Source organism: Vicugna pacos, unplaced genomic scaffold (assembly GCF_048564905.1).
Source record: "Vicugna pacos unplaced genomic scaffold, VicPac4 scaffold_103, whole genome shotgun sequence".
In the NCBI taxonomy this organism is placed as follows: Eukaryota; Metazoa; Chordata; class Mammalia; order Artiodactyla; family Camelidae; genus Vicugna; species Vicugna pacos.
Window position 1 is genome coordinate 1,470,961 of NW_027328783.1, and position 144,179 is coordinate 1,615,139.

General features: G+C 42.4%; 3 long non-coding RNA genes across 3 annotated transcripts; all 3 read left to right on the forward strand.

Annotated features, from left to right (window-relative positions):
* Positions 1-45,092: 45,092 nt before the first annotated feature.
* Positions 45,093-50,086, forward strand: LOC140694762 (uncharacterized). Its single transcript, XR_012070383.1, has 4 exons — positions 45,093-45,202; positions 47,104-47,168; positions 47,549-47,611; positions 49,835-50,086. It is a non-coding gene; the product is annotated as an uncharacterized lncRNA (long non-coding RNA).
* Positions 50,087-60,933: 10,847 nt separating this feature from the next.
* Positions 60,934-68,621, forward strand: LOC140694764 (uncharacterized). Its single transcript, XR_012070385.1, has 2 exons — positions 60,934-61,058; positions 68,480-68,621. It is a non-coding gene; the product is annotated as an uncharacterized lncRNA (long non-coding RNA).
* A 742-nt stretch (positions 68,622-69,363) lies between these two features.
* Positions 69,364-92,268, forward strand: LOC140694763 (uncharacterized). Its single transcript, XR_012070384.1, has 3 exons — positions 69,364-69,497; positions 88,601-88,660; positions 92,009-92,268. It is a non-coding gene; the product is annotated as an uncharacterized lncRNA (long non-coding RNA).
* Positions 92,269-144,179: the final 51,911 nt, after the last annotated feature.

Genomic DNA, 144,179 nt, shown 5'->3' on the forward strand with positions numbered 1-144,179 from the left:
ATTTTCTCTTCTTCAGTTGGATGAGCTGCTTATATAATCTGGAGATCAACTCTTTGACGGTTTCATATGCAAATTTTTTCCCATTCCGTAGGTTGTCTTTCTGTTTTACTTCCGGTTTCTTTACTGTGCAGAAGCTTGTAAGTTTCATGAGGTCTCATTTGTTTATTCTTGCTTTTATTTCTTCTATGAGAAAATTTTCGAGACTTTTGTCAGATAACGTTTTGCCTATATTTTCCTCTTGGTGGTTTATTGTATTTTGCCTTATGTTTAAGTCTTTGATCCATTCTGAGTTTATTTTTGTGCATGGTGTTCTAGCTTCATTGAATTATATGCTGCTGTCCAGTTTTCCAAATACCAGTTGCTGAAGAGACTATCTCTTTTCCATTGTAATTTCTTGCCTCCTTTGTCTAAGATTAATTCACCAAACATTTTCGGTTTCATTTCTGGGCTCTCTATTCTGTGCCATTGGCCTATATGTATGTTTAACTACCAATACAGTGCTGTCATGTTGACTGTAGCTCTATAGTATTATCTGAATCATTAGCTTTAAGAAATGCCACTGATATCTGAACCTTAATCTTGTAACCTGCTATCTTGCTGAATTCTTTGATCAGCTGTAGTAAATTCATTCTGGATCTTGTAGGGTTTTCTATAAATAGTAACATATTATCTGCATATAGTTTGACATTTATCTCTTCCTTTTCAATTTTCATCCCTTTTACCTGTCTCTCTTGTTTGATTGCTGAGGCTAGGACTTCCAAGACTATCTTGAGTAGGAGTCGTGATAGTGTGCATCCATTTACTGTCCCAGATTTTAGCAGGAAGAATTTGACTTTCTCAACTTTGAATACTATGCTGGCTGTAGGTTTGATATCTATAGCTTTCATGATGCTGAGATATATTCCCTCTATGCCCACTTTGGTGAGAGTTCTTATCATACGTGGGTGTTGAATTTTATCAAATGCTTTTCCTGCATCTATTGAGATGATCATGTGGTTTTGGTTCTTTCTCTTGTGGATGTGCTGTATTACATTGATTTGCTTAAGTAAACCACCCCTGTGTCCCTGGCATCATCCCCACTTGGTCATGATACATAATATTTTTTTCTGTGTTGTTGGGTTGTATTTGCTACTATTTTGGTGAGGATTTTGGCGTCTGTGTTCATCAGTGATATTGGCCTATAATCCTCTTTTTTGATTGTTTCCTTGCCTGGTTGTGGTATCAGGGTGATTGTGGCTTTATAGAATGTCTTTGGGAGTATTCCTTCCTTTTCAATCTTCTGGAAAAATTTGAGAAGGACTGGTATGAGTTTTTTTGTTTGTTTGGTAGAATTCCGCTGTGAATCCATCCGCTGCTGGACTGTTATTTGTTGGGAGGTTTTATATTGCTATTTTGATTTCATTTCTTGTGCTCTGTTTGTTCAAGTGGTCAGTTTCATCTTCATTCTGTCTTGCTGGACAGTATGTTTCCAGAAACTTGTCCATCTCTTCTAGGTTATACAGTTTGATTCCATATACTCTTCATAATATTCTCATATGATATACTATATTTCTATTTTTTGTTGTAATTTCTCCATTCTCCTTTCTTATTTTGCTAATTTGTGCTCTCTCTCTGTTCTTCTTTTTGAGTTTGGACAGAGGTTTGTCGATTTTACTTACTTTTTGGAAAAACCAGCTTTTGGATTTGTTGACTTTTTCCTATGGTCTTTTTAATCTCTATTTTATTTATTTCCTCCCCATTATTGATGATTTCATTCCTTGTGCTGCCTTTTAGGTTGTGTGTTCTTCTTTATCTAGTTCATTCTGCTGGTGGGTTAAATTGTTTATTTGTGGATGTCCATTTTTGAGGAACGCCTGTATCACTACAAACTCCCCTCTCAGCACTGCTTTTACTGTGTCCCATAAATTTTGTATGGTTTTGCTTTCATTTTCTTTTGTTTCAAGGTACTTTTTCATTTCAGCTTTGATATCTTCATTGACCCATTGGGTTTTTACTAACATATTGTTTAATCCCCATTTTTTCCTTTGTTCTCCTTTGTTTCTCTGTTGTTGATTTCTTACTTCATGGCATTGTGGTCAGTAAAGTTGCTTGAGGTAATTTCTATCTTCTTAAAATTGCTGAGATTTCTTTTGTGCCCAAGTACATCATGAATCCTGGAAAATGTTCCTCGTGTACTTGAAAAGAATTTATATCCTATTTTGGGGGTTGTAATGCTCTGAAAATATCCACCAAGTGTAAAATTTCTATTGTATTATTTAATTTTTCTGTTGCCTAATTAATTTTCTGTCTCGATGATCTATCTAGTGATGTTAATGCAGTGTTGAAATCTACAAATATGACTCCCCCTTTATATCTGTTAGTAATTATTTTATGTACTTAGGTGCTCCTTTATTTGGTGCATAAGTATTAATGATTGTGCTATCCTCATATTGTATCACTCTTTCAATCATTATAAAATGTCCTTCCTTTTCTTTCTTTATGGTCTTTGTTTTAAAGAAACTTTTGTCTGTAATCAGTAATGCAACAACTGTTTTTTGGCTTTTACAAATTAATGTTGGATAACTACTGTATGAAATGACAGAAAACCAATATTAATAGAAGTTTTACACCATTAAATGCATACTTAATTTTTTTCTTTAAATTCTTGTTTTTGCTTTTGTTACTTACAGATCAAAATTTAAAATGAGTGTTTTTTGTTATTTTTTCTTCTCCATGAAAGTCATTTTGATAATTAGTCCATTTATTACTGTGTTCCTTGATTTTAAGTTGTTTCTGCTTCTTCATTATCTTGATTACATTATCTTATACAGTGACACAAAAAACTGCTGTTACCCCTTTTATTCACTGATTGATAAGGCAGTGAATATAGTTAGCAGAAATTTTGTAAAAACTGAAGTGTCTCATGTATGTGGAATAATTTAATTTTATTTTTCTTGAATCTATATCCTGACATTGATGTTGTCATTCAAAACTGCTTTAAGCATTGCTTTCTAAATTCTTACATTTATTCAACAAATATTGAATACATATAACACATCAGAATGTCCTTAGACAAAGGGATATAATGTTTTAAACAAAATATGCTTCCCTCCATGAAGCTTGTATTATAGCATCCTCTATCCTTCTGATTATGGTGTTTCCCTTGATTCTTTCTCAATCTATGCATTCATCTTTTTAACAAATATTTATGGTGTTCTTATGTGCTTGGCTTTGTTCTACATGTTTGGTACATAATGGTGAGATGATTACTATCTTCGTGTTTTTTAAATTAGAATGGGGAAATGAATATTATATAATAAAGGCAGACCTGAATACAAAATAATGAGATTTTAAGCACTAAGAAAGAGACAAATTCTCTGTAAGAAAACAATCAGGGTAGCAGATTCTTGTATAGAATATGTAGCCCAGTATTGTCCTTAAAAGAAGTAAATCAACCTGAGGGCTGAGTGAAGAGAAGGATATAGCCATGCCCAAGAATTCAAATTCATGTTTTTCTGATAGAATATCATCACATTTAAGTACTGAGATGGGTAAAAGTCGCAGTCTTCAGTACACCAGAGTCCAGTGCAACTGAAATTCAGTGAATAAAAGGAGAGAAAGATATTAGAAGATGCTGGGTGGTGGCCATGATGTTGAAGATCAAGAAGGTGTTTTTTGGAAATATAATTATCAGGAATTGGTGGTATTTTTTATGTGAGGACTAAGGAATACAAAAGTATCAAGGATGACCCCTAAACCTGAGCTTAAGCAGCAAAACAGGGGACATAGTTTATGGAAGGAATGAGATGAGTTTGCAAAGTGTGTTAGAGACACCTTTTCTGGCACTAAAGCAGAGATGTCAGGTGGAAAGCTGAGTATAGGTCAAACTTCAGAGGAGGTGATCAGATTGAAGTTAGAGGTATAATGAGAGATGTCTTGGGCTGATAGTATAAGTCATAAAATCAGGCTCCCCAAAGAGTGTCTAGAGAAGATACTTCCAGTATAGATTCAATAGTAAGGTTTGAGTAGAGGAATAAAATCTGGGAGCATGCACTAGGAAATGGAGATATGGAAAAAATAGAACAAAGCTTTGACTTCTAGGGGATTAAGGTCAAGCTGAAGAGATAAACAAGTATCTGAATAGTTATATGATAAAGGTATGTACTAGCTACTAAGGGAGCACAATGGAAGAAACATTTAACTCTACTGAGGGTAGTTCAGAGGAGAGTTACAGTAGGAAAATATGGAGCAATTCTGAAAAATCTTCAAAATAAATAACAAGCTAATAGGAAACAGGCAAGAACATTCTGAGCAAAGATTTTGAGATTAAAAAAATTTAAAGCATTTGAACAATTGTAAATAGTTCAGCTTAATTACATGGTTATAGCTTGTTTCACAATTCAAGATTTAGGTTAACCTTCACTGATGTACCTTTTCACCTTTATTTTACATTCCTGTAGTAATTAACAAATCATATTGCTTTTGCCCTCTCATTGTCTGTGTTAATATTTTCTCTCCTGATTTGTCTTTAATCTGTACAGTAAAAAGAGGAGCATAATTCCTTCTTATAAGCAAATGCTCATGCAGTTCTATGGAAACATCAGATGGTATACAAATGTATCATTTTCTAAACAACTGTATTCTTGTCCCTTTGTCCTTGGCAGAGATGGAGGTAAAACTTTTAATTAGTGTGAAAACCAAAATAACTGTATCTAAAAATATTACAACATATAATTCTAGCCTATCTGTGATGCCCTGATGTAAGTAAAACAAATCAGTGATCTGAAATTAACCTGTAATTATAGTGTTGAAAATTAATCAGTACAATTTAGGTTTCATTAAATTCAAACACACTCAAAATTGAATCAATTTATTAAGCTTATTTATTTCCCAGTCCCCAACAGACACAATGATACCAACATATAACAAGTTCAGATATATAAACAGCTTCACTATTCCACTTACAGAAGTGAGACAACAACTTCCCAACTAGAATAATATACACTCTAAACGCAAGTTAAAAGCAAGACAAGACACTCTAAATTGGAGATCTGCTTGCTGTTGGTGAAAATGCCTTGAAATATTGTTCTTGATCTATATGCAAAAGTATAGGGACACACACTTGTCAAAAGAGAATACAAAGTTCAATCTAACCAATACATCTTGTGCAGATTTTCCCTTCATTCAGTGCAAGTTTAAAATGTATAAATTATTTTGATCAGAATTCATCAATAAAATCTTAACTCAAAAACAAATACAACAGTAGTGTCTTGTTCACACAATGCCTGTGTGTCTTTGAAAAAAGAAAACTACCTGGAAGCAATCCTCTCTGTACCTCTCTGCCAATTTTGATTAACAGATTCCCTCATCTTGACTTGGAGCAACTCTCTTAGAACCATAAATTGTGAAAATGAATTGCACATTAAAGTTTCTGGCTCCCGACGACCTTGAGTTTTCCAAATAATGTTTTTCAAGACATTTAACTAAATGCAACTATTGTGTAAGGAGATGGCAGTTGTCAATATGAACACTTCAATAGAGTAGAAGTAGTCATGTTGAATTTTTGTATTCAATTATTCATTCTATGTTATATGTTAACACATAATCTATCAATTATTTGTTAACTATCACAATTAAATTTGTCAGAATTTTTGGTAAAGCCACTACCAAAAACAGCAATGACTAAACATGCTTTTATAAGGATCAAGCAACCAATGCAGTTTAACACATGATCCATTAGAACCTCTCTTATCAAATCCTGGAGTTCTTTGACAGGTGGAAAAATGTAAATACTGTATACATTACAGAAGAGATCTTACAAAATTCTATCAATAAATATCCATAAAACTATTGCATGTCACTGTTAAAATTCAATTTCACTATTCTGTTGAAAAAATTCCATTGGTTACATATCTCATTTAAGTGTTGGAAAGAATACTCAGTGACTTCTAAGAAATGATGGACAATCTGAATTAAATAGCTAATTAACTTAAAATCAAAACTATAAGTTGCATATTTGATAAAAGTAATCTATATGTGTGCTTATCACACTAATATAATGTGGAATAAGATGGCTATAATTGTGGATGACTGGATCTACAGAGGTAGTAAAATGGTCCTGCTAGCTAGTAAATCTGATTATTAAATTCAGGAAGGAAGAAGAAAGTAGGGAAGAGAGGGAAAGAGGAAGATGAGAGGGAGTTAAAGAGAAAAAGAAGGTAAGGAAGGAACGATTTGTAGTCAAATTGTTACATGTCAGGCCCTAAAATAAATTCTTTCCTTAATTCTCCAACACTGGTTCTATTGTACCCAGAATTTATTTTAGCTTTTTTTTCCCAAGGTGAAAACATCAAGGCTTAAGAATATTAAATAAACTTTCTGTGAACACATAAATAATGAAGGAAGAAACAGTACTTTAAACTATTGACTTTTTATTATATCTGGACAACAAAAGTTACTTAAACATAGACTGATTAAACAAATATTTACTACTATTTATTTTTATCATTTACCCACTTTCCTGTAACTATGATAATCACCAGCAAAAACTCAGGATGTAATGTCTCTTTATCTCACCATTGTAACAGTAGAAATAGAAAAAATATTTCCTATACAAAACATTTGATTTTAAGATATTTTTTACTCAGCATGCTGAAGATAAATTCAATTAATGGTAGTTAAAATTAATCAGCAAGAAATTGAATGGGACAAAGGGCCTAATTGTTCCTTAAAATATTTATTTCACAGTCTGTTCTACATGTCATTTTTTATGACGTCTTGTTGGGATATCTCTTAATAATAAAAATAGTTACTTTTTTGAGATACACTTTTGAAAGGTTGTGATAATATAATACAAATAGAATTATTCCTGTTTTACTAAACTTGCATAAATGCAAATTCTGAAACACAAGCATAAGGTCAGCTTTGTTTCTCAGTACAAAATTAAACTATACTAAATTAAACTATGCTAAAGGGAAGTGCTTGGCTAAGGGAGTTTGGCCATCTAAATAAATGACCATCATTTATGCAGTTTGCTCATTCCCCTGCAATGATTTTGCATGTTAAATAAAAATTGATATGAGTGAAAGGATATGGAATCTCTACCAACAAATTAGAAAGAAAAAATAACACACTAACTTAAAATATACTTCAGCTACCTGTCATGAGCAAATTTTGAAAAGCCTTAAATGAAAGAAGTGCAGTACTTGGCAATATCAGTACTTGCTTCTATATATGATTCAGCTTATTTGAGTCTTAAAAAGGACATAGACATATTTGTATCTTCATATCTGAATGTTATGTGGTTTTCCTGTGGGAAAAGGTGAATTATTTCCATTTAATAACTTAGAAACAAAAGATAGGATATTTCCATATTAAATTTTAGATGTTGGTATTTAAAATAGCACCTTTGGCCATAGCTTGACCTCATATTTTGTTTCTCCTTATTTTATATTAATCTTAAATCATCATTTGCAAAATTTTGTGCATGGTATTTCTTGTGAATAATTAAAATGGGTCAAACCAAGGAATTGTATTTGACTTATTTAGGGCAGAAAAGGGGAGAAAAAGTTAAGAAATTCTACCGTTTCACTAGAGATTGCTCTGCAAGGCTGACTGCAGGGGACTTTCAACTGCTTACCCATGCAAGGGTTTATCAGTAAACTGACAATTTCAACTGTCTGTATTTACAAGTTCCTGCTGTTCAACGTCAATAAACTCACCGACTGAATTCACGCATTTCAGCCACACAGCCAAGCACTGACTTCAACTGCAAGGAATGCTTTTGAAAAATTGAGATCAAAGATTGAAAACTTGCACTTTTAAGTGTAGATCCATTCACATTCTTTAAGACTCTTTAGGGAAGCTCAGCAGTGGACAGTCATATAACTGCTATGCACTTACACTTGGTGTTATTTGTTAAGAAAATGTATGGCAATTAGAAACCAGAAAAGGGATTGACAAGATGACAGACTAGAAGGACACATGGCCCACCCTGTCTCATGAACACACCAAAAATTATATACAAATACAGAACAATTCACACAGAATAACTCCTGAAATTTGACATAATTTCTATTACTTTGGAAATACAAGGAAAGCCCCACAAAACCAGGTAGAGGAAAAAAGAAGAAAGAAAAAGGAAATTGGTGCATGATATTCTTCACAGAAAGAGATCAGCATAGAAAGAAATGTGCCCTCACCCTGGGAAGCTTCCTCACCAGCAAGGAGATTCACAGGGACAGAACAGGAGCTTCAGAGGTTCAGAGGAGGCAGCAGCAGCTGCTTAGCAGAAAGAACTAAGAGAAACCAGCAGTGAGAGTCACTTTGAATCCTAGCCTAAGATGCATGCCAGTGGGGACAGGCTGGGCTGGGCTGCTGGAACTCAGGCTTACACGGATGAGCCTGGGGAGAGGACTGGGGTTGACTGCACACAGGCAGCCTCAGGAGCCTGGAGTGTGGTGTGGGCTGTGTCTAGAAGAGAGTGCAAATCAATCTGGGTCCCTCCATAGAAAGCACCATTGCATGTGGGATGAGGGGTGCATTGCAACCTTCATAGATGCCATCTCTACTAGTGCACAGGGTGTTGCTTTGCACCAATGTTGATGAGCATTCTTGTGAGAAGAGAGGAGGGGTTCAGTCACAGCCATCTTCTCAGCATGCTCTGGAGCGGTACAACTGCTGGTGCTCGTCTTCTGGGCAGAGGAGGGGCTGAAACATGAACCATTACTCAGGGGCCCTGCAACATCACAGGCAAGACTGTCATTCCAGTCCCAGGCAGAGGTGGTGGATTTGCTCTCCTGGTGCCTTTGTGGAACTGTGCCTCTAAGACAAATGAGTGGAGATTTGGTGCACATTGGGGATGTGTTTGGCATCAACCGTAGGTCTGTGTACCCTGCTTTTGATTTGTGGTTACCCTGTTTTTTAATTATGTTAACCCATTAGTATATCTATTTGCTTTAGAGTGGTAGTCATAAAGGCTCTAACACATCCTATGAAGAATGCAAAGAAAATTTACATTTGGTTTCACTGGGGAATTCTACCAAACATACAAAGAAGAACTCCTATTGATCCTTCGCAAACTCTTCCAAAAGATTGAAGAGGAGGGAATACTACCAAACTCATTCTACAAAGACACCATCACCCCAATATCAAAACCACGTAAATATACTAACAAAAAAGAAAATTATAGGCCAATATCATTGATGAACATAGATGCAAAAATCCCTCACAAAATATTAGCAGACTCCAACGACACATAAATAGATCATATACAATGATCAAGTTGGATTCATCACAGGGATGGTTCAATATACACAAATCAAACAATGTGATACACCACATCAACGAAAGAAAGGACAAAAATCACATGATCATCTCAATATATGCAAAAAAAGCATTTGATAAAATTCAAAAATAATTTAAGATAAAAATTCTTACCTAAGTGGTCATAGAAGGAACATATCTCAACATAATGAAAGCTATTTATAACAAACCCACAGCCAGCATAATACTCAACAGTGAAAAGGTGAAAACCTTCCCTCTAAAATCTGGAACAAGACAAAGATGCCCATTCTCATAACTTTTATTCAACAGAGTAGTGGAAGTACTGGCCACAGCAATTAGACAAGAAAAAGAAATAAAAGGAATCTAAATACAAAGAGAAGAAGTAAAATTGTCACTAAATGTGGATTACATGATACAACATATAGAAAACCTTAAAGGCTCTACACTAAAACTAATAAAGCTGATAAAAAATTTGGCAAGGTAGCAGGATACAAGATTAACATAGACAAGTCAGTTGCATTTCTTCACACTAACAATGAAATATCAGAAAAGGAAAATAAAGAAACAATCTCTTTTAAAATCTCATCCAATTAAAAAAAAATTCTTAGGAATAAATCTGACCAAGGAGGGGAATGATTTTTATCAGGAGAACTAGAAAACATTAATTAAGGGAATTAAAGATAACTCAAAGAAATAGAAAGATATCCCATGTTCTTGGATTGGAGGAATTAATATTGTTAAAATGGTCACACTACCAAAAGCAATCATTAAAAAGTCCATGAATGATAAATGCAAGAGAGAGTGTGGAGAAAAGGGAGCCTTCACACACTGCTGGTGAGAATGTAGTTTGGTACAGCTATTATGGAAAACAGTATGGAGATTCCTTAACAAAAACTAAAAATAAAGTTACAATATTATACAGCAATCCCACTCCTGGGCATATATCTGGAGATAATCCTAATTCAAAAAGATACATGCACCCCAGTGTTCATAGCAGCACTATATATAGGTAGCCAAGACATGGAAGAAGCCTAAGTGTCCATTGACAGATGGCTGGATAAAGAAACTGTGGAATATTTATAGAATGGAAAACTACTCAGCCATAAAAAGAATAAAAGAATGTCATTTGCAGCAATATGGATGGACCTGGAGGTTATCATTCTAAGTGAAGTAAGCCAGAAAGAAAAAAAAAATTAAATGTGATATCACTCATATGTGGAATCTAAAATAAATTAAAAATAAAGACACAAATGAACTTCTTTACAAAGCAGAAATGGACTCACAGACATAGAAAGTAAACTTATGGTTACTAAGGTGAAAGGAGGTGGGAATGAATAAATTAGGAGTTTGTAGATATATGTACTATTATATATATAATAGATAAGCAACAAGCTTCTTCTCTATAGCACAGGGAAGTATATTCAGTATTTTGTAGCAACCTAAAATGAAAAATAATTTGAAAACAAATATATGTATGAATACATATATGACAGAAACATTATGCTGTGCACCAGAAATTGACACAACTTTGTAAACTGACTTTACTTCAGTTGAAAGAAAGAAAGAAAGAAAGAAAGAAAGAAAGAAAGAAAGAAAGAAAGAAAGAAACTAAAAATATTTAAAAGGGAAAAAGAAGGCCAACAAAAATAATAAACAAAAAGAGGAAAATTGGATTGGATTTTTTCAAAGTACTCTTTAGCTTATTATTTATAATTTAGTCAGTCCTCTATTTAACCATATATCAGTTGGTTATTGACCCTGACCGTCACTGACCTACTTTCTCTCTCTGTCGTCCTACTTATTCCAAACATTTCATATAAATGGAATCCAATATATGGCCTTTTGTGTATGACTCCTTTCACTTAGCATAATGAGAACTTCATTCTTTTTATGGGCAAATAATGTTGTATTGTATGGATATACCACATTTTATTTACCCAATTTCTTATTGATAGACTTTGGCTTGTTTTCTTTTTGGGGCTATCATGCATACTGATGCTGTGAATATTTGTGTACAAATTTTTGAACGTATTTTTAAAATTTTCTTGGGCATAACAGTGGAGTTGCTGGATCATATGATAATTCTTTCTTTAACTTTTTGAAGAACCAGCTGCCTTACAAATTGGCTTCACTATTTTACATCCCCTCGACTCAAAGCAATGTATGATGTTTCCAATTTTTTCACATTCTTTCCTGTTATTGCTTATCTTTTATTTTTTAATGATAGCCATCCTGGTAGGTGTGAAGTGGTACCTAAAATTGTATTAACTTTCTTAGCATTTACAAACTAAGTGATATATGGGTAGATATGAAACTAGATTCATAGGGACATAATTAGATACATGATAGAAGAAGGTATACAGGAATATCTCAAAGATATTGCATGTTCAATTCCAGACAACTACAATAAAGCACATATCACAGTAAAATGAGCCACATAATTTTTTTGGTTTCCAAGTGCATATAAAATTTATGTTATACTACACTGTAGTCTATTTAGCTTGCAATAGTATTATATCTAAAAAACAATACACATATCTTAATTAAAAATACTTTAAAATCTGTTAACCATCATCTGAGACTTCAGTGAATCATAATTTTTTTACTGGTGGAGTGTCTTGCCTCGATGCTGGCAGATCAGGCTAGCAGTTGCTGAAAGTTGAGATGTCTGGCAATTTCTTAAAATAACAATAAATAATAATTGATAGTGAAATATTGATTGATTCCTCTTTCACTTGAACACTTAGAGGCCACTGTAGGTTTATCAACACATCTAATTTAAATATTATTGTGTCTCAGGGAATAGTGAGGCCCAAGAAAAGAAAGAGAGAGGGGGGAACAGTCAAGTCAATGGAGCAGTCAGAACACACACATCATCTGTGAATCTGGTTTTCATCTCATGTGGGTGGGGTTCATGGCACCCTGAAACAATTACAATAGTAACATCAAAGACCACAGGTCACCATAACAAATATAATAACAATGAAATAGTTTGAAATACTGGTAAAATTACCAAAGTGTGACAGAGAGATACAATGTGGAAAAATGTCAGTGATAGACTTCCAGAGACCAGGTTGCCACAATCTTTCATCTTGTAAGGAAAAATCTCAATATCTGCAAAGTACCGTTAAGTGAAGCACAATAAAATAAGATATACCTGTATATAGAAACTTCCAAACAAATTATGCAAATTCATGTTTTTTTCTGAGAAAAAGCATAGTCACAAGGTCAGATACTCTTTTGTGAGAGGAATGACACTTTTGGAGTCACCGGCATTGACTGCGTTTTGAAGGATGAACACTATTCACACAGAGTGTGAAGAGAGAGAAAACTCTTCAAATAGAATATTTAAAGTAACATTTTGGGAAGGCAAAGTGTACAGGGTATCATTGTGAAACACTGGGTAGATCTACTTTGCTTCAGCAGTTTTACATTTGAAGAAAATAAACCTGGAAAAACATATAGCCATTACAACTAAAATAAGGCAACATAAATAATTAGAGTAATTACATACTTTCAATATTTTGAAACAATGCAAGATGATGATATGTTTAAGTGGCATCATGAGTGAAACATCATAATTAACATGACTGTGCACTGAAATTTTCATAAGAGTTTCAGAAAGGGATAGTATTTGGATGGACATAGACACATCCCAGGTTGGTCCAATAGCGGAAGGAACTATTGAGAATTAGATAAGAGATGGACAAAGCTGTGCCTGCTATTCATTTCTCCCCACAAGCCTTGTGCTGTAACATGATATCCTACTGAGGGACCCTAGAGCTAAGGTTGCTTCTGATCTCCATGTATTTCTATTCTTTTGAACCCAATTTGGCTACTAGTTACATTATGTTTATAAAAACAAAGTGTTTTATGTGAGGATATTAATTAGCTATGTCAGCACTGGACTGCACCCTGCAGGTCTACAAGCCCTGTACTTGCCCAGCTTCAAGACCTGACAAAAAGCCCAGAGTCAGCAACAGAGATAATCAATAGTTTAATGATTAGGGTGATCTTGCACATCTGAAGCAAAGTCCTGGAGCAAAATCCTGCCATGTGTGGGAGTTGGAGGGCAGGACATGATGGCAGTCTTTGCTCCTGTTAGGGAAGAAAAGGTTACCAGTTATAGGGGAGTTGATGTCAGGTTGGCTCATTGGTTACCAGGGTAATCAGCAGAGGGTCATGGCTCTTACCACCCCTATGATAAGCATAGTGGTGAGTTCCGCTCTAAATCTAGAACAGTCATTAGCTGGGGCCTGGGGCAAATATGAAGGAAAAAGATCAGTCATGTGAGTTGTGTGTAGGTGAAGCAGGCACCAGTCAAGCAGGAGATGTATAGAGAGCAGCCATCTTGAGTTGCCTGACCATACAGCCATCATCAGAGGTACATGTTATTTATTGACTGAAAATAAAGAATCATGGAGTAGTGACATCAGAATTCCCATGCTCTCTTAAGGTTATAATTGCTTGTTCTCACTGTATGGGCAGAACCCTTGCCCCCAAGTTTCTGTTGAAACTCATGTTTCAGGGAAGTGTCTTCCAGAATAATGTTCCTTGTATACAGGATATGGAACTGCAAATTAAGAGAATGGTTAGGATATTAGAAAACTAGACAAAATGATGACAAAGGGATGGCTATCCATTCAGAGGAGAACATGAGAAAAGAGAGGGGAGAATGGCAATCTGATAGTGGACACTTAACCAACGTCAGAAAACAAACTTTGGGAGGACATTTTACTTTTCAATAGTAGGAGATCACCAATAAGGAAATCATAAAGTTGGCTTGGAATGTGTGCCATCATCCTAAATAGTCTTAAGACATGTGATGTGATATGTCGAGTTCTCTGGTGAGTGGAATGATTAAGCTGTAATGACAGCTCCACAGGGCACAATGTCAGGAACCAGTCCTGTTGCTTTTCTGTTAAGGAGGGCAGTAGGGTGGAGGTGGGATTCCATTTTCAAGTTCTTTCAATATGCTGGTCCTCAAGCCAGCGCATATGTATCCGGGGCAGCTGAAAAGAAGAAGGATGAAGAAGGGCATTGAAACCCTTTAAAATTGTACTCAAAGAACAAGTAACACTTACTTTTATATGTGGCTGACTACAATTTAGTCAATAAATCTAGCTACAAGTCATGCTGGGAAATGTTCCCAGATAAGAACAACTATCATTTCTACCCAGGAAAGGAGCAGCAGACATTGAATGATAGAAAACTGGCAGTCTGGCCCACAACTCCTTTAACAAAGAATCAGTGTAAATCCTCATAAACCTGTAGTTTTATGACTCTCAACCCTTGTCTCACAGAAAAGAAAAGTGAGTTTCAGAATCAAGAGTAAGAATTTGTGTCCTGCCTTCCTCTGCTCTAACGTCACTTGCTCTCAGTAAGTCAGCTGCTCATTCAGAGGAGAAACTATCAGATGCCAAAAGCAAAATTGATCTATTGTGAAAGAGATGAACTGTGTTCTAAAGAAACTTTAGACACTTCTCTGTCCTCGACACTGAAGGCCTTCAGGATGTTATGAGATTGTTATAATTATTTTTGGTTCCTTTAAGCCTGTGCTTAGAGCATGGGACAGGTAGTTGTATTTTATTTTAAATATATTTGGATGATACTATTCATTGAGTAAATTTTGATCAGACTTAATGCATATGAAGATCTGTGTTAGTCCTGATAATTACTTTAGGAGAGAACAAAATATACATAAAATTGTGATGTGTTACAGACCCCCAGGCACCCATAGTACAATGAGAAGATGACAAGTATTTCAACAACCAACATGAACAGCTTTACCACACATACACATGCCACATATAGAATATGTTATGTTATACATGCTATAACATATATGCTACATATTATATTATACTATAATGTATTATACTATACACTTTACTGTAGAGGTGAGTAATACATTCTTCCCATTTTCCAGGAGATAAATCCTTAGTAATTTGCATTCAAAGGGAAAGTAGAAGAACAAATGTTTCCACTTGTTTCGGGAAAGAGACAACATGTAAATATACTCAATCAATAAGGCAAATGAGTTTAGGGTACTTCTGTTTTTATGTGTTCCTCAATACATGTACTTTCTTGTAGAAGTGTACTTGAGCATTTTGATCACTAACATGAACACATCATGAAGATGCTGGGTGAAGATGAGTGTTTCAATAGGAAACTCCATAGCATACTCAACTGGAGAATTCTGCCACTGGCTAGAATGACAGATTCAGTGTAAATGTCTTAGTACAGCACTAAGACGATTTAAGTTTCCCTTTTGTATGTGAAACACTGAGGTCATGCTCCTTACATGCAGCTTGCTTGCGGGGTAATTGGAGTAGGTGATCAGGGCAATCACACTACCTGTGGATGGCTGGAGGGGATGGTGGGCACAGAATGCTCTGGAATATGACACGATAGATTTCTTCTCCTCTTACAATGTGCGCCCCCCCCAAAATAAGCTACTTTTTAGTATTTTTATATACATATACATATATATAATATTATTATATATAGATATATATAATATATCTCCTTATTTAGTTTAATTCAATTAAACTTTTGGATAAATTATGCAGTCTTATAGTCTGTCAGACAACCTGATGTTACAGGTAAATAGAATATAAATTTAACACACTTTAATTCACTGTATAGAAAAAAGCACTTTAAGATGAGAAAAGTCACAATTTCAAAATTTTCATATCAATCTTTAAAGGGCACTATCTGCTTTATTTTGGGGAAGCAAACACCGAGGGCTTTTGTGATTGAAACAACATTGTGGTTTACCATTTTCTCAATGGCATCATAGTCATTACTCACATCTAATTTAATCAATCCATCTTATTAGTGTTTTCTGATTTTAAAAAAGATATAAAATTACATTTTATTGAATTATAAATGTGAGTATAATAGCTATTAATATTTCCTTTGGGTTGATGTCCATGCACCAGAATGCAATTGTACTATTTTATTAAATTCAAAAATATTTCTGTTTTGCTGCCCATTTGGTTTGCACATTCTGTGTCTTGAGTGATGTTCACAAAGTTTTCTTAAGATTTGTTTCTGCCATTGCCACAATACAACACATTTTTATAGTAATACATTCCTTTAGTATTTTAAGACAAAAAGTTGTACTATTTTGGAAAGATGGTTATGTTTCTAACAATCCTTCTTATGCTCTGGCAATCAGAGGAAGTCAAATTCTCCATTTTCTAAATGTTTATTAAAGCTTTATAGCTAGACAGAATAAAATGATGCTGACAATATAAAAATATTATACACATATAATATTTTGATAAAAGTGCATTTAGACAACATTATAATATTTAATTTTCATAATATTCTGGTACAGGAATGCTATTATCTACAATTGAAGAGAAGTGAGTCCGAGAGAGGTCAGTAAACATGTTCAAAGTTGCACAGTTTAGATTTCAGATCCAGAACCACACAGTGAATCTTGTGACTCAAAATCTCTTACTCATTCTGCTAGACCATGCTACTTCCAGAAATAGATCCAGGCAGTCCAGGTCTATCTCCACAGAATACTTTCTCAAAAGAAATTTCAAGGTAGGCCAAATTAAATAAAAAAATGAACATCTAACTTTTTCTCATATTTAATTCAAGATCAATCTCCCTCTTCTAACCGTGTCTTTATATTTGACCTTCACTTCAAATCCAAGTGCCTTTTTAAATGAGTTTAAATTTATTGTCTCTAGTTTATGTTTTAAACTAAGTAAATGATTTTCAACATCAGCCTCTACCACCAATTAAAATTGGTTAGTAAAAATGACTTTCCTTGTGATCATATTTTTAAAATTTTGTTTTGATGGGGGAGGTATTTATTTATTTGTTTATCTATCTATCTATTTATCATTTGTTTGTTTGTTTGTGTCTTTAAATGAAGATACTGGAAATTGAACCCAGGATCCTGTGTATACTGAGCATGCACTCTACCATTGAGCAAGAATTTTGTTATAGAATGAACTGTGTCCCTGTATAATTTGTATGTGAAGTCTAAAATTTGGCTGCCTCAGAATGTGACCTTATATGGAATAGAGCTGTTGAAGGTGTGATTAGTGAAGATGAAATCATGCTGGACTAGTGTGGGCCTCTAACCTAATATGACCGGAGTCCCTGTGATAAGGGAATATTAGAGCATGGATACACATGGACACAGGGACAATGCCACGTGAAAATGAAGGTAGAGATTGGGGCAATGCTTCTTCACATCAAGGAATTCTCAGGACTGCGAGAAAACCACCAGAAACTAGGGGAGAAACCCTAGAAGGAATCAGCCCCACTAAAACCTAGATCTCAGACTTTTAGTATACTAATCAATAAATTGCTGCTTAAGCCACGTAGTTTGTGGTATTTTGCAGGCCTCATCGGTTAATATATAGCCTTTTCTTTTCTTTATCAAATCCACTATTCTTTCCAGGCTTTTTCATCTTTATTATGATTCTTTAAGAGTCTCTAAAAAATTTGAATTTACCATCCCCTATAATGCCTAAAATGCTGGTCTTCTTGAGGATCGTCCTTTATATACAGTTTTAGAATAATATCAAAATCTGTGGTTTAAACTAGTACTCATTTATATACCGAAATTGCATATGCTTTCTAAAATCAGGCACAGATTACCCAACATATCTTAAACTGAATTCACTACACTTGGTGCATTTCCCTATCTTCTTGTCTCTTCCCCACTCTCTCTATTGTTGTAAGTCACTCCTTTGACTCAGTTACTCCAGCAAGAATCTTGAATGAAGGTCAATCTATATTTGTCAACTTCATGTCCTAATTTTAAATAGTACATAAGCCCATCAATTCTATCTCCTTAAAAATTCTTCAATAAATCCAGCTTTTTATAACACTTTACATTCTCTCCTGGTCAACTACAGTACTTTCCTACCTAGCATTTCTGACTTCTGCCTTATGTACTTCCCCCAATTCATTGCTTGAAAGTTGTTCTGTTTAAAGACCCATTCTGTTCTGAAAGATATAACAGAGTGTATTGTGACTTTTTAATTTTATTTTTCATTTAACTCAGGAATAATTGACAAATAAATTGAAATTGTGATTCTTAATACACATTAATGAGAATAACAGTTTTTAGATGCAGTTCATTTATGCAAAACATCTATCTATTTTTAGCATCTAGGTTTCTTTAATCTTAATGCATTTTGATTTCCATTTTTTGTAATGATGAAACATTGCAGATTTAAATAAATTTACATCAGTGTTTTTATTATCTCTTAAGTTTAAAACACCATAAACAAAGCCTGTTTTTCCCTGTCTACTTCACCTTCAAACCTCCTGCCCCTCCCCAAACACATGCATACACACACAAACACACACACACACACACACACACAAAGTCAACACTCTCTCTTTTTTTCTCTTTTGTGTCAGCAACATGCCATGGATATAGCAAACATATTTCTTGGTTGGTCTTTTTGTAAGTCTAAATGAGGTTCTTGTGCATCTGTAGGTGATTAAAAGGGAATTTTTTATTTCATATAAAAGTGGTAAAATGCTTTGGAAAGTCTTTTAAAATAGCATTTCTAAACTTGAAGTGGAATTTTGACATTTTGGCATTTAGCATTTTAGGTTTTATCCATTTATTAAGCAATTTTATGTGTTTTTGTCACCTGGCCTTTTCTGTCTTTTTCATATATTTCCAGATGGTACAAATTTCTTCCCCAAAGAAAGTTCATAATGGCAAGAATGATAGTTATATTCTTTATTTTGTGTTCTGTAAGGTTTTATTGATCCATACAATTCTAATAGCATTTTTTTTCTGTTTTGGTGGAAATGGGAGAATAAAAAATCATTTGTATCATTATCAGTCAAATACTACTTTCTTTCAATAATTAAATATTTTAAGTAAGCTTATCTAATAACAGTTTCTCTTTTTAATTTTTTCTTGTTCATTTCCCCCCATGAATATTCCTAATTTTTAGCACAGTAAGCAAAATTTCCTTGGGTGACTAGTTCTTAGAAATTGGAAAATGCATTTGCTCAGGCAATAAGCACTTTACTATATCAACATATTTCTGCCATACTTATAAAGTCATTAAGCTTGCACCTTTGGGAAGATTTTCATTAATTACAAAATGTCAATTAATCGATGGAGTAAAATGAGCAAAGGTAACATGGAACAGATTTAGCAATATACAAAAGAGTTGGATATCTTCAGTCTATGCTTGATAGAAAGTTCTAATTTCCCTATCTTGAGAACAAAGGACACTGGACTTAGACATCTGTTTCCAATTTTGCTGTTAAGGAGATTTGGGCCCAGGAAGGTCACTTAACTGATGGACATCTCTTTTCTCATAAATGAAAGGACAGGACCAGAGTACGTAATTTCTAAAATTCTTTTCAACGCTAATATTTTTTTTTGTCAAAATCTATCAGCCTCAGTGATACATGTTGTCAAAGACTAGAGATATAGAGAATGATGATGATGATAATGATGATTTTGATAATGTTTAATATTATTGAGTGCTATATGCCTGCATTTGATCCCCTAATTGTTCTAATAGTGGAATATTACTGCCTTCCATTTTATTAGTGAGAAAATTGAGGAACAGATAATTTAACAGATAATATACCCAATACCATAAAGCCCTATGCCAAAGTCAAATATTTCAAATATTAAGCTTTATGGAAAAATTATTATCAGTGTTCATTAGTATCCTTTCTGTGCATAAGCAAGACTATGTTATTTATCCACTTGAAGATAATTGAGGTCATGTAATTAGCTTTGTCCAATGGCCATGAGTCAAATTTACATGTATAAGTTTTGGCACAAAGCATGGAAAACCCAGCAATGGCTCTGCAGGTGCCTCTTTTTCTGAGATGCCCATGAGGAGGCAGTAAGCTCCATATGATGTTGCTTCAAGATGGTGGTACTTTCCTTGTTCTGAATCACTGAGTTTCTGGTTGTGGAACAGTTCATCTCGCTTCTTATCTGGATACAGACTTTGCTTGAGTAAATTCTAAATCTTTGTTGTTTAATCCACTGAAATTTGGAGATATATATATGTGTGTGTGCACACACACACACATACATACACACACACACACATATGAGGATATCTAGCCTATATACAAAATCAGGACATTTTTATCCTCAATGAAATTTAAGAGCATGAAGCTTTGAAAGTTTTCCATGTTATCAATTATACCAGTATTTTCTGATATAACCAGCCACCTGGCAGTTAGCATTGGGTACCATGAAAACATTCTTAAGCATGAATTATTCTCTCCTGCTAGATTATCTCCTTTTTTCTCACTTCTTTCTCTCTTGAAACCTCTTATTCTTGCTTCCAAATTCTTTTTGAGTAAATACATACCCTAACAAATCCTCTTTTTTTTTTGGAAATATTTTTTCTTTCAAGATTGAGAAATAGTAAGAAATATTTGATTTTCAATACTGACATTTAATAACAGTGTGATCTCATCAAAGTTATGTCTCAGTCATATTCAATCTGAAAATGAAAACAAATATGAGTATTATGTAAAAAAGGGTTAGATATGTGATAGCACTTCCCCAAATTGTGTGTATTGCTGGGGTCATAAATTTCTAAAAGGGAGAATTGGAGGATCAGAGAAAAGACAATATCCAACCCTTTGAAATAAAGCAGTTTGGGCTGCCCAAGTGGGTCTGGAAAGGTGGAAAAGATTATGGAAAGCTGCTGTCTCCAATTATCTGTTGGGTCTCAGTGGCTCTTGGTCAGCAAGAGTTTCATTTGGGAAGATGATGTGGGTATGGAGCGAAAGACAGCAAGAACTAGCTAGAATCCACATGTATCTGTTTGTTTGTTACTCGTACCTCTAAAATAACAGATTTCAGATGAGCTGCTTTATTTTCCCCTTCCAAAATTTGTAAAAAGAATTTCTTATTTGGGCCAGTTAACAAAGTATCATACAGGATAGGGGATTCTTGTAAACTATTGTAGCTTAGCCAAGATGACAGTGCAAAAAATTGCTGCAAGTCAATTAATTTTCCTATACTTTAATTTCTTTATTTCTAAAATGTTTGATTTTGCTTCAGCAACTCAGTGTCATAGTTGTTGGAATCACATGTGAATATACACTGAAAATTAGGATAGTGATAAAAATTATTGTTGTTTCCAAAGTAATTGTGACAACATATTTTAAAACGATTTGCCTAAACACATCAATCTGTGAAAATAAATATTTAATACATTTTAAAAATAGAAGCCTCTTGAAACAGTGTGGGCTTAACTTGTCTTGTGTATATCTGCTTGTTCTATAGTCTATGATTGTAGATTTCAAATTTTTACAGTGCAGGGCACAAAATTTACATAAAAAATTCAATAATCATTTGTTGACTAAATCCTTACTTGTAACTTCTAAGATAATATATTAATAATTTAATATTCATGACACATACAAAGAGGTGGATAGCTTACAAATTCTATTACATGGAATTCTGAAGTTCATGTACTACCAAGAAAAATATAAATATAGATTTGAATCTTATGTAACTGCTGCTCTGATAAAATTAGTTGGAAGAAAATTCAGTGCTTTGAATTTTAAATAGTTATTATTTTTAATAGTTATTTACTTCAATTTTAGCTAGTGAACAGTGGAAACCAGCACACATTTAAGCCAGTAATTTCTACTTCTAGCCAGAAACACATAGGAACTGTGTATAAATAAATGCAAATGCCATTAATATATAGATTTCTAAAGTTCTACTATATTTTTCTTGGAAATGAAGAGAAATTTCAAAATTATCTTTCTTAATCCTATCATTTGATAGATAAAATAGAAAATTACCCAGATAAAGTAAGAAAAATTATATAGATCATAAATAAACTTTTTGTATAATTTACTGAACTTTTCATGTGCCTGTTTTATTTTATTATTGTTTTTTGTAATACAACTGACTACTTACACCAACCACTGTGGTATATATTTTACCAATTGTGCACATATTTCTATGATTCATTCATACAAATGTTGATTATGGTGTGTTCCAATTTCATTTGGGTTTACAAACCTTATCATAACTAAGACAACTGAGGAATTAGAAATTCATTTTAAACAAAAATCAAAGGAGACTTTGCAAGAGACTATCCCAATCAAACCTATGGCCCTATTGCAGAAAACAGATTTTAAACAAATCTGGGCTAGGCCTTGTTATGTACACGGTATATAGACTGAGGTTCAAACCACAGTGCCTGATGTTGGGAGTATGTGGTCTTATTAAGATAGTGAAAGACATGTAGTCAGTAGTTACAGAGCAGTGCAAGTGTTTGACAATGACTATTTCATAGGAGAGGCAGTGAAGAATTAATTTCTGTGTTTTCATCAGAGACATAGAGTTCAAAACAATGACTTTGGTCCTAAACTAAGGAGATTTTATACTACAATAAATAGTAGTAAGGAGGGCGTGTGGATATATTGTGTTGTGTATGTGGGGGCACACACACACATGCCTGTTGTGGGCAAAGATAATGTGTTATTTGCAGGGTTAGCTCATTTAGCCAATACTAAAAAATAAGGGGGGGGACAATAGATCCCAAGTGACTTTGTGATTTTTACTTCTAATATTATAAAGAAAAACATTGGCAAAATAAGTAAAAAGTACAGAATTTTTCTAGTTTTTTATTATTTTTTATTTTTTTATTTTCTTTTTTTAACATTTTTATTGATTTATAATCATTTTACAATGTTGTGTCAAATTCCAGTGTTCAGCACAATTTTTCAGTCAAAAATGGACATATACACACTCATTGTCACATTTTTTTCTCTGTGAGTTATCATAACATTTTGTGTATATTTCCATGTGCTATAGAGTGTAATCTTGTTTATCTATTCTACAATTTTAAAATCCCAGTCTACCCTTCCCACCCTCCACCCCCCTGGTAACCACAAGTCTGTATTCTCTGTCTGTGAGTCTACTTCTGTCCTGTTTGGTGCAGCCACTATGGAAAAAAGTGTGGAGATTCCTCAAAAGACTAGGAATAGACTTACCACATGACCCAGGTATCCCACTTCTGGGCTTGTATCCAGAAGGAAATCTACTTCAGGATGACATCTGCACCCCAATGTTCATAGCAGCACTATTTACAAAAGCCAAAACATGGAAACAGCCTAAATGTCCATCAACAGGTGACTGGATAAAGAAGATGTGGTATATTTATACAATGGAATTCTATTCAGCCATAAAAACTGACAACATAATGCCATTTGCAGCAACATGGATGCTCCTGGAGAATGTCATTCTTAGTGAAGTATGCCAGAAAGAGAAAGAAAAATACCATATGAGATCGCTCATACGTGGAATCTAAATCACAAAAACAAAAACAAACAAACCAAAACAAAGAATTTTTCTAGTTTTTAAATTCAAAGTCTGTTTATTCTTTCAAGCAACTGTTATACTTACTGAAGGGGAATAACAGTTCCTGCCTTTTACAGTGAAGGAATAAAGAGTATTCATGATGTTACTTTTCATTAAAATATAAAATTTTCCATCCTAAGGTCCTAGAGAATGAGTTATTCTACCCTGATCAAAAATGGTCCTCTGGGCATTGACTCATATGGGGTAATTTAATGGAATTTCACATTCTGTAATCGAGACTATATGTTCATCTAATGATGCCAAGCATATTTTAAAAACCCCTCAATGCTGAAGTTTCAGTCTCCTGCCACGATTGTTCATATCTCTCAGTTGATTAGTGAATCTAAATGACAATGCAAATCAAAGTGAATTTTCATATTGTGTTTACACCATTAGTGAAAATCTAATTAAATATCTAATAATTAATGCAACTCCTTCCAGGAGAGTTAATACATCAGAGAATGTCAATGGGGAATACCCAGTGGGAATATTACCTTCATTGTTGTGTTTCATATTGTGAATTGAGTGAATTATACTGTATATTATATTTTATATGCATATTTTTTAAAAACTGCGTGGGCAAGACAATCCAGTTCTTGGTACAATAATGTAACTTTCTTTTAGTTGGACATTATTATATTGATAACATGTCTATGTGTCTGACACCAGGTCACCCAGCCAGCTAGCCAGTAAACATTTAGAGAGTGCCTAATACGTGACCAGCACTGTCTTAAATGTCACTGATATAGAAAGCATTAATATAGAGTCCTTTTTCTAAAAAAGATCTTTTTTAAAATTACTAACCATTACAATTAAGCTTCTAATTTTCAGTGGGGAACTTTTGAGTGGAGGTCAGGGAAGGTTATGGTGCATATTAGAATATCCTTTGCCATTATATTTCCACATGAGGAGTATTTATCTTCTCCTACTTTTGGGCTTGAACTTGTAACCTGCTTTGGCCCTTAGGCTACCAGCAGATATGATGTGATGCAAGCCAAGGCTTGAAATGTGCCTATGCACTGGGCTTTCTCTCTTGTACTCTACCTCTACCATGAAGACATGCTGAGTAGGCTGATTGGTTTCAAACAAATCAAAGGCACTTAAGATTAGACCTGAACTGAACCCATGTCCTAGAACTAAACAAAAGTGAAGGCATCAGAGGTCTCAGCAGAGCTGGCCCAGTGGGTCAGCAGTTTGAGTTAGAACCCCAGCTGAACAATTAGTCAGTGCATAAGAATATTTATCTTTATCAGCCTCTAAGTTATGGGATGTTTTGTTGCAGACCCATAGCTGACAAACACAAATGAATCTGTGTTTTACAGTGATTGCAATATCAGATATGTTTTTCTTTTTAGATCTTGTATTTAAAAATATTTACAGGAGTATAAATATGTGTTCCCTGTTTTAAGGAAACAGAGGCTTCATCATTATTTAACTATAATTTAAGAGCCAAGCAACAAAGGCAGAAACAGTGAAAACATCAATGGTATAAATGTAATAATATGAATGATTATATTCTACCAAATGTATCCATGACAATTTCTTAAGTGATCATCAAAGTATAGGCAAATTATTCTCCTCAGAAGGCCCTGTAAGCTCCCTGTGTAGTTAACCAGTTTACATAAACATGGAAGACAGTGATGGAGTTGCTTCTTGATTTAAAAAAAAGTTGTGTCAGTGTGTTTAGGTAATTTTTTAGAGTTGTGTTTGTGTTTCATCTGAGTTGGCTCAAAAAATGACAAATAGGCAATGTAAATATAAAAATTCAAGGCCATTAAGAGAAAGAAATACATGCTAGACTTAAAGCCATTAATATGTAACTGTTAACTCCTTAAAATAAAGCACACTCTTATTTTATATTATACACCTCTAGTCCTTAGAGCTATGTCTTTCATGATTTTGGTATATCATGTATGAGCAATAAATAGTATTACATGATTAAAACAATGATCACACATAAATATATTACTAATGAAAATTTAAATGTTTAGGGACCTTTGTATTGTTAGTCCTTGTATAATGTACTAAATTTACTAAAACAACCTTTTCATGTACATATGTACATTAATAATAGAAAGTCATTTGGCATAAATTAACTGTATTTTCAGTGATTATGGTCACACCTCAAATCTCTGGAAGTAGTTATTTGGTACACTTTGACATTGACCCCTTTAAAATTAGATTAAATTTTTAGTAACTATAAAATCTCTGACAAGAATATGCTCCTTCCAGCATATTATATATAAATATAAAATTAAAAGAAGGATGTACCCTCCTGTGAGAAAAGCAAATGTAAATATCCAGTTATGTGGATTAGGTGAAGCAAGGACCTAGCGTTCACTTTACATAGTTTTATAGTGGGCGTTTTTTCACCATGACTCTTTCATCACAGGTTGACTAAATGTTACTTGTTCATAACTCACAATTTAAATAGTTTGAGCTCAGGTACCCCTTATGAAAAAAGTGAGATTCAGCATTGCATATTTAATTCTTAAAGCGTAAACTGTCTCATATTTACTATCACACAAAATAACAGAACAAAAATAAGTAAATACAGTAGAAAAATATGAATCTGTAGGCAAAATTGACCTGTAAAAATAAATGGGATTATTCCAACAATGCAAATTAGTTTGCCTGTATACAATAAATTAATGTAGTATGGTACACTAATAGATTACAAAACTACAAGGGGAAAAGCAATTGATTATTTCAGAAGATGCAGAGAAAGTACGTGATTAAAGTCCAATACTATTCCTGATAAAATCTCTTAGAAAACAAGAAATGAAAGAACTTCTTTATTCTGACAAAGAATATCTGGAAAAAAAAACACCCAAAGTAAACTATTGTGATTAATACAAAAAAGGTAAAAACATTAAATTCAATATTAGAAACAAGATAACAATATCCTCTATGACCTCTTCCATTCATCATTGTAAGGGAGGTACATAAGAACTTAGTAAGAAACAGAATCAAATGTATTATTTACTAGAATCTGAAAGAAATAATCTAAACTGTTTATGTTAAAAAAATAGATATAAAAGAGTAGTTTTCAGGGACTAAATATCAGGTGTATTTCTATGCCTAGAAACAAAATGTTAGAAATACAATAAACAGATACAATTTTAACCACAGAAAATATGAAGAAAAGAAATTCACCAAATAAAAGTCTTGTGAGCCATCAGAAAAAAAAATATGACTGTGTGGAAATGCATTAAAGATACAAAAGTAAATGGAAAAATATAGCTTCTTCATGAATATGGAAAGCCTATATTTTAACCATATAAAATCTTACCAAAGTGATTCACAGATTTAATCTCTATGATTAAATGCTGGCAGAGTTTTGAATGGTACTCAACAAACTTACTCTAAAATTTATATGGAAAAAGACACAGCCAATGATAGTCAAGTTATTCTTGAAGAAATTTAGGTGAGTGTAAATTCCAGCCATAAATATTAGACAGTAACACTTAGCAGAAAACTTAGAAAAACACTTACCCAAACGTGAAACTTTAAGTTTAAACTTTAAACTTTAAGTACAAGAGATGTGGTGTTGGGGCAAGGAATAGCGACTTTATTTGGAAAGCTGGCAGACCGAGAGGATGGCTGAATAATGTCTTGGAGAACCATCCAGGTCCAGTCACAATACAGGCTTCTTTTATACAAAACAAAAACAAAAACAAACAACAACAACAAACAAACAAAAAACAAGGGAGGGTGTATGGTTGGTTGTTGCAAACATCTTGCTGTAGAAATTCTTTGTTCTTGCAGCTGTCCATGTGGGTCAGTTCATGGTGTCCCTGTAAACCTCCAACAAACAAATGTTATTCTCTATTCTACAGCTTGTTATCTTTATGTGAGTGCAAAGCTAGCAAGACCAAGCCTAGGAAACAGGGCACAGTGGTCAAAGCTAAAGGAACAGATCTAATATAGAGTCAGATTTGTTCTACTCTATTACATTAACTTCAGAAAATTATAATATCCTTATAAATTAAAGGTTTCAACACACGAAATCTAGCAATTTCTTTCCTAAGTTACCTTCAAACTTCTGCCTGTGTTCAGTGTGCACCAAGATAAATATACAAGTATGTTTATAACATCATTGCTTATAGTAATCAAACATTGTAAATAACTCAAATATCCACTTTTTGGAAAATGGATTAATGGAGTAATTTTTACGTTGCATTCTAAAAATTTCAGTTTTATAAAAATTAATAATTCTAAATATAAAAATTGCAGTAAAGAGAATGTTTCAGGGGAAATTGAACAACAATATAACATTTAATAAATAAAAATGGCAACTTAAACTAAATGATATCATTTTATTTATATATAAGTGTGTTCAAGAAATTATAAAGAAAAGCAGGAGAATGCATTTTAAAATCTCAGGATACTCCGTAGTGAAGAAAGAGAGGTAAATAGGATAAAAATAAAAGCACATTAAGGGCTTTAATAATAAAGTACATGTTTTAGTTAATTACAAAAAAAGGTTTATAAATTTCAGTTAGCCAGACAATTAGCCATTTTTGTTGTTTAAATTTTATCTTACTTATTTTTATGAAAATAGTACAACTTTAGCATCATGAAATTTGTGGACACTTCCTTTCTGACTTACTATATAGTTATTTTTTGTCATTTTTATATGTACATTTAAAAATATATATTCTGTGAGGTGTACAAATTGTTAGACAAAGGTTGGAAACTCTATAAGAAAATCCTCCCTGTTCTTTTTTGTCTAATTAATCTAGAAATCTTCAAGGGATTAGTTGGTTTTTATTACTGTAAATCTTCTCACTTTAATTTTGCGTTTCTCAATATCCAGACATTCTTTTTTTTATCAGTCTACCCTATATCTACATATGTGAGAGGACCAAGACCCTGATTCAACAATCATTCTTCCCAGAGAAAGCCCATGTCCTGGGATCTATAGGACCCAGCAGCATATATAAATATATACTTATCTACACTGGCACATTATAATCACTCATAATTACCTTTGGACTCACTCTTGGTGTTGAATACTCTATGTGTCTGGACAAGTGTACAATGGTATTTATCCACTGTTACAGTACCACACACAGTTGTTTCACTGCCCTAAAAATCCTCTATGCTTTACCTAATCAATCTTCCCTTTCTCATAACACTTAGCATCTTTTCATCTTTTTATTATCTCCATAGTATTGTTTTTTTCCAGAATATCATGAGGTTGGAATCATATAATACATAGCCTTTGTAGATTGGCTTCTTTCACTTATCATTATACATTTAAGGATCTATATTATCTTTTTGTGGCTTAATAGCTCATTTATTTTCAGCACTGAATAACAATCCATTGTCTGATTGTGCTATGGTTTATCCATTCTCCTACTGAAGGATATTTTTGTTGCTTCCATGTTTTGATAAATACAAACAAATCTGATGTAAATATCCTTGTGTAGGTTCTCATGTGGACATAGTTTTCAGCTCCTTTAGGTAAACTGTAAAGAGTAGACTTGAAGGATTTTATGGTAAGAGCACATTTAGTTTTGTAAGAAACTGCCAAACTACCTTCCAAACTGTTTTAATCATTTTGTATTTCCATCAGCAATAAGTAAGAGTTCCTGTTGCTCTACATCTTGGCAGGATGTTTGGTGTTGTCAGTGTTCTACATTTGGTTAGTCTAATAGGTATGTAGTAGTATCTTCTTGTTTTAATTTGTAGTTTCCTAATGGCATATAATGCTGAACATATTTTCGTATGTTTGCTATCTGTCATCATCTTTGGTGAGGTATTTGCTCAGGTAATTTGCTCATTTTTTAAATCAGGTTGTTTAATGTTCTATTGTTGAGCTTTTTAGAATTCTTTGTATATTTTGGCTAATAGTCTTTTATCAGATATATCTTTTGAATATGCATCCTCCCAATCTGTGGCGTCTTATCATTCTTTTGACAATGTCTTTTGCAAAGAAAACAAATTGTAATTTTTTTTAAAGTTCAGCTTAGAAATTATTCCTTTCATTGATCATGCCTTTGGTGCTATAACAAAAAGTAAAGTGAACAAACTCAAAATATGGACTAGATAATCCTTTAAATAGCAGAAACTAATTTCCAAAGATGGAGCAAAATACCATAATGAACTTACAATATAAAAAACAGTTAACATGACTATTTTCTTGATATAAAGTAGAAAATATATATAAAAATATATAATTAGAAAAAATTTAACTATCCTTGTGTAGGATAGAATAATAACTATCAGAAAATAACAATAAACAGGTTGTTTTTTATATAATATTGGCAAAACTGGATTAGAAGACAGCTTCTTGAAATGTATGTTTTGTAGAAAAGTCATCCTGAATTTTAAAATCTAGAAATAGCCAAAATATTATACAAGTATGAAATAAATGAAATTAACTTCAGTGGTATAACGAATGAGGTGTTTAATGCCTGAAAAACACATCTGAAGGAAAAACAAAAGAAAGTCACTCAAAAAAAAGAAAATTAATGAACAAAGTTATATGTGGAAAACAAAATAAAGTCATAAATAAATTAGTCAATAATACATATGGATAAGACTAAATTGAGTCAATTTTCCTATTAAAAGACATTAAAATGCATAAATTCTCAGATATTTGGGGGGAATCTCTAGGATATTTGCAAGAGGAACACTTAAACATGCTGCAAAAATTATTGAAAATAAAAATATAGAAAAAGAAACACCAGAAAGAAATACCTATTACTATAAAATGTAGTTATATCAGTTTTAGTTTTAAGCAACATAAATGAGCAAGAGTAAATATATTGGAAATGTCATGTTTTATTTCTCAGTTTGGGTGGTAGAGTAATGGATAAATATTTTATAATCATAACCTGTATGTATCAAATGTTTCATAATTTAGAAATGCAAATAAAAATATAATCAAATCTTACTGTAATGTAACAAATAAAGAATTAAACATTCTTTTTTGTATGTAATTCCTGGGTATTATGTGTGTGTATATTATATATATGTATATTTTTGTCCTAGAATCAAATTATGCACACAATTTTGCTTTATGAACAATAGACATTCTATATTGAGAATCCCTGATGGTTTTCAAAGACTGTAAATATAATTATTAATAACAAAGTAACTTTTTATTTGTGAAAACCATAAGAAATATAATTACTCAGCTTTACTGATGTTGTTACATTGTTTTTAATGCTTCACACTGTCATTTTTCTATTAAAATAACCATTCTAATATCTCTTTATTTATACATTTGAAATTATTTTAACTTTGTAACTAAATTCTTAAAAATCTTTAGTGAATAATATAGGTTATGAAATTTAGAAACAGAAAAAATATTACTCACAAGCCCATAATTAACTAAATTTAATCTTTGATATAGAGACTTCCAGAATGGTATCATTAAAAATATACTCATTATTTTAATTATAAATTTTGCACAGAAATTTTAAAATGTTTTACATATCCAAGAAGTCATTAACTCTGTTTTACTTTTCTTCTTTTTCCCCACTACTTATACCTGATAGGGATCAGTCTTGAAGGGATCATCAAGAGGACATGACTACTGGAATGTGTTTCGCTTGCCTTCCCTGCAGAAGCCCCACCAAGTACTCAGCCTTGTGACAGTAATGTGGTTGTTGCCGAGACCATCGGACAGTATTTTAAGGCTTCTATATAAACTTTTAAGATTCTGGTGGGGTTGCAGGGAGACTCTTGTGGCTGCTCAAGACAAGTCTCATAATTATCTTGCTGATAAAACCTGCTGCCCACTAAGCTGCAGGGCTCTGCTTCTTTCTATGGTCTCTCCTTCCCCTCTGTGTTGGACCAGATTGTAGATCATCAAGCAGACTGGGCTGAAGTACATCCTCCAGAAATTCTCTCTGTGAAGATGTCTGGGTGTAAATTTTTTTTCATCCTTTTTATTTCTAGAAGTATATTTGGTTATTTCTCTCACAACTGCTAATTTGTCCAGATGCATAGTTTTAAGCTTCGAGTGATTTATCTTCCCTTCATCATGCTGAAAATGTCTCTCCTTACACAGATTCATTATCATGGTGGCCCAGTTTTTTTTTTTATTTCAATTTGAAATTATATAGGCAGAGGTATCTTTTCACCAATTGTTACATCAATGTTTTGAACTATTTTAATATACATGCTGTTTACTAAAATAAAATTGTATAACATGAGAGTTGTTTTATTTGGGGCAAAATGAGAACTATAATCTAGGAGACAGCACCTCAGATGGCTCTGAGGACCTTTTCTGAAGAGGCAGGGGGAAATTCAATATTATATATGTAATTTTAGTGAAGGGGAGTACGTGCAATCAAACACACATTGAGTTCTTTTGCCAGATATGAGGAGCAGACATCACCATTAATGAATTTAGTGCTCTTCTCGATATAAGGAGATGCAAGAATTGGGGCTTATAAAATCTTCTCCTGAAAACATCTATCTGAAGCTCTATTTTGTCAGTTTTCCCACAGCACAATGTGCTCCATTCCTGATCTCCACTGTGAACTTTTAGGGAGTGTTGGAGGTCAGTGGCTACAGTGGCTTGTGATTGGTTATAGTACCAAGCAGAGGTAGATGTCAAATGTTATAAACGATTATTCCCCTTAACATTTTTATTTGAATCATTTTTGCTTACTTTTTTCTCCATTATAATTTTATATTTTACTGAAAATATAAAGACTTATGATTGATAAAAAATTCACTGTTTAATCTTTTATTTGTAAATATTAGAAAAGAAAGTTATTTTTGCTATCTCAACTTTTTTATAATTTTCTTTTAATTGTATCTGTGTTATTAACCATATAATAATCAATAATGCAAATTGATATAAAGTAACATGCATTTACAAAATCAAACAAGTTAGACGGACGTATCATTTTAAGAATTACTTTTATTTATTGGCATTTATTTTGAAATATTTTCAAAATAGACGTGATCCTTATTTTGTCTACCTGTAGACTCAATACCCTTTAACATAGCATTTATATAATCATATCGTACTTCTTAAATTTTAAAAAATGTATCCTTTTCTTAGTATTTATATTTATTTTTTAGGATAAATATATAGTTACCATTTCTTCTGATTCTTTGAATGTCTTGGTATTACTTTGGCTTAACTACAAACATAACAACATTAGTGGTAACACAATTATAGAATTATAATAATTTCTCTCAAAGCTTTATAGCTATTTCCATAATATTTTGTGGCTAGTCAGTCTTTAATAGAAGAAGACAAGGCTATTCTTTATTTTCTCTATAGAAGTAATTTTGTTTATTTTTTTCTGGTCCACTTTTAAATTTAACATTTTGAAATAGATATAGATATATATCTATTTTGCATTATAATTAAGCTTTAAACATGGTATATTCTTTTACTTATCTTGATAGGCCTATTTCCCTGCCCTGGGAACAAGTCTGGATATCCAACAGTTTGGCACATTTTCTTGGTTGTTCTCTGATTGCTTAGAGTCAGGTCATACCCATGCTTTAGCTACTGCACTGGATGACTGAATTTCTAATGCTATTTCCGTCTTTTGAGCTGCAGTTTCATTAAATTTATGTATTATTTATTGTAGAAGCAAATAAAAGCTTATATTTGTAGGTAAATGGCATAAGTTTTAGTGTAATGTGGAGGTCACAATACAAATGTTTAGTTGATATAGATCTTTACTTTAAATAATGATGAAATTTTTTGATGTCAAGTTGCCTTCCTGCTTTCCTTCCCTCTTCTTTTCTTTCTTTTTGATTGGTATTTTTGGCTCTAAAATTTATTTTTTTGGCAAAATCTTATTTGAATTGATACAGAGATGAAGGATACACACACACACACATAAATGTCTATATAAACTCTGCTAAATAATCATAAAATCTCTGTTTCTCGAATCAATTCAAAATATTTTAAGAATGCTGCTTTCCTTGAATTAAACTTAATTCTTCTCACTTATTTATTAAGCAGCATTCCTTTGTCATGCACTGACTACAGCCTTGTTCTTCCACTAAGTAATTGTGTTTTATAAATTTGCAAGCAACCAGAGTGATTTCAGAATTTGTTAAAGATTTACAAAAAATTGACATGATCTTAACCACATGCTGCTATTGCCAATATGCCCGTTAGAGTGATGATTTTACTAAAAGCAATGTCAAACTCCTTCACATTCCTACAATAATGGCCTTACTATTATACTACAAAAGATGACATCTTCAAATAAAAATGTCTAACTCTATAACAATATTCCATGAATTCACTTATTACACAATATTAACAAACTACTTAAAGAATGACTCAAAACCATATAAGATATTATTTCACATGTATTGAAAAAATAATACGATGAAGTAAATTAAATCTAATGGTGTTAAATTATTCACAGCCTTTCTAATGATAAAAACTTTAAATATAAAATATTCTGCTTCAAAAATGCTTTCGGAGATGTTATAAATGGTGAGAGGATTATATATCATATATAGTTTTCTGTTTATGAATTTGATTATAGCAATGGAACAGTGCAGTATTAAATTTAAAAAAATGCATATCAATTGAAGATATAAATTAACCTCAAATTTGGGTTGTAAATAATTTTATATTTAGCTTTCAGTTTTTTTATGCGTTTTTATATAATTTCAGGAAAATAATTATCATATACAAATGTACAGATCTGAGTTATTATCTAATATGTCTCAATCTCAAGAGTTCTAAAACCCCTCCATTTCCTTCTTTCCTTCCTTCCTTCCTTCCTCTTTCCTTCCTTCCTTCCTTGGTATAAAAGTTAATTGTTGGCAATATTTTATCAGAACTTATAATGTGAATGAAGGATGAAAGATATATACATATATACACACACACATATAGTGATGATCCAACTTGGAATAAATATTTCCATATTTCTATGAAAAAATATGAATGAATTTAACTATAGTATGTAATTCCTTAACATTTTTCATAATATACAGTATATGTACTTACAACTTCATACAGTGAACTTAATTGTTGAATATCAACCTTCATGCATGGAAGCGTTTTTATGTTATTATAAAGTATACTTTAATAATTGTGATAAAGGAGAATTACATGGTGTTAAGGAATTATGTTAATGTAATGGGCTTTATGAATTCACAAATTAGCTGAGCAATGAGAGTGATTGGAATTAGTCAAATCCCTTGAGGGGAGTAGGGGATTGATCTGTAAAAGATTATTTCTAAGAGTGAGAATAGCATGTGCATGCCCCTGTAGCATGAGTTAACATAGTTAAGTACGAGGATTGTCAGAAGTATATCTATGGTAATGATCCTGAAGGTGAACAAGGAGTGATTTGAGGCTACGAACAAGGGTAAGGCCAAATATGTAACAGTCAACATATTATAGCAGGCTGTCCGGCGAGCCGGCCCTCCGCCCGCGCCGCGGGGTGGGAAAGCGCCCCGCTGGGGTCTCGGGCTCCCAGCCCACTGCCCGGCCTCCCTGCCACATGCTATGCGTCATCCGGGGACACCCCTCGCCGAGAGAGACCCTCAATCACAAGTCACCCGCCCTCCCCACCCTCCTCGCCGTGCCTTGCAACCCCGCCCCCGAACCGCCCTCCCGATCCCCGTGCAGTACCCCCCGCTCCTCGCCGGGAAGAACGGCAGTGACTCCAGCAGCCGTGGCGGCTCTTTGAGCCCAAGGGGCGAGCGAGGCAGCCATTGGCGGAGGCCGCTGACGCTGGCTGTCAATCCCGCGGCCCGGCCCCGCCCCACCGGCCGAGCGTGGCAGGACGCAGAGCCGCGGGGACTGTCGGGACGGCTCCAAGATGGCCGCGCGCTTGGGGTCCGCACCTGCTGGCGTCCCCGAGCCCCGTTCACTGCCACCGCTGCTGACCGGAGCCGCCGGTCGGCCCGGCGACTCCGGGGGCTGTCCCCGCGTGGCGGGAGGCCGCCATGGTGAACCTGGAAAAGCTGGCGAAGGCCTTCGAGTCCCTCAAGTCCTTCCAGCAGCCGCCGAACGCCCAGCCCCCTCAGCCGGCACCGCAGCCGCCGCCGCTTCGCCCCCCTCAGCCGGAACAGCCGCCTCAGCCGGTACCGCCGCCGATGCCGCCTCAGCCCCTTCAGCCGGCACCGCACCCTCTACCGCCACCGCCGCCCTCCCAGCTGTGGGTCAGGAGCCGCTGCACAGACGGTGAGTCCCTGCGGGCCCCTCCCCAGCGCTGCGCGGGTCTCCGTCCCTCCCTCGGCCTCCCACGAAGGCCCCGAAGCGGTCCGGGCCCCACGCCTCTGCTTTCCCGGCTGCGAAACTCGGGAAGGAACGGGTCTGTGTTGTGATCCGAGGCCGCGCGTCCTGTTTGACTTCCTCTGAGCCACTCCCCACCCCTCTCCTCCTCTGGGCCAGGTGTAACATTTTGTCTTCCCTTTTCAACTGACGGTTTAAAACAGTGTTTCAGATAACTGTCAAAACACTGTACATGCAAAATACTAGGTTAACTTAAGGGAAGGAGTAGGAGAGAAGGGGGAAAGGAGCGAAGTTCACCGGTCACTTCTGTGGGGGTGGGTTAGGTGGTCACAGTGGTGAACGCGTAACTGCTACATGGCCCCGTGCGCTTACCATCATAGTCGTTACTGTTACTAACCCCGGACAGCCCTGGTATTAAGGAGGCATGACCACAGAACATGTGCTCATTGAGCTTAAGTTTACACAAACAGTAAGATTTCCACGGAATCAAGACAGGCAGTAAACGCCAGCTGCAGAGGACAGCTTGTGCAGGGCTGGGAAACAGCATGGCATGATCAGAACTTTAGTTTGACTGGCTTGAAATGTAGAGGGAAAGGGAAACTTCACACTGATGAATCAGAGAGGAGATAGCTGTTTTTTATTAAACTAAAATGGTTGAATGAGCCTTGTTGATTAATGATTTGCCTTAGCAATTTGAATTTGGATTCTGCAAGTATTTTACAAGTTCTGTAAGAAGCTTGTTTTAAAGTTTCAGAACTCTTAAGGTATTAGAAGTTCGGTTTTATTTTATAAGAATTTTTAAAAAGTGTTTATTTAACTCAATTAGAACAGAGTTCCTTTAACATAGGAGACTTTATTATCTCATGTATTAATACCCTCTAGAGGTACACAATGAAAAATGTGATTTATAAACAGATACATACAGACACAAGGAAAACAGAGCATGTAGCTTCAGTAACAGTTTAAGAGAAAAGTCAGAAACAGAAATTTTCCCTGGTCAAAATATCAAAAAAAGCACCTGGGGCCTATATCTCTTAATTGATTTGAGCTCTAAATGGACAAATACACATTTTAAAAAAAAATTGCTAAGAACAAGATTCTTTTTCATGTTGAATAATAATTTTGGAGTTTAAATAAATACCAACAATAGAGCTATGAGGGAGGAAAAATATAAAATACTGATTTTTTTTTTATTTCACCGTAAGGTGCATTCTTAAATACATAGGAGAGAACTGTCATGATTTGCGCAACTCGCTTGCAAATAGTTCAACAGTATTAACAATGATTGAATTTAGGTGGTGGGCATATGGGAATTTATCATCCTATTAAACAGTTTTCTGTACTTCTGAGACTTATAATAAAACATTGGAAGGAACCTGTTAGACATAATGCTCTATGTGAAGTAATTTGTTCCCTTTGTGAAATTCTAGGAAGGTTAAAATGCATGTTCATAACATCAAGAAAATCACAAGCATTTACGATGTAATCAGAACTACCTGAGGATCTGTGAAACTTGGTGAGTTGGTGAATTTTTTAAAATGTCTTAAAACATTTTGTTTTTACAAAGATTACAGGAGTAAGAGAAGATAAATCTTAATCAACTCTTAATATTTTTTTCCTGGTTGATGTGATATAATTAAATGTGGGGAAAAAAAGATAAATTTTAAAAGGAGATACTACCTTGATGGTTTTCTATGGAGGAAACTCAAGCAGGAGGAAGTTTAATTTAAAAACATAAATTACTGCTCTTTATAATACATTCTAAGTTGTCATTCTTTTGAATGCCTTCCTTTCCAGACAGATGTGTTATTCTGGGTGATCATCAGGACCTCTGGGTATTTGGAGGTATTGACCTAACCAGTGGAACTGCTGATTTATAAGAAGTTGTCCAGAATTTTGGAAAACTGATTAGTAGAGGTAAATAATGTTTCCTTGGCAAGTGATGACAGAAAGTGACTTCAGTGAATTTTCCTTTGTTTTTAGGCAGATGTACCTAACCATGTATGTTAACAATGATTACAAGCTGGAGACTGAGAAGAACTGCCATTTTTGCCAGCTGGGATGCAGAAAAATTTGGACTTCTGGGTTCCACAAATGGGCTGAGGTAACTAAGACAGTAAACATATCTTCTTGGTCAACATGTATCTCAGGGTAATCACAGATGTGTTCCATTACCTGATACTGTTTTAATTTGGATAAAAACAAGAAAATTTAAGAAATAGAGTTTGGTTTTGCTTTTACATCAGTTTGGCAAAACAGAACAACCTCTTAATTACTAAGCACAAACCAACTTTTTCATTATTTTTAAAATATTTTAGTTTCTATTTATATTTGTTTTGTGATAAGTAAGTAAAATCTGTAAGCTCAGAAAATAGTCAAACCTAGGAAGCTGCTTCTGACAAGTGAATTAGCCTATTGAAAATCTGATTTAGATCTTTGGCATTAATTTTCAAGTTTTTACAGTTTCCTCGGATTTCTTCTATCCAGGAAAACAACATGCTCTTTTTAGATGACTATACTCTGATTATAGTCTCTTCTTTATGGATTCCATACTAAATTGTAACCATAGGTATATTTTACCATTTACAAAAGTGTCTGGTTGGGAAGTATAGTACAATGATTTTGTAAATTGAATTACTCTAAAATTTCAAGGATTTATTTTTAATTCAATTATGATTAATTTTCATTTGTCACTGACTCTTAATGCTTTATTTTAAAGTGTCTCTCATAGACCCCCTTCTTTCATCTTCTTCCCTTAGGCTCTCTGTCCAGTAACTCTAAGTTCTTACATGTTCAAGGTAGGCTTGTGTATTTTTTTAAAGGCAGGTGCACCAAAAAGCACTTTCCTGTGACTATCCTCTGTTTTGTTCATCATTTATGAGTCCAAATTTTATAGAATTGATTTAAAGAATGTCATATCTTTCTTATTATTGTGAATGGTTTTTAAAATGCTTTCCTTCTGACTCATTTCTGCATACTTTAAAGTAATAATATGAATCAAATAAGTATGGGAATAAAATCACAGTTACTTGTATCACATTTGATTCCATTTATATGGCAAAGTCTTATTATTATGTTGGTGTTATGAACATGCATTTCATAATACACTTATTTAGATGAATCAGAGCTTATTCATTAAGGCCATTTACTTTTAGAAATATGTAGTTTCTTGTGAATACATGTATATAGAAATACATGTGTCTTTTTATAATTTAAGCAGCTTAAAATACAGATAAAATAAATCCAAGATACAAGATAATATGCCTTGCATTAATTTAAATTCATGTGAGTTAAAAGACAATTTGAATATTGTTTCCCATTTTCTACTAGCTTCTTGATCATATTCGGCAGCACATTTACATTTACATATAGTTAAGGAATCTTTTTTATTTCTACTGTAGCTCTGTCATAATGGAAACTCTGCAGCAGAATCAGCTGTTATCTATCCCATGTGGTCAAGTGCAGAGGTGAGAATTCTCATTTGTTGGATGACCACTCACAGCTTTAAATGTTTTTACTGTAACTGCTTTTATAAGGTAGCAAGCTAGAGAGAGAGAGAGAAACAGAGAGAAGAAAAGAGTTCTCTCTGCATATTCCCATGTGTGTGATGGCATTAGTCTTCTTCTGCTGTATTTTTCTAGAATGTGTGTGCGTGTGTGCATGTATGTGTGAGAAATGTCTTGTCTTTGTCCTAATAGCCACTCTTCTCTCCCTCTAGTTTTTTCTCTATCCTCCCCTCCTATATTTTTCTTTTTCATCAATATCTTCTCTTTCAAAAAATTCTTGATAAATCAAATTTCCAACTTCCTCACTTTTAATATGGTAAAGTTACTTGGATCCCCAACATCAAGTGATCTCATACTTTAATGTCCGTAAGGATTGCCAGGGACACCTTTCAAAAATACAGATTTCCAGGCCTTACTTTGAGCAGTCCTCTTCCAGTAGATCCAGGGTGAGGCTGAGCATCTCCGAGCCTTCCCCCTTCATATTATGGTGCAGGGGATCAGGGGCAGTTTTCCTCTGGGTATCCCTGCTTTTGCTATGAACAGTGGTTACAGCATCACTAATATTTTTCTTTCTTGTTTTAATTGCATTAATATTATCAACCAGTTAATAGCATTTTCTTAAAATTATGGTCAAAAGCATAGGTGTTTGATTTATAATGGTATCTGCAAACCACTCTTTTACTGAATTAATTTGTTTTGCTTGTATTTCCAAAATTGTAAATGCTGTGAGTTAAGTGACTGCTTTGCTTCAACTACAGGAGAATGTGAAAACACTCCAGGAGAGAGAGGTTGCATATATCAATGCAGACTCATACACAGAAGGTAAATTTTATTTCGGATTGTCATTAAATAGTATACCAGTATTTAAGTCTATCAACTCCAACTCATAAACTAGGATTATCCTCTTTCTATGAGATGCCTCATAATACCTCCATTTCTCCATTTTACCAGAGAGAACATTATTATGATTCAAATGAATCAATATGATTCATAACTAAGCTATTGATCCTAATTTCTTTAGTCTATTTACCATTTGCGTATCTTGGATTACTACTTAAAACTTTAGTACTTTTGACATTCTTCCTGTGGAGCTATTTTTAAAAGTTGGGCTAAAATATTTCATACAGAAATAGTTCCTGTATGTATTGGAACAACTCAAATAAGCACCCACTACAGACTTCCTTTTGACCCTGACATGTGGCATGTGCATCTGTAGGCTTTCATCGTATTATGGTTATTTCTAGGTAAGTGTCACAGGACACATGTTAGTTACTGACATGCTCTAGTCTAAAGTCTTGATATTGAATTGAATGAATGAATAAAAACATGAACATTATGGCCTTACCACTTCCTTTGCCAAAGACCCCTAGGTACTGCTGCCGTAATGAGCAATGACCCTTACTGTTACTGCAGGAGCTGCAGCCTTAGCAGCAGAGTCTGCCTCTGCAGTCTCCTATCCTGAGTGTGTGCTGCAGCCTCTCTGGCTCCTGAAGAGTTATTTCCACCTTGTGTTTTAGTTTTAGCCAGACTGTCTGCCTGTCTGTCTATTTATCTCCCTACCTATCTATCTATTCTAAAATTTTATTTATTTCTTTTTACTGAAGTACATCTGATTTGTAATATTAGTTTCAGGTGTACAGCAAAGTTACTCAGTTATATACATATACATATACATATACATATACATATACATATACATATACATATACATGATTTTAGATTCTTTTCCATTATAGGTTATTATAAGATACTGAATATAATTCCCTGTGCTATACAGTAGGTCCTTGTTGGTTATCTGTTTCATATATAATAGTGTATATCTGTTAATCCTGAACTCCTAACATATATCTTCCCTTCCCCCTTTCCCCTTGGGTAACCATAGTTTCTTTTCTATGTCATGAGTCTATTTCTGGTTTGTAAATAAGTTCATTTGTATCATTTTTTTGTTTGTTTACATTCCACATATAAGTGAAGGAATGTGATATTTGCCTTTCTCTGTCTGACATACTTCACTGAATATGATAATCTGTAGGGTCCACCCTATTTTTAATTCTCCAGGAATGATGCCTTCAATTTGAAATCTGTTATATATTGTTTATAATTAGAAAATAAAGTTAGAATTAAATACAGGTTTGTAGTCCATTTGGAGGTATTAAGATTCTCTTTTATTTATTTTGCAGGAATTATACTCTCAGAGTTGACTGTACACCCCTTCTTTTCCAGTTGGTATATAAACTGACAAAAGAGGTATGTAAGTAGATCTTTCGTAATGATTTCTGATGAGTAGATAAATCAATATCTTTTGTTTTCTAAATTACTAATATTTAAACTGGTGACAGACAGCTGATTTGTATAAACAAGAAATCAGAACGAGTTTTAATACACTACTTATGTGACATAACTATGAGAACAGTAGTGCTAGTCTCTGTTCTAATAATAGTTCCTAATAATTGTATACATTTGTTAAAATGTGCAGGGTCTATTGTTTCATGCGGCAGAGTCTCTTTGATATAACAGAAAGAATACTGAGCTGGGTTGGGGAAGCCTTGGCTGTGAAGATTGCCTTGGCTATTCATTCATTTATTCATTCATTCAGGAAGTATTTATTGTGTGGTTACTATGTATCAGGTCCTATGAAAGGAACTCTAGCAGCAACAGTGATAAAAGGACAAGGTTACTGAATCCAAATACTTTGTAATCTAGAGAGGCCACAGACCTGTAAATGAGGACTCATACTTCACTTGAATATTGGATGCTATATACAGTGGAGGACAGTTGCAGAAGAGAGAAGTTAAAATCCTGGGGTAGCTGGTGAGGTTGGAAAGCATTAGAAGGTGTTTAGAGAAGGATTAGTGGTTAGGCTGTAAAATGGAAGGATGTGAAAGTGGGGAGAATGTTTCTCCTCAGAGGACACAGGACCTAATAAAGATGTGGATGTGTGAAAAACATTTCCTGACCTCTGGGTAATGCAATATAACCTAAATGTAAGGTGTTGGTGAAAAAGCTGGTAAGAAATGGGGCCTGACACATAGGCCTAAATGTTCATAAATCTGGTGATGGTGAAATTAAAGAATCTTTAACAAGGTTGTACATTATCATTTTTATTCATTAGAAAAATTACTCTGTATCAGTGCAGTGAATAGGTTAAGCTGTAGTAAGTCTAAAAGCAAAATGGAAATAATTCCACATACTTATTTAGCACACAGGAATTTATAAATACTAGTTATTGATGTAAAAAGTACTCTGAAAATGCTACTGCACTCTGAATCTCTAAAAATTATGTGATCTACTCATTGAGTATATGTGTGCTTCATTTAAATAACCCCCCATTATAGAATTTAACTGTAGAAATATTTCTTTCAAGTAGGTATCACTTAGATGACAGTGGGAAGTAGATGTCACATCTCTGTGGTCCTGTTTCCAAATCGCCCTTCATCTTGCCCTGTCCTTTTCACTGTTAGTGTCTTTAACATCTCATCCTCCCAAGTGAGCATCCTCCCATGCCCATCACAACTCCCACCATACTGGGAAGCTTAGGTCCTTGATCCTTTTATTGAAATGTCCCATAAAAACATCTAAAAGCACACTGAAAAGACAGCCCTTGTTGGGGAATCCTTCTCAGGAGATACATTTACTCTCTGTCCTACAGAGGAGGTTCCTGCCTTTATAGGAGGGGTAGTAAGAATTTTAGGGCCAAGAAGGAGAAGCTTAGGTCTATCCCCTTTGTACATTTATTTAATAAGTATTAAGTGTGTAAGTGGTTACCATAGTGACAGGATAAATCAAACATAGTTTCTATTAGTGTGTTACCTGTGTAGCCAGGAGAGACTATGATCAAGAATTTTCAAACCCAAGATAAGAGATTAAAATCACCAACGCGAATACAGATAAAAGTTTGGGAAGCAAAAAAATAAGTATCTTAGTTTATTATTTTACATGTTGGAATTAAACAGCCTGCTTAATGGGAAATTGCAAATTTTTTTCCCATTTTAAAGCCTCTTTTATGTTAATTTGAATTTAATTTTCATGCCACTTTAGATACAATATATTTGTCTTTCAGAGTTTTTGTTTTAGGTAGATTTTAACAATTTCACTGGGAAATTAAAATGTATATTTAGAAGTTACATTATCAGGATGAACTAATTAATTGTCCAGAAGAGAAGAGTGAGATTTTATAATCTTGTTTGATTTGATTGTCAGTGGAAGAATCAGACATCATTCATCTGGAGAAATGCTATTGGTTGCTGAGGGCTCAATCCCAAACTGGATGATTTGATTTAGAGACATTTGGCCCATTGGCTTCACCACCAATTCGTCCATCTCTGAGTGAATGTGGGAATCCTTCTATTTTCTACAAATGTTCTTTGCTAAACACGTGAGCCTTGTTCCACCTTTGGAGCCTTGTGTAAGTCGGTTTACCTTTCTGCACTTGAATATTCTCATATATAAAATCAGTTTGACCAAGACAATCATTATGAAAGTGTGCTTCAGTGCGGTGCCTCAGCATCTGGTGCAGGGTCAGGGTGGTGGACACTGAATAGGCAAAGCTCTAGCTTCCACACATGACCCCACCTCTTCCTCAACTGAGGAGTGTCTATTGTATTTCTTTTATATAGAAGAAGGTTCCACTGCTGTATCCTTCCCCCACCCTTAAAAAATTAAGAAACCACTAGACCATCTTTAAGGTCCCCACTTAGCTCTAAACTTTTCACTACTATATATATATATATATATATTTGTGAATATTTATTTATTTATTTATTTATTTATTTATTTATTTATTTATTTATTTATTTATTTATTTATTTTAAATGAGGTTTACAAGGAGCAGTTGTGGATGATAATCCCAAAAACTGTATTTGAAATCTGAAAGCTTGGGTTTTTCTTCTGATTCAGACCTTTTTAAAAAAATTTCTTACTTTTAGCAAGTCATTTAACTACTTCTTAGCTCCAATTTTCTGCTCTTTGAGGGCACAGAATTAGATTCTTGAAATAGACAGTCTGTATTCTTCAGGTTTCTAGTGTGTTTTAGAAATATTTATTTGTTAGGGGAGCTAGAACAGACAGGGTTTCCACTTCAGTGCAGTTATGTTTTTACCTTTTTATAATTAGAGATTGAGAAATCATTTCATTTGAAAATAAAATGATTCCTTTTATTTTTTATGAAAAGTTTAAAAACCACAGGATTAGATTATAAATTGTCCTTTATTTCTGAAATTTAATATATTTAGTTGTACAGATTAAGTGGTACAATGAAGACTGCAGTACAGAATTTCTGTCTCTTATAATATAGTGTGTTAGTTTTCTTTGCTTCATGAAGGAGCCGTATGAAGCTCATTAATAACAACACAGTATATCTTTGATAGAGTTCAACTTTTCTTCTTCCTTTTTCCTTTTTCTTCTTACTCTTTCCAAATTAGGATAATTGTGGTCTCTGACTTTTTTCCAGTTAAATTTTTAAAATACATTTTTATTTTTTACATTCTACAATCACTTTTGACTTTTGGAATTAATATAAGATAGAGATAGGTATGCAGACAAAACCAAACACTAAATGATAGTATTTTCTTCTAGGAAGTTAAATTTTGGTTATAATTATGCCAGGGGAAAAAAAATAAACTTCCTAAGACAGTGGAAACTACTGATAACTTTTAAAAACTAAATCAGTTTATGCGAGTCATGCCTCCTTTCATAAGCATGTCATTATTAACAGGAAGTTTGTTGGCTGTGATTTATTCTGTCTGTGTTCCTATTTTACAGGTTTATTTAATGCTTTTGGTGGAAATCATGACAGCCACATAGATTTTAAGGAGATATCCTGTGGGCTATCAGCTTGTTGCAGAGGACCTCTGGCTGAAAGACAGAAATGTAAGTGTGTTAAACATCACAAAATTTGGAAGCTATACAGAGAAAAACATAGCATCCATTCATGTAAAAAATCATCTGATTAAGGCTTGAATTTTCATCCCTTTGGCAAATAGCAATCTCTTGCTGAGGTTTTACTGAGGTCAGTGTAAAGGTTCAATCATCTATTCTTTTTTACTGTGGAGTAATTTAAGATCGTTGTTGTTAATAATGGTTGATTTTCCAGATAAATGTACAATTCATGATAAATGAACTACATCAATCATGATGTGTTTAAAAATGTTAAGCATATAGAAAATATTTTCTGGTAGTCTATATAGAAAATTTGTCTTGCTTAACTTGAATTCCAACTTATTTTCTATCACTGTGTATATTGATATTTTATTAGCAAAATTAAATTTATGATAAAACAATTTTATTAAATACTAAATTTATCTTTTAAACCTATCTAAAATATTATGGCATAATTTATAAGCATATTACATACCTAAATCTTAACCATATTTGTTTAGGAAAATGCAGCAGTTTACATTTAATTGGAACATAATTCTTACATATTCACTAGGGTAATTATCTCTGCATCTTTCTAAAATACAGCTTTACAAATACTGCATATTTTGGGTATGATACTTAATAGTTCAATATTCTTTAGTAATGTTGTACTGTGATGCACTTAGTTAATTTAATAGCATAAATATTACATGGGTGTGTGAAGTAGATAATTATTTAATCTTAAAAATTTAGATTTCTTTTATCTTCCCTGATAGTATAACATTACTCTAACCTGGCTTTGTGATAGATTATTTGTTCACATTAAAGTTCTGGTATTAAAGAGGCTGAAGTCTTTGTTTCTCAATTGAGGTTAATTGTTGTCTTAAATTTTTTTTAAATTTATTTTTTTGCCAGTGGACTAGTGGAAGTTAACCAACTAGACTAACTAGCAATTTTGCTGATATTGATGTTAATTAGCAAAGTGCTGATATTTTGGATTTTTAGCTTGTTGTATATAAACTTCATTGAAGATTTGAAATTGTTCTTAGGCAAAAATATTGGGTGCACATTAATTACATTGGAGAGGCAAAATCGTTATACAGTCATCTCTCATTATCTGCTGAGGATTGGTTCTGAGACCCCCTCAGATACCAAATCCATGGATGCTCATGTCCTTATGTAAAATGGCATAGTATTTGCATATAATCTATGCACATCCTCTTGTATACTTTAAATCATCTCTAGGTTACTTGTAATACCTAATACAATGTAATTATTTGTAAGTACAATGTAAATGATATGTGAATAGTTGTCAGTGCATAGCAAATTCAAGTTTTGCTTTTGAGAACTTTCTGGGAAAATTTATATATATATATATATATTTTGATCTATTGTTTATACCTGTGAATGCAGAACCAATGGATACGGGGAGCTGATTGTAGCAGCTTTTTGTTGATTCTTAATGTAGATGGAATATTTTCAGCATTGTAAGAATCAACTCTGAAGTGATCAGTTATAAATATTAGAAATTAATTTAAAAGCTTGAATTACCTTCTCAAAATCTGTGAGATATTCTATAGTAACTTGGCCCTTCTTTTTCAGTTTGCAAGAAATTTAACTTTAGGTTTAGGTGAAGGATAGAGTTCTCACAGCTGGCTAATGATATAAGGAGAGAGACTTGTGAAGTGTACAGGAATTCCTACAAGTTCAAAGGAATGTAATGACACAATCTCCCCCAAATAAGAACTTAATCCAGAATGTAGTTGTTTGAGGAACTAAGTAATTTCACTAGGGCAGCTTGTAATAAAATGTATTATACTTCAGAATATAAAAGTAATTTTCCTCCATAAGAGTTTCTTTTCTTTAGTTTGCTTCAAGGTATTTGATGTTGACGGTGATGGAGTTCTTTCAAGGGTTGAACTGAGAGACACGTGGTTGCACAGAGGTCTGGAAGGACAACTGCACCGATGATACCCTGGTAAAGTCTGATTGTATACATCTTGCATGTAAACTTCCAACAGGAACATAGAGTGAAGAATTTTTTAAAAGAGGTTGAGAAAAAGATTTCTTACTACTTCTAGGTTCTATATTATGCTACTCAAAATATTCATAGCCAAAGATGCAAAATTGGGAAGAGAATTTGCCTTAGAAAATTTAGTAAACTGTATGTATTATGTAAAATTAAAAAATGAAACCACTGGAAAATTGTCATAAATTTTTAAGGTAAACGAGCAATCTATTTCTGGAATTAAAAAAAAAAAAAACTTGACCGAAAAAATATTTTATACTTCAGCTACTGGCTAATAAAAATGATACCTTCTCTTTCCTAACTACTGATTTGGGTTTCTGGTTTTAAAGGAATTACTTGTGGATCTATCCAACATTGTAGAAGACACATAGAATGCACATGACACCACAAAGGTGAGTCTAGCAGAGACTAATTTATTCTTTTCTAAAAATACATTATATTCTGAATTGGTATACATACCTTACATATACATACTTGAATCTCTTCTGCATCATCCCTGCTAAATGCTTATTTGGACCTGTGGTTACAATAACTCTAAGTTGTCCCTAAGGAAAGCCCATTCGACCTTTAAACAACTCCATTAAGTGTTATTTACATAAAAACATTATATTTTATAAGCTAGGCATTTTGTAAAAATTAAGTAGAGACAACCCTTGCCATCTGTAGTTTATAATCTTTACTTCTCCCAGTTTAATACATTATGGTAAGACAAAACTTATATTGAGCAAAAGAAGCCACAGAATAAAAGAACACATTGTACAATTTAATTTATATGAAGTTCTAGAACAGAGACAGAACTAATGTTAATAAGTGTTACAATAGTGATTTTGGAGATGGGTGACTTAACTGAGAAGGACCATAGGATATCTGGGATGATGGAAATTATTTTTTATCTCAATCTGGGTGGTGTATATAGTTTTTAAAATTTTTTTTCAATAATATTGGTGAGGGTCTGTCCTAAGTTCTTTAATAGCAGCCAGAATAAGTGTATAATAGCAGAAACAAGCATGTAATTTACAAAGAATAAAGCCTTGAATTTTTTTAGTTTCACAACATTTATTAAAGATATTATAATAGGTTTGCCTTAATGTCTATGTATCCTGTGAAACTGAAGATAATCCATATATGTGAGACACATATGAGTTAATTTGACCCTTTCTATTCAAATGTTGACATGTACCAAGTTGCAGATGGTAGGACGTAGACCATAGTGGCCTTACACAGGCTTAGAAAAATAAGTAACATTTTTTTCAATCACAAATCCAGAAGAAATCATCATAGTCTTATTAACTGACACTCAATAGAAATAAATAATAGAAATGAATTTTTCAGGGCTTGATCTTTGTTTGGCAATTGAGATAACCGTCTTCATTTACTTTTCTGCCCAAAACTAAGGTAGCCATTTCTATTTGGTATATATGAAAACAGAAACACAGGAAAGTTTCTACTAGGAAATACCTTATGTAGAGATACAATTTCCATCGCCTTTCTTCTGGGTGTTTGATAAGTATGAAGGTTATCATTGCTGTCTATTTTTATATAAGACCGAGTTTCTTCTTATGGCTGTACTTTTGAACATTAAAAAAAAGATCATTTAGCTACTCCATCTCCATGTAACCATAATAATGAAATGGTAAAAATTTAGAATAGAATTTGGACCTTTCAACCAAACCTATTACCCATATTCACTGGTGACTAGACGGTGACAATATTACCCATTATTTTGTACCATTACGTTGGTGTTAATATACTTCAATGGAAGTTGCATCATGAAAGCCAATAATTACCATCACAGTGCTTTAAAATCTTTCCTTATAATAAATGGTAATATATATTGAATGAATACATGAATATCATTAATAATAAATATTATTATATATCATTAAATAATAAATCATTAGATAATAAAAATATAATTAAGTAATAAAAGCTAAGAACATTATTATTCATCTAGGATTGTTAAGGTGATTGTTCAAAACATGAAGTAAGAAGCATTTGGCTATATTTTTGCCTTCCAAGAAATATTGTCTGCTGTATATAAATGTAATTTTTGGTACACTTTGACACCAAAAAAAAAAATACTGCTTTACTCAACTTGTGAATGTAATGTTAAATTTTATTTTGAGGAAATGTTAATATAGATACTCATTTATTATATATATTTAGTTTCTTTAAATCTCTTAAGAAGTCTAATAATATTGCCAGATGTTTTAAAGATCTTAGAAAATTGTTAGGGTCAAAGGGCATAATCCAAAGAGTTTGGAAAAATGCTTTCAAAGTTAGTAAATAGTCCTTTTTCTCTACCCAGAACCTTTTGTGGGTTCTGTTAGTAAACTTCACCTTGAGCCAGAAGATACTGAGAGTTATTTCCCAGGTCTTACTTGAGGAAGATTTTTGGTGATAAATTGCCCACGTTATGACTGACTACTTCAGAGTTTGGTTACTTTTGAACTTACTCTTGCTGGCCTACTTTCAGATGAATACATAGCATCTACATTAAATCATTAGTTTTCTTTCAGACAAATGACCATTGCAAGTTTAATAAAACAAATTTAATTCAAATAATATAAGAAAATGAAGATTTAAGATATTCTTAAATATTGTTTCTCTTTCAGAATGGCCATCTTAACTCTAGAAGAATATCAGATCTGGACTGTGAAAAATGTTCTTGCCAATGAGTTTTTGAATCTACTTTTCCAGGTATGTTTAAGGTAAATAACAGAGACCGAGGGCAGTGGTACCAGTAGTTCTACATCTTTTCCATTATGTAGTAGTTAGACAACTAGACTACAAAACCATATATTGTCAAAAGAACTGCATTAACCTGTACACCACCTGCAGATGGTAAGTTAGAGTGTGCCTGCTTCTCAGAGTCACAATGTGCATGATAGGAAAGTAGAGTATAGCTGATAATGTCTATCTTAATTACTCTTGATAGAGCAGATTGTAGACACATAAAAAAGAATTTAAAATGAAAAAGCCATTATAATTTGCTATTTTTCTTTACTTTTTTTTAAGACCCTCCCTAACAAGTAAGGCAGTGTGGACAGAGACATAGATCATAAGTTGGCAGCTGTAAATTTTTCACAAAGTATACCATCTTTCCAGTTAGGAGGTTATTTTAGATGCAGAGCTGTTTCTTAATTTTCTTTCTTTCTTTCTTTCTTTCTTTTTTGTAATTTAATTCTTTAGAAGGTCCAATAAAGATTGAAGGAGAAAGGAGGAAAGAAAAGCTGTCAGGGGTGAACATGAAATCATAAAACTTGCCAGATTTTAAGTATTTTCCCAGTTAAAGTAGTTCTCTTTGCTCCAATTTAAAGAAACAACTTATAGTTTCCCATTTTTCATAATTCTTCAAAAATATATGTTGATTTAATAGTATTTTACAGGGGGGAGGGCTGTGAGTAGGGACAGACTGGAAGTTCAAGATTTGTAAATACTGACAGGTATATATAGAATAGATAAACAAGCTTATACTGCATAGCACAGGGAAATATATTTAAGAATTTGTAGTAGCTCATGGTGAAAAAATATGAAAACAAATATACGTATATTCATAAAGGACTGAAAAACTGTGCTGTACACCAGAAATTGACACAACATTGTAAATGGACTATAACTCAGTTAAAAAATAAAAGATAAGACTGTTAGAACACTATAAAAAAAGTAGTATTTTACATTTTTCTTATTTTATTCTCCTTTTCTTATAAAAGCACCCCTATGAAGATCAATAAGGCTTGATATCTTCATATCTATCATGATCCTCCATTGTGAATACAGAGTAACCTGCCTGTGGCACATCTATGTTAGAATAAATGAAAATTGAACTCTTCCTGACAGCTAATAACTAATGTATATTTAAAGCATATGAAATCTGATAAGCCTGTGATGCCCATTTAAATCAATCAGTTGCTCCACTGTCAGTTATCTGCCAGGATCTAAGTTGATGTCTTTATAGAATATAAATACATGTAAAAATAATATAAACCTACTATAAACAGGAATGACTTGCTTAGTAATATGAAAATTGAGCAGCTATTTTTATCTCATTTAAAACGATGCCCTCAATTACTTTATTATCATTAATTATATAGATATTTTGACCACTTAAGTTTGTGTCTGAGTCATCTGGCAGCTCTTACATAGCAAAGCATTTTGAACTTTTATATTGCCTTTCCTATTTTCTCATGCTTATCAGGGACTTGCATAGGCACTATTTTTTCTATGACTCTATAAACAGATTTATGCCTGAAATTTTCTTTTGTGTCTCAGGGTTTCTAGCATTATATTACTGACAGATTTCTTGTTGGTTACCAATCTCATTTGTTTCTTTGTATAGATACTCCTTTCAGTCCTTTCAAATATATATATATATATATATGTAGTCAGTTTACAATGTTGTGTCAATTTCTGGTGTGCAGCACAATGCTTCAGTCATACATGAACATACATATATTCATTTTCATACTCTTTTTCACCATAAGTTACTACAAAACAGTATTGGATATAGTTCCCTGTGCTATACAGTATGAACTTGTTTATGACTTGGGAGTTTGAGATTTGGAGGTACTAAATATTAACATTACATTTTATGATGCTCACTTTATCCCATATTCAGACATGCTTTTAAAACTTTATGTTCACTTAATATATAAGTAAGCAGACTTACTCTAAATTTTTTTATTTTCTGTCTGTTTCTAAAATAGAATTAGCTAATAAATTCAGTGATAAAAGCTTGAATTATTCTTTTATTTTATTTGCCAAGATCCCACTCCTGGCTGACCATTTTGGGTATTTAAGTATAAAGTAAGTAAATGTCAGTAGAATTAGGAAACCATTCCTGTGGTAATATTATTTTCAGTCCTTTCAAATAAACTCAGTGCCCAATATTTTGCAGAGGAAGTATTCTAAACATGATCAGGATCTTCTGTCTTGTACGTTTGTCAGAAAGCATGAAATGTTAAACAGTTTGATAAACAGAATAGTTCACCACACTGACCCCTACCTATATCCATGTTCTAATCCTGAAATCTGTGAATATGTTATTTTACATGGCAAAGGGGATTTTGCAGATGTATCAGGTTAAGAACTCTGAGACAGGGAGATTAGCCTGGATTATCTACATGGGCCTAGTCTAACAACAGGAGTCCTTAAAAATTGAAAATCTTTCCCAGATGTGGTCAGAAAGATATGACTTTGGAAGAAGGATTAGAAAGCTGTAAAGCTGTTAGCTTTGAAGATAGAGGAAGGGCCATGGGTAAAGAAATGTGGGTGAACACTAGAAGCCGGAAAAGACAAGGAAATATATTCTTCCTTTGACTTACAGAAGGGCATACAGCTCTACTGACATCTTGATTTTTAGCCAAGTGATACCTGTTCCTCACTTGATCTACAGAACCATAAAATAATAAGTTTGTGTTGCTTTAAGCTGCAAAATTTGTGATAATTTGTTACAGCAGTGATAAAAATAAATATAGGGGAGGTAATCCAAATTTATGGATTGGAGGGCTCAACATTTTAAAGATGTCAGTTCCCCTTCAACTGATTCAAAAATTTATATGTGCACATCAAAATCCCCAAAACTTAATTGTTGTTACTGTTTATTTGTAGAAATTGACAAGCTGATTCTAAATACATAGAGAAGCTTGAAGAGCCAACAATAGCCAAGATGATATTAAAGAACAATGTTAAAGAACTTATTATAAAACAATATTAACTCTATGTGATAACTACCTAAAGTTAGACATATAGACCAATGGAACAGTATTGAATTAAACCCTGTACCATACATGAACAGTAATTTTAGACAGATTATAAATCTAATAAATTTGAAACAAAAAGCAAAGCATCTGGGGGAGAGTAAAGCTCAGGTGGAATGTGTGCTTAGCATGCATAAGGTCTTGGGTTCAACTCCCAGTACCTCCATTAAAATAAATAACCTAATCCCCCACCAAAATAAAGCATCTAGGAAATAGTGTAGGAGATATTTTAATGACTTTGAAGTGGCAAAGAGTTCTTAAACAGGAGACAGCACTAAACATAAAAGAAGAGTTTTAAGTTAGACTTCAGTAAAATTAAGAATTATTTTTATCAAGAGATACCATTAAGAAAGTGAAAAGCCACACGGTGGGAAAATATATTTGCTATACCTATATCCAACAAAAGACTTGTATCTAGGGCATATAGAGAACAAAAACCAGTGGAGAAAAAGGCAAAACCTCAATATTAAAATGTGCAAAAAAATTGAACAAGTGCTTCACACACAAAAAGAAAAATCCAAATAAGCTATGAAAAGTGGCTGACCTCTTTAGTAATAATAAAAATACGTACTAAAACCACACTTGGAACACCATTAGACATCCACTAGAATAGTTAGTTGTTAAGTGATATGAAGCATTGGTGAGGGTAACATGCAATGGGGACTCTTACACATGGCCAGTGGGAATATAAATTCTTTCAAATACTTTGAAAGTAGGCTTTTTGAATGAAAGTTATATATGTATATGTACATATATACACACACACACACATACATACATACACACACACACACTCCCTGTGTACCCTTCAGAAGCTTCTACATCAGAGCACAAAAGGACATCCAGAAAATTCTCATAATCACTATTTGTTATAGCCCCAAATAGAAAATGACCCAAACACCTGTCAACAATAAATACATAACCATAAGTGGTGGCACATGCATACAAATTGTATACTTTAAAGCAATATAAATAAATATACCAGTTTACAGAAAACACTAGTGGATGAATCTTACATAATGTTGAGTGGAATGTAAGGGACTAAAACTTTCAAAAGCAAAAAAAAAATCCATGGTGGCTGAATTTAGGATGGTGAATCCATCAAAGGGGTGCCATAGTATCTGGGAAGAAACCCAAAGTGGAACAGCAATGTTCTGTTTCTTGACTGGATGAAGGTTACATAGATGTGTTTACTTTGTGAAAAATCACTGAGCTGTATACTTAAGATATGTTCACATGTAAGCACGTATATTATATTTGCATTTAAAAAAAAAATGTATGCTTGCAAAAAAAGATATCCAAAGCCTAAGTATTTATCAGTAGGAGAATGGATAAAACAAATGATAGTATATTCAAACAATGGAATACAATTCAACAATAAAAAAGAATCAACTACTGATACAAGGATGAACCTCAAAAGCCTAATTTATACATTTCATTGTCAGGTAAATTTTAACTCAGAAGGTAAACAAAACTATAAACAGGCATGTGCCCTGGGGGGAGGGGTGCTGAAGCCTTTGTCTCCTCAGACCTGTGCCATTACTGGCACATCTCGCAAGAAGAGAGGCAGGGCTCAGCCACAGCTACCATCTCCTCCTGTGCATAGTGCCCGGGTGGGGGCAGGGCTGAGACCTGAATCTGCACATGGGGGCTCCACAACCTTTTAGGCAGGACTGAGACTTGTTTATAGCCTGAGGCAGAGAGGATTTTTCTACCCTGACACCTCAGAGAACTTGTGCTGCCAAGGGAAACAAGGAGCTCAGATTTGGCACAGAGCGTAGGCGGGGCTGTTCCGTGGTCTTCCCTGAGCCCACCTACAGACCGCCTACCCGAGGCAGAGCAGGCTGCTGCACAGAGCAGCAGAGCGACCAGCACCAGGAGAGGGCAGGTGGGCAGCCACCCACCTTCCTGGCAGGAACACAGCACCTGACCACGGTGCTGGGGCGGGGTGTGATCTGCCCACCTGCTTTCCCCCAAGCACAGCATCTGACTGTGGCATCAGGAGGGGGAGTGACCTGCCCACCCACTGGATAAGAGCGCAGTTCCTGACCTAGTGTTAGGAGGGGACACAATCTGCTGGCCAACAGCCACTGAGAGCAGCACAGATGAGGGTGCCAACAGAAGGCCTATGAAACAGCAAGCTGAGTTCGTGAAGCAGGGCAAAGACACAAAGACCTCTAGATAAAATCATTAAGGGCACACCATCTCCAGGATAAGTAGGTAACTGCTACTCCTTAAGCCACGGTGCCAGAGAGATATGAGCAATGTGAAGAAGAGAAACCACTCCCAATGAAAAATTCAAGAGAAATCCCCTGAAAGCATGAACAAAGAAATAGACATTGATGGTCTATTAGATCAAGATTTTAAAAAAGAGTGATCAAAGTACTGAAGGAACTAAAAGAAATAGTGTTTAGGTATATAAAATGTATCAAAAATGAAATAGAAACTATAAAGAAGAACTAGGTAGAATTAGTAAACTCATTGGCTGAGATGAGAGCTGACCTAAAGGCTGTGCAAAGCAGACAAGAAAATACAGAAGAATAAATAAGTGACCTAGAAGACAGGACAACAGAAAGCACCCAATCAGAACAGCTGAGAGAAAAACAAATGAAAAACAAAACAATATACGGGACCTATGGGGTAATATAAACTGTGCCAATGTATGCATAATAGGAGTTCCAGAAGGGGAAAAAGAACAAAGCGGGTTGAAAAGGTATGGGAAGGACTCATGACTGAAAACTTCCCAAACCTAAAGAAGGAATCATATCCAAGCACAGGAGGCTCAGAGGGTCCCAAGCAGGAAGAACCGAAACAGACCCACACCAAGGCATATCCTAATCAAGATAGCCAGATTCAAGGATAAAGAAATGATCCTAAAGGTAGCAAGAGAAAAACAAAGAGTGAGTTACAAGGGAACCCCCATAAGGTTTTCAGCTGATTTTTCTACACTATTTACAACAGCTAAGACATGGAAACAGCCTAAAATGTCCATCAACAGATGACTGGATAAAGATGTGGGATATTTATATGATGGGATACTATTCAGCCACAAAAACTGACTACATAACGCCATTTGCAGAGATATGGATGCTCCTGAAGAATGTTATTCTAGGTGGAGCAGAACAGAAAGAGATCACTCCACACATGGAGCAGAACAGAAAGAGATCACACCACACATGTGAGATCACTCATGTGTGGAATCTTAAATATATGCAAGATCTTGTGGTAACTCACAGCAAAAAAAAAAAAAGTGACAATGAATATATGTACGTTCATGTATAACTGAAAAATTGTGCTCTACACTGGAATTTGTCATAACATTGTAAAATGACTATTACTCAATAAAAAATGTTTAAAAATAAGTAAAATAAAATATAACCTTTAAAATACTGTATAATGAGAGGTGTGATGTTCTAGTATCTGTTTTAAGAAGTACGTTAGACACACATAAGAATAGCCAATGGTCAGACAGATCACATGTTATCAGCTACCACCCCATGCAAATTAATGGCATTTAGCAGATATTCATATATGTGTGTAAATATATAAAATAGGTATTAGTCTATATGTAAATCAAATCAAATATTATGATCTAACGTAAAATCATATCAGCAAAAGCACTTTGCTGACATAAGTGTCTTGGTGTAAACAGATTACAATTTTTTATTGAGTTGTCATAATGGGATAATATTGTGAACCAAGTGGAAATTGTAAAAAAAAAAAGTTATCCAAAAAAAAAAAATCCTGCCTACATGAAAAGATGCACAGTTACTATAAGGCCTCTCCCATTATTTACTATCAGTGTCAGAAAGTCTTGGAATAAGTTAGGAGAATTAAAAACTCTAACAAGACACAAGAATGCACTCTCTGTTAAAGAAAATAAACGAAAAGAAAAAAACAAATGAATAGACAATTAAGGTCCTACAGATAAAAATACTAATTTTTATGGGAAATAGCCTTAAAATCAAAAATAAGGAGATTATATTCTAATTTCACCTTTTGAATAAAGATATACAAAATTTAGCTGAATACCTTCGTATTTTGCACTTATGAAGAAAAAAATGTATTTGCAATGAAAAAGCAGCCATTACCCTGCCTTTTGAGTATTCTAAAGTTTTAGGTTTGAATATATTTCATCTTAAATGATCTTAAGCACTATGCAGTGGTTGGCGTTTTAAAAATACCACTGTGTGTGGAACTTCTAAAAGTGCTTCAAAAAATTTATATTTTTGTAATAATTTAGTAATGGCCTGGATATTATTTTTAACAAGACAACTCATCATGGAATACTGCAAGATTTTTTCAATGAGTTTATATTCACAAATGTTTAAGATTGTCACTGTATTATGAGAAAATGTCAACCGTGGCAGTATTTTGACTTGAAAATGAGATAAGCTGAGAAGCATATTTTAAGTATAAACTAAATGATAGCACTCCTTTAAAGACAAGAAAGTAAAAGCATGATAAACTCTGACTTTGACACACTTAAAATATAAAAATTAACATAATGTAATTTTACACACTTATGTGTAACTCTCAGTACTTTCTCAGCCCCTTTCCCATTACACCCGCGTCCCCGCTCCTGACCCTTGGTGTACACACCTCCGTTCACACGGAGAAAGGGGGGACCCGGGCGGTGAGGACCAGGGGCGCGGACACCCCCGCGGCCCGGATGGACACGGACACTCACACCCGCATCCCCGCTCCTGACCCGCGGTGTACACACCTACGATCACACGGGGGAAGGGGGGACCCGGGCGGTGAGGACCAGGGGCGCGGACACCCCAGCGGCCCCCATGGACACGGGCACTCACCCGCTCCCGGCGGGCGAGGAGAATAGTCGAAGCGGGCCCGCCAGCGCACCCGTCCCCTCCTGCCCTGCCGGCCGGGGCCCCAGCTCGATCAGGTCCACACACACCCCGGCAGGAAGTGGGCTCAGGCCGTGGGAAACCGGCGTAACTTCAGACAGAGAGCGGGGAGCATCCTCCCGCAGACACGCAGGCAGCGCTGTCCCGGAGCCTCCTTGGCGCCGCCCTCTCAGCCCTGAGGAAAGCAAGCTCCGCCCCCAGGGAAGACGCTGGCTGCTGACGCGGACTGCGCATGCGCACCGCCACCTAAGACACGCTGGCTTCGTGCACCCCCTGCAGGTCCTCGAGGACGGTGCAGGATACTCGGAACTCATTGTAGAACACATGACCCCTCCCAGCCATGATGCTAAATCACTGGAAATCTCAGTGCCCTGGCCTCTTTTTTAATGGCACTGGTGATGCTCTCATCCAGCTATGCCTGCTCTCTTGCCTGGCACATGCCTCAGTCCTTGGAATCCTGCCTGAATCAGATTCTGTTCTGGAGGAAGGACAGGTGCAGAAGAATCTCAAAATTCCAGACTTAGAAGATGACCAGGAACCCAAACTCAACTCTGTCAACTCCCTGGGGTCCCCTGAGGAGTGTGGTTTTCTCAGAACCATCTGCCCTGTGTCAGGAGCAGACCAAGCCTCAGGTAGCTTAGAGAGGCTATCATGCAGCACATGCTTTGAATGGTTCTCAGTTCTGACCTGCATGATCTTGAGACCCTTTTGTAACTCCTAACACTCTGTTTTCTCATACCTATAGTGATGGTTATTGACGACTGAGTTAATCCTCTTACAATGCTGATGTGCTATTGTTCCTTGGATAACAGAATATTTTGAAGGGATCAACAGTTTATCACTTCCCCCTAATGAAGTATGTTTTTAAATCTAGAAATGTTTCAGGGGGCACTCAGGTCCTCCTCTTGCACCAGTTCCTGAGGTGTTGGCAGTTTCTGCTCTGAGCTCCAGATCCTGATCCTGCCGGTGGTCTATGGTGATGCCATTGTGTACATGCTCTTCCTTTTGCACCGGTGTGGAAAGGAGACAGCCCTTCCCCTACATGAGGCTGCAACATGCTGACACTCAAAGCAGGCACAATGAAGAACCAGCTAGAGTCCCCGGTACCAGCTGTCCCAGGTAGAAACGTCACCTTCACCACAGTGTTCCTGTGCTCCTATCAGGCCTTCACTACTCCCAGCAGGCCATGCCTGAGCAGTGTGACAGGTGACTGTCTGTCCCAGCATGGCATGGTGGTGATGATCCCACCTTATCTGTTTGTTTTTGGAATGTCCCCACACCTCTCTGAGCTTCACTTTGCTCTTCTCACAGGCAGAGATGTACAGGCATGAACCTCACAGGGTTATGGTAGGTAGTCACGGTAGCTGCTCACCCAGTGGCATTCTCTGCCGAGAGGGCTGCTGGGAGTGCTGTGTGTCTTCACACTTGTCCTTCACTCTTCCCAATGAAAACACTCTTGGCCTTATTCTTCCCTGGCCTGCGGCCTTTCTGTGCTTGCAAAAGAACATGGAAACAATCTGCAAAGAAGTTTTGAGGTTCTGTCCATCTTGTCCAGGAAATGCTGACTCTGCTAGGTATGCTGTTGGGTGGGCTCTCATGGGAGGGGCTTGGGCAGGACTTCCCTTTGCAATAAGCTGCCCCACCCAGGCCTTTCCATGATCCAGACCCCTGGGACCAGGGTGCAAATCCCCAGCTCCCCACTTGTCAACCATGTGACCTGGGCAACTTTCTCAAACCCAAGCTTTGTCCACCCAAGGTCAGCAGAGATGGGGGATAACAGGATGTCCCGCACAGAGTGTCTGTGCAGATTAAGTGAGGTAGAACTGCAGAACAGTGGTGGGGCCTGGCCCATTGGTTGGCAGAAGGGAGCTCACCATGTGCAGCAAGTTCCGCGGGTCACCCAGCAATCTGCCCAGAGGCTTAGCCACTCCATCGCTATCATGCATCTGAAGTCCACTTAACCACATGGGAGAGAAACAAACACATATTCTGAGTGTAGCTGCCACAGGGAAAATTGCATCTTAGCGGGGAGTAATACCAGAGGGTGATCAGGATGGCGGCAGATGCCCCCTGGGTTTGAGCAGACTGGAGCTGCTCTTCAGAGACTGGGGTTAGTGAGGATGGGCTTGTAGAAATACCCCTCTCCTTTACCCATCAATGCTGGGTCCTGCGGGTACTGAGTCCCACAATCGGTGTGCTGCTAGTGCCCTCAGCACAGAGAAAAACCCAGGGGTTCCCACAAGGCTTCGGCCACGTCCTCTGCTTCCTGAACTCCCACTCTGGTGACCCCACCTGGGATGCAGAGATGAGGTGAGGCAGGGACCTGTGCTGTCAACATCACTGCTCTACCCTGGGAATCTGGCACACAGTAGGTGCTTGGTAACTCATTGTTGAATGAACAGCAATACTGGGCCAAGTTTCTGTGGGTGTCTGTGCCCCCAGATCAGGGACCCCTCAGGGTCCACCTCACAAGTGACATGAAAATAATGATCCCACCAGGAGCAATAACAGTTCCTCAGAATAAATGGGCTTTTCCAAGCACTCTCCACCTGTTGCAAAGGCCTCCCAGCAGGGAAGTGGGCTGTCAGGGGCAGCACTGCACTCTCCACTGTAACAAGGAGAAAGCCAAGGGCCACAGAGAGGAGTGCCTTTCCAGTGTCACTGCTCACTTTCCCACCTTTTGGGAGACCAGGAGGCTTTTCTACTACATTCTGGCTCTGAAGCCCCAATACTGTGTGGACATGCCTCCCTCCCTGGAGCAAGGAACCACTAAGTGACCTGTCACTTGTCACCAAGCAGACAGGCTCATTCCAGCTCATTGTGCCACCAGCAGGTTGTGCTAGAAGCAGGATCCTCTGGGAGACATCACACTCTCCCAAGCTGGAAACAGGTGAACAGCTCACAGGTTTCCTGGAGAGGATGGTCACATGGCCTTGATCTGGCTGATCAGCATTTTCCATCCTCCCTGGCCACTGTGATTGGCTCAGGGCTGGGCACCAGCCCAATCAGGCTCCACGGAGGTCAGGCCTAGTTGCTGGAATCCTGGGAGCAGAGAAGTTCTATTTCAGCTGGGAGTTGAGGGGTGGTGATGTCAGCCTGTGGCAGTTGGTGACCATCTTGCTTACATAAAGGCAGAGCCATGTGAAGATGACACCAGTGGCAGAGCCCAGAGGTGGGGAAGGATGACTTCTGTTGATGTCACTGAGCACCAGGTACAGACCTGCCTGAAGCTATCTCCCTGTGGACGTCTCAGTTAGTCATTCTCTCCTGCCCTGTTTGCTTCATTAAGCCACTTTGGTTTTCTGTCACTGGTTTTAAGAAAAAGTTTGTCTATTCCTTCAAGCTGGCTAAATGGAGACCCTGGAACTGCAACAGTGAGGTGACAGGCAACAATGTGGCTAATAGAGTCCAGAGGCGTCTGTTCAAACAGGGGATTGTAAATGACAAGGGAGAGTACACATGGCCTCAGTGAACAGATTTGCTACTGGTAGCTCCCAGTTCCTGGATATTAGAGTGCATGCACTCAGCCAAGTCTCAGCTCTGCTGTCACACCTGCTAACCCACACCTCTCCTCTCCCACCTGCCGGGCCTAGGGGGGCTGGACACCCCCGGGCACCTGAAACAGCCCAGGGCTTTGTGTAGTAATTTACACAGGCTGCCCCCAGTTCTGAGGGTGAGGGTGACTGGGTTCCAGTTTACAGAGAAAACAGACTAGACGGTCTCACTGGTGAGATGTGGGGGTGGGACCCCAATCTAACTTCTGACCTATGACTTCAGAGTGGACAGCCTCCCCACCCTCAGCCAGGATGCTTGCTAAGCCTAGGGGCTCAGGAGTCCTGCTTCCTCCAGCACCCCTCCTGGAGGTGAGAGTGGGGGGCTCTTCTCTATACAACATTCACCCCTGCAGGGGCACACGTGTGACCTCACAGTCTGTCATCCCTTCCTTATGACCTGGACCTCCTTGATGTGTGAGCACTGCAGATCATGGGTGCACACGTGGGCAGGTGCACCATGACTGAGAGGACAACACTCCAATTTAAGCCCCTCCTTGCTCAGATGATTACATCCTGGAATTGAGGGGTTCCCAGGGGTCAGTTGGCCAATTCTGGCCTTAGGGGCAAATTCTTATCACCCAGGGGGCTAATTTTTAAATTAAATTACACATTTACAATTCAATAGTCAAGCCCCTTTCTAGGCAGCCTTGTAGCCACTCAGCTTTTACCCCTCGCTGTGACCATGTTCTTAACTTCAAATTGAGTGTCATTATGGACATGAACATGTCCCTTTCATGTGTCACCTTCACAGTAAGCGCCCACCCCAAACTCCCCTCCCTTCCCCTTGTCTATATCTCCACTCAGGGAGTAGGGCCCTTTTGATGCAGTTGTGCAAATGTGTGAGCTAAGGGTTTAGAATGTCCAGGCTAGGAGGGGTCTGCCCCACATGGCAGGGCAGGTGGGCTGGCAGGGGGTGATGGTTCACTTGCAAAACCTCAGCTGGTTTCAGGCAGTGACAACAGACTGGCAGCCAAGGGCTCAGCTGGTGCAGAATAAGTGGATTAACTGTGTTCACCCAGACGCCTTGGGGGTGGCAGCCCTGGAGTACGACTACAAGTGAGGAAGGTGGAGGGTCCCCAGTGCCTGGACCTCCACCTTCTAAAAATCAGGACTGAGATGTGGCTCTGAAGTCAGAACACTGGAGTTCAAAGCTTCCCCCACCACTTAGTCAATAATTCAAAGCAAATGAGCCTCAGTTTTCTCATGTGTAAAATGAGAACTTTGAAGCCTCTCCCTCTGAGGGTGTGGAGGGAAGTAAATGCGGTGACAGCAGAGCACAGGAGCTGTCTGGGCTGAGCCTGTATACAGGCAGGCCGTTGTTGCTGCCATGACCACTGTCTTCCAGGGCAGGGTCTGCACTCTCTCCCTGTGAAGGTCCAGACAGTAAACATTCTAGGCTTTGAGGGACCTACAGTCCCTGTCACAACTACCACCCTCTGCTGTTGGAGGGCAAAGACAGCTCCTGCAGTAGGTAGTCCAGTCTCGCACCCCCGCTTCCTGACATAAGTATTCCTGAGATACAATTTTCACATAACTTTGTTGGCTTTAGGTGTGCAGCATAATGACTTGTTACATGTGCATATTGTGAAATGATCAGTGCATTAAGTTTACCTGACGTCTGTCATCACCCAAAGTCACACACTATTTTCCTTGTGATGAGAAATTTTAAGAGGTACTCTCTTAACTATCAAATGCACAACGCAGTGCTGTTAACTACAGTCACCTTGCAGTACATTATGTCCCCAGGACTTGTTTATCTTCTAACTGGAAGTTTGTACATTTTGATTATCTTTCCGAATTTCAATCATCCCCTGACTCACCTCTGGCAACCACCAACCTGATATCTGTTTCTATGTGTTTCAGTTTATTTTGTAGATTCCACATATAAATGAGATCATAGGTATTTGTCTTTCTGTCTTATTTATTTCACTTAGCATAATACCCTGAAGGTCCTCCCAAGTTGTCACAAATGGCAGGATTTCACTTTTTTAATGTCTGAATAAGATTCCATTTTATATACATATATATGCATCACGTTTTCTGTACCCATTCATCTGCTGATGGACACTTAGGTTGTTTACATATCTTGGTTATTGTAAATAATGATACAGTGAACATGAGGGTGCAGTTGTCTCATTGACATAGTGATTTCATTTCCTTTGGATATATTCCCTGCAGTGGACTTGCTGGATCATATGGAAGTTCTAATTTTAAATTTTGGGGGAGACTTCTTACTCTTTTCCCGAGTGATGGCACCAATTTACATTCCCACCAACATTGCACAAGTTTCCCTTTTCTTCACACCACCACCATCACTTGTTATCTCTTATATTTTGATGACACCCACCCTGACAGGTGAGAGGGGGTATCTCATTGTGGTTTTGATTTGCATTTCCCTGATGGTGAGTGATGTTGAGCACCTTTTCATGTACCTGTTAGACATCTGTGTGCCTTCTTTGGAAAAATGTCTATTCAGTTCCTCTGCCCACTTTTTAAATCACATTGCTTTTTTTTTTGCTGTTGAATTGTAAGAGTTCTTTATATGTTTTGAGTGTTAACCCCTTATCAGATATATAGTCTGAAAGTACTTTCTCCCCTTCTGTCTGTTACCCTACCCTCTGCTTTCTGGATGACAGGGGTCCAGGCACTTAGGAATCTCTGCTTCTCACGTGTTTCCAATGTTGGTTGGGTGAGGGCTGTGTTCTGATAAAAGTGTGCACAACCGTGGGTCACTACCCCTTATTTTAGAAGGTGGGCTCTGAAGAGTGCAGTGTGGGCAGGGATGTTTCCCAGAAGTCATCATTTGGATGGTCATGTGCTCTGGAACTCACACCAACTAGCCCGGATGTGATGGGGCAATTTGCAAAGGGAGGACCTTGCAGCTAAGACACAGACCAGGTGCTCTTGTGTCTTGTTGGAAGGACCTGGAAACAAAGTTGTGTGGAACAGGGAATCCTCCAGGTCACAAGGCTCAGTTCAGACTTCTGGGGTGCAGAGACCTGCTCTGAGCCACTGTCACTGAGGAGCGAAGGGCCTCAGGCAGGAGGGAGGAGTTGCTGGATTTCACTTGCCCTGTGTGTCAAGTTTCAGCTCTGGTGATTTGTGGAACATGGGCTTAGCTTTGGGAATGTAAGAGGAGAGGTTACTGGGGAAGGGCTGGCTTTTTCCTTTGATTGAGGTCCTACTGTGTGCCAAGCACAGCAGTCCTCTGAGTCAGGGCTGGAAAGCCAGGCACAGAGAGGTCAGGGAGTTTCCAGGTCACACAACATTAGGCGCATCATTAGGGTCTGATGCAGACCTGACGCCCAGCCCACATTCTCTCTCCTTTCCCAGGACCATCATGATCCCACATGTCAGAATCACCCAGAGAGGCCCAGGTATGGGCACTGGGACCTTTCCTGCCTAACATGCAAGGAGCCTTAAGAGGGACAACAAGGCACTTCCTGAGTCCATGATGCCCAGAGGCTGCTCTTAGCAAGAGGCTCAGCACACACTCTTGGATGAATCCTAGCTCTGTCCTGAGTCACTGTGTCCTCCCTGCCTCAGTTCTTCTGCCCACATGGGGCTGGAAACAGCAGCCACTTCACAAGGGTCTAAGGAACCTCCAGGATCCTGGAAGCAGCACCCTCACACAGGGAGCACGGTCTCCTTAACTTTTCCTCACCTCTTTGCTGGATGTAGAGTCCCAGCGGGGCCCTGGCTTGTCCCAATTCTCACCCCAGGTCAGGGTCCAGCAGGGGGTGGTGTCCAGGCTGGACTCTGTCCTCTGCCCCTTTTGGGGACCCTCATTCATCGCACCTTGGCTGCCTAGACACTGTCTTCCAGGGGCCACTCTGTGCCTCCCACACCTACCTAGCATCCACCCACCCTGGGTTACTCCAGCGCCCTCTGGCCCTTGGACACACACCTACTCCGTGTTGAGTGGAAATGAGGTGACCGACATGCTGGGCCTCCTGGACAGTCTGGAGGAGACCGATATCCCCAACCTGCCCACCACCCCAAGAGCCCAAGATGGGGAGAGGGTGTGCCTCCATTCATACTCTGATTTGCTCAGATTCTCAGCACCTACTTTGCTGGGTGGATATGGGGGCAGAGGTATGATGTAAAAGCAGGAGACCTGGACAGCAGACCATGAGAAGGGGGCTAGCCCAGGCTGGTCTCATAACCCCCTTAGCTTTGGTTTTATCATCTTTAAAGTGGGACAGACTCTTGTGAGGTGAGCAGGATCCTGACCCATAGCCAGGAACTGTCCTACACGCCTTAGAGAAGCTCACTGACTCCTCACGAAAATCTGTGGGGCAGGGACAGGCATTATCACCCATTTCTGCAGAAGTAACTGAGGCACAGAGAGAACAGCTGAGGTGACCACCCCAGATTACAGAGCCCAGGTCATCTGGTTCCAGTGTCCAGGCTCATGGTCAGTGCCCACTCTGGGTTTTCCTCCTCCCTTCATCCACCACTGGGACCCATGGCCGCAGCCTCATCTCAGTGTGATTGTTCATGGGGAGCAGGATGGGTGCACTGAGGGACCGTTTCTCTGAGGACTGCTTTCCCAGAAGGCTCAAGGGGTTGACTGTATTCACTACTGGACACCCAGGCCTGGGCCCAGGCCAGCCACACTGCAAAGCCTGAATCAGTGATTGTTGAGTGAATATCTGAACCTCTGCATTTACCTGCATGTTGCCCCCATTTCCTCATCTCCACAGCTGGCTACCCGGCCAAAACCCCGTGTAATCAGGCCTGGGCCAGGGACAGTCACGGGGACCAGAGATGCTCAGCTGGGGACAGGAAGCCTCAGGGGCCCTGTGGCTGTCCCAAGCATCTCCTGGGGCAATTCACAGGGAAGCCCAGCCAGCTTCCAGGAACAGCAATCAGGTCCCAATCCCAGGGGTATAAGGTAGGTCTTGAGGGGTGTTTCCTGAGACTGACTTTGTGTATGAAGGGGGCCTGGGGGTCAGGCTGCTTTCAACGTCCATTCCAGGCCTACATCCCTGCTGGCAGCATGGAGCTAGTCATAAAGGACACAGGCCGTGGGGCCAAGTCTATAACAGGGCTCTGCTCCCTCTCTGTGGCTCAGTGTCCTCATCTGTAACAGAGAACTAGTAACAGGGCCATGGGAGGGCTCACTGAGACCCTCCTCTGTGGCTTTGGTTGGACACTGCCCTCCCTCTGCTCAGTGCCATTCTCTGTAATAGAGAATAGTAACATTTCTCTTAACCCGTTTTGGCCCCATTTTTCTGAGTCTCTTTCTACATTGGGCCCAGGGCTTTCACAGAGATCACAGACTTGGGATGTAATCAGAGTGTGGTCACAGCCCTAGTGGTCCCAATTGAGGCCAGAGGAGCTTCGGGGGGGTGGGAATCCAGAACTGCTTCATGGAGGAGGTGAGATCTGAGCTGTGTCCCCAAGGATGAGCTGTCATCTAGCTGAGGCCTGACACTGAGCAGGACCCATGTACATGGTTAATGAGGGTGTGAATGAATGAATGGGCACCCCTCTGACAGAGAGTGAGGGGGGAGTCCCCTAGGCCAAAGCAGGAAACACAGGGCACCCTGGGGGAGCAGAGGGCGTGGCTGCAGTGTGATGCCTGCCTCACCCTTTATGGGTGTCTTGCCACCACTTTAGCGTGTGTTCTGGTGGATTGGGAGCCCTTTTCTCTCCTCTGCTTCAGTATCCTGCTCTTCATTCCGAGGAACACCCGCCTGTGTCACCTCAGTGTCCCCAAGTGGACCTGGACCTGTCTTGTGGGAGATTTTGAAGAGGGATTTGGTGTGCAGCCCAAGACTGAATTGGGAGGGAGAGGATAATAGGGACCTCCAGAGGGGATCATGGGCTGGGAGTCATCGGAGGGGTGGGGAAGGCAGAGCCTCAGAGCTGTAGGATCCTGCTAGTGGTGGCTCCTTCACGAGGGGCTTCACAGGGAGGAAGCAATCATGGGGAAAAGGCAGAGCTCAGTTTGGGGCTTGCTGACATGGAACAGCTCATCACAGAGACGTCCAGAGGAGCTGGATGTAGGGAACGAAGATGCCACTGATGTCAGGGTCAAATCCTGAGACCCAGATGAGGTGGGGCGGTGGTGCAGGGGAAGGGGCTTGAGGATATCAAGATGTTCATTCATTGGGGTCCTCAGGGTGGGGACCTTCATGTTCATTTCACAGCCACCTGGTGCCTGACAGAGTTAGGCTTAGGGAGGTCACTGAGTAGACACGTGCCGATAACCTAGATTCTCCTCTTTCCACATAAAGTCCCTGGTGTGAAGCCAGCAGGCACTCTTCAGAGTCATACACCCTCACCCCTGGGCTCTCTGTGTGCCTAGAGCCCAGTGGCCCCTTACCTCCCACTCCCCACTGCAGGACCCTTTGCACACCTGCATTTCCACAAGCTATAAAACATCTTCTCTTGCTGTGTGTTTACCCTATGAAACCTCATTGCCCCAGGAAGAGAGGCCTCACATCCTTCCCTTATTAAAGTGGTAAAGCCTTTTGTTCAGAGAAGCCCCTGTCAGATCTCATAACCAACCAGGTACCTGTGCATGAATTGATCATGCAGCCCCCTCCTCCTTGTGTGCACAGCACCCCCCCAATAACAGACCCCACACACTCAACCTTTGCGCTCGTGTAGGCACCTCTTACCTGTGTGGCCTGATGTTGTCTATAGCAGTGTCCCTATTGAACTTTCCTAAACCCTTCTCAGACGCTGGTATTTCTTTACCAACCCAAGTAATTAGCCTGCCATTGTGCCCACAACACCTGAAACAGAGTTGGCTAAATTATGCAGATTGATGATGCAGGTTAATTTGCTATAAAGCTGAAATCAAGGTTTACAAATAAAAGCAACATACATACTCAAGGCAGGACTAAGAACTCACACGGATAACTAAGACCCTCCACATACATCCCACTTTGCCCTTAGGGCCTTTGCGATGGCTGCTCTTCCAGCCAGGATCTCTCTCCGCCTGCTTCTTAAACACCTCCAGGAATCTGCTCAAATGTCCTCCCTGACCTTATTTTTCTCCATGGAACATATCACCTCCGGACATTGTGTATATTTTACTTAATTTTCTCTGTGTCCCACACCAGGCTGTCTGCTGCATGAGGATGGAGAACTGACTGCTTCACTACCTGCTGTGCCCGGTATCTGGAACCCACCCAACACACAGTAGGACCTCAGAAATTGTGTGACGGGTGTGTGATCACTGTAGGCCACAGACAAAAGTCTTCCCAGCAATCATGGTAAGAGTCATTCATTCTCTACTTACTGAGCCCTACTGTGTGCTGGATACTGACCTGGGTGGGAGGCATGCAGTGGATTAGACACAGTGAGCACACACAGCATGTTAGGAGGGACATGTGCTCTGGAGACCACACAGGGCTGGGGGAAGTCAGGAGTGCAGGAGTGGAGGAGAAGAGGGCCAGGTGGAGACAGTGGTGCCAGAGGAGACAGAGAGGTGGGGCCCAGGTCGTGCAGGGCTTTATGGCTCCTGTGAGAGCTTTTCCTCAGGGCAGCGGAACCATGGCTGGGTACGGAGCAGGGGCCCAGTTCCTGAGTGCTATGCAGGAAATGGAGCAGGTGTCTGCTGGGGAGATGTGCGTGGAGGAGGCTGTCCCTGTAGACTGTGCAGGCAGAGAAGGCTCCTCTGAGGAGGTGACATCTGAGCTGAGCCCTTGTATGGACCGTGTTTCCACCTTCTGTAGACTGGATGCTTTCATCTGCCCTGCAGCCCTATGCAGGACACACCCTGTTCTCAGTCACCTGGACTTGGCCTCCTGCCTGCCTTTTGGGCCCTCCCACCCCAGAAGGAGTCCTTCTAGATCTAACTCACTACCTCCTCCACTGGACTTGGACTCACACTGAGCCACTGTCCACCTGCCCAACTCACCCAGAGTCAAGTCCAGACACTTGGGGGAGCCCCTCCACTCCAGAGCCCATGAACTTACTCAAATGGCCAGTCCTCAGCCTGCTCACATGCCTCACACTCCCCTCCTGCAGAAACCCTGTGACAGATCATGTCCACAGCACCCTGCTCCTCCGATCCTGACCCCAGGCTTTCCCATGTGGTGTGACCCCGCATAGGTTGCAGTCCCCTCCTCCAGTCTGGTGAGTAGAAACTACCTTTTCTTTTTTCTTTTGTTAATATATTTATTTTTTAATTTTTATTTTATTGAGTTATAGTCAGTTTGCATTGTTGTGTCAATTTCCAGCATAGAACATAATTTTGTCAATTGTGTTTACTCTTTCAAGAAACCATCTCTTGGCTTGATTTTTTCAAATGTTCCTTATATCTCTATTTTATTTTTTTCCTCCCTGATCTTTATTATTTCCTTCCTTCTGCTTACTTTTGTTATTTTTGCTCTTCTTTTTCTAATTCTTTTAGGTGGTAAGTTTGATTGTTTATTGCAGTTGTTCCTCGTTTTTGAGGTAGACCTGATTCTCTCGCTATAAACTTCCCTCTAAGCACTGCCTTTTCTGGATCCCATAGGTTCTGTGTGATTGTGTTTTCATCATCATTTGTCCCAATGTGTTTTTTATTGCTTCTTTGATTTCATCATCCACCCATTTTTTTTTAAAGTAGTATGTTGTTTAACCTCCATACTGTCATTTATTTCTCCTTTATTTTTCTGTAGTTAATTTCTAGTTTCATGGTATTGTGGTCAGAAAAAGTTGCTTCAAATATTTTCTATCTTCTTCAAATTGTTAATGCTTCTTTTGTGCCAAAGTATATGACCTATCCTAGAAAATGTGGTATGTGCACTTGAGAAGAATGTATGTTCTATTTTAGGGAAATATAAAGTTCTGAAAATATTACCCAAAACAAATTGTTCTATTGTATCATTTAATTTCTATGTTGTCTTATTAATTTTATGTATGGAAGATCTGTCCAGTGATGTTAATGGATTGTTTAAGTCTTCTACCGTGATTGTATTCCGATCAAATTTTCCCTTTTTATCTGTTAGTATTCTCTTTTTGTCTGTTATATATTTAGGTGCTCCTATGTTGTGTTCATATATGTTAATGAGTGTAATATCTTCATCTATGACTCCTTTAATCATTATAAAATGGCCTTCTTAATCTTTCTTTATAATCTTTGTTTTAAAGTCTATTTTATTTGAAATCACTGTTGATATTCCTGCTTTCTTGTGATTTCCATTTGTGTGGAATATCTTTTTCAATCCTCTCACTTTCAATCTATGTGTTTCCTTCTCCCTAACGTGGGTCACTTGTATACAGCGTATTGTAGATACTTGCTTTATTATCCACTCTGCACTCTATGTCCTTTGATTAAAGCATTTAGTCCATTGACATTTATAGTAATTATTAATAGAAATGTGTTTATCACAATTTGAACTTTTTTTGCAGTTCATTTTGTATTTCCTCTTTGTTCCTTACTTTTTCTTTTTGTGGTTTGATAATTTTCCTTTTTATTATCTTGGTGTCTTTTTAGTTTTGTGACTCTATTGTAACTTTTTGGCTTGTGGCTACCCTACTTTGTACATATATTAACCCATTACTATATCTGTTTGTTTTAAACAGATAATAATATAAGCTCAAACCCATCCTACCAAGAACAAAAAAGAGAGAGAGACAGAGAGAAAGAGAGAGAGAAACCTGCATATTTTCTTGCTCGCCTCTCCCACGCTTAATGATTTAGATGCCCTCTTTTATGATTTCATGTTTATTCTGTTGTAATTCATTGTAGCAATCACCTTTCCAATTATGGTTTTCTCCTTTTTGTAGCATCCTGCTTCTTTTCTATTTAGAGTAGGTCTTTCAATATTTATTTTAGCATAGGTTTAGTGTTGCTAACTTCTTTTAGTTTTTGCTTCTCTGTGAAGTTCTTTATCTCTCCTTCTATTCTAAAGGATACCCTTGCTGGATAAAGTATCCTAGGCTGCATCATTTTTTCATTCAGGACTTTGAATACACCTTGCTTCTCCCTTCTGGCCTGTACTGTTTTTGTAGAGAAATCAGCTGAAAATCTTATGGGGGTTCCCTTGTATCTCATTCTTTGTTTTTCTCTTTCTCCCTTTAGAATCATTTCCCATTCTCAACCCTGGTCATCCTGATTGTAATATGTCTTGGTGTGGGTCTGTTTGGGTCCTCCTTGTTTGGGACGCTCTGTGTTTCCTGTACTTGGATATCTGATTCCTTCTTTAGGTTTGGGAAGTTTTCAGTCATGATTTCTTCAAATATCTCTTCAATCTCCTTTGTTCTTTCTTCTCCTTCTGGGACCCCCATTATGAGTAGGTTGGCATGCTTTATGTTATTCCAAAGGTCCCATATATTGCTTTCATTGGTTTTTATTTGTTGTCTTTCAGCTGTTTTGTTGTCCTGTCTTCTAAGTCACATATTCATTCCTCTCAATTATCCAGCCTACATTTTATAGCCTTTACCTCAACTCTCCTCTCAGCAAATGAGTTTTCCAATTTTCACTGGCTCCTCTTTAGAGTTTCAGTTTCGTTATTTGACATATTCTCTGTCTCTATACACAATCTCTTTTAGTTTCTTCAGTACTTTGATCACTCCTTTTTTGAAATCATCTAGTAGACTACCAATGTCTATTTCATTGATTGTTCTTTCAGGGGGTTTATCTTGTTCTTTTAATTGAGACAGGTTGCTCTGCTTTTTTATCTTGCTTATATCTCTCTGGCACTATGGCTTATGGAGTATCAATTATCTACTGTGGTCTTTTAAGAGTTTATTTATTTATATAAAGTGGATGCAGAAATAAAACTAAGCACAAAGAAATTAGTTTTAAAAGCAGTATAATCAATAACAGAAGAACATATTGAAACAAGATAACAATTGAGTTGGGATGAATTTTTAAAATATTAAAGGAAGAAAAAATATTTGAGAACAGAGTATAATCACAACAGAAGAACAAAACAAGGATAAAACTGAAATTGGACAAATTGTAAGATAATAATAAAAGTATTTTAAAAGAAAATTTTAAAAGGGATTAAAAATAGAAATATAAAAATTATTTAAGAAGTAACATTTAAAAAGTAAAAGAAAATGGAACAGAAAAAGAAAAGAGTATGTTCCCTTGGAGATTGTGTGCCCTTAGTAATTTTATCAAGAGGTCCTTCTTAAACATGTGTGGTTACCAAGTCTTACTTCTGTGCCTTTTGTCTGTTATCCCTTTGGTTAATGATGTGGCCATTAACCTGTTAACCAGAGCCTACCCTGGCTATTGAATGGGGACTCCTCTTTGTTTTGTTGTTGTCAAAGCTCCTGCCCTTGCCTTGCTTCATGAACTCAGCTCGTTGTTTCCAGAGACCCTCTGGTCACACCCTTGGTCTGTGCTGCTCCCAGTGCCTGTAGGTAGACATGTCACTTCTCCTCCCAGTGCTGCATCTTGGTGCTGCACTCCTGCATGGTAGGTGGACAGGTTGTGTCCCTTCCCAATGCCGTGTCCAGGTGCAGCAGTCCTCCACAGTAGTTGGGTCGGTTGCTCCCATATTCAGTGCTACTCCCCACACCACATCTGTTCCACACTCTGTGGGTGGGCTTGAGGCAAATGGCCACACCAGCCCTAATCCCTGCTCTTTGCCAGAACTTTGCTCCTTGTTCATTTGTCTTAGAGGTGTGAGTTCATAGAGGCACCAGGACAGAAACGTCCTATATGTCTGGGGATGTAAACAAGTCTCAGTCCCACCTATGAGGTTGCAGAACTGCCAGGTACATATTCAGGTTTCAACCCCATGTCTGCCTGGGTGGGTATGATGGCTGTGGCTGAGCCTCATCTCTCTTATTCTGAAAAATCACCAGTTATGTTGCCGTGAGTCAGCAGAAACAAAGGACGAAACACCCCTTCCCCCAGGCAAGCCAGCAATATTGCTTTGCTTAATTTTTTTCTTATTTTATGGGAGGCCCAGGCTGTTCTGATCTGTATACAATCCAAGCAGTTTTCCACAGCACACTGCAGTCCCCCAGGGTTACCTATGTACAGTCAACCAGAGTCTGCCTGGATCCAGCAGCCTGTCCCTTCCCATCCCTGATTCACTTCTAGGTTTGGGGGTTGTTGACACACTTTGTGCCCATTTAACTTAATTCTGTCAGTCAAGGGTGGTTCTGTACACATCTGAGCCTCAGAGGTTCCCTGTCCATCCTGCTGACCTCTCCGTTGGAAAGAGGGAGACCCAGTCAACCAGCACTATCCCTCCTTTGCTGCTCCCTCTTCAAAGGACCAACCCCAAGCCATTTTGCATTTTCTTCCTTCTTTTTTCCTTTTCTCCTAGCAGATTGGTGGCACATTTTGTCTTTTGAAGATGGCAATGTTTTATCAAAGTTCAGCAGATGTCCTGAGTGGATGGGTGTGTCTGTGAATGTCAGTCTTGGTGAATTTATTGGAGAGGATAAGATACAAGCATCCTTCTACTCCAATATCTTGGCCTTTCTCCAAGAATATACACTCTTAATAATTTTGTCATAAGGTTATTTTTAACTATGGGTGGTTGCCAAGTCTTCCTTCTACGCCTTTTGCCTGTTATCCCCTTTTTTGGTGGTGTGGCTGGTGTTCTGGTGGCCTGAATCTGCCCTGGCTATTGAGCAGGAGCTACTTTTTTTCCTGTGGTTGTCACACTCCTGCCCATATCCTGCTGTGAAAACTCCACTTGCTGGTTCCAGAGGCCGTCTAGTCGTGCCCCTGGTCTGTGTCCCAGCATCTGTAAATGGGTGGTCTGCACCCCCCACCAGATGCCTGGTCCCAGGACCACACTTGTGCAAGGTAGTTGGCAGGTAGCTCCCCTGCCGCATTAGGTCCATGCTTTGTAGGTGGACTCAGAGGAAACAGCTGCACTAGCCCTCACCCCTGCTCTGTTCCAGAACACTGCTTCTTGTGCATTTGTCTTAGAAGAGCCAACTCAGAGAGGCATCGGTGTGTAATGGTCCCTTCTTCTTGGGACTGTAAACAAATCTCAGTCCCACCTATGAGGTTGTGGAGCCCCTAGGTAGAGATTCGGGTTTTAACCCCTCCTCTACCTGGGAACCATGCACCAGAAAATATGGTGGCTATGGCTGAGCCTTGACTCTCTTCTCCCAAGAAGTCTCCAATAATGGTACTGTGGGTCTGCGGACACAAAGACTATGGCTCCCCTTCCCCCCAGGGCACACCAGCAGTGTTTTTTGCCTTTTTTTTGTATTTTATGGGGGACCAAGGCTGTTCTGTATACTCTCCCAGCCATGGCACACAGAACATTGCAGTCCCCCAAGGTTTCCTTTGTAGAGTCAGCCCGAGTCCTCTGCTCAACTCAGACAGCCTGTCCCATCCCACCCCTGCTGGTTCGTGTCTAGGGCTGGGGATCGTTGGGACCCTTTGTGCCCAATTAACTTAGTTCTGTCAGTCAAAGTCTATTCTATACAGATCTGAACCTCTGATGTTCCATCTCCATCCTGCTGAACTCGCCATTGGAGTTGGGGAGACCCAGTGTATTAATGCTATTCCTCCTTTGCAGCTCCCTCCCCATTGGAATGGTCCAGAACTATTTTCCTTTTTCTTCTTTTCTTCTGTTCTCCCAACAGATTTGTGGAAAATTTTATCTTTTGAAGAAGCCAATATTCTGTCAAAGTTCAGCAGGTGTTCTGGGTGGTGGGTGTGTCTGTGGATGTCACTCTTGGTGAATTTGTGGGAGAGGGTGAGCTCTGAGCATCTTTTTTACTCCACCATCTTTCCTCCTCCTTCACTCTTTTTCTTTTGATTGGAACATTTAGTCCATTGACATTTATAGTAGTTATTTTATAGATGTGGGTTTATTGCCATTTTGAAATTTGTTTTCCAGTTGATTTTGGTATTTATTTGTTTCTTTCTTTTAATTATTTTTATTTTTGTGGTTTGATAAATTCCTTTTCTATTAGCTTGGTTTCTTTTTGGGTTTTATGACTCTATTATATACTTCTGATTTGTGGTTATCTTGTCATTCAAGTATGGTAACCCCTTACTTCATCTGTTTGGTTTTAGTTGATAGTCATGTGGGCTCAAGTGCATCCTAAAAAGAAAGAAGACAAAGAGAAAAATGAAAAAAAAAAGAGAAAAAATATATATTCTCTTGCTCTCCTCTTCCACCTTTTATGATTTTGCTATTCTCTCTTTCTTGTTTGCTTTCTTGTTTTCTTTATTGACTTACTGACTTATTTATATCCTCATGTTTTCCCTTGCAACTCACTGTATTTATCGCATTTCCAATTATGGTTTCTTAATTTCTATAGCTTCCTGTTTATTTTTTATTTAGATTAAAACTTTCAAATTTTTTTTAGCATAGATTTAGTACTGCTGAATTCATTTAGTTTTTGCTTGTCTGTGAAATTCTTTCTCTCTTTCTGTTCTAAAGGATAGTCTTTCTAGATAGAATATCCTAGTTTGCAGCCTTTTCTTATTCAGGACTTTGAATATATCTTGCCACTCCCTTCTGGCCAGAAGTTTTTAGGTAGTGAAATCTGCTGAATGCTTATGGGACTCCCTTGTAACAAACACTTTGTTTTTCTCTCACTGCCTTTAGAATATTTTATTTAACTTTAGCCGTTTTAACTATAATATGTCTTGGTGTAGGTGTGTTTGGTTTCTCCTTGTTTGGGACCCTCTGTGCCTCCTGTACTTGGATAGTTCTTTCCTTCTTAAAGTTTGGAAAGTTTTCAGTCATGATTTCTTTAACTAACTTTTCAATCCCCCTTTCTCTTTCTTCTCCTTCTGGGACTCACCATTATGCATAGGCTGGCACACATTATATTATCTTGCTTTAATTGGTTTTTATTGACTTTTCTGTCTGCTGTTCTTTTTGGGTTATTTCTTTTATCTTGTCTCCTAAGTCATTTATTCATTCCTCTGCATTATCTAGTCTTCTTTTGATTGCCTGTATTTGAATTTTCTATTTTTAACTAGCTCTTCTTTATAGTTTAAATTTTATTTTAAAGTTTTCTGTCTCTATTGATAGTCTCTTTTAGTTCTTTCAGTGAGTTGATCATTCCCTTTTTCAAGTCTAGTAGACTATCAAAGTCTATTTTACTGCTTGTTCTTTCAGGGGATTTGTCTTGTTCTTTTAATTGAAAATGGTTCCTCGGCTTCTTTATTTTACTTATATTTCTCTGGCTCTATGTATTTCTTCTAGACCCGTTTCTGAGCTTTTACATGTAGTAGGCAGGGTTGGAGCACTTCAGTTGTGAAGAAAAATAGGCAGAAGATGTTCACTGGGGAGTTCTCTCTGTGGTGTTGCCTGTCACTTGTTATGCAGACTTACAAAGTCCTATTTGTTGATTTTGGCTTTATCCCTGCCTTAGCTATGGGAATGTCAGCCACCTACTCTGGTGCCACTCAGGTTCTGAGCCCCAGGAAACATCAGTGCAGATCCAGCAGTGTCAGTCCCTTGGACCTGCCTTAGCAAGTGTGCAGTCACACATATGAATTTGTGGTCCACTACAGGTTCAGCTCAAACCCCAATCCCGCACTCACATATGGAACCATACACCACCCTGTTGTAAATACCCTCACTGGCCACCCTTCTTGAGTAAGAACTCCACTCACTACCTGTAAGTCTCAGAGGTGTGGATCCACAAAGTGACCAGATACAGCAAATCCACCCTCTCTGCCTGGGGCTGTAAACAAATCTCAGTCCCGCCTGTGAAGTTGCAATGGCACAGGGTATGGAGTCAACATTCAGCTCTGCCTTTGTTCAGCAGTGTTGGCTCTCACCAAGCCCCATTTCTCTTCTCACGAGAACACACCAGCAATGGAGCCAAGTGGAGTAAGTGACTTTGGCACAGCTGTGTTTCATTCCTCCCCCATTATATCAAAATTGGTGCTTTTTTATGAGAGTTTCAGTCTGTTCTGTTCCACACACACACACACAGCCAGAGCTCACACTGCCCTCTAGTTTCCTGAGGCTGCCTCTCTGCAGTGTGACCCAGCCCTCTGCCTGGGCTCTTCACTGACTCCAGTAGCCTGTTCTGGCTCATCCCTGCTAGCTCATGTCTAGGGCTGGTCATCACAGGGACCCTCTGTGTCAGTTTTCCCCAGTTCTGCCTGCCATGCAGTTGCCACTGTCTCCTCCAAACCTTGGAAGCTCTGCTTCTTTTCTAGCTGATCTCCCAGCTAGAGAGGTTGTGTCCCAGTGTGAGGGTGCCTTTATTCCTATGCTACTCTTTCCCTGCAGGATCAGTCCTGCACTTAATTTTTCTTTTCTCTTTTTATTCCTTACCATATTTTGTGAGAATCTTCCTGTATTTCAAAATAAGAGACACTCTACCAGAGTTCAGGAGGTTTCTGTGCAAATCAATGTTTTTGTAGATGTAATTCTTTGAGTATTTGTGGGAGAGGTCAAGCTGTGAGTCTGTCTACTCTGCCATTTTGGCTCCTTCAAATTTTAAAATAGGGCTAGTTCTTTCTTAATTACTCTCAACAAGCTGTTGTAGTTTTCAGCATACATGTCTTGTAATTTTTCCTTGCCTCTATTGGATGTTGATTCAGAACATACACAACCTTCTAGAGAAACCTGTCCCACCCTGCCATTTACTGCCAACTAGCTGGCCTGTGTCTGAATCACCAAAAGGTTTTGTTCTTTATCTGATTCTTAATTCTTTAGAATTTATCATTTTACTCTCATAAATGCTGATAGTACTTGTAACATATATTTTAAAATAAAAATAATAAACTTTATTCTATAGATGAAATATGAATGAATCTCAAGTAACATATGCTTTTAATACCTTAGAATTAGTAAAGCAATATAGATACATTATAAATGCTTGAAATGTTGCCTAAAGGAAAAGTGCAGAGATCTGCAAATCCCACTCCCAGAAGTGACCGTCATTAATGGTTTGGTGAACATCTCTCAGTCTCTATCTCTCTCATTCTCTCTGCCTCTGTGTCTCACACACCACAAGATTCATTTACATCTATGATGATTTGACACATATGTGGTTATAGAGATGGCATCTGGGATGTAGATGATGGATTAACAGGCATCCAAACTGAGGGCTTCCTTGACATCAGGTAAAGACCTAGCACTCATTTTTCCAGCTGCACAACAATCATTCCTCCATGTGAATCAGAACTGATGAATCCCACCCCCTCTCCATGAACATTAGTGTTGCTTCCATTTCCCTAGTAGTTTAACCAGGATTGTGATGAACATCCTTGAAAAGACATCTTTGAAAAATTGTGCAAGAATTTTAGTATGATCAACACTAAGCATCAGCACTGCTCGGAAAGTGGTGCACTTGTGGAACTGTGATGCATTCTGCATACTGTTCTCCCAGAGAGGAGAGTCTGCTCACTCTTCCCTCCAGGGGATCTACTGTGGCCTCTGCCTCCTCATGTTGTCACTAGAGCTGGTTGTCTCCAGGCTAAAGGCCTGCCAGTGTGATGTTGACCAATGCTGTCTCCGAAGTGTGGACATCTTCGTGCATCCTCACTTGAGAGGTCGAGCATCTCTAATATACACTGGCCACCTGCATTGCCACTTGTTGGAATTGCATGTGTTTGTTCTGTTTCTGTTTAGAACACAGTGTTTCAAGATATTTTTGGACCACAGGGATGTGAAACCTTTCTCTGACTTTAGGTTATGAAAAATGATTTTTCCATGTTATGTTTTGTCTTTCATGGATTTTGATTATTATTTTTTTTTATTTTGTTAGGTTATGTTTTGCCACAGGAAGAGCTAAGCATCTCCCTCCTGGCTCTGGTTTCACACATAGAATAGCAGTGCCTATCTCGAGATTATGCACATAGTTACTAAAAATATTCATTTTGTATATCTCATATTTAATCCACCTGGATTTCCCTTTGAAATAACCATAATGCTACTTCAAGTAAAAAAAAAAAACACCAATCCCTTGTTAAAATATGAGAGCAGACACAAACAGCCACCTTTTGTATGATTTCATTGATAGGGAACATCCAGTGTAGGGAAAGACACACAGAGAGAAAGAGGATTAGGGCTTGTCAGGGGTTGGGGGAGGGATAAAAGAGAATGTGTGCTTTGGATACGGGGTTTTATTTTGAGGAAAGAAACAGTCTGAAACTAGACAGTGACGATGGTTACACAGCATTGTGAATGCACTTAATGCTCCTGAATTGCACAATTTAAAATGGAAAAACATCTAAATTTTATTATGGTAAACTTAAAACATAAAAATAGATGGTACTCTAAATGACATGAAAGAAAACAAGGAAATGACAGAAAAAACAAACAAAAATGATGCCAGGAGAAGGGAAGTAAAGTTCGGGTCTGGGAGTGGGTTGATTCTTAGAATTAGATGACAGTGTTGGTGGTTGCAGAGACATCTCAGCCCGTAAGGGTGGTGATGCCTGAAATGGCTCTGGGTCTCATAGAAGTATGTGTGTAGGTTCAGGGGGAGCTACAAGATCAGGCTCAGGGTCTCCCTGCAGGACTGGTAATGTAACTTGGCTCTAGGTCTCCTGTAGGGCTAGTCTTACAGTCTGCAGAGCTGGTGGGATGTGACACGGTTCTGTGTGTTTTGCAGGTGCAGGCTCGGGTTCCCCAGCAGGGTTGTTGGAATGGGACCCAGTCCTGGGTCTCCTGCAGGAGCCAGATCAGGATCTCATGCAAGACCAGGCTCAGGGTATCCTTGTAAGGCTTGTGGAATGAGACCCCATCATTTTTCTCCTGCAGCAGCAGATTCAGGGTGTCCCTGCAAGGTTTTTCAATTTCACCCTGCTCTATATCTCCTGCAGGAGCAGGCTTGGACTGTCCCTGCTGGGTTGTTGAAATATGACCCATCTCTGATTCTCTTTCAGAAGCAGGCTCAGGGTCCCCCTACAGGGCTAGTCGATTTTGTTCCAGTCTTAGGTCCTTTGCAGGTGCAGGACTGGGGTCTCCCTTCAGGGCTGGTGAAATGTGACTCAGCTGTTTGTCTCTTGCAGAAACAGGCAGAGTTTCTCCCTGCAAGCCTTGTGGAATGAGACCCAGTTCTGGGTCTCCTACAGGAGCATGCTCAGGGTCTACATGCAGGGCTAGAGGAATTGGACCTGGCTAATTGTGTCCCTGCAGTGCTGCTGGAGTTGTTCCAATTCTTGGGTGTCTTGAAGGTGTAGGCTCTAAGTCTCCCTGCATTGCTAGTGAGATGTGACTCTGTTGTGGTTCTCCTGAAGGGACAGTCTCAGGGTTTCCCTGCAGGGCTGGTGGATGGGACATAGTGCTGGGTCTCCTGCAGGAGCAGGCTCATCTTGCAACATGACCAATCTCAGGTTCTCCTGCAGGAGTAGGCTCGGGGCCTTCCTGCAGGGCTAGTGGAATTGGACATGGCTCATGGTCTCCCTGCAGTGCCATTGGAATTGGTCCAATTCTTGGGTCTTCTGAAGGTGTAGGTTGCAGGCTGATAAATTACCTGTAGGGCTGGTGGAATGTGACATGGCTCTTAGTCTAATGCTAGAGCTGATTCAGGGTCTTTCCACAGGGTTGGTAGAATTGGCCCAGGCCTGGGTCTCCTGCATGTGCAGGCTCTGGTATCCCTGCAGGGCTTGTGGAATGTGACTGGGTTTCTGTTTCCTGCAGGGGCAGGCTCAGAGTCTCCTTGCAGTGTTGCTGGAATGGCACATGGTTCTGAGTTTCCTGCAACAGCAGGCTTATGTTCTTCCTGCATGGCTAGTTGAATATGACTCAGACCTTGGTCACTTGCAGGAGCAGGCTAGTTTTCTCACTGCTGGGATGGTGGAATCAGACCCTGTCCTGAGTCTTCTGCAGAAGTAGCTCCAGGTCTTCCTACAGGGCTGTTGGAACATGACCCATCACTGGTTCTGCTTCAGGAGTAGGCACAGAGTCTCCTTGCAAGGATAGTGTAATTGGACCCAGCTCAGGGGTCACTACAGGGCTGATGAAATTTGTCCTGGCTCTGTGGTTCCTGCAAGTGTAGATTCTGTGTCTCCCTTCAGGGTTGGTTTAGTGGGACCCATTCCTGAGTCTCCTGTAGTAGTAGGCTCAGAGTCTCCCTGCAGGGCTGGTGGAATGGGACCCTTCTCTAGGTCACCTGCCAGAACAGATTTGGACTCTGCCTTCAGGCTGGTGGAATTGGGCCTGTTCTTGCATCTCCTGCAGGAGCAGGCCTTGGTTCTTCCTGGAAGAATACTGTAATATGACCCATCTCTGGTTCTCTTGCAGGAGAAGCTCATGGTCTCCCTAGAAGGTTAGCAGAATTTGTCCCATTCCTTGGTCCAAGGCTCAGGGTATCCCTGCAAGGTTGGTGGGATGGGACATAGTCCTGTGTCTCCTGCAGTAGCAGGTTCTGTTCTCTTTGCAGGGCTGGTGGAATGTGACTCCACCCTGTGGTTCTTTTGCAGATGCAGGCTCAGGGACCCCACCAGAACTGATGGCTCTTAGTCTCCTATGGGAGCAGGTGAGGGATTCCCTGGAGAGCTGTTGGAATTGGTCCCAGTCCTAGGTCTCTTACAACTGCAGGCTCAGTGTCTCCCTGCAGGGTTTGTGGAATATGACTTGGCTGTGGGTATGCTGCAGGAGCAAGCTCAGTGTTTCCATGCAGGGTTGGTGGAATGGGATCTAGTTCTGGCTCTCCTGCAGGAGGAGGCTGGGGTTCTCCCTGGAGAGGCTGATGGAATTGGACTGGGATGTCTGTCTCCTGCAGGAGCAAGCCTATGGATTACCTGCAGAGCTGGTAGAATGTCACACAACTCTTGTTCTTCTGCAGGAGCTGGCTCATATTCTCTGTGAATGGCTTGGTCTCCCCCAGGAGTAGGTTTGTAGTCTCACTACAGGGCTGGTGTTATGTGACCCGCACTGTGTTTTCTGCAGATGCAGTCTTAGTGTTGGACTGCAGGTTTGGTGGAATGGGACGAAGTTCTGGGTTTCCTGGAGTAGCAGGCTCACGGTCTCCCTTCTGGGGTATTGGAATGTGACCCAGTCATGTGTTTCCTGCCAAAGTGGCCTCAGGATATCCCTGAAGGGCTGTTGGAATTGTACCTCACTGTGTATCACCTGCAGGATCAGGTTTGTGCTCTCCCAGCAAGGCTGGCGTATTTGGACCTATTCCTGGGTCTCCTGCAGAAGCAGGCTTTCAGTCTTCCTGCAGGGCTTCTGGAATATGACGTATCTCTAATTTTCCTGCAGGATCAGGCTTGTGGGTCACCCAGCAAGGCTAGTGGAATTGGACCCAATTCAAGGTCTTAGTGCATGATTGATGGAATGGGACCCATTCCTGGGTCTCCTGCAGGAATTGGCTCAGAGTCTTCCTGCAGGACTGGTGAAATTGGACCAATTCCTGAGTCTCCTGCAGGAGGAGGCCCTGCATCTTCCTGGAGGGATGGTGGAATATGACAGAGATCTGTTTCTCCTGCAGGAACAGGCTCAAGGTCTCCCTACAAGGCTAGTGTAATTGGACACATTCCTGGATCCATTGCAAGTGAAGGCATGATGGTCTTCCTACAAAGCTGGTGGAATGTGATTCGGCTCTGAGTCTCCTGCAGGAGTAGGCTTAGGGTCTCCTTGAAAGATTGGTAAAATGGGACACAGTGCTGTGTCTCCTGCAGTAGCAGGTTCAGGTTCTCCCTACAGTATTGGTAAAATTGGACCTGGCTCTAATTCTCCTTCAGTAGCAGACTGAGGGTATACCTGCATGGCTGGTTGAGTGTGAAGGAACAGCAAGTCTTAATACATTGGCCCACTCCTGGGAAAAGGATAAACAGGGTGTAGTGCATTGTCTCTTGTATTGTCTGAAAAAGCCCCTTGAGATGTGTTGATTCTGATGACCTCTTCCAAGAACTTGAACACTTTTAGAATCTCTGCCAACTCATCTTGTTTAGACTGAAGGACTCTGCCTTTCATCAGTTCTTGGAATAGAGATCAACACAAAAGGAAAGAGGGAAGAAAAAATTACCAATCTATCTGTTGAGAAATCAGCTGAAGACATTAAAAAGTTCTCTTGCAATGCACTTGTTTCTATTTTGGTGCATTTAGAATCATTTCCTTATTATCAATTTTTGCCATTTAAATTAGAATATATATTGTCGTAGGCCTACTGGGGTTCATTATGCTTGGACGCTCTGTGCTTGCTGTGTTGAGATAGCCGGTTCTATCTTTGGTTTAAGAAAATTTCAGTCTGATTTCTTCAAATACCTTTTCAAACCATTTGTCTTTATTCTTTTCCATGTGGGATCCCTATGAGTCATACACTGGTATGTTTTCTCTTATCCCAGGTTTCAGTTGCATTGCTTGCATTGGTTTTCACTTGCTTTTCTATGTCGTGTTCTGACTGAATGATTGCGGTTATCCTGTTTTCTAAGTCATTTATTTGTTCCTGTGCATTATCTAGTCCGATTTGGACTGTCTTTAGCTTAGCTATTCTCACCATTGAGTTTTCTGATTATATTTGGCTCATCTAAAGTGTTTCTCTTTCCATTTATACTAGCCTGCATTTGTATTCATAGACTCAAGATTTCCTTCAGTGTTTTTATGTCCTCCCTTTTCAAGTCATGTTCTAGTAAATTTTGGGGGTCTAATACATTGGATGTTCTTTCAGGAGACTCCTGTCTTTTGAAAATTTGGAATAGTTCTTTTAACTTTATTATATCTCTCTATCGCTATGGGTTAAGGATTATCAGTTATCTATTATAGACTTGAACGGCTTTTGTAAGTGAAATCATTTCTGTGCACATTTAGTTTTAATGCTGTGAGGATTGTTTTTGGTATGTAATGATGCCATGCATTCCTTCTGTGTCCGTTGCCTGTTATATCTATGATTGCTACCGTGGTTTTTGTTGTGGTGAATATAACCTATTCTAGTAAAGTTAGCAGAGTGTCATTTTGGTTAAATGTTTATCATAGCTCTGACAGTGCTGGGACTACTAATTTTTGCTGGAATAGAGGTTTCCAAATGATTTCTGGGCTGCAGGCTGGATATGTGGAAAGGGAATTGTTCCAATATACACTCATGAAAGTGCATTCGTCCTTACTGTTGCCACAGAAAAGTCAAAATTTTATAATGGGTTCCCTCAGGTTCTCTGCAAACAAAGACAAAAGTGGAAACAAATCTAATGATGTCACACATTAGAAACTGCTGAAACAATCCTGCAGTGCCACAATTGGGTCCTAAGTGTAGTACTGGGTCAGCACCACAACTATAGTTGCATTAGCATGTGGTAGGCAAGGTTGATGGAAAAGCTTCAAATTCTCCTATTTTTCAGCAGATCTCTGCTCCAAGAACTCTTGTCAATAAGGCATGGGAACTCAAAGGCAAGCATGGAGCATTTCAAAAACCTCTGCTTTGGACAATAAGAAATTTCAATCCTGCCTATGAAAGTTGCAGATCTTTTGGCTATAGAATCTTATTTCAACACGAAATTGCCCTGGATTCTAGAAACCAGATAAAGATGGCTCTGATTGAGACCATTTCTCCTTTATGGAGAAAATGAGCAATTATACTGTGGATGTGAAAAGGCTGTGACTAAGGCCCTGGGTTACTAAGCTAATCCACAACACATATGCCAGCAGATTTAATATTAAGAGAGGACCAAGGCAGATCTGTTCTCTAGATAGTACCAACCACAGCCCAAAACAATCTCGAAACCCCTGGGAATAAATTTGTGACATCAGCCACACCCCTAACACAGATTCCACAGGCACTCCTAGCTCAAAACTGGCAGATGCAGTCTTGGTCTGGGAATCAATTGCAGAGAAATTTTGTGATTATTGCTTTCAGTTATGTCAATCAAACGTCCACTATGCACTGTTTTAACCCTCAGCACATCGTCTTCCATCTTAAATGACCTGTCCACTTTAGAGTGTGCATCCCAGTAAAACACAGTTTCCCCTTTACTGCTCCTTCACCAAAGGTCAGGTCCTGCACTGATTTCCATTCTCTACTTTGCCTTCTACTCTTTCCAGGTTATGTGAGAATTCTTTCTGACTTTTGATGTAAAAGATGTTTGGCCATTGTTCAGCAGGGATCCTGAGCCAAGGGCTGGGAGAGTGGATGTTTATCTTGCTGTATATATGGGAGAGAGTGAGCGAAGTTTGCACTGGTACTCTGCCAGTTTGGCATGGATAAATTAACACAATTTAGACATAACTCACAGACACTTGATCCTTGTTTAGCTATTTTTCTCTATATCAATTGTGGAAGGATGTGTTCGAAGATTCCAAGTCTGACAATGTGTACATACCTCCATTGCAGACTTTCAAATAGTTAACAGAATTGAATTACATACTATGGGAAGTGTATCAAAATAAAGATAGTTTTAGAAATATACTAAATCCAACTACAAGACAAAGTTGCCATATTTAGGTATCAGCTTGAAATACCCAAATAAGAAAAATACACAGAAAATATTAGTTAGCAGCCAAAATTCATGAAGGAGGCAGGTCAACACTTTTCTCTTGGTGCTTCCAACACTAAGAAAAACAATGAAATAATTCTTAGAATCATTAACAACCACAACCATGGGTTTCCATTGTTCATGTGGTGCCCTTTCCTAATAATGGCACATACTGGTCAATGTTGGCGATTCAAGGGGCAACATTACTATTTAGGAAAGCACAAAGAAACCCAAACAATGTATTTTTATATAGGCTTGGTTTCAATAGCACTTAGAGACATTATAGATATGAGAACACTGCTGCACTTCTGCTAGGCTATTGAGAATCATGTGCTCTTCTATGAAAGATGAGAATGTTTAATCATCCAATTATGTTGAGAAACACAATTAAACCTGACAAATATGGCAACCACATATTTGCACCCGGTACTTGACTGAAGGGAAAAGATGGTCCACAAAAAATGTGTCACTACATATCTATGCCAACAATTACACTTCATTTCAATAACAGAATTATAACAGTTACAAATACTGTTTTGAAAAACTGAGGATAAATAAATATTCAAATTCAGGCAAAGAATCCACTCACTTACAAACACCCTTCACACCAAAGTAGATATAACCCCAGCATGATCTGAATCTGGGGGAAGGTCATCATTTCACAGTGTGAGCAAAGAATTCAAACCAACCTATTTTGGTCGAGAGTAGTTGACCATGGAGGAGTTCACTGTTGTACACAGAAAGTGAAGGTGGAGGAACTCTGAATCTAGGAGGGTCTTCCTGTGCTCCTACTGGCTTCAATGCAGTTCAAGGGCTGATTCTCTGAAATGGAAAACTGAGTGAAGGGGAGGGAAAAGCAAGTGCTTCAGAGCAAGGCCCAACCCTGGGAAAAGGCTTACCAGGGCTTGGTGCTTGGTCGTCTGAGTGGTTTATAAATGCCCCGTGGGAAGTTTGGAATTTCAAGACATCTTCCAAGAACATGAGAACTTCTATCATTTCTACCTTCTCTTCTGTTTTGGACGGAAGAAATCTTGGACCCGTACTTGGAGCAGAGAATTCAGTAACTTCCTCAAGTGCACGTTCAGATTCCACATGTAATTGACAGTATCAACGAGGCTCAATATGTCGATGAATGTCTTCCAAGCTTGGTATTCTCTACAGCTGTCTCCATGCCAGTATTCTTCATTGTAGCAGAACAACTCTCATCAATGTGTTCGCATCTCTCCTCAATCCATGCAGCCAGCTTTTCTGACAGATTCTCTTCGTGTCTCCTATAAAGTCAAATTCTAAATGATTGGGCAAATCTGAAAGTACCTCCGAGACTAACCAGTGAGCTGATGACACGCATTTCTTCCACTGTCTGCTCTTTAAGGTTCTGGAAACTGACCCGTGAACACAGGCCATTGGGCAGCAGCAGGATCTCGAACTTACACAGCTTCCCAAAAAAGAGACCTAAGCCAAGCTCCAAAGAGGGCAACAGCCCATCCATCACACTGATCCACCCACAGGGCTCTGCCCAGTTTCCATGGATCCACAGGCCACAACAAACCTCATGGAACAAACGAACATTCCACCTGGAATTAAACCGGCAACTGCCATCCCCAAAGGTGGCTGCAACTTGTCAGTGTTGGGGGAGGGGCTGTATGAGACAAGAGGTTCTAAAGTTAAATGTGATTCTATCCACTAGCGTCCCATGGGCTTTTCTCTTCCCTCTTTCCTTTTATTCAGATCTGTACGCACAGTACAAACGGAGGGAAGTGTGTCCAATTATAGTTGATGATTTCACACGTCTATAAACTTTCTAACAGTTCACAGTACACAGAGACCCACTAAAGGAGACTTATGTTCCTATAATATCCGTACACCCGGAATACATATGCGTCGCCTGATTTCTGCTGAAACACCCGCACTCTCAGGACATGGATCCATTTATTTCATGGGGGCTGAAATTCCTACAAATGAAACCAATCCCAATGTGCAATTTACTGTCTGTCTCTTTTGCCCTTAGAACACTTTTGCAGAGCTACTTGTCTTTGTTATAGGCTTATGCCATTTCTTCTCTACGTAGGGTATAATATGGCATACATTCAATCTGTTGGGAGACTTGCAAATTTATATCACGGACTATAAATCCATTTTATTCCAAATAGGCATTTGAATTAGGTCACGATATGCTCTTATGAATCAATATTTATGAATATTAATGCACGCATCTGTTTTCTGAATACAAGTGTGTTGAGTACATGCAAGCTGTGATATTGGGTCGATGAGTGCTGAATGATTCTTGACATCACCTTGAGTACTTTCTTGAGAATATTCATGGTTCCATTGTTTTATGTCAGCCAACCGTGCCCTTTTGGTGCTTGTTTGTTTGTTTGATTGTTTGTTTGTTTGCTTCTTGTTTGTTTTGCAAACACATTAGGCCATGCATCACTCCGTTCACTTAAGAGAGTCATATAAGCAGATTCACTTAAGATAGTGCTTACAATCATCTATGATTTCCTGCTTCACTCTCCCATATATAGGGTTTTGATGTCCTCTTGCTTTCTTCTTGTTTATTCTCTGCAACTCATGCTCCTCTTGCATTTCCAATAATAGTCTTCTTCTTTCCATTTCATCTTGCTGCTTTTCTAATCAGCGAAGAATTCTCAATCATTCTTTTAGGATAAGTTTTGAACTGCTGAATTCTTTTAAGATGTGCCGGTCTGTGGAATTCTCTAGCTTTGCCGTTATTAAAAATGGCGGTCATGTGGCATAGGCTACCCTAGATGGCAGCATTTTCCCATTCAGGATATGGTCTAAATCCTGGCACTTCTCCCTTTCCTGAAATATTACTGCTGAGATACAAGCTGAAAGCGCTCTGGAGGTTCCCTTGTGATTATGTTGCTTTCCTCAAAGTGCATTTTTTTCATTTTTTTTCCTCCAGGTGCATTTTAAATCACATGGATGCTCATGAACTTTGTTGATTAGAATCATCTGGCTGCTGGTAAGTCTATTGGGATTTCAATTCCGTTGGATGCTGTGTACTTCCTGAATTCATATACATGATTCTATCTTGGTTTTCAGGAAGGTTCAGTCAAATTTATCTACAGATATCTTTTCAGAATTTTTTTTTTTACCTCTTGCTTTTCCATCCGGGACTCTTATGAATCCTAGTCTTACATGCTTTACTTAACCCAGGACTCAACAGCAATGTTTTCATTGTATTCAACTTGCTTATCTATGTCTGCTTCTGACTTAGGGATTTCTGTTCCCCTGTATTCACATTCATTCACGTGTCCCTCTGCATTATCTAGTCAACTTAGGACTGAATTTAACCCTGATATTATCCCATCCATTGAGATTTCTGATATAATTTGGATCGTCTTTAGACTTTATCTTCCACATTTCTGGTATTCTGATTTTGTGATTCTGAGACACGGTTGTGCTTCAGTGTTTCCCTCATCTCCGTTTTCAATACTAGCCCTGGTAGCATTTTGCAGTCTAGTTGTTTGAAAGCTTATCTTTTGGGCCTTCAATCCCTATGGAACTGAAAATGGTACTTCCTGTTTCTTTTACTGTACTTCTACATTTCAACTGGTCAAGTAATATCAGGCATCTAATGTAGACTTCAAGGGCTTTGTTAAGTGAAAAGTTTAGACCCTTGGCTCTATGCAATTCCATGGGATTGCTGTGAGGACAATTTCTCCTAGACACTGATGCCATGTCCTGTTCCTGTGTGTGTTGTCTGGTATATCTCCAATTGCTGGTGTTGCCTTTGCTGTGATGAACAACCCGTACTATTTCGATTAGCATAACCTCATTTTGATTACGCTTATCTCACAATTCTGAACATGCGCAGGACACTTTCTCTTGTGGAAATGAAGCTTCAAAAAGTTCTCAGCTCTGCATTCTTCTCTATGTCACTTTGGAGTGTTTCCTAAACAGCAAACTGAGAGTGCGCTTGTGCTTTGTAGTGCCACGGGAATGTCCCAATGAAACCAGTGCTTCCCAGAGCTTCTCTGTCTACTGAAACACCAGTGGAAGCACATCCATGGATGTCACACATCAGGGCCTGCTGGAATGATCCCGCAGACCGACCTTGGTGTCCTCGGTGCCGTACCGTGCCATCCAAAATGTAGCAGCTTCATTCTGGAGATAATGCTGAAGGAAATGCTTCAACTTCTCATGCTGTGGACTTGGACCACTCTTCCTTGTCCTCTCATTCTTGTGGCACAGGTGCACGAAGACAACCACAGAGCTGTTGTGCATCCTGTGCCTCAAACCAAACCATAATCCCAGCCCAGGTTATGAATGTAGCAGATCCTAAGGCTTTTCATTCTGATATCAAAACCAAGGCCCCCTGGATCCTTCAGACCAAATGCACGATATCTCTGATTCAGCCCCACACGTGCTCTATTGGCAAAATGCCAAATTGTTCCCTGGTCTTGCAGATGCACTGGGTGTGGCCATGGGACATATCGATAATCTCAACCTTGCGCGCCAGTGTGGTTGCTTTCTCATTGGGGTCCCAGGTCGGTTTGCTCTCTTGATAGGACCCACCACATCCCACAATGCACTCCAGGTCCCTGAGACACAGCGTGTGCCATCATCCGTAGCCCTATCCCTCCCTGACCGCTGACTCTGCTACCTCAAATTTGGAAGCTCAGATCTTGGTCTCAGAATCAAGTGTGGGGATATTTTGCGCTGGTTTCTTTGAGTTCTGTCAGCCAAGCATCTGCTGTGCACTCTTCTAACACTCAGCGCATCACCTTCAATCCCATGTCTCCTGTCTGCTTGAGAGTGTGCGTCCAAGTTCAACAGAGTTTCAACTTTGCTGCTCCATCACCAGGGGCCAGACCCTGCACTGGTTTCCATTCCCTGCTTTGCCTTCTCCTGCTTCCAGGTATTCTGAGGCCTCATCCTGTCTTTGGAAGTAACAGACCTCTCTTCGGCAAGTGTCCTATGCCAAGGGCTGGGTGAGTGGATGTTTCCATTGCTGTGTACATGGGAGCGAGTGAGCGCAGTTTGCACTGCTTCTCTGCCAACTGGGCATCGATGAATCAACACTTTCCAGATACACTTCCCAGATATGTGATTTTTGTTTACCTCTTGGTTTCTATACAGCCGTGGTGGGAGGGATTGTCCAAAGACTCCAGTTTTGACATTGTGTTGATATCTCATTTGCAGTCTTTAAGAAGTTTAATAGAATTGATTTCCATGTTTTGGGAGCTATACGAAAATGAAGTTAGTTTTTGAAACATACTAAATCGACCTAGAAGCCAGACTTGTCAATTTCGGTAACATTTTGTCAGCTCTAAGGAAAACATAGACAGATAGAATGCAAAGTAGCAGTCCAAACTGTAAAAGGGGTCATGTCAACTCTTTCCTGTTGAAGCCTCCGAAACCAACAGGAATCATGAAATATCTATTGGAAACATGAAATAACCCCCAACCTTGGATTCACTTGTGCATGTGGTGCCCTTTACTCCCAATGACACCTACTGGCCAATGTTGGCATTTCAAGGGGTAACATCCCTCTCTAGGAAAATACAAGAGAAAACAAACCAAATATATACATTTAGGCTTGAATCCAAAAGCACCTAGAGGCATTATAGCTTTTAGAACCGTGCTGCAACTATGCTAGGCTATTGAGAACCAGGTGTTCTTCTATCAGTGATGAGAACGCTTAATCATCCGATCATGTTGGGTAAAGCAATTTAACGCAGCCGAGTCTGCACCCCCATGATATAGTGCCCCCGGGGGCTTGACTCAAGTGAAAGACGGTCCACATAAGCTGTGTCTTTAATGTCATTGGCGACTTTTACAGTTCAGTTCACTATCTGACTTATAGTATTTACCTATACTGTCTTGAAAGACTGAGGCCTGATACATATTCAAGTTCAGTCAAAGATTCCCCTCACTTACCACACTCCCTTCACCCCAGAGAAGACACAAACCCAGCATTTGCTGAATCTAGCGGAAGTCCATCGTTTCTTTGTGTGAGCTAAGTATTCAATTCCTATCTATTTCAGTCGAGACTATTTGAACTTTAAAGAGTTCACTGTTGTTCACAGAGTGTGAAGCTGGGGGAACTCTGATTCGAGGAGGGGCATGCCCTTCTCGTACTGGCTTCATTGCAGCTCAGGTACTGATCCTTCAAAATGGATGCCTGAGTGGAGGTGAGGGAAGAGCTTTACTTGATAGCTTGGCGCATACCAGGGAAAAGGCTTACCTGGGCTTGGTGCACTTTGGTCTGAATGGCTTGGAAATGCCCCTTGGGACGTGTGGATTCTCAAGAACTCTTCCAAGAACATGAGCATTTTGATCACCTCTGCCATCTCTTCTCTTTTAGACGTCAGGGATCTTGGACCCGTTCTTGGAGCAGGGAATTGAGGAACTTCCTCAAGTCCACGTTGGCACTCCATATGTTTCTGCCAGTATCAGCGAGGTTCAATATGTCTCATGAATGTCTTTTGAGCCTGGTATACTCTACAGCTGTCTCCAGGCCAGTATTCTCCTTTGTAGCAGAACATCTCTCATCAATGTGTTCGCATCTCTCCTCAATCCATGCAGCCAGCTTTTCGGCCAGCTTCTCTTCGTGTCTCCCATAAAGTCGACTTCAACAGGACTGGGCAAGTCTGAAATTACCTCGGAGTCTCACCAGTAAGCTGATGACAGGCAGATCTTTCACAGTCTGCCCTTTCAGGTTCTGGAAACTGACCCGTGAACTCAGGTCTTTGGGCAGCAGCAGTATCTCGAACTTACACAGCTTCCCGGACCAAACACCTAAGCCAAGCTCCACAGAGGGCGGCAGCCCCTCCATCACACTGATCCACCCACTGAACTCTGCCCGGTTACCTAGGATCCACCGGCCACAACAAGCCTCGCGTTACACACCAACATTCCACCTGGAATCCAACCGGTAACTGCCATCCCCAATGGCTGCCGCATCTTGTCAGTGTTGGGGGAGGGGCTGCATCCGACGAGAGGTTCCTTAGCTAAATGTGATTCTACACACTAGCGTCCCATGTGCCTTTGTTCTTCCCTCTTTCCTTTTCTTCAGATCTGTATGCACAGTACCAACGGAGGGAAGTGTGTCCATTTTCAGTTGATGGTTTCACACGTCTTTCAACTTTCTAACAGTTCACAGTACACAGAGACCCACTAAAGGAGACTTATGTTCCTATAATATCCGTACACCCGGAATACATATGCGTCGCCTGATTTCTGCTGAAACACCCGCACTCTCAGGACATGGATCCATTGGTTTCATGGGGGCTGAAATTCCTAGAAATGAAACCAACCCCAATGTGCACTTTACATTCTGTCTCTTTTGCTCTTAGTACACTTTTACAGAGCTACATTTTGTTATAGTCTTATGCCATTTCTCTTTGACGTAGGGTAGAATATGGCATTCATTCATCCTGTTGGAAAACTTGCAAGTCTATATCACAGACTAGGAATCCATTGACTCCAAATCGGAATTTGAGTTAGGGTTAGAGTTAGGGTTGGGGTTAGGCTTAGTGTTTAACTTTAGGGTTAGGATTAGGGTTTGGGTTAGGGTTTAGTGTTAGAATTAGTGTTAGGTTTACGGTTAGGTTTAGGAGTTTGTGATAGTTTTTGGGTTAGTTTAAGTGTTAGGGTTATGGTTTAGTTTTAGGGTTAGGGTTATGGTTAGTGTTCAGGTTCGGGATAGGGTTAGGGTTAGTGTTCAGGTTAGGGTTCGGGTTCGGGTTAGGGTTTGACAAGCATTAGCGCGTGCATCTCTGTGGGCAGTGGAGTGTTTCAAACTGCTTCTCCAATCTTGGTGCACCTGTGCCACCATAAAGATTTGTGGAATATGTTTCCTCACCTCCAGCACACACACGGAGACGTGTTCAGGCATCCTAATTGTGGGGAGGCTCCTCCAAATGACAGCAGCGCCTAGGTTCTAATAGAATCCCTTAGTTTGTAATAAGAGTGTTTCCGTGGTCCGGGATGTGACGGAATTCGTGGGGTTGTGCTTCGAGTCCAAGTAGCAGTGTGTACCAACTGATCAATTGAGGAAGTACTTAGAGGACTTCTCCCATAAGGAAACACATTTGCCGCCATTCATCTGGGTGGAGTGGGGCTGTACAACTCCCACACACAGAAGAATGTGTTCTGGAATCCTGAGTGCAGGGAAGATCCTGCAACTGACATCAGAGCCTGGGATCTAATTGAATCCCTTTGCTTGTCTTCCCTGATGGTATTCCTAGGTGGGAGTACAGGGGAACATGTGGTTTGGGATTCAAACCAAGTATTTGCGAGTACCTCTCTGTGGTTAGTGGAGGTGTTTTAAATACACCCCTAACCTGGGAACACCTGTGCCCCCATAAAGATCCGTGGAGTCTGTTTCAATACCTCCAGCACACACATTAACACTTGCACAGATATCCTGAGAGTTGGCAGCCTCCTCCAACTGACAGCAGTGCCTGGGTTATAATAGAATCCTTTAGCTTGTAATATGAGTGTTTCCCTGATCCGGGATGTGAGGGAAAGCTGGAGGTTGGGCTTCGAGGTCAAGTAGAAGTGAATCCCCCCTGATTGATTGAGGAAGTACTTAGAGGACTTCTCCCTAAAGGGAACAACTTTGTACCCATTCATCTGGGTGGAGTGGGGCTGCACAACTCCCCCCCACACACAAGAATGGGTTCCGGAATCCTGAGTGCAGGGAAGTTCCTCCAACTGACAGCAGCGCCTGGGTTCTAACTGAATCCCTTTGCTTGTCCTCCCTGATGGTATGCCTAGGCGGGAGTGCGGGGGAAAGTGTGATTTGGGCTCCAAAACCAAGTATTTGCTAGTACCTCCCTATGTTTAGTGGAGGTGTTTAAACTACATCCCTAACCTGGGAACACCTGTGTCCCCATAAAGATCCGTGGAGTCTGTTTCCAGACCTCCAGCACACACACGAACAGTTGCACAGTTATCCTGACAGTGGGCAGCCTCCTCCAACTGACAGCAGGGCCTGGGTTCTAATAAAATCGCTTACCTTGTCTTCCCTGTTTGGTTGCCTGATACGATGTGCGGGAGGAGGTTGGGGATGGGCTCTAAAACCAAGTATTAGCGAGTGCTTCTCCATGGGAAGTGGAGGTTATTAACCAAAAACCCACAACCTGGGAATACCTGTGCTCCTTTAAAAATGCGTGGACTCTGTTTCCCCACTTCCAGCACACACATGAAGAATTGTTCATGTATCCTGAGTGTGGGGAGGCACCTCCCACTGACAGCAGCATCTGGGATCTAATAGGATCCCTTAGGTTGACTTCCCTGAGTGTTTTCCAAGGACAGGCTGGGAGCGAAGGTGGGGGTTGGGCTCTAAAGCCAAGTAATAGCCAGTGACTCTCTATGGGCATTGGAGGTTTGTAAAGTACATTCCCTCCTTGGGAACACCTGTGCCCCCATAAACTTGCATGGACTATGTATCCCCAACACCATCACACACACAAAGAATTGTTCAGGTATCCTGAGTGTGGGGAGACTTCTCCAACTGACAGCAGCGCCTGGGTTCTAATAGAATCCCTTAGCTTGTCTTCCGTGATGGCATGCCTAGGCTGGAGAGTGGGGGAAAGTGGGGGTTGGGCTTGAAGTCCAAGTAGCAACGAGTGCCCCCGATTTACTGAGGAAGATCTTAGAGGATTTACTCCTAAAGTGGAACACTTGTGCCCCCATTCATCTGCGTGGACTGGGTCTCCACAACTCCCCCACACACAAGGCTGGACTCCGCAATCCTGAGTGTGTGGATGTTCCTCCAACTGACAGCAGCGCCTTCGTTCTAATAGAATAACTCAGCTTGTATTCCCTGAGTGTTTCCCTAGGCCGGGCTGCGAGCGAAATCTGGGGTTTGGGCTTGGAGGCCAAGTAGCAGCTTGTGCCAACAGTTTGACTGAGATAGTATTTAGGGAACACCCCTACCGGGGAACACCTGTGTCACCATTCATCTGCGTGGATTGGAGCTGCACACCTCCCCCACACACAAGACTGTCTCCGGAGTCCTGAGTGTTGGGAAGTTCCTCCAAGTGACAGCAGCACCTGGGTTCAATACAATCCCTTAGCTTGTCTTCCCTGATGGCTTGCCGTGCCAGGAGTGCGGGGGAAATTGGAGGTTGGGCTCTAAAGCGAAGAATTAGAGAGTGCCTATCCATGGGATGTGGAGGTGTTTAACCTACATCCTCTAACCTAGGAATATCTGTGCCCCAAGGAAAATGCGTGGACTCTGTTTCCACACCTCCAGCACACGTGCGAAGAAGTGTTCTGCTTTCCTGAGTGTGGGGAGGCTCCTCCAACTAACAGCAGCACCAGGGATTTAATAGAATTCCTTAGCTTGACTTCCTTGAGTGTTCTCCTAGGCCGGGCTTTGAGTGAAGGTGGGGGTTGGTCTCTAAATCCAAGTAATAGCCAGTGCCTCTCTATGGGCAGTGAAGGTGTTTAAACTACATCATCTACCTGGGAAAAACTGTGCCCCCATAAAGATGCATGGACTCTGTTTCCCCACTTCCAACACACACACGAAGACGTGCTCAGGTATCCTGAGTGTGGGCCGGCACTTTCATGTGACAGCAGCGCCTGGGTTCTAATAGAATCCCTTAGCTTGTAGTCCCTGAGTGTTTCCCGAGGCCTGGCTCTGAGGGAAAGCTGGGGATTGGGCTTTGAGGCCAAATAGAAGCGAGTGCCCCCCGATGGACTGAGGAAGTATTTAGATGAATTCTCCCTAAAGGGGAACACCTGTGCCCACATCAAACTACGTGGGGTGGGTATACACAAAACCCCTCCTCCCACAAGCCTGGCTTCCGGAATCCTGAGAGTGGGAAAGTTCCTCCAACTGACAACAGTGCCAGTGTTCTAGTAGAATCCTTAAGCTTCTCTTCCCTGATGGATTGCATAAGCTGGAGTGCGGTTCAAAGTGGGATTTGGACTCTAAATCCAAGTATTAGTGAGTGCCTCTCCATGGGAATTGGAGGCGTTTAACCAACAACCCCCAACAAGGGACTACCTGTGCCCCCTGAAATATGCGTGGACACTGTTTCTCCACCAACAGCACACACACGAAGAAGTTTTCTGGAATCCTGAGCATGGGGAGGCTACTCCAATGACAGCAGAACCTGGGTTCTATTAGAATCCCTGAGCTTGTGTTCCCTGAGTGTTTCCTTAGGCCGGGCCATGAGGGAAAGCTGGGGGTTGGGCTTGGAGGCCAAGTAGCAGCGTGTACCCCCCGATGTCCTGAGGAAGTTCTTAGAGGAATTCTCCCTAAAGGGAAACACCTGAGCACCCATTCATCTGCGTGGAGTGGGGCTCCACACCTCCCCACCACACAAGGTTGGGTTCCAGAATCCTGAGGGTGGGGTAGTAACTCCAAGTGACATCAGCTTCTTGGTTTTAATAGAATCTCTTTGCTTGTCTTCCCTGATGGTTTGCCTAGGCCAGAGTATGGTTGAAAGTGGGATTTTGGCTCTAAATCCAAGTATCAGCGTGTGCCTCTCCATGGGAAGTGGAGATGTTTAACCTACAACCCACAACCTGGGAATTACTGTGCCCCCTGAAAAATGCGTGTGCTTTGTTTCCCCACCTCCAGCACACACACGAAGTTTTCTGGTATCCTGAGTGTGGGGAGGCTCCTGCAACTGACAGTAGCACCTGGGATCTAATTGGATCCATTAGATTGACTTCCCTGAGTATTTTCCTTGGCCGGGTTGTGAGCGAAGTTGGCGGTTGTGCTCTAAAACCAAGTATTAGCGAGTTCCTGTCTTTTGGCAGTGGAGGTGTTTAAAGTATTTCCCCAACCTGGGAACACCTGTGCCCCCATAAAGATGCGTGGACTCTGTTTCCCCACCTCCAGCACACACACGAAGACGTGTTCAAGTATCATAATTTTTGGAGGCCCCTCCAACTGAGAGCAGGCCCTGGGTTTTAATAGAATCCCTTAGCTTGTATTCCCTGAGTGTTTCCTTACGCCGGGCAGCAAGGGAAAGCCGGGGGTTGGGCTTGGAGGCCAAGTAGCAGCTAGTGCCACCGGAAGGACTGATTAAGTACTTAGAAGACTTCTCCCTATCGGAGAAAACCTGTGCCTCCATTCATGGGCGAGGACTGTGTCTCCACACACCCCCACACAAGGGGGGGTTCCAGAATCCTGAGTGTGGGGAAATTCCTCCAACTGACAGCAGCGCCTGTGTTTTAATAGAATCCCTTAGCTTTTCTTCCCTGATGGTTTGCCTAGACCGGAGTGCGAGGAAAAGTGGACTGTGGGCTCTAAATCCAAGTACTAGCGAGAGCCTCTCCATGCGAAGTGGAGGTGTTTAACCTACAACCCTCATCCTGGGAATACCTGTATCCCGCTAAAGATTTGTGGGATTTGTTTCCCTGTCTTCTGTAAACACACGAAGAAGTGTTCTGGTGTCCTGATTTTGTTGAGGCTCCTCCAAATGACACCAAGACCAGGGATCTAACTGTATCTCTTACGTTGATTTCCCTGTGTGTTTTCCTAGGCCGCAGGGTTAGCGAATGTTGGGGTTGTGCTCTAAGCCCAAGTGTTAGCGAGTGCCTCTCTATGGGCAGTGGAGCTATTTAAACTACATACCCAAACTGGGAACACCTGTGCCCTCATAAAGATGCTTGGACAATTTTCCACACCTCCAGCACAGAAAATATGTCGTGTTCAGTTATCCAGAGAGTGGGGAGGCTCCTCCAACAGACAGCAGTGCCTGGGTTCTAATAGAATCCCTTAGCTTGTATTCCCTGAGTGTTTCCGAGGCCGGGCTTTGAGGGAAAGCTGGGGTTTCGGTTTGGTGGCCAAGTAGCATCGAGTGCTCCCCGATGCAATGAGGAAGTAATTAGAGGATCTCACCCTAACTGGGAACACCTGTGCCCCCATTCATATCCGTTTAGTGGGGCTCCACAAATTCCCCCTCACAAGACGGGGTTCCGATATCCGGAGGGTGGGGAAGTTTTTCCAACTGAGAGCAGCGCCTGGGTTCTAATACAATGCAGTTAATTGTCTTCAATGATGGCTTGACAAGGGTGGAGTGCGGGGGAATTTGGGGATTGGGCTGTAAATCCAAGTATTAGCGAGTGCTTCTCCATGGGAAGAGGAAATTATTAACCAAAATCCCACAACCTGGGAATACCTGTGCTCCTTGAAATATGCGTTGACACTGTTTCCCCAATTCCAGCACACACAAAAAGACTTGTTCAGGTATCCTGAGTGTGGGGAGTCTCCTCCAACTGACAGCAGCGCCTGGGTTCTAATAGAATCCCTTAGCTTGTCTTACCTGATGGCATGCCTAGGCTGGAGAGTGGGGGAAAGTGGGGGTTGGGTTTGAAGTCCAAGTAGCAACGAGTGCCCCCCGATTTACTGAGGAAGTACTTAGAGGATTTCACGCTAATGTGGAACACCTGTGCCCCCATTCATCTGTGTGGACAGGGTATCCACACCTCCCCCACACACAAGGCTGTGATCCGGAATCCTGAGTGTGTGGAAGTTCCTCCAACTGACAGCAGCGCCTGCGTTCTAATAGAATAAATCAGCTTGACTTCCCTAAGTTTTTTCCTAGACCTAGCAGAGAGCGATGGTGGGGAATGGGCTCTAAAGACAAGAATAAGCGAGTGCATCTCTGTGGGCAGTGGAGGATTTGAAACTTCTTCCCCAAACTTGGAACACCTGTGCCCCCATAAAGATGTGTGGACTCTGATTCCCCACATCCAGCACACACACGGAGACGTGCTCAGGTATCCTGATTGTGGGGAGGCTCCTCCAAATGACAGCAGCGCCTGGGTTCTAATAGAATCCCTTAGCTTGTATTCCTTGAGTGTTTCCCTATGCCGGGCTGAGAGGGAAATCGGGGAGTTTGGCTTGGAGGCCAAGTAGCAGCAACTGCCCCCCGATGGAATATGGAATTATTTAGAGGAATTCTCCCTAATGGGAAACAAGTGTGACCCCATTCATCTTCATAGATTGTGGCTCCACATCTCCCCGCCACACAAGGTTGGCTTCCGGAATTCTGAGAGTGGGAAAGTTCCTCCAACTGAGAGCAGTGCCAGTGTTCTAGTAGAATCCTTAAGATTCTTTTCCTGATGGATTGCATAAGCTGGAGTGCGGTTCAAAGTGGGATTTGGGCTCTAAATCCAAGTAGTAGTGAGTGTCTCTCCATGGGAAGATGAGGTGTTTAACCAACAACCCCCAACAAGGGAATAACTTTGCCCCCTGGAATATGCGTGGACACTGTTTCTCCACCAACAGCACACACACGAAGAAGTTTTCTGGAATCCTGAGAATGGGGAGGCTACTCCAAATGGCAGCAGCACCTGGGTTCTATTAGAATCCCTTAGCTTGTGTCCCCTGAGTGTTTGCATAGGCCAGGCTTTGATCGAATGTGGGGTTTGGTCTCTATAGCTAGGTTTCAGCGACTGCCTCTCTATGGGCATGGAGGTTTTTAAAACTACATCCCTAAACTTTAAACACCTGCCCCCCATATAAATGCGTGGTCTCTCTTTCCCCACCTCCAGCACACCCACGAAGATTAGTTCTGGTATAATGAGTGTTGGTAGGCACCTCCAAATGACAGCAGCAACTGGGAACTTATAATATCATTTGGCTTGCTTTCCCTGAGTGTTTCCATTGTCCAGGCTGTGAGTGAAGTTGGGTGTTGGGCACTAAAGACTAGTAATAGCGAGTGCCTCTCTTTGGGCAGTGGAGGTGTTTAAAATACATCCCCAAACTTGGAACAACTGTGCCCCCCAAGAAATGCGTCGACTCTGTTTCCCCACCTCCAGCACACACACGAAGACGGGTTGAGGTTTCCTGAGTGTGGGGAGGCACCTACAACTGACAACAGGGCCTGGGTTCTAATACAATCCATTAACTTGTCTTCACTGATGGCTAGCCTAGGCGGGAGTGCGGGGGAATGTGAGGGTTGGGCTCTGAATCCAAGTATTATTGAGTGCCTCTCCACGGGATTTGAAGTGGTTTAACCTACAACCAAATATTTGGGAATACCTGTGCCCCCTGAAAGTTGCAAGGACACTGTTTCCCCACCTTCAGCACACACACGATGTGGTGTTCTGGTATCCTGAGTGTGGGGAGACTCCTCCAACTGACAGCAGCTCCTGGGATCTAATATAATCCCTATGTTTGACATCCTTCAGTGTTTTCCTAGGCCGGGCTCTGAGCCTAGGTGGGGTTTGGGATCTAAAGCTAAGTATGAGCGTGTGCCTCTCTATGTTCAGTGGAGGTGTTTAAACTACATCCAAACCTGGGAACACCTGTGCCCTCATGAAGATGCGTGGACACTCTTTCACCACCTCCAGCACACACACGAAAATGTGTTCAGGTATCCTGAGAGTGGGGAAGATCTTCCAAATGACAGCAGTGCCTGGGTTCCAATAAAACCCCTTAGCTTGTATTTCCTGTGTGTTTCCCTACGCCGGACTGCGAGGGAAAGCTGGGGGTTGGGATTGGAGGCCAAGTAGCATCGAGTGCCTCCAATGGACTGAGGAAATATTTTGAGGAATTCTCCCTAAGGTGGAACACCTGTGCCCCCATTCTTCTGCGTGGGGTGGGTCTCCACACATCCCCCACACTAAAGGCTGGATTCCGGATCCTGAGTGTGGGGAAGATTCTCCAACTGACAACAGCGACTGGGTTCTAATACAATCCCTAAGTTTGCCTTCCCTGATGACTTGTCTATGCCAGAGTGCGGGGGAATGTGGGGTTCAGCCTCGACAAACAAGTACAATCGAGTGCCTCCCCACGGGATGGGGAGGTCTTTAAACTGCAATCCACAACCTGTGAATACCTGTGCCCCTTGTAAGATGTGTAGATCTGTTTCCCAACCTCCAGCACACACACGAAGAACTCTTCGGCTATCCTAAGTGTGGGGAGGCTCCTCAAACTGATGGCAGCAACTGGGATCTAATAGAATCTCTTGGATTGACATCCCTGATTGTTTCCTTTGGCCGCGATGTGAGTTAAGGTGGGGTTGGTCACTTAACCAAAGTAATAGCGAGTGACTCTCTATGAGCAGTGGAAGTGTTTACCTACATCCCCAACCTGGGAACACCTGTGATCCAATAAATAAACGTGGACTTTGTTTCCCCACCTCCAGGACACACATGAAGAACATTTCTGGTCTCCTGAGTGTGGGGAGGCTCCTGCAACTGACAATAGCACCTGGGATCTAATTGGATCCATTAGATTGACTTCCCTGAGTATTTTCCTTGGCCGGGTTTTGAGCGAAGTTATGGGTTGTGCTCTGAAACCAAGTATTAGCGAGTTCCTATCTTTTGTCAGTGGAGGTGGTTAAAGTATATCCCCAACCTGGGAACACCTGTGCCCCCATAAAGATGTGTGGACTCAGTTTCCCTCATCCAGCACACACACGATATCTGGCTCAGATGTTTTGGGTGTGGGGAGGATCCTCCAACTAACAGCAGCGCCTGGGTTCTAATACAATACGTTAAATTGTCTTCAATGATGGCTTGCCAAGGGCGGTGTGCGGGGGAAATTGGGGGTTGGGCTGTAAATCCAAGTATTAGCGAGTGCTTCTCCATGGGAAGAGGAAATTATTCACCAAAATCCCACGACCTGGGAATACCTGTGCTCCTTGAAAAATGCGTGGACTCTGTTTCCCCACCTCCGGCACACACATGAAGAATTGTTCTGGTATCCTGAGTGTGGGGAGGCACCTCCCACTGACAGAAGCATCTGGGATCTAATATTATCCCTTAGGTTATCTTCCATGAGAGTTTTCCAAAGACGGGATGGGAGCGAAGGTGGGGATTGGGCTCTAAAGCCAAGTAATAGCGAGTGCCTCTCTAAGGGCAGTGGAGGCGTTTAAAGTACATTCCCTCCCTGGGAACACCTGTGCCCCCAGAAAGTTGCGTGGACTATGTATTTCCAACAACAGCACGCACACAAAGACTTGTTCAGGTATCCTGAGTGTGGGGAGTCTCCTCCAACTGACAGCAGCGCCTGGGTTCTAATAGAATCCCTTAGCTTGTCTTACCTGATGGCATGCCTAGGCTGGAGAGTGGGGGAAAGTGGGGGTTGGGTTTGAAGTCCAAGTAGCAACGAGTGCCCCCCGATTTACTGAGGAAGTACTTAGAGGATTTCACGCTAATGTGGAACACCTGTGCCCCCATTCATCTGTGTGGACAGGGTATCCACACCTCCCCCACACACAAGGCTGTGATCCGGAATCCTGAGTGTGTGGAAGTTCCTCCAACTGACAGCAGCGCCTGCGTTCTAATAGAATAAATCAGCTTGACTTCCCTAAGTTTTTTCCTAGACCTAGCAGTGAGCGATGGTGGGGAATGGGCTCTAAAGACAAGAATAAGCGTGTGCATATCTGTGGGCAGTGGAGGATTTGAAACTTCTTCCCCAACCTTGGAACAACTCTGCCCCCATAAGGATGTGTGGACTCTGATTCACCACCTCCAGCACACACACGGAGACGTGCTCAGGTATCCTGATTGTGGGGAGGCTCCTCCAAATGACAGCAGCGCCTGGGTTCTAATAGAATCCCTTAGCTTGTATTCCTTGAGTGTTTCCCTATGCCGGGCTGAGAGGGAAATCTGGGAGTTTGGCTTGGAGGCCAAGTAGCAGCAACTGCCCCCCGATGGAATATGGAATTATTTAGAGGACTTCTCCCTAATGGGAAACAAGTGTGACCCCATTCATCTACTTGGATTGTGGCTCCACATCTCCCCGCCACACAAGGTTGGCTTCCGGAATTCTGAGAGTGGGAAAGTTCCTCCAACTGAGAGCAGTGCCAGTGTTCTAGTAGAATCCTTAAGATTCTCTTCCCTGATGGATTGCATAAGCTGGAGTGCGGTTCAAAGTGGGATTTGGGCTCTAAATCCAAGTAGTAGTGAGTGCCTCTCCATGGGAATTTGAGGTGTTTAACCAACAACCCCCAACAAGGGAATACCTTTGCCCCCTTGAATACGCGTGGACACTGTTTCTCCTCCAACAACACACACACGAAGAAGTTTTCTGGAATCCTGAGCATGGGGAGGCTACTCCAAATGGCAGCAGCACCTGGGTTCTATTAGAATCCCTTAGCTTGTGTCCCCTGAGTGTTTGCATAGGCCAGGCTTTGATCGAATGTGGGGTTTGGTCTCTATAGCTAGGTTTCAGCGACTGCCTCTCTATGGGCATGGAGGTTTTTAAAACTACATCCCTAAACTTTAAACACCTGCCCCCCATATAAATGCGTGGTCTCTCTTTCCCCACCTCCAGCACACCCACGAAGATTAGTTCTGGTATAATGAGTGTTGGTAGGCACCTCCAAATGACAGCAGCAACTGGGAACTTACAATATCATTTGGCTTGCTTTCCCTGAGTGTTTCCATTGTCCAGGCTGTGAGCGAAGTTGGGTGTTGGGCACTAAAGACTAGTAATAGCGAGTGCCTCTCTTTGGGCAGTGGAGGTGTTTAAAATACATCCCCAAACTTGGAACAACTGTGCCCCCCAAGAAATGCGTCGACTCTGTTTCCCCACCTCCAGCACACACACGAAGACGGGTTGAGGTTTCCTGAGTGTGGGGAGGCACCTACAACTGACAGCAGGGCCTGGGTTCTAATACAATCCATTAACTTGTCTTCACTGATGGCTAGCCTAGGCGGGAGTGCGGGGGAATGTGAGGGTTGGGCTCTGAATCCAAGTATTATTGAGTGCCTCTCCACGGGATTTGAAGTGGTTTAACCTACAACCAAATATTTGGGAATACCTGTGCCCCCTGAAAGTTGCAAGGACACTGTTTCCCCACCTTCAGCACACACACGATGTGGTGTTCTGGTATCCTGAGTGTGGGGAGACTCCTCCAACTGACAGCAGCTCCTGGGATCTAATATAATCCCTATGTTTGACATCCTTCAGTGTTTTCCTAGGCCGGGCTCTGAGCCTAGGTGGGGTTTGGGATCTAAAGCTAAGTATGAGCGTGTGCCTCTCTATGTTCAGTGGAGGTGTTTAAACTACATCCAAACCTGGGAACACCTGTGCCCTCATGAAGATGCGTGGACACTCTTTCACCACCTCCAGCACACACACGAAAATGTGTTCAGGTATCCTGAGAGTGGGGAAGATCTTCCAAATGACAGCAGTGCCTGGGTTCCAATAAAACCCCTTAGCTTGTATTTCCTGTGTGTTTCCCTACGCCGGACTGCGAGGGAAAGCTGGGGGTTGGGATTGGAGGCCAAGTAGCATCGAGTGCCTCCAATGGACTGAGGAAATATTTTGAGGAATTCTCCCTAAGGTGGAACACCTGTGCCCCCATTCTTCTGCGTGGGGTGGGTCTCCACACATCCCCCACACTAAAGGCTGCATTCCGGATCCTGAGTGTGGGGAAGATTCTCCAACTGACAACAGCGACTGGGTTCTAATACAATCCCTAAGTTTGCCTTCCCTGATGACTTGTCTATGCCAGAGTGCGGGGGAATGTGGGGTTCAGCCTCGACAAACAAGTACAATCGAGTGCCTCCCCACGGGATGGGGAGGTCTTTAAACTGCAATCCACAACCTGTGAATACCTGTGCCCCTTGTAAGATGTGTAGATCTGTTTCCCAACCTCCAGCACACACACGAAGAACTCTTCGGCTATCCTAAGTGTGGGGAGGCTCCTCAAACTGATGGCAGCAACTGGGATCTAATAGAATCTCTTGGATTGACATCCCTGATTGTTTCCTTTGGCCGCGATGTGAGTTAAGGTGGGGTTGGTCACTTAACCAAAGTAATAGCGAGTGACTCTCTATGAGCAGTGGAAGTGTTTACCTACATCCCCAACCTGGGAACACCTGTGATCCAATAAATAAACGTGGACTTTGTTTCCCCACCTCCAGGACACACATGAAGAACATTTCTGGTCTCCTGAGTGTGGGGAGGCTCCTGCAACTGACAATAGCACCTGGGATCTAATTGGATCCATTAGATTGACTTCCCTGAGTATTTTCCTTGGCTGGGTTTTGAGCGAAGTTATGGGTTGTGCTCTAAAACCAAGTATTAGCGAGTTCCTATCTTTTGTCAGTGGAGGTGGTTAAAGTATATCCCCAACCTGGGAACACCTGTGCCCCCATAAAGATGTGTGGACTCAGTTTCCCTCATCCAGCACACACACGATATCTGGCTCAGATGTTTTGGGTGTGGGGAGGATCCTCCAACTAACAGCAGCGCCTGGGTTCTAATACAATACGTTAACTTGTCTTCAATGATGGCTTGCCAAGGGCGGTGTGCGGGGGAAATTGGGGGTTGGGCTGTAAATCCAAGTATTAGCGAGTGCTTCTCCATGGGAAGAGGAAATTATTCACCAAAATCCCACGACCTGGGAATACCTGTGCTCCTTGAAAAATGCGTGGACTCTGTTTCCCCACCTCCAGCACACACATGAAGAATTGTTCTGGTATCCTGAGTGTGGGGAGGCACCTCCCACTGACAGAAGCATCTGGGATCTAATATTATCCCTTAGGTTATCTTCCATGAGAGTTTTCCAAAGACGGGATGGGAGCGAAGGTGGGGATTGGGCTCTAAAGCCAAGTAATAGCGAGTGCCTCTCTAAGGGCAGTGGAGGCGTTTAAAGTACATTCCCTCCCTGGGAACACCTGTGCCCCCAGAAAGTTGCGTGGACTATGTATTTCCAACAACAGCACGCACACAAAGACTTGTTCAGGTATCCTGAGTGTGGGGAGTCTCCTCCAACTGACAGCAGCGCCTGGGTTCTAATAGAATCCCTTAGCTTGTCTTACCTGATGGCATGCCTAGGCTGGAGAGTGGGGGAAAGTGGGGGTTGGGTTTGAAGTCCAAGTAGCAACGAGTGCCCCCCGATTTACTGAGGAAGTACTTAGAGGATTTCACGCTAATGTGGAACACCTGTGCCCCCATTCATCTGTGTGGACAGGGTATCCACACCTCCCCCACACACAAGGCTGTGATCCGGAATCCTGAGTGTGTGGAAGTTCCTCCAACTGACAGCAGCGCCTGCGTTCTAATAGAATAAATCAGCTTGACTTCCCTAAGTTTTTTCCTAGACCTAGCAGTGAGCGATGGTGGGGAATGGGCTCTAAAGACAAGAATAAGCGTGTGCATATCTGTGGGCAGTGGAGGATTTGAAACTTCTTCCCCAACCTTGGAACAACTCTGCCCCCATAAGGATGTGTGGACTCTGATTCACCACCTCCAGCACACACACGGAGACGTGCTCAGGTATCCTGATTGTGGGGAGGCTCCTCCAAATGACAGCAGCGCCTGGGTTCTAATAGAATCCCTTAGCTTGTATTCCTTGAGTGTTTCCCTATGCCGGGCTGAGAGGGAAATCTGGGAGTTTGGCTTGGAGGCCAAGTAGCAGCAACTGCCCCCCGATGGAATATGGAATTATTTAGAGGACTTCTCCCTAATGGGAAACAAGTGTGACCCCATTCATCTACTTGGATTGTGGCTCCACATCTCCCCGCCACACAAGGTTGGCTTCCGGAATTCTGAGAGTGGGAAAGTTCCTCCAACTGAGAGCAGTGCCAGTGTTCTAGTAGAATCCTTAAGATTCTCTTCCCTGATGGATTGCATAAGCTGGAGTGCGGTTCAAAGTGGGATTTGGGCTCTAAATCCATGTAGTAGTGAGTGCCTCTCCATGGGAATTTGAGGTGTTTAACCAACAACCCCCAACAAGGGAATACCTTTGCCCCCTTGAATACGCGTGGACACTGTTTCTCCTCCAACAACACACACACGAAGAAGTTTTCTGGAATCCTGAGCATGGGGAGGCTACTCCAAATGGCAGCAGCACCTGGGTTCTATTAGAATCCCTTAGCTTGTGTTCCCTGAGTGTTTGCATAGGCCAGGCTTTGATCGAATGTGGGGTTTGGTCTCTATAGCTAGGTTTCAGCGACTGCCTCTCTATGGGCATGGAGGTTTTTAAAACTACATCCCTAAACTTTAAACACCTGCCCCCCATATAAATGCGTGGTCTCTCTTTCCCCACCTCCAGCACACCCACGAAGATTAGTTCTGGTATAATGAGTGTTGGTAGGCACCTCCAAATGACAGCAGCAACTGGGAACTTATAATATCATTTGGCTTGCTTTCCCTGAGTGTTTCCATTGTCCAGGCTGTGAGCGAAGTTGGGTGTTGGGCACTAAAGACTAGTAATAGCGAGTGCCTCTCTTTGGGCAGTGGAGGTGTTTAAAATACATCCCCAAACTTGGAACAACTGTGCCCCCCAAGAAATGCGTCGACTCTGTTTCCCCACCTCGAGCACACACACAAAGACGGGTTGAGGTTTCCTGAGTGTGGGGAGGCACCTACAACTGACAGCAGGGCCTGGGTTCTAATACAATCCATTAACTTGTCTTCACTGATGGCTAGCCTAGGCGGGAGTGCGGGGGAATGTGAGGGTTGGGCTCTGAATCCAAGTATTATTGAGTGCCTCTCCACGGGATTTGAAGTGGTTTAACCTACAACCAAATATTTGGGAATACCTGTGCCCCCTGAAAGTTGCAAGGACACTGTTTCCCCACCTTCAGCACACACACGATGTGGTGTTCTGGTATCCTGAGTGTGGGGAGACTCCTCCAACTGACAGCAGCTCCTGGGATCTAATATAATCCCTATGTTTGACATCCTTCAGTGTTTTCCTAGGCCGGGCTCTGAGCCTAGGTGGGGTTTGGGATCTAAAGCTAAGTATGAGCGTGTGCCTCTCTATGTTCAGTGGAGGTGTTTAAACTACATCCAAACCTGGGAACACCTGTGCCCTCATGAAGATGCGTGGACACTCTTTCACCACCTCCAGCACACACACGAAAATGTGTTCAGGTATCCTGAGAGTGGGGAAGATCTTCCAAATGACAGCAGTGCCTGGGTTCCAATAAAACCCCTTAGCTTGTATTTCCTGTGTGTTTCCCTACGCCGGACTGCGAGGGAAAGCTGGGGGTTGGGATTGGAGGCCAAGTAGCATCGAGTGCCTCCAATGGACTGAGGAAATATTTTGAGGAATTCTCCCTAAGGTGGAACACCTGTGCCCCCATTCTTCTGCGTGGGGTGGGTCTCCACACATCCCCCACACTAAAGGCTGCATTCCGGATCCTGAGTGTGGGGAAGATTCTCCAACTGACAACAGCGACTGGGTTCTAATACAATCCCTAAGTTTGCCTTCCCTGATGACTTGTCTATGCCAGAGTGCGGGGGAATGTGGGGTTCAGCCTCGACAAACAAGTACAATCGAGTGCCTCCCCACGGGATGGGGAGGTCTTTAAACTGCAATCCACAACCTGTGAATACCTGTGCCCCTTGTAAGATGTGTAGATCTGTTTCCCAACCTCCAGCACACACACGAAGAACTCTTCGGCTATCCTAAGTGTGGGGAGGCTCCTCAAACTGATGGCAGCAACTGGGATCTAATAGAATCTCTTGGATTGACATCCCTGATTGTTTCCTTTGGCCGCGATGTGAGTTAAGGTGGGGTTGGTCACTTAACCAAAGTAATAGCGAGTGACTCTCTATGAGCAGTGGAAGTGTTTACCTACATCCCCAACCTGGGAACACCTGTGATCCAATAAATAAACGTGGACTTTGTTTCCCCACCTCCAGGACACACATGAAGAACATTTCTGGTCTCCTGAGTGTGGGGAGGCTCCTGCAACTGACAATAGCACCTGGGATCTAATTGGATCCATTAGATTGACTTCCCTGAGTATTTTCCTTGGCCGGGTTTTGAGCGAAGTTATGGGTTGTGCTCTGAAACCAAGTATTAGCGAGTTCCTATCTTTTGTCAGTGGAGGTGGTTAAAGTATATCCCCAACCTGGGAACACCTGTGCCCCCATAAAGATGTGTGGACTCAGTTTCCCTCATCCAGCACACACACGATATCTGGCTCAGATGTTTTGGGTGTGGGGAGGATCCTCCAACTAACAGCAGCGCCTGGGTTCTAATACAATACGTTAACTTGTCTTCAATGATGGCTTGCCAAGGGCGGTGTGCGGGGGAAATTGGGGGTTGGGCTGTAAATCCAAGTATTAGCGAGTGCTTCTCCATGGGAAGAGGAAATTATTCACCAAAATCCCACGACCTGGGAATACCTGTGCTCCTTGAAAAATGCGTGGACTCTGTTTCCCCACCTCCGGCACACACATGAAGAATTGTTCTGGTATCCTGAGTGTGGGGAGGCACCTCCCACTGACAGAAGCATCTGGGATCTAATATTATCCCTTAGGTTATCTTCCATGAGAGTTTTCCAAAGACGGGATGGGAGCGAAGGTGGGGATTGGGCTCTAAAGCCAAGTAATAGCGAGTGCCTCTCTAAGGGCAGTGGAGGCGTTTAAAGTACATTCCCTCCCTGGGAACACCTGTGCCCCCAGAAAGTTGCGTGGACTATGTATTTCCAACAACAGCACGCACACAAAGACTTGTTCAGGTATCCTGAGTGTGGGGAGTCTCCTCCAACTGACAGCAGCGCCTGGGTTCTAATAGAATCCCTTAGCTTGTCTTACCTGATGGCATGCCTAGGCTGGAGAGTGGGGGAAAGTGGGGGTTGGGTTTGAAGTCCAAGTAGCAACGAGTGCCCCCCGATTTACTGAGGAAGTACTTAGAGGATTTCACGCTAATGTGGAACACCTGTGCCCCCATTCATCTGTGTGGACAGGGTATCCACACCTCCCCCACACACAAGGCTGTGATCCGGAATCCTGAGTGTGTGGAAGTTCCTCCAACTGACAGCAGCGCCTGCGTTCTAATAGAATAAATCAGCTTGACTTCCCTAAGTTTTTTCCTAGACCTAGCAGTGAGCGATGGTGGGGAATGGGCTCTAAAGACAAGAATAAGCGTGTGCATATCTGTGGGCAGTGGAGGATTTGAAACTTCTTCCCCAACCTTGGAACAACTCTGCCCCCATAAGGATGTGTGGACTCTGATTCACCACCTCCAGCACACACACGGAGACGTGCTCAGGTATCCTGATTGTGGGGAGGCTCCTCCAAATGACAGCAGCGCCTGGGTTCTAATAGAATCCCTTAGCTTGTATTCCTTGAGTGTTTCCCTATGCCGGGCTGAGAGGGAAATCTGGGAGTTTGGCTTGGAGGCCAAGTAGCAGCAACTGCCCCCCGATGGAATATGGAATTATTTAGAGGACTTCTCCCTAATGGGAAACAAGTGTGACCCCATTCATCTACTTGGATTGTGGCTCCACATCTCCCCGCCACACAAGGTTGGCTTCCGGAATTCTGAGAGTGGGAAAGTTCCTCCAACTGAGAGCAGTGCCAGTGTTCTAGTAGAATCCTTAAGATTCTCTTCCCTGATGGATTGCATAAGCTGGAGTGCGGTTCAAAGTGGGATTTGGGCTCTAAATCCAAGTAGTAGTGAGTGCCTCTCCATGGGAATTTGAGGTGTTTAACCAACAACCCCCAACAAGGGAATACCTTTGCCCCCTTGAATACGCGTGGACACTGTTTCTCCTCCAACAACACACACACGAAGAAGTTTTCTGGAATCCTGAGCATGGGGAGGCTACTCCAAATGGCAGCAGCACCTGGGTTCTATTAGAATCCCTTAGCTTGTGTCCCCTGAGTGTTTGCATAGGCCAGGCTTTGATCGAATGTGGGGTTTGGTCTCTATAGCTAGGTTTCAGCGACTGCCTCTCTATGGGCATGGAGGTTTTTAAAACTACATCCCTAAACTTTAAACACCTGCCCCCCATATAAATGCGTGGTCTCTCTTTCCCCACCTCCAGCACACCCACGAAGATTAGTTCTGGTATAATGAGTGTTGGTAGGCACCTCCAAATGACAGCAGCAACTGGGAACTTACAATATCATTTGGCTTGCTTTCCCTGAGTGTTTCCATTGTCCAGGCTGTGAGCGAAGTTGGGTGTTGGGCACTAAAGACTAGTAATAGCGAGTGCCTCTCTTTGGGCAGTGGAGGTGTTTAAAATACATCCCCAAACTTGGAACAACTGTGCCCCCCAAGAAATGCGTCGACTCTGTTTCCCCACCTCCAGCACACACACGAAGACGGGTTGAGGTTTCCTGAGTGTGGGGAGGCACCTACAACTGACAGCAGGGCCTGGGTTCTAATACAATCCATTAACTTGTCTTCACTGATGGCTAGCCTAGGCGGGAGTGCGGGGGAATGTGAGGGTTGGGCTCTGAATCCAAGTATTATTGAGTGCCTCTCCACGGGATTTGAAGTGGTTTAACCTACAACCAAATATTTGGGAATACCTGTGCCCCCTGAAAGTTGCAAGGACACTGTTTCCCCACCTTCAGCACACACACGATGTGGTGTTCTGGTATCCTGAGTGTGGGGAGACTCCTCCAACTGACAGCAGCTCCTGGGATCTAATATAATCCCTATGTTTGACATCCTTCAGTGTTTTCCTAGGCCGGGCTCTGAGCCTAGGTGGGGTTTGGGATCTAAAGCTAAGTATGAGCGTGTGCCTCTCTATGTTCAGTGGAGGTGTTTAAACTACATCCAAACCTGGGAACACCTGTGCCCTCATGAAGATGCGTGGACACTCTTTCACCACCTCCAGCACACACACGAAAATGTGTTCAGGTATCCTGAGAGTGGGGAAGATCTTCCAAATGACAGCAGTGCCTGGGTTCCAATAAAACCCCTTAGCTTGTATTTCCTGTGTGTTTCCCTACGCCGGACTGCGAGGGAAAGCTGGGGGTTGGGATTGGAGGCCAAGTAGCATCGAGTGCCTCCAATGGACTGAGGAAATATTTTGAGGAATTCTCCCTAAGGTGGAACACCTGTGCCCCCATTCTTCTGCGTGGGGTGGGTCTCCACACATCCCCCACACTAAAGGCTGGATTCCGGATCCTGAGTGTGGGGAAGATTCTCCAACTGACAACAGCGACTGGGTTCTAATACAATCCCTAAGTTTGCCTTCCCTGATGACTTGTCTATGCCAGAGTGCGGGGGAATGTGGGGTTCAGCCTCGACAAACAAGTACAATCGAGTGCCTCCCCACGGGATGGGGAGGTCTTTAAACTGCAATCCACAACCTGTGAATACCTGTGCCCCTTGTAAGATGTGTAGATCTGTTTCCCAACCTCCAGCACACACACGAAGAACTCTTCGGCTATCCTAAGTGTGGGGAGGCTCCTCAAACTGATGGCAGCAACTGGGATCTAATAGAATCTCTTGGATTGACATCCCTGATTGTTTCCTTTGGCCGCGATGTGAGTTAAGGTGGGGTTGGTCACTTAACCAAAGTAATAGCGAGTGACTCTCTATGAGCAGTGGAAGTGTTTACCTACATCCCCAACCTGGGAACACCTGTGATCCAATAAATAAACGTGGACTTTGTTTCCCCACCTCCAGGACACACATGAAGAACATTTCTGGTCTCCTGAGTGTGGGGAGGCTCCTGCAACTGACAATAGCACCTGGGATCTAATTGGATCCATTAGATTGACTTCCCTGAGTATTTTCCTTGGCTGGGTTTTGAGCGAAGTTATGGGTTGTGCTCTAAAACCAAGTATTAGCGAGTTCCTATCTTTTGTCAGTGGAGGTGGTTAAAGTATATCCCCAACCTGGGAACACCTGTGCCCCCATAAAGATGTGTGGACTCAGTTTCCCTCATCCAGCACACACACGATATCTGGCTCAGATGTTTTGGGTGTGGGGAGGATCCTCCAACTAACAGCAGCGCCTGGGTTCTAATACAATACGTTAACTTGTCTTCAATGATGGCTTGCCAAGGGCGGTGTGCGGGGGAAATTGGGGGTTGGGCTGTAAATCCAAGTATTAGCGAGTGCTTCTCCATGGGAAGAGGAAATTATTCACCAAAATCCCACGACCTGGGAATACCTGTGCTCCTTGAAAAATGCGTGGACTCTGTTTCCCCACCTCCAGCACACACATGAAGAATTGTTCTGGTATCCTGAGTGTGGGGAGGCACCTCCCACTGACAGAAGCATCTGGGATCTAATATTATCCCTTAGGTTATCTTCCATGAGAGTTTTCCAAAGACGGGATGGGAGCGAAGGTGGGGATTGGGCTCTAAAGCCAAGTAATAGCGAGTGCCTCTCTAAGGGCAGTGGAGGCGTTTAAAGTACATTCCCTCCCTGGGAACACCTGTGCCCCCAGAAAGTTGCGTGGACTATGTATTTCCAACAACAGCACGCACACAAAGACTTGTTCAGGTATCCTGAGTGTGGGGAGTCTCCTCCAACTGACAGCAGCGCCTGGGTTCTAATAGAATCCCTTAGCTTGTCTTACCTGATGGCATGCCTAGGCTGGAGAGTGGGGGAAAGTGGGGGTTGGGTTTGAAGTCCAAGTAGCAACGAGTGCCCCCCGATTTACTGAGGAAGTACTTAGAGGATTTCACGCTAATGTGGAACACCTGTGCCCCCATTCATCTGTGTGGACAGGGTATCCACACCTCCCCCACACACAAGGCTGTGATCCGGAATCCTGAGTGTGTGGAAGTTCCTCCAACTGACAGCAGCGCCTGCGTTCTAATAGAATAAATCAGCTTGACTTCCCTAAGTTTTTTCCTAGACCTAGCAGTGAGCGATGGTGGGGAATGGGCTCTAAAGACAAGAATAAGCGTGTGCATATCTGTGGGCAGTGGAGGATTTGAAACTTCTTCCCCAACCTTGGAACAACTCTGCCCCCATAAGGATGTGTGGACTCTGATTCACCACCTCCAGCACACACACGGAGACGTGCTCAGGTATCCTGATTGTGGGGAGGCTCCTCCAAATGACAGCAGCGCCTGGGTTCTAATAGAATCCCTTAGCTTGTATTCCTTGAGTGTTTCCCTATGCCGGGCTGAGAGGGAAATCTGGGAGTTTGGCTTGGAGGCCAAGTAGCAGCAACTGCCCCCCGATGGAATATGGAATTATTTAGAGGACTTCTCCCTAATGGGAAACAAGTGTGACCCCATTCATCTACTTGGATTGTGGCTCCACATCTCCCCGCCACACAAGGTTGGCTTCCGGAATTCTGAGAGTGGGAAAGTTCCTCCAACTGAGAGCAGTGCCAGTGTTCTAGTAGAATCCTTAAGATTCTCTTCCCTGATGGATTGCATAAGCTGGAGTGCGGTTCAAAGTGGGATTTGGGCTCTAAATCCATGTAGTAGTGAGTGCCTCTCCATGGGAATTTGAGGTGTTTAACCAACAACCCCCAACAAGGGAATACCTTTGCCCCCTTGAATACGCGTGGACACTGTTTCTCCTCCAACAACACACACACGAAGAAGTTTTCTGGAATCCTGAGCATGGGGAGGCTACTCCAAATGGCAGCAGCACCTGGGTTCTATTAGAATCCCTTAGCTTGTGTTCCCTGAGTGTTTGCATAGGCCAGGCTTTGATCGAATGTGGGGTTTGGTCTCTATAGCTAGGTTTCAGCGACTGCCTCTCTATGGGCATGGAGGTTTTTAAAACTACATCCCTAAACTTTAAACACCTGCCCCCCATATAAATGCGTGGTCTCTCTTTCCCCACCTCCAGCACACCCACGAAGATTAGTTCTGGTATAATGAGTGTTGGTAGGCACCTCCAAATGACAGCAGCAACTGGGAACTTATAATATCATTTGGCTTGCTTTCCCTGAGTGTTTCCATTGTCCAGGCTGTGAGCGAAGTTGGGTGTTGGGCACTAAAGACTAGTAATAGCGAGTGCCTCTCTTTGGGCAGTGGAGGTGTTTAAAATACATCCCCAAACTTGGAACAACTGTGCCCCCCAAGAAATGCGTCGACTCTGTTTCCCCACCTCGAGCACACACACAAAGACGGGTTGAGGTTTCCTGAGTGTGGGGAGGCACCTACAACTGACAGCAGGGCCTGGGTTCTAATACAATCCATTAACTTGTCTTCACTGATGGCTAGCCTAGGCGGGAGTGCGGGGGAATGTGAGGGTTGGGCTCTGAATCCAAGTATTATTGAGTGCCTCTCCACGGGATTTGAAGTGGTTTAACCTACAACCAAATATTTGGGAATACCTGTGCCCCCTGAAAGTTGCAAGGACACTGTTTCCCCACCTTCAGCACACACACGATGTGGTGTTCTGGTATCCTGAGTGTGGGGAGACTCCTCCAACTGACAGCAGCTCCTGGGATCTAATATAATCCCTATGTTTGACATCCTTCAGTGTTTTCCTAGGCCGGGCTCTGAGCCTAGGTGGGGTTTGGGATCTAAAGCTAAGTATGAGCGTGTGCCTCTCTATGTTCAGTGGAGGTGTTTAAACTACATCCAAACCTGGGAACACCTGTGCCCTCATGAAGATGCGTGGACACTCTTTCACCACCTCCAGCACACACACGAAAATGTGTTCAGGTATCCTGAGAGTGGGGAAGATCTTCCAAATGACAGCAGTGCCTGGGTTCCAATAAAACCCCTTAGCTTGTATTTCCTGTGTGTTTCCCTACGCCGGACTGCGAGGGAAAGCTGGGGGTTGGGATTGGAGGCCAAGTAGCATCGAGTGCCTCCAATGGACTGAGGAAATATTTTGAGGAATTCTCCCTAAGGTGGAACACCTGTGCCCCCATTCTTCTGCGTGGGGTGGGTCTCCACACATCCCCCACACTAAAGGCTGCATTCCGGATCCTGAGTGTGGGGAAGATTCTCCAACTGACAACAGCGACTGGGTTCTAATACAATCCCTAAGTTTGCCTTCCCTGATGACTTGTCTATGCCAGAGTGCGGGGGAATGTGGGGTTCAGCCTCGACAAACAAGTACAATCGAGTGCCTCCCCACGGGATGGGGAGGTCTTTAAACTGCAATCCACAACCTGTGAATACCTGTGCCCCTTGTAAGATGTGTAGATCTGTTTCCCAACCTCCAGCACACACACGAAGAACTCTTCGGCTATCCTAAGTGTGGGGAGGCTCCTCAAACTGATGGCAGCAACTGGGATCTAATAGAATCTCTTGGATTGACATCCCTGATTGTTTCCTTTGGCCGCGATGTGAGTTAAGGTGGGGTTGGTCACTTAACCAAAGTAATAGCGAGTGACTCTCTATGAGCAGTGGAAGTGTTTACCTACATCCCCAACCTGGGAACACCTGTGATCCAATAAATAAACGTGGACTTTGTTTCCCCACCTCCAGGACACACATGAAGAACATTTCTGGTCTCCTGAGTGTGGGGAGGCTCCTGCAACTGACAATAGCACCTGGGATCTAATTGGATCCATTAGATTGACTTCCCTGAGTATTTTCCTTGGCCGGGTTTTGAGCGAAGTTATGGGTTGTGCTCTGAAACCAAGTATTAGCGAGTTCCTATCTTTTGTCAGTGGAGGTGGTTAAAGTATATCCCCAACCTGGGAACACCTGTGCCCCCATAAAGATGTGTGGACTCAGTTTCCCTCATCCAGCACACACACGATATCTGGCTCAGATGTTTTGGGTGTGGGGAGGATCCTCCAACTAACAGCAGCGCCTGGGTTCTAATACAATACGTTAACTTGTCTTCAATGATGGCTTGCCAAGGGCGGTGTGCGGGGGAAATTGGGGGTTGGGCTGTAAATCCAAGTATTAGCGAGTGCTTCTCCATGGGAAGAGGAAATTATTCACCAAAATCCCACGACCTGGGAATACCTGTGCTCCTTGAAAAATGCGTGGACTCTGTTTCCCCACCTCCGGCACACACATGAAGAATTGTTCTGGTATCCTGAGTGTGGGGAGGCACCTCCCACTGACAGAAGCATCTGGGATCTAATATTATCCCTTAGGTTATCTTCCATGAGAGTTTTCCAAAGACGGGATGGGAGCGAAGGTGGGGATTGGGCTCTAAAGCCAAGTAATAGCGAGTGCCTCTCTAAGGGCAGTGGAGGCGTTTAAAGTACATTCCCTCCCTGGGAACACCTGTGCCCCCAGAAAGTTGCGTGGACTATGTATTTCCAACAACAGCACGCACACAAAGACTTGTTCAGGTATCCTGAGTGTGGGGAGTCTCCTCCAACTGACAGCAGCGCCTGGGTTCTAATAGAATCCCTTAGCTTGTCTTACCTGATGGCATGCCTAGGCTGGAGAGTGGGGGAAAGTGGGGGTTGGGTTTGAAGTCCAAGTAGCAACGAGTGCCCCCCGATTTACTGAGGAAGTACTTAGAGGATTTCACGCTAATGTGGAACACCTGTGCCCCCATTCATCTGTGTGGACAGGGTATCCACACCTCCCCCACACACAAGGCTGTGATCCGGAATCCTGAGTGTGTGGAAGTTCCTCCAACTGACAGCAGCGCCTGCGTTCTAATAGAATAAATCAGCTTGACTTCCCTAAGTTTTTTCCTAGACCTAGCAGTGAGCGATGGTGGGGAATGGGCTCTAAAGACAAGAATAAGCGTGTGCATATCTGTGGGCAGTGGAGGATTTGAAACTTCTTCCCCAACCTTGGAACAACTCTGCCCCCATAAGGATGTGTGGACTCTGATTCACCACCTCCAGCACACACACGGAGACGTGCTCAGGTATCCTGATTGTGGGGAGGCTCCTCCAAATGACAGCAGCGCCTGGGTTCTAATAGAATCCCTTAGCTTGTATTCCTTGAGTGTTTCCCTATGCCGGGCTGAGAGGGAAATCTGGGAGTTTGGCTTGGAGGCCAAGTAGCAGCAACTGCCCCCCGATGGAATATGGAATTATTTAGAGGACTTCTCCCTAATGGGAAACAAGTGTGACCCCATTCATCTACTTGGATTGTGGCTCCACATCTCCCCGCCACACAAGGTTGGCTTCCGGAATTCTGAGAGTGGGAAAGTTCCTCCAACTGAGAGCAGTGCCAGTGTTCTAGAAGAATCCTTAAGATTCTCTTCCCTGATGGATTGCATAAGCTGGAGTGCGGTTCAAAGTGGGATTTGGGCTCTAAATCCAAGTAGTAGTGAGTGCCTCTCCATGGGAATTTGAGGTGTTTAACCAACAACCCCCAACAAGGGAATACCTTTGCCCCCTTGAATACGCGTGGACACTGTTTCTCCTCCAACAACACACACACGAAGAAGTTTTCTGGAATCCTGAGCATGGGGAGGCTACTCCAAATGGCAGCAGCACCTGGGTTCTATTAGAATCCCTTAGCTTGTGTCCCCTGAGTGTTTGCATAGGCCAGGCTTTGATCGAATGTGGGGTTTGGTCTCTATAGCTAGGTTTCAGCGACTGCCTCTCTATGGGCATGGAGGTTTTTAAAACTACATCCCTAAACTTTAAACACCTGCCCCCCATATAAATGCGTGGTCTCTCTTTCCCCACCTCCAGCACACCCACGAAGATTAGTTCTGGTATAATGAGTGTTGGTAGGCACCTCCAAATGACAGCAGCAACTGGGAACTTACAATATCATTTGGCTTGCTTTCCCTGAGTGTTTCCATTGTCCAGGCTGTGAGCGAAGTTGGGTGTTGGGCACTAAAGACTAGTAATAGCGAGTGCCTCTCTTTGGGCAGTGGAGGTGTTTAAAATACATCCCCAAACTTGGAACAACTGTGCCCCCCAAGAAATGCGTCGACTCTGTTTCCCCACCTCCAGCACACACACGAAGACGGGTTGAGGTTTCCTGAGTGTGGGGAGGCACCTACAACTGACAGCAGGGCCTGGGTTCTAATACAATTCATTAACTTGTCTTCACTGATGGCTAGCCTAGGCGGGAGTGCGGGGGAATGTGAGGGTTGGGCTCTGAATCCAAGTATTATTGAGTGCCTCTCCACGGGATTTGAAGTGGTTTAACCTACAACCAAATATTTGGGAATACCTGTGCCCCCTGAAAGTTGCAAGGACACTGTTTCCCCACCTTCAGCACACACACGATGTGGTGTTCTGGTATCCTGAGTGTGGGGAGACTCCTCCAACTGACAGCAGCTCCTGGGATCTAATATAATCCCTATGTTTGACATCCTTCAGTGTTTTCCTAGGCCGGGCTCTGAGCCTAGGTGGGGTTTGGGATCTAAAGCTAAGTATGAGCGTGTGCCTCTCTATGTTCAGTGGAGGTGTTTAAACTACATCCAAACCTGGGAACACCTGTGCCCTCATGAAGATGCGTGGACACTCTTTCACCACCTCCAGCACACACACGAAAATGTGTTCAGGTATCCTGAGAGTGGGGAAGATCTTCCAAATGACAGCAGTGCCTGGGTTCCAATAAAACCCCTTAGCTTGTATTTCCTGTGTGTTTCCCTACGCCGGACTGCGAGGGAAAGCTGGGGGTTGGGATTGGAGGCCAAGTAGCATCGAGTGCCTCCAATGGACTGAGGAAATATTTTGAGGAATTCTCCCTAAGGTGGAACACCTGTGCCCCCATTCTTCTGCGTGGGGTGGGTCTCCACACATCCCCCACACTAAAGGCTGCATTCCGGATCCTGAGTGTGGGGAAGATTCTCCAACTGACAACAGCGACTGGGTTCTAATACAATCCCTAAGTTTGCCTTCCCTGATGACTTGTCTATGCCAGAGTGCGGGGGAATGTGGGGTTCAGCCTCGACAAACAAGTACAATCGAGTGCCTCCCCACGGGATGGGGAGGTCTTTAAACTGCAATCCACAACCTGTGAATACCTGTGCCCCTTGTAAGATGTGTAGATCTGTTTCCCAACCTCCAGCACACACACGAAGAACTCTTCGGCTATCCTAAGTGTGGGGAGGCTCCTCAAACTGATGGCAGCAACTGGGATCTAATAGAATCTCTTGGATTGACATCCCTGATTGTTTCCTTTGGCCGCGATGTGAGTTAAGGTGGGGTTGGTCACTTAACCAAAGTAATAGCGAGTGACTCTCTATGAGCAGTGGAAGTGTTTACCTACATCCCCAACCTGGGAACACCTGTGATCCAATAAATAAACGTGGACTTTGTTTCCCCACCTCCAGGACACACATGAAGAACATTTCTGGTCTCCTGAGTGTGGGGAGGCTCCTGCAACTGACAATAGCACCTGGGATCTAATTGGATCCATTAGATTGACTTCCCTGAGTATTTTCCTTGGCTGGGTTTTGAGCGAAGTTATGGGTTGTGCTCTAAAACCAAGTATTAGCGAGTTCCTATCTTTTGTCAGTGGAGGTGGTTAAAGTATATCCCCAACCTGGGAACACCTGTGCCCCCATAAAGATGTGTGGACTCAGTTTCCCTCATCCAGCACACACACGATATCTGGCTCAGATGTTTTGGGTGTGGGGAGGATCCTCCAACTAACAGCAGCGCCTGGGTTCTAATACAATACGTTAACTTGTCTTCAATGATGGCTTGCCAAGGGCGGTGTGCGGGGGAAATTGAGGGTTGGGCTGTAAATCCAAGTATTAGCGAGTGCTTCTCCATGGGAAGAGGAAATTATTCACCAAAACCCCACGACCTGGGAATACCTGTGCTCCTTGAAAAATGCGTGGACTCTGTTTCCCCACCTCCGGCACACACATGAAGAATTGTTCTGGTATCCTGAGTGTGGGGAGGCACCTCCCACTGACAGAAGCATCTGGGATCTAATATTATCCCTTAGGTTATCTTCCATGAGAGTTTTCCAAAGACGGGATGGGAGCGAAGGTGGGGATTGGGCTCTAAAGCCAAGTAATAGCGAGTGCCTCTCTAAGGGCAGTGGAGGCGTTTAAAGTACATTCCCTCCCTGGGAACACCTGTGCCCCCAGAAAGTTGCGTGGACTATGTATTTCCAACAACAGCACGCACACAAAGACTTGTTCAGGTATCCTGAGTGTGGGGAGTCTCCTCCAACTGACAGCAGCGCCTGGGTTCTAATAGAATCCCTTAGCTTGTCTTACCTGATGGCATGCCTAGGCTGGAGAGTGGGGGAAAGTGGGGGTTGGGTTTGAAGTCCAAGTAGCAACGAGTGCCCCCCGATTTACTGAGGAAGTACTTAGAGGATTTCACGCTAATGTGGAACACCTGTGCCCCCATTCATCTGTGTGGACAGGGTATCCACACCTCCCCCACACACAAGGCTGTGATCCGGAATCCTGAGTGTGTGGAAGTTCCTCCAACTGACAGCAGCGCCTGCGTTCTAATAGAATAAATCAGCTTGACTTCCCTAAGTTTTTTCCTAGACCTAGCAGTGAGCGATGGTGGGGAATGGGCTCTAAAGACAAGAATAAGCGTGTGCATATCTGTGGGCAGTGGAGGATTTGAAACTTCTTCCCCAACCTTGGAACAACTCTGCCCCCATAAGGATGTGTGGACTCTGATTCACCACCTCCAGCACACACACGGAGACGTGCTCAGGTATCCTGATTGTGGGGAGGCTCCTCCAAATGACAGCAGTGCCTGGGTTCTAATAGAATCCCTTAGCTTGTATTCCTTGAGTGTTTCCCTATGCCGGGCTGAGAGGGAAATCTGGGAGTTTGGCTTGGAGGCCAAGTAGCAGCAACTGCCCCCCGATGGAATATGGAATTATTTAGAGGACTTCTCCCTAATGGGAAACAAGTGTGACCCCATTCATCTACTTGGATTGTGGCTCCACATCTCCCCGCCACACAAGGTTGGCTTCCGGAATTCTGAGAGTGGGAAAGTTCCTCCAACTGAGAGCAGTGCCAGTGTTCTAGTAGAATCCTTAAGATTCTCTTCCCTGATGGATTGCATAAGCTGGAGTGCGGTTCAAAGTGGGATTTGGGCTCTAAATCCATGTAGTAGTGAGTGCCTCTCCATGGGAATTTGAGGTGTTTAACCAACAACCCCCAACAAGGGAATACCTTTGCCCCCTTGAATACGCGTGGACACTGTTTCTCCTCCAACAACACACACACGAAGAAGTTTTCTGGAATCCTGAGCATGGGGAGGCTACTCCAAATGGCAGCAGCACCTGGGTTCTATTAGAATCCCTTAGCTTGTGTTCCCTGAGTGTTTGCATAGGCCAGGCTTTGATCGAATGTGGGGTTTGGTCTCTATAGCTAGGTTTCAGCGACTGCCTCTCTATGGGCATGGAGGTTTTTAAAACTACATCCCTAAACTTTAAACACCTGCCCCCCATATAAATGCGTGGTCTCTCTTTCCCCACCTCCAGCACACCCACGAAGATTAGTTCTGGTATAATGAGTGTTGGTAGGCACCTCCAAATGACAGCAGCAACTGGGAACTTATAATATCATTTGGCTTGCTTTCCCTGAGTGTTTCCATTGTCCAGGCTGTGAGCGAAGTTGGGTGTTGGGCACTAAAGACTAGTAATAGCGAGTGCCTCTCTTTGGGCAGTGGAGGTGTTTAAAATACATCCCCAAACTTGGAACAACTGTGCCCCCCAAGAAATGCGTCGACTCTGTTTCCCCACCTCGAGCACACACACAAAGACGGGTTGAGGTTTCCTGAGTGTGGGGAGGCACCTACAACTGACAGCAGGGCCTGGGTTCTAATACAATCCATTAACTTGTCTTCACTGATGGCTAGCCTAGGCGGGAGTGCGGGGGAATGTGAGGGTTGGGCTCTGAATCCAAGTATTATTGAGTGCCTCTCCACGGGATTTGAAGTGGTTTAACCTACAACCAAATATTTGGGAATACCTGTGCCCCCTGAAAGTTGCAAGGACACTGTTTCCCCACCTTCAGCACACACACGATGTGGTGTTCTGGTATCCTGAGTGTGGGGAGACTCCTCCAACTGACAGCAGCTCCTGGGATCTAATATAATCCCTATGTTTGACATCCTTCAGTGTTTTCCTAGGCCGGGCTCTGAGCCTAGGTGGGGTTTGGGATCTAAAGCTAAGTATGAGCGTGTGCCTCTCTATGTTCAGTGGAGGTGTTTAAACTACATCCAAACCTGGGAACACCTGTGCCCTCATGAAGATGCGTGGACACTCTTTCACCACCTCCAGCACACACACGAAAATGTGTTCAGGTATCCTGAGAGTGGGGAAGATCTTCCAAATGACAGCAGTGCCTGGGTTCCAATAAAACCCCTTAGCTTGTATTTCCTGTGTGTTTCCCTACGCCGGACTGCGAGGGAAAGCTGGGGGTTGGGATTGGAGGCCAAGTAGCATCGAGTGCCTCCAATGGACTGAGGAAATATTTTGAGGAATTCTCCCTAAGGTGGAACACCTGTGCCCCCATTCTTCTGCGTGGGGTGGGTCTCCACACATCCCCCACACTAAAGGCTGCATTCCGGATCCTGAGTGTGGGGAAGATTCTCCAACTGACAACAGCGACTGGGTTCTAATACAATCCCTAAGTTTGCCTTCCCTGATGACTTGTCTATGCCAGAGTGCGGGGGAATGTGGGGTTCAGCCTCGACAAACAAGTACAATCGAGTGCCTCCCCACGGGATGGGGAGGTCTTTAAACTGCAATCCACAACCTGTGAATACCTGTGCCCCTTGTAAGATGTGTAGATCTGTTTCCCAACCTCCAGCACACACACGAAGAACTCTTCGGCTATCCTAAGTGTGGGGAGGCTCCTCAAACTGATGGCAGCAACTGGGATCTAATAGAATCTCTTGGATTGACATCCCTGATTGTTTCCTTTGGCCGCGATGTGAGTTAAGGTGGGGTTGGTCACTTAACCAAAGTAATAGCGAGTGACTCTCTATGAGCAGTGGAAGTGTTTACCTACATCCCCAACCTGGGAACACCTGTGATCCAATAAATAAACGTGGACTTTGTTTCCCCACCTCCAGGACACACATGAAGAACATTTCTGGTCTCCTGAGTGTGGGGAGGCTCCTGCAACTGACAATAGCACCTGGGATCTAATTGGATCCATTAGATTGACTTCCCTGAGTATTTTCCTTGGCCGGGTTTTGAGCGAAGTTATGGGTTGTGCTCTGAAACCAAGTATTAGCGAGTTCCTATCTTTTGTCAGTGGAGGTGGTTAAAGTATATCCCCAACCTGGGAACACCTGTGCCCCCATAAAGATGTGTGGACTCAGTTTCCCTCATCCAGCACACACACGATATCTGGCTCAGATGTTTTGGGTGTGGGGAGGATCCTCCAACTAACAGCAGCGCCTGGGTTCTAATACAATACGTTAACTTGTCTTCAATGATGGCTTGCCAAGGGCGGTGTGCGGGGGAAATTGGGGGTTGGGCTGTAAATCCAAGTATTAGCGAGTGCTTCTCCATGGGAAGAGGAAATTATTCACCAAAATCCCACGACCTGGGAATACCTGTGCTCCTTGAAAAATGCGTGGACTCTGTTTCCCCACCTCCGGCACACACATGAAGAATTGTTCTGGTATCCTGAGTGTGGGGAGGCACCTCCCACTGACAGAAGCATCTGGGATCTAATATTATCCCTTAGGTTATCTTCCATGAGAGTTTTCCAAAGACGGGATGGGAGCGAAGGTGGGGATTGGGCTCTAAAGCCAAGTAATAGCGAGTGCCTCTCTAAGGGCAGTGGAGGCGTTTAAAGTACATTCCCTCCCTGGGAACACCTGTGCCCCCAGAAAGTTGCGTGGACTATGTATTTCCAACAACAGCACGCACACAAAGACTTGTTCAGGTATCCTGAGTGTGGGGAGTCTCCTCCAACTGACAGCAGCGCCTGGGTTCTAATAGAATCCCTTAGCTTGTCTTACCTGATGGCATGCCTAGGCTGGAGAGTGGGGGAAAGTGGGGGTTGGGTTTGAAGTCCAAGTAGCAACGAGTGCCCCCCGATTTACTGAGGAAGTACTTAGAGGATTTCACGCTAATGTGGAACACCTGTGCCCCCATTCATCTGTGTGGACAGGGTATCCACACCTCCCCCACACACAAGGCTGTGATCCGGAATCCTGAGTGTGTGGAAGTTCCTCCAACTGACAGCAGCGCCTGCGTTCTAATAGAATAAATCAGCTTGACTTCCCTAAGTTTTTTCCTAGACCTAGCAGTGAGCGATGGTGGGGAATGGGCTCTAAAGACAAGAATAAGCGTGTGCATATCTGTGGGCAGTGGAGGATTTGAAACTTCTTCCCCAACCTTGGAACAACTCTGCCCCCATAAGGATGTGTGGACTCTGATTCACCACCTCCAGCACACACACGGAGACGTGCTCAGGTATCCTGATTGTGGGGAGGCTCCTCCAAATGACAGCAGCGTCTGGGTTCTAATAGAATCCCTTAGCTTGTATTCCTTGAGTGTTTCCCTATGCCGGGCTGAGAGGGAAATCTGGGAGTTTGGCTTGGAGGCCAAGTAGCAGCAACTGCCCCCCGATGGAATATGGAATTATTTAGAGGACTTCTCCCTAATGGGAAACAAGTGTGACCCCATTCATCTACTTGGATTGTGGCTCCACATCTCCCCGCCACACAAGGTTGGCTTCCGGAATTCTGAGAGTGGGAAAGTTCCTCCAACTGAGAGCAGTGCCAGTGTTCTAGTAGAATCCTTAAGCTTCTCTTCCCTGATGGATTGCATAAGCTGGAGTGCGGTTCAAAGTGGGATTTGGGCTCTAAATCCAAGTAGTAGTGAGTGCCTCTCCATGGGAATTTGAGGTGTTTAACCAACAACCCCCAACAAGGGAATACCTTTGCCCCCTTGAATACGCGTGGACACTGTTTCTCCTCCAACAACACACACACGAAGAAGTTTTCTGGAATCCTGAGCATGGGGAGGCTACTCCAAATGGCAGCAGCACCTGGGTTCTATTAGAATCCCTTAGCTTGTGTCCCCTGAGTGTTTGCATAGGCCAGGCTTTGATCGAATGTGGGGTTTGGTCTCTATAGCTAGGTTTCAGCGACTGCCTCTCTATGGGCATGGAGGTTTTTAAAACTACATCCCTAAACTTTAAACACCTGCCCCCCATATAAATGCGTGGTCTCTCTTTCCCCACCTCCAGCACACCCACGAAGATTAGTTCTGGTATAATGAGTGTTGGTAGGCACCTCCAAATGACAGCAGCAACTGGGAACTTACAATATCATTTGGCTTGCTTTCCCTGAGTGTTTCCATTGTCCAGGCTGTGAGCGAAGTTGGGTGTTGGGCACTAAAGACTAGTAATAGCGAGTGCCTCTCTTTGGGCAGTGGAGGTGTTTAAAATACATCCCCAAACTTGGAACAACTGTCCCCCCCAAGAAATGCGTCGACTCTGTTTCCCCACCTCCAGCACACACACGAAGACGGGTTGAGGTTTCCTGAGTGTGGGGAGGCACCTACAACTGACAGCAGGGCCTGGGTTCTAATACAATCCATTAACTTGTCTTCACTGATGGCTAGCCTAGGCGGGAGTGCGGGGGAATGTGAGGGTTGGGCTCTGAATCCAAGTATTATTGAGTGCCTCTCCACGGGATTTGAAGTGGTTTAACCTACAACCAAATATTTGGGAATACCTGTGCCCCCTGAAAGTTGCAAGGACACTGTTTCCCCACCTTCAGCACACACACGATGTGGTGTTCTGGTATCCTGAGTGTGGGGAGACTCCTCCAACTGACAGCAGCTCCTGGGATCTAATATAATCCCTATGTTTGACATCCTTCAGTGTTTTCCTAGGCCGGGCTCTGAGCCTAGGTGGGGTTTGGGATCTAAAGCTAAGTATGAGCGTGTGCCTCTCTATGTTCAGTGGAGGTGTTTAAACTACATCCAAACCTGGGAACACCTGTGCCCTCATGAAGATGCGTGGACACTCTTTCACCACCTCCAGCACACACACGAAAATGTGTTCAGGTATCCTGAGAGTGGGGAAGATCTTCCAAATGACAGCAGTGCCTGGGTTCCAATAAAACCCCTTAGCTTGTATTTCCTGTGTGTTTCCCTACGCCGGACTGCGAGGGAAAGCTGGGGGTTGGGATTGGAGGCCAAGTAGCATCGAGTGCCTCCAATGGACTGAGGAAATATTTTGAGGAATTCTCCCTAAGGTGGAACACCTGTGCCCCCATTCTTCTGCGTGGGGTGGGTCTCCACACATCCCCCACACTAAAGGCTGCATTCCGGATCCTGAGTGTGGGGAAGATTCTCCAACTGACAACAGCGACTGGGTTCTAATACAATCCCTAAGTTTGCCTTCCCTGATGACTTGTCTATGCCAGAGTGCGGGGGAATGTGGGGTTCAGCCTCGACAAACAAGTACAATCGAGTGCCTCCCCACGGGATGGGGAGGTCTTTAAACTGCAATCCACAACCTGTGAATACCTGTGCCCCTTGTAAGATGTGTAGATCTGTTTCCCAACCTCCAGCACACACACGAAGAACTCTTCGGCTATCCTAAGTGTGGGGAGGCTCCTCAAACTGATGGCAGCAACTGGGATCTAATAGAATCTCTTGGATTGACATCCCTGATTGTTTCCTTTGGCCGCGATGTGAGTTAAGGTGGGGTTGGTCACTTAACCAAAGTAATAGCGAGTGACTCTCTATGAGCAGTGGAAGTGTTTACCTACATCCCCAACCTGGGAACACCTGTGATCCAATAAATAAACGTGGACTTTGTTTCCCCACCTCCAGGACACACATGAAGAACATTTCTGGTCTCCTGAGTGTGGGGAGGCTCCTGCAACTGACAATAGCACCTGGGATCTAATTGGATCCATTAGATTGACTTCCCTGAGTATTTTCCTTGGCCGGGTTTTGAGCGAAGTTATGGGTTGTGCTCTGAAACCAAGTATTAGCGAGTTCCTATCTTTTGTCAGTGGAGGTGGTTAAAGTATATCCCCAACCTGGGAACACCTGTGCCCCCATAAAGATGTGTGGACTCAGTTTCCCTCATCCAGCACACACACGATATCTGGCTCAGATGTTTTGGGTGTGGGGAGGATCCTCCAACTAACAGCAGCGCCTGGGTTCTAATACAATACGTTAACTTGTCTTCAATGATGGCTTGCCAAGGGCGGTGTGCGGGGGAAATTGGGGGTTGGGCTGTAAATCCAAGTATTAGCGAGTGCTTCTCCATGGGAAGAGGAAATTATTCACCAAAATCCCACGACCTGGGAATACCTGTGCTCCTTGAAAAATGCGTGGACTCTGTTTCCCCACCTCCGGCACACACATGAAGAATTGTTCTGGTATCCTGAGTGTGGGGAGGCACCTCCCACTGACAGAAGCATCTGGGATCTAATATTATCCCTTAGGTTATCTTCCATGAGAGTTTTCCAAAGACGGGATGGGAGCGAAGGTGGGGATTGGGCTCTAAAGCCAAGTAATAGCGAGTGCCTCTCTAAGGGCAGTGGAGGCGTTTAAAGTACATTCCCTCCCTGGGAACACCTGTGCCCCCAGAAAGTTGCGTGGACTATGTATTTCCAACAACAGCACGCACACAAAGACTTGTTCAGGTATCCTGAGTGTGGGGAGTCTCCTCCAACTGACAGCAGCGCCTGGGTTCTAATAGAATCCCTTAGCTTGTCTTACCTGATGGCATGCCTAGGCTGGAGAGTGGGGGAAAGTGGGGGTTGGGTTTGAAGTCCAAGTAGCAACGAGTGCCCCCCGATTTACTGAGGAAGTACTTAGAGGATTTCACGCTAATGTGGAACACCTGTGCCCCCATTCATCTGTGTGGACAGGGTATCCACACCTCCCCCACACACAAGGCTGTGATCCGGAATCCTGAGTGTGTGGAAGTTCCTCCAACTGACAGCAGCGCCTGCGTTCTAATAGAATAAATCAGCTTGACTTCCCTAAGTTTTTTCCTAGACCTAGCAGTGAGCGATGGTGGGGAATGGGCTCTAAAGACAAGAATAAGCGTGTGCATATCTGTGGGCAGTGGAGGATTTGAAACTTCTTCCCCAACCTTGGAACAACTCTGCCCCCATAAGGATGTGTGGACTCTGATTCACCACCTCCAGCACACACACGGAGACGTGCTCAGGTATCCTGATTGTGGGGAGGCTCCTCCAAATGACAGCAGCGCCTGGGTTCTAATAGAATCCCTTAGCTTGTATTCCTTGAGTGTTTCCCTATGCCGGGCTGAGAGGGAAATCTGGGAGTTTGGCTTGGAGGCCAAGTAGCAGCAACTGCCCCCCGATGGAATATGGAATTATTTAGAGGACTTCTCCCTAATGGGAAACAAGTGTGACCCCATTCATCTACTTGGATTGTGGCTCCACATCTCCCCGCCACACAAGGTTGGCTTCCGGAATTCTGAGAGTGGGAAAGTTCCTCCAACTGAGAGCAGTGCCAGTGTTCTAGTAGAATCCTTAAGATTCTCTTCCCTGATGGATTGCATAAGCTGGAGTGCGGTTCAAAGTGGGATTTGGGCTCTAAATCCAAGTAGTAGTGAGTGCCTCTCCATGGGAATTTGAGGTGTTTAACCAACAACCCCCAACAAGGGAATACCTTTGCCCCCTTGAATACGCGTGGACACTGTTTCTCCTCCAACAACACACACACGAAGAAGTTTTCTGGAATCCTGAGCATGGGGAGGCTACTCCAAATGGCAGCAGCACCTGGGTTCTATTAGAATCCCTTAGCTTGTGTCCCCTGAGTGTTTGCATAGGCCAGGCTTTGATCGAATGTGGGGTTTGGTCTCTATAGCTAGGTTTCAGCGACTGCCTCTCTATGGGCATGGAGGTTTTTAAAACTACATCCCTAAACTTTAAACACCTGCCCCCCATATAAATGCGTGGTCTCTCTTTCCCCACCTCCAGCACACCCACGAAGATTAGTTCTGGTATAATGAGTGTTGGTAGGCACCTCCAAATGACAGCAGCAACTGGGAACTTACAATATCATTTGGCTTGCTTTCCCTGAGTGTTTCCATTGTCCAGGCTGTGAGCGAAGTTGGGTGTTGGGCACTAAAGACTAGTAATAGCGAGTGCCTCTCTTTGGGCAGTGGAGGTGTTTAAAATACATCCCCAAACTTGGAACAACTGTCCCCCCCAAGAAATGCGTCGACTCTGTTTCCCCACCTCCAGCACACACACGAAGACGGGTTGAGGTTTCCTGAGTGTGGGGAGGCACCTACAACTGACAGCAGGGCCTGGGTTCTAATACAATCCATTAACTTGTCTTCACTGATGGCTAGCCTAGGCGGGAGTGCGGGGGAATGTGAGGGTTGGGCTCTGAATCCAAGTATTATTGAGTGCCTCTCCACGGGATTTGAAGTGGTTTAACCTACAACCAAATATTTGGGAATACCTGTGCCCCCTGAAAGTTGCAAGGACACTGTTTCCCCACCTTCAGCACACACACGATGTGGTGTTCTGGTATCCTGAGTGTGGGGAGACTCCTCCAACTGACAGCAGCTCCTGGGATCTAATATAATCCCTATGTTTGACATCCTTCAGTGTTTTCCTAGGCCGGGCTCTGAGCCTAGGTGGGGTTTGGGATCTAAAGCTAAGTATGAGCGTGTGCCTCTCTATGTTCAGTGGAGGTGTTTAAACTACATCCAAACCTGGGAACACCTGTGCCCTCATGAAGATGCGTGGACACTCTTTCACCACCTCCAGCACACACACGAAAATGTGTTCAGGTATCCTGAGAGTGGGGAAGATCTTCCAAATGACAGCAGTGCCTGGGTTCCAATAAAACCCCTTAGCTTGTATTTCCTGTGTGTTTCCCTACGCCGGACTGCGAGGGAAAGCTGGGGGTTGGGATTGGAGGCCAAGTAGCATCGAGTGCCTCCAATGGACTGAGGAAATATTTTGAGGAATTCTCCCTAAGGTGGAACACCTGTGCCCCCATTCTTCTGCGTGGGGTGGGTCTCCACACATCCCCCACACTAAAGGCTGCATTCCGGATCCTGAGTGTGGGGAAGATTCTCCAACTGACAACAGCGACTGGGTTCTAATACAATCCCTAAGTTTGCCTTCCCTGATGACTTGTCTATGCCAGAGTGCGGGGGAATGTGGGGTTCAGCCTCGACAAACAAGTACAATCGAGTGCCTCCCCACGGGATGGGGAGGTCTTTAAACTGCAATCCACAACCTGTGAATACCTGTGCCCCTTGTAAGATGTGTAGATCTGTTTCCCAACCTCCAGCACACACACGAAGAACTCTTCGGCTATCCTAAGTGTGGGGAGGCTCCTCAAACTGATGGCAGCAACTGGGATCTAATAGAATCTCTTGGATTGACATCCCTGATTGTTTCCTTTGGCCGCGATGTGAGTTAAGGTGGGGTTGGTCACTTAACCAAAGTAATAGCGAGTGACTCTCTATGAGCAGTGGAAGTGTTTACCTACATCCCCAACCTGGGAACACCTGTGATCCAATAAATAAACGTGGACTTTGTTTCCCCACCTCCAGGACACACATGAAGAACATTTCTGGTCTCCTGAGTGTGGGGAGGCTCCTGCAACTGACAATAGCACCTGGGATCTAATTGGATCCATTAGATTGACTTCCCTGAGTATTTTCCTTGGCCGGGTTTTGAGCGAAGTTATGGGTTGTGCTCTAAAACCAAGTATTAGCGAGTTCCTATCTTTTGTCAGTGGAGGTGGTTAAAGTATATCCCCAAGCTGGGAACACCTGTGCCCCCATAAAGATGTGTGGACTCAGTTTCCCTCATCCAGCACACACACGATATCTGGCTCAGATGTTTTGGGTGTGGGGAGGATCCTCCAACTAACAGCAGCGCCTGGGTTCTAATACAATACGTTAACTTGTCTTCAATGATGGCTTGCCAAGGGCGGTGTGCGGGGGAAATTGGGGGTTGGGCTGTAAATCCAAGTATTAGCGAGTGCTTCTCCATGGGAAGAGGAAATTATTCACCAAAATCCCACGACCTGGGAATACCTGTGCTCCTTGAAAAATGCGTGGACTCTGTTTCCCCACCTCCGGCACACACATGAAGAATTGTTCTGGTATCCTGAGTGTGGGGAGGCACCTCCCACTGACAGAAGCATCTGGGATCTAATATTATCCCTTAGGTTATCTTCCATGAGAGTTTTCCAAAGACGGGATGGGAGCGAAGGTGGGGATTGGGCTCTAAAGCCAAGTAATAGCGAGTGCCTCTCTAAGGGCAGTGGAGGCGTTTAAAGTACATTCCCTCCCTGGGAACACCTGTGCCCCAATAAAGTTGCGTGGACTATGTATTTCCAACAACAGCACGCACACAAAGACTTGTTCAGGTATCCTGAGTGTGGGGAGTCTCCTCCAACTGACAGCAGCGCCTGGGTTCTAATAGAATCCCTTAGCTTGTCTTACCTGATGGCATGCCTAGGCTGGAGAGTGGGGGAAAGTGGGGGTTGGGTTTGAAGTCCAAGTAGCAACGAGTGCCCCCCGATTTACTGAGGAAGTACTTAGAGGATTTCACGCTAATGTGGAACACCTGTGCCCCCATTCATCTGTGTGGACAGGGTATCCACACCTCCCCCACACACAAGGCTGTGATCCGGAATCCTGAGTGTGTGGAAGTTCCTCCAACTGACAGCAGCGCCTGTGTTCTAATAGAATAAATCAGCTTGACTTCCCTAAGTTTTTTCCTAGACCTAGCAGTGAGCGATGGTGGGGAATGGGCTCTAAAGACAAGAATAAGCGTGTGCATATCTGTGGGCAGTGGAGGATTTGAAACTTCTTCCCCAACCTTGGAACAACTCTGCCCCCATAAGGATGTGTGGACTCTGATTCACCACCTCCAGCACACACACGGAGACGTGCTCAGGTATCCTGATTGTGGGGAGGCTCCTCCAAATGACAGCAGCGCCTGGGTTCTAATAGAATCCCTTAGCTTGTATTCCTTGAGTGTTTCCCTATGCCGGGCTGAGAGGGAAATCTGGGAGTTTGGCTTGGAGGCCAAGTAGCAGCAACTGCCCCCCGATGGAATATGGAATTATTTAGAGGACTTCTCCCTAATGGGAAACAAGTGTGACCCCATTCATCTACTTGGATTGTGGCTCCACATCTCCCCGCCACACAAGGTTGGCTTCCGGAATTCTGAGAGTGGGAAAGTTCCTCCAACTGAGAGCAGTGCCAGTGTTCTAGTAGAATCCTTAAGCTTCTCTTCCCTGATGGATTGCATAAGCTGGAGTGCGGTTCAAAGTGGGATTTGGGCTCTAAATCCAAGTAGTAGTGAGTGCCTCTCCATGGGAATTTGAGGTGTTTAACCAACAACCCCCAACAAGGGAATACCTTTGCCCCCTTGAATACGCGTGGACACTGTTTCTCCTCCAACAACACACACACGAAGAAGTTTTCTGGATTCCTGAGCATGGGGAGGCTACTCCAAATGGCAGCAGCACCTGGGTTCTATTAGAATCCCTTAGCTTGTGTCCCCTGAGTGTTTACATAGGCCAGGCTTTGATCGAATGTGGGGTTTGGTCTCTATAGCTAGGTTTCAGCGACTGCCTCTCTATGGGCATGGAGGTTTTTAAAACTACATCCCTAAACTTTAAACACCTGCCCCCCATATAAATGCGTGGTCTCTCTTTCCCCACCTCCAGCACACCCACGAAGATTAGTTCTGGTATAATGAGTGTTGGTAGGCACCTCCAAATGACAGCAGCAACTGGGAACTTATAATATCATTTGGCTTGCTTTCCCTGAGTGTTTCCATTGTCCAGGCTGTGAGCGAAGTTGGGTGTTGGGCACTAAAGACTAGTAATAGCGAGTGCCTCTCTTTGGGCAGTGGAGGTGTTTAAAATACATCCCCAAACTTGGAACAACTGTGCCCCCCAAGAAATGCGTCGACTCTGTTTCCCCACCTCCAGCACACACACGAAGACGGGTTGAGGTTTCCTGAGTGTGGGGAGGCACCTACAACTGACAGCAGGGCCTGGGTTCTAATACAATCCATTAACTTGTCTTCACTGATGGCTAGCCTAGGCGGGAGTGCGGGGGAATGTGAGGGTTGGGCTCTGAATCCAAGTATTATTGAGTGCCTCTCCACGGGATTTGAAGTGGTTTAACCTACAACCAAATATTTGGGAATACCTGTGCCCCCTGAAAGTTGCAAGGACACTGTTTCCCCACCTTCAGCACACACACGATGTGGTGTTCTGGTATCCTGAGTGTGGGGAGACTCCTCCAACTGACAGCAGCTCCTGGGATCTAATATAATCCCTATGTTTGACATCCTTCAGTGTTTTCCTAGGCCGGGCTCTGAGCCTAGGTGGGGTTTGGGATCTAAAGCTAAGTATTAGCGTGTGCCTCTCTATGTTCAGTGGAGGTGTTTAAACTACATCCAAACCTGGGAACAGCTGTGCCCTCATGAAGATGCGTGGACACTCTTTCACCACCTCCAGCACACACACGAAAATGTGTTCAGGTATCCTGAGAGTGGGGAAGATCTTCCAAATGACAGCAGTGCCTGGGTTCCAATAAAACCCCTTAGCTTGTATTTCCTGTGTGTTTCCCTACGCCGGACTGCGAGGGAAAGCTGGGGGTTGGGATTGGAGGCCAAGTAGCATCGAGTGCCTCCAATGGACTGAGGAAATATTTTGAGGAATTCTCCCTAAGGTGGAACACCTGTGCCCCCATTCTTCTGCGTGGGGTGGGTCTCCACACATCCCCCACACTAAAGGCTGGATTCCGGATCCTGAGTGTGGGGAAGATTCTCCAACTGACAACAGCGACTGGGTTCTAATACAATCCCTAAGTTTGCCTTCCCTGATGACTTGTCTATGCCAGAGTGCGGGGGAATGTGGGGTTCAGCCTCGACAAACAAGTACAATCGAGTGCCTCCCCACGGGATGGGGAGGTCTTTAAACTGCAATCCACAACCTGTGAATACCTGTGCCCCTTGTAAGATGTGTAGATCTGTTTCCCAACCTCCAGCACACACACGAAGAACTCTTCGGCTATCCTAAGTGTGGGGAGGCTCCTCAAACTGATGGCAGCAACTGGGATCTAATAGAATCTCTTGGATTGACATCCCTGATTGTTTCCTTTGGCCGCGATGTGAGTTAAGGTGGGGTTGGTCACTTAACCAAAGTAATAGCGAGTGACTCTCTATGAGCAGTGGAAGTGTTTACCTACATCCCCAACCTGGGAACACCTGTGATCCAATAAATAAACGTGGACTTTGTTTCCCCACCTCCAGGACACACATGAAGAACATTTCTGGTCTCCTGAGTGTGGGGAGGCTCCTGCAACTGACAATAGCACCTGGGATCTAATTGGATCCATTAGATTGACTTCCCTGAGTATTTTCCTTGGCCGGGTTTTGAGCGAAGTTATGGGTTGTGCTCTAAAACCAAGTATTAGCGAGTTCCTATCTTTTGTCAGTGGAGGTGGTTAAAGTATATCCCCAAGCTGGGAACACCTGTGCCCCCATAAAGATGTGTGGACTCAGTTTCCCTCATCCAGCACACACACGATATCTGGCTCAGATGTTTTGGGTGTGGGGAGGATCCTCCAACTAACAGCAGCGCCTGGGTTCTAATACAATACGTTAACTTGTCTTCAATGATGGCTTGCCAAGGGCGGTGTGCGGGGGAAATTGGGGGTTGGGCTGTAAATCCAAGTATTAGCGAGTGCTTCTCCATGGGAAGAGGAAATTATTCACCAAAATCCCACGACCTGGGAATACCTGTGCTCCTTGAAAAATGCGTGGACTCTGTTTCCCCACCTCCAGCACACACATGAAGAATTGTTCTGGTATCCTGAGTGTGGGGAGGCACCTCCCACTGACAGCAGCATCTGGGATCTAATATTATCCCTTAGGTTATCTTCCATGAGAGTTTTCCAAAGACGGGATGGGAGCGAAGGTGGGGATTGGGCTCTAAAGCCAAGTAATAGCGAGTGCCTCTCTAAGGGCAGTGGAGGCGTTTAAAGTACATTCCCTCCCTGGGAACACCTGTGCCCCCAGAAAGTTGCGTGGACTATGTATTTCCAACAACAGCACGCACACAAAGACTTGTTCAGGTATCCTGAGTGTGGGGAGTCTCCTCCAACTGACAGCAGCGCCTGGGTTCTAATAGAATCCCTTAGCTTGTCTTACCTGATGGCATGCCTAGGCTGGAGAGTGGGGGAAAGTGGGGGTTGGGTTTGAAGTCCAAGTAGCAACGAGTGCCCCCCGATTTACTGAGGAAGTACTTAGAGGATTTCACGCTAATGTGGAACACCTGTGCCCCCATTCATCTGTGTGGACAGGGTATCCACACCTCCCCCACACACAAGGCTGTGATCCGGAATCCTGAGTGTGTGGAAGTTCCTCCAACTGACAGCAGCGCCTGCGTTCTAATAGAATAAATCAGCTTGACTTCCCTAAGTTTTTTCCTAGACCTAGCAGTGAGCGATGGTGGGGAATGGGCTCTAAAGACAAGAATAAGCGTGTGCATATCTGTGGGCAGTGGAGGATTTGAAACTTCTTCCCCAACCTTGGAACAACTCTGCCCCCATAAGGATGTGTGGACTCTGATTCACCACCTCCAGCACACACACGGAGACGTGCTCAGGTATCCTGATTGTGGGGAGGCTCCTCCAAATGACAGCAGCGCCTGGGTTCTAATAGAATCCCTTAGCTTGTATTCCTTGAGTGTTTCCCTATGCCGGGCTGAGAGGGAAATCTGGGAGTTTGGCTTGGAGGCCAAGTAGCAGCAACTGCCCCCCGATGGAATATGGAATTATTTAGAGGACTTCTCCCTAATGGGAAACAAGTGTGACCCCATTCATCTACTTGGATTGTGGCTCCACATCTCCCCGCCACACAAGGTTGGCTTCCGGAATTCTGAGAGTGGGAAAGTTCCTCCAACTGAGAGCAGTGCCAGTGTTCTAGTAGAATCCTTAAGATTCTCTTCCCTGATGGATTGCATAAGCTGGAGTGCGGTTCAAAGTGGGATTTGGGCTCTAAATCCAAGTAGTAGTGAGTGCCTCTCCATGGGAATTTGAGGTGTTTAACCAACAACCCCCAACAAGGGAATACCTTTGCCCCCTTGAATACGCGTGGACACTGTTTCTCCTCCAACAACACACACACGAAGAAGTTTTCTGGATTCCTGAGCATGGGGAGGCTACTCCAAATGGCAGCAGCACCTGGGTTCTATTAGAATCCCTTAGCTTGTGTCCCCTGAGTGTTTGCATAGGCCAGGCTTTGATCGAATGTGGGGTTTGGTCTCTATAGCTAGGTTTCAGCGACTGCCTCTCTATGGGCATGGAGGTTTTTAAAACTACATCCCTAAACTTTAAACACCTGCCCCCCATATAAATGCGTGGTCTCTCTTTCCCCACCTCCAGCACACCCACGAAGATTAGTTCTGGTATAATGAGTGTTGGTAGGCACCTCCAAATGACAGCAGCAACTGGGAACTTATAATATCATTTGGCTTGCTTTCCCTGAGTGTTTCCATTGTCCAGGCTGTGAGCGAAGTTGGGTGTTGGGCACTAAAGACTAGTAATAGCGAGTGCCTCTCTTTGGGCAGTGGAGGTGTTTAAAATACATCCCCAAACTTGGAACAACTGTGCCCCCCAAGAAATGCGTGGACTCTGTTTCCCCACCTCCAGCACACACACGAAGACGGGTTGAGGTTTCCTGAGTGTGGGGAGGCACCTACAACTGACAGCAGGGCCTGGGTTCTAATACAATCCATTAACTTGTCTTCACTGATGGCTAGCCTAGGCGGGAGTGCGGGGGAATGTGAGGGTTGGGCTCTGAATCCAAGTATTATTGAGTGCCTCTCCACGGGATTTGAAGTGGTTTAACCTACAACCAAATATTTGGGAATACCTGTGCCCCCTGAAAGTTGCAAGGACACTGTTTCCCCACCTTCAGCACACACACGATGTGGTGTTCTGGTATCCTGAGTGTGGGGAGACTCCTCCAACTGACAGCAGCTCCTGGGATCTAATATAATCCCTATGTTTGACATCCTTCAGTGTTTTCCTAGGCCGGGCTCTGAGCCTAGGTGGGGTTTGGGATCTAAAGCTAAGTATTAGCGTGTGCCTCTCTATGTTCAGTGGAGGTGTTTAAACTACATCCAAACCTGGGAACAGCTGTGCCCTCATGAAGATGCGTGGACACTCTTTCACCACCTCCAGCACACACACGAAAATGTGTTCAGGTATCCTGAGAGTGGGGAAGATCTTCCAAATGACAGCAGTGCCTGGGTTCCAATAAAACCCCTTAGCTTGTATTTCCTGTGTGTTTCCCTACGCCGGACTGCGAGGGAAAGCTGGGGGTTGGGATTGGAGGCCAAGTAGCATCGAGTGCCTCCAATGGACTGAGGAAATATTTTGAGGAATTCTCCCTAAGGTGGAACACCTGTGCCCCCATTCTTCTGCGTGGGGTGGGTCTCCACACATCCCCCACACTAAAGGCTGGATTCCGGATCCTGAGTGTGGGGAAGATTCTCCAACTGACAACAGCGACTGGGTTCTAATACAATCCCTAAGTTTGCCTTCCCTGATGACTTGTCTATGCCAGAGTGCGGGGGAATGTGGGGTTCAGCCTCGACAAACAAGTACAATCGAGTGCCTCCCCACGGGATGGGGAGGTCTTTAAACTGCAATCCACAACCTGTGAATACCTGTGCCCCTTGTAAGATGTGTAGATCTGTTTCCCAACCTCCAGCACACACACGAAGAACTCTTCGGCTATCCTAAGTGTGGGGAGGCTCCTCAAACTGATGGCAGCAACTGGGATCTAATAGAATCTCTTGGATTGACATCCCTGATTGTTTCCTTTGGCCGCGATGTGAGTTAAGGTGGGGTTGGTCACTTAACCAAAGTAATAGCGAGTGACTCTCTATGAGCAGTGGAAGTGTTTACCTACATCCCCAACCTGGGAACACCTGTGATCCAATAAATAAACGTGGACTTTGTTTCCCCACCTCCAGGACACACATGAAGAACATTTCTGGTCTCCTGAGTGTGGGGAGGCTCCTGCAACTGACAATAGCACCTGGGATCTAATTGGATCCATTAGATTGACTTCCCTGAGTATTTTCCTTGGCCGGGTTTTGAGCGAAGTTATGGGTTGTGCTCTAAAACCAAGTATTAGCGAGTTCCTATCTTTTGTCAGTGGAGGTGGTTAAAGTATATCCCCAAGCTGGGAACACCTGTGCCCCCATAAAGATGTGTGGACTCAGTTTCCCTCATCCAGCACACACACGATATCTGGCTCAGATGTTTTGGGTGTGGGGAGGATCCTCCAACTAACAGCAGCGCCTGGGTTCTAATACAATACGTTAACTTGTCTTCAATGATGGCTTGCCAAGGGCGGTGTGCGGGGGAAATTGGGGGTTGGGCTGTAAATCCAAGTATTAGCGAGTGCTTCTCCATGGGAAGAGGAAATTATTCACCAAAATCCCACGACCTGGGAATACCTGTGCTCCTTGAAAAATGCGTGGACTCTGTTTCCCCACCTCCAGCACACACATGAAGAATTGTTCTGGTATCCTGAGTGTGGGGAGGCACCTCCCACTGACAGAAGCATCTGGGATCTAATATTATCCCTTAGGTTATCTTCCATGAGAGTTTTCCAAAGACGGGATGGGAGCGAAGGTGGGGATTGGGCTCTAAAGCCAAGTAATAGCGAGTGCCTCTCTAAGGGCAGTGGAGGCGTTTAAAGTACATTCCCTCCCTGGGAACACCTGTGCCCCCAGAAAGTTGCGTGGACTATGTATTTCCAACAACAGCACGCACACAAAGACTTGTTCAGGTATCCTGAGTGTGGGGAGTCTCCTCCAACTGACAGCAGCGCCTGGGTTCTAATAGAATCCCTTAGCTTGTCTTAGCTGATGGCATGCCTAGGCTGGAGAGTGGGGGAAAGTGGGGGTTGGGTTTGAAGTCCAAGTAGCAACGAGTGCCCCCCGATTTACTGAGGAAGTACTTAGAGGATTTCACGCTAATGTGGAACACCTGTGCCCCCATTCATCTGTGTGGACAGGGTATCCACACCTCCCCCACACACAAGGCTGTGATCCGGAATCCTGAGTGTGTGGAAGTTCCTCCAACTGACAGCAGCGCCTGCGTTCTAATAGAATAAATCAGCTTGACTTCCCTAAGTCTTTTCCTAGACCTAGCAGTGAGCGATGGTGGGGAATGGGCTCTAAAGACAAGAATAAGCGTGTGCATATCTGTGGGCAGTGGAGGATTTGAAACTTCTTCCCCAACCTTGGAACAACTCTGCCCCCATAAGGATGTGTGGACTCTGATTCACCACCTCCAGCACACACACGGAGACGTGCTCAGGTATCCTGATTGTGGGGAGGCTCCTCCAAATGACAGCAGCGCCTGGGTTCTAATAGAATCCCTTAGCTTGTATTCCTTGAGTGTTTCCCTATGCCGGGCTGAGAGGGAAATCTGGGAGTTTGGCTTGGAGGCCAAGTAGCAGCAACTGCCCCCCGATGGAATATGGAATTATTTAGAGGACTTCTCCCTAATGGGAAACAAGTGTGACCCCATTCATCTACTTGGATTGTGGCTCCACATCTCCCCGCCACACAAGGTTGGCTTCCGGAATTCTGAGAGTGGGAAAGTTCCTCCAACTGAGAGCAGTGCCAGTGTTCTAGTAGAATCCTTAAGATTCTCTTCCCTGATGGATTGCATAAGCTGGAGTGCGGTTCAAAGTGGGATTTGGGCTCTAAATCCAAGTAGTAGTGAGTGCCCCTCCATGGGAATTTGAGGTGTTTAACCAACAACCCCCAACAAGGGAATACCTTTGCCCCCTTGAATACGCGTGGACACTGTTTCTCCTCAAACAACACACACACGAAGAAGTTTTCTGGAATCCTGAGCATGGGGAGGCTACTCCAAATGGCAGCAGCACCTGGGTTCTATTAGAATCCCTTAGCTTGTGTTCACTGAGTGTTTACATAGGCCAGGCTTTGATCGAATGTGGGGTTTGGTCTCTATAGCTAGGTTTCAGCGACTGCCTCTCTATGGGCATGGAGGTTTTTAAAACTACATCCCTAAACTTTAAACACCTGCCCCCCATATAAATGCGTGGTCTCTCTTTCCCCACCTCCAGCACACCCACGAAGATTAGTTCTGGTATAATGAGTGTTGGTAGGCACCTCCAAATGACAGCAGCAACTGGGAACTTATAATATCATTTGGCTTGCTTTCCCTGAGTGTTTCCATTGTCCAGGCTGTGAGCGAAGTTGGGTGTTGGGCACTAAAGACTAGTAATAGCGAGTGCCTCTCTTTGGGCAGTGGAGGTGTTTAAAATACATCCCCAAACTTGGAACAACTGTGCCCCCCAAGAAATGCGTCGAATCTGTTTCCCCACCTCCAGCACACACACGAAGACGGGTTGAGGTTTCCTGAGTGTGGGGAGGCACCTACAACTGACAGCAGGGCCTGGGTTCTAATACAATCCATTAACTTGTCTTCACTGATGGCTAGCCTAGGCGGGAGTGCGGGGGAATGTGAGGGTTGGGCTCTGAATCCAAGTATTATTGAGTGCCTCTCCACGGGATTTGAAGTGGTTTAACCTACAACCAAATATTTGGGAATACCTGTGCCCCCTGAAAGTTGCAAGGACACTGTTTCCCCACCTTCAGCACACACACGATGTGGTGTTCTGGTATCCTGAGTGTGGGGAGACTCCTCCAACTGACAGCAGCTCCTGGGATCTAATATAATCCCTATGTTTGACATCCTTCAGTGTTTTCCTAGGCCGGGCTCTGAGCCTAGGTGGGGTTTGGGATCTAAAGCTAAGTATGAGCGTGTGCCTCTCTATGTTCAGTGGAGGTGTTTAAATTACATCCAAACCTGGGAACAGCTGTGCCCTCATGAAGATGCGTGGACACTCTTTCACCACCTCCAGCACACACACGAAAATGTGTTCAGGTATCCTGAGAGTGGGGAAGATCTTCCAAATGACAGCAGTGCCTGGGTTCCAATAAAACCCCTTAGCTTGTATTTCCTGTGTGTTTCCCTACGCCGGACTGCGAGGGAAAGCTGGGGGTTGGGATTGGAGGCCAAGTAGCATCGAGTGCCTCCAATGGACTGAGGAAATATTTTGAGGAATTCTCCCTAAGGTGGAACACCTGTGCCCCCATTCTTCTGCGTGGGGTGGGTCTCCACACATCCCCCACACTAAAGGCTGGATTCCGGATCCTGAGTGTGGGGAAGATTCTCCAACTGACAACAGCGACTGGGTTCTAATACAATCCCTAAGTTTGCCTTCCCTGATGACTTGTCTATGCCAGAGTGCGGGGGAATGTGGGGTTCAGCCTCGACAAACAAGTACAATCGAGTGCCTCCCCACGGGATGGGGAGGTCTTCAAACTGCAATCCACAACCTGTGAATACCTGTGCCCCTTGTAAGATGTGTAGATCTGTTTCCCAACCTCCAGCACACACACGAAGAACTCTTCGGCTATCCTAAGTGTGGGGAGGCTCCTCAAACTGATGGCAGCAACTGGGATCTAATAGAATCTCTTGGATTGACATCCCTGATTGTTTCCTTTGGCCGCGATGTGAGTTAAGGTGGGGTTGGTCACTTAACCAAAGTAATAGCGAGTGACTCTCTATGAGCAGTGGAAGTGTTTACCTACATCCCCAACCTGGGAACACCTGTGATCCAATAAATAAACGTGGACTTTGTTTCCCCACCTCCAGGACACACATGAAGAACATTTCTGGTCTCCTGAGTGTGGGGAGGCTCCTGCAACTGACAATAGCACCTGGGATCTAATTGGATCCATTAGATTGACTTCCCTGAGTATTTTCCTTGGCCGGGTTTTGAGCGAAGTTATGGGTTGTGCTCTAAAACCAAGTATTAGCGAGTTCCTATCTTTTGTCAGTGGAGGTGGTTAAAGTATATCCCCAAGCTGGGAACACCTGTGCCCCCATAAAGATGTGTGGACTCAGTTTCCCTCATCCAGCACACACACGATATCTGGCTCAGATGTTTTGGGTGTGGGGAGGATCCTCCAACTAACAGCAGCGCCTGGGTTCTAATACAATACGTTAACTTGTCTTCAATGATGGCTTGCCAAGGGCGGTGTGCGGGGGAAATTGGGGGTTGGGCTGTAAATCCAAGTATTAGCGAGTGCTTCTCCATGGGAAGAGGAAATTATTCACCAAAATCCCACGACCTGGGAATACCTGTGCTCCTTGAAAAATGCGTGGACTCTGTTTCCCCACCTCCAGCACACACATGAAGAATTGTTCTGGTATCCTGAGTGTGGGGAGGCACCTCCCACTGACAGCAGCATCTGGGATCTAATATTATCCCTTAGGTTATCTTCCATGAGAGTTTTCCAAAGACGGGATGGGAGCGAAGGTGGGGATTGGGCTCTAAAGCCAAGTAATAGCGAGTGCCTCTCTAAGGGCAGTGGAGGCGTTTAAAGTACATTCCCTCCCTGGGAACACCTGTGCCCCCAGAAAGTTGCGTGGACTATGTATTTCCAACAACAGCACGCACACAAAGACTTGTTCAGGTATCCTGAGTGTGGGGAGTCTCCTCCAACTGACAGCAGCGCCTGGGTTCTAATAGAATCCCTTAGCTTGTCTTACCTGATGGCATGCCTAGGCTGGAGAGTGGGGGAAAGTGGGGGTTGGGTTTGAAGTCCAAGTAGCAACGAGTGCCCCCCGATTTACTGAGGAAGTACTTAGAGGATTTCACGCTAATGTGGAACACCTGTGCCCCCATTCATCTGTGTGGACAGGGTATCCACACCTCCCCCACACACAAGGCTGTGATCCGGAATCCTGAGTGTGTGGAAGTTCCTCCAACTGACAGCAGCGCCTGCGTTCTAATAGAATAAATCAGCTTGACTTCCCTAAGTTTTTTCCTAGACCTAGCAGTGAGCGATGGTGGGGAATGGGCTCTAAAGACAAGAATAAGCGTGTGCATATCTGTGGGCAGTGGAGGATTTGAAACTTCTTCCCCAACCTTGGAACAACTCTGCCCCCATAAGGATGTGTGGACTCTGATTCACCACCTCCAGCACACACACGG